The sequence below is a fragment of the Myripristis murdjan genome, chromosome 7 (genome assembly GCF_902150065.1).
Source record: "Myripristis murdjan chromosome 7, fMyrMur1.1, whole genome shotgun sequence".
Classification (NCBI taxonomy): Eukaryota; Metazoa; Chordata; class Actinopteri; order Holocentriformes; family Holocentridae; genus Myripristis; species Myripristis murdjan.
In genome coordinates this window covers 22,585,993-22,692,775 of record NC_043986.1, presented here as the reverse complement: position 1 = coordinate 22,692,775, position 106,783 = coordinate 22,585,993, and the positions used below count along the sequence as shown (strand labels likewise).

Sequence of the window (106,783 nt, the reverse complement as noted above, 5' to 3'; positions counted from 1 at the left end):
TTCATATCCTCTATGATAAGTGAAGAAATAGGACAGCTTTTTTGCTCTCTTATTATAATGATAGCTGCTGAATAAACAGTGTTGATTACAGGTGACTCATACATGTAAAGCCTCAAGAGAGGCTATATAGTCCACACAGCTTTTTGATAACAAGCTCTGGCCTATTCTCACATTACAGCTACAGACAGTTGATGCTGTAATTTGTCACTATGCAGATGTAGATTTTTTAAAACACATTTCTGAAGTCATAATAAAATGCATAGTGAAATACTCAACCTATTGTTATCTATAAAAGACTTTACTTGAAAAAATCATATCAGAGCACATTCCCATCAATTTAGCCCACCAAAGGTAGCATTTGTCCTCTAAGGGAAATTGAAAGGGCTTCATAGCTGTGAAATTTAGCAGCTTGGGTGTCTCAAAATGCTAAATGGAGTTTTGCAGATAAACTGTTCAAGATGGGATAAAGGTGTCTGGCTAACAGAGCATCTATTTCTTGCACCTATCTTGACAGAGGATAAGATATCACTGTGCTTATCGAAACATTTCCTTCTGTCTTGCCTATGACACTTAAGGAAAATGGACTCTTGGCCAGAGCGGACTGCCTTTGATTATTAAGATAAACAATCAAAGGCAAATTCATTTCAACCGTCTGGATGCATGATAGTACTGATTTCATGTGTGCAAAACTCTTCTGCATGCATAAATCTATGCAAATTGCAATAATCTATTGTATGCAAATTGTGCGCAGGAGACTTTTCATTAAACATGCTGCTGGCCAGTATGCTAGCCACAAATGATGTGGCCTAGTATTTGTATTTTGTTTTAATATGTAGTTAAGGTTTAGCTGTGACATGAAATCAGCATTCATTGCAATATTTTAAACTGGTATTTATCTGCAAATTGGTATTACAGGAACTCATAATGTAATTCAAGTTCACAGGAACTAAATCCTGATTCATTTAACAGATTTACAACTTGCTATCTCTGTTTTGGGCTCTCTTAGCCCCATTTTGGTGTTTTGGGTTTGTCACAGGATTCAATACAGAAACTTATAATTCCAAGATCACAAATGACTGTTTATACTTAAAATTTCCTGCAATATTCAGTATTTTAAAATTTGTATTCATTGTTGTAAAATTATGGAAACTGTTGGGTTGTGCTGTGATTATTATAGAGAAATAAATAATAATATTTATTCTTCTATAATTATCACAACATTGCATTGTAACCTTATATTATAATTTACTGGAATCGGTCTGGAACCCACATTAGCTATTGGTAAAACTACAAAAATGTGAAAAAACGTAAAAACAAAAACACAAAGCTTACACACAATTAGTGTGTAACATTCATGCAGGACACTTAGAACAAACATGCCTGCAGATTAAACACAGTAGCACATGGTTTCACAGATATATGTCATATTGGTAAACCATTCTGACTGTGTAGAATCAGGCGGGAATCTACAAATGCAAATGCAAAGGGATTCCTCGTGTTTTCTTATAAAATAATTGTGGAACAATACCAGTGCTAGAATACTCTATATCAGTGATTTTCAAACTATGGGTTGGGACCCACTGTTGGGTCCCAGCATAGAGACAGGTGAGTCATGGGAAGGCAGTATCAATGTGTTTTTTTTTTTTTCTTTCTCAATATTAAAGCACAGATATTATTTAATCATGCAGTGTAGACACATTGCTAGTGGCGTACACCATGGTTTACGTAAGTGATGAAAACAATAGCTGCCTTATTAGCGATCTGACAACATGGACAAAAATTTTAAAACCAAGAGCTGCTAATGCCCTGTCTAAAAGCAATAATAGGGATCACTCTCCAAAAACAAAAAAACATCTCATAAAAAGTATGACGAATCATATATTGATTATGGTGTTGTTGCCTGTCAAAGACCTGATGATGTATTCTTAGCCGAGAATGGTTTGCATGAGGTAACATCAGATTCACTAGTAATTTAAATGACGTGATGTCCAACAAATAATGCTTTTTATATTGATTTGCTCATACTGAATGAAAGACAGTGTTTTGCAGATAAATTCAGAGCACATATTAAATTCAGTGTAATGATGCTCTGAAAGCTTAACTACATTATGATAACTATTTAGACAGTTAGTACGTCTTCATTACACCTGGGTCCTAGCATAAAAAAGTTCGGGAACCCCTGCTCTACATCATTGGATTGGATTCGCTAGATCACAGATTCATATTTTCCTTATTTTCCACAAATGATTTAACTGCTAATTCAGTGTCACTTTATTCTGATGATCAACTGTTGACTGTCAACAATTCACCACACACATTGAACAGTTGCAGTAATAACTGTTTCAACACACAATAGATTTATTTATGTAATTTATGTCAACCACCTTTGCTAAGTACACCTGGTCAGATTACTATCAACAGACTATTGGAGATGGCCCTTATGATCTATTAGTGTCTCGGTGAATGCATGTTACTTGTCTGTTGAGACAAATCCTGCTGACAGTCAGCTGATATGTGGAGGGTTGACAGTGGACCACTGGGGGAAAATCAGCCTCTGCAAGGCTGTCGACGACTGTCTTGTCTCCTGTCTATAGCTGGCATGCTTTTGCCTGAGAATAATTTTGCATCAATAAAATAGAGCATAAATTGTCAGTCCAAATGATTCAGTCTTTACCATTGACTTCTGGTGTTGAAGCTTTGAAGAAAAAGGAAGGGGAAAAAATAACTCAATAACTAACAAAATGGTTCTTAAAACTCTCTTAATTTGAAGCAAAGCTCAGAATTTATACAACAGGGAAGATCAAGCCCCAGTTTCTGATAACACTAGGTCTACTGTCTTCTACTCTCTGTGTTAGAGCGACTAATAATGGACTTTGCTGTTCAGCAGCATCTTACTGTGGTGTGCCATACAAAAGGAAATGCATCTTGACCACATAACATGACATTAGGCATGTCATCTGCCCTTGAACCTTTGTTGTTGCTTCAACAGCTTTGCATTAATGTGACAAAATCTGTGTGTTGGTACAGTCTGCCTGGAGCCATACAGCCCAGTGGCCTTCATGGACTGACATCCTCCTGGCTTGGTCCCCAAACTGGCGAGAGAGGATGTTGACTTGTTGAGACAGGGTTGATTTACTGGCTCATCAATAACAACATCAACCCAGGCCACCAACAGTCTTATGTGTCTGGTTAATTAGAAGTGCTGCCTCCTGAACTCACTGGGAAGCAGACAGCCAATCAATTTCACTTGAGTAATACATAATCAGCTGGGACCTGATGATTGTCATTTCCTAAGAGATCTTCTGAATCAGGCCACTCTCTTTGGTCTGCTTGGCCAAAGAGAGTGGTTTGTCTGGAGGGGGAAGGAATAACTCAAGAGTGGTTTGTAGCACAAAATAGACCCCACACATAACAAGTCCTGTAAAATCTATATCTCTAATTCAAACTGAATTATAAGCTACAGCTGTATATGTTGTAACTCTACTGGTCACTTTGCTTATAAGAAATGCACAAAGGCATTGTTGATTCATGGGAAAACACTGTATCAGTTAAGGAGTATAAAACCAATTGACCATCTTCTAACATAAATGAAGTGCTCTAAATGAAACAGAAAAAAATAAATTTTGAAACACTGTGTCATACCAGATGATCTGCTGAAACTGGTTTAATTAACACTGGAGGTCCTTACTGACTCCAGTGAGCATATGATATATACAAGATTCGTATTTGTAACTAACTAGATTTCAAATTAATTTTTGCATTATTTCAAAAGCACTCATTCTATTTGTTGCAATGGTTAAAAAAAACCCTCTTAATTCTCATTTTAGGGCATATTATAGAATTCACTAATGAAAATGACAGCTATGTAAAAAGTGGGGAAAATGTGTTTGTCTGTAGAAGATGTTCATTATTAGAGATTCACAGTGAAATTTACTGCAAGTAATCATTAGGGAGAAATGGGACAGGCCAAAATTTCTGGCAGTGCCAATTAATTATGCTGCAGTGGTTCATCAGATAACTCGTGAAGCCCAGAGTTTTGTGATCCGGGGCAATCCTCTCTGAAGTGTCAGTCCACTGGCACTGCTAACCTAAATGTCTGGGTCACATATTATTTGGACAGTCCACTGCTGACATTCAGCTAACCATCAGCTGACACCAAAAAATATACTGAGATTCAAATGACCTAATAGTTTGTAGTCTGTAGATGATTAGGCTAAGGTCAGGTTTAGGGTTACATAGTCTTGCTTCACTCTTTATATGGATTCATATGTTAATGTCCACCTTCATATCAACTTTGTATCAGTTCAATTCCACAAATGAGCCAACTTCATATCAACTTGTCCAATGGAAATATTCAACTTCAGTAAGTTGATAATTGATAATAATAAAGTGATACCAGGCTTAGATTGATGCCAAGTTGATACAAAATTGCTAGTAACTGAATATTAAAGGTGCACTATGCAAAACTGATGTGGGTTCATTTAAGTGAGGACCCTTAACACTCAACGGGCAAATAAAGTGAAAGAAGCACATAATTTATTAGAGTTGGGCCAATGAGAGCTATGTAGACTCAACAATCAAATTATGTGCTTATTCTATGTTTTTGGTCAGCTGAGTCTAAACATCCACGGTTATAGCAACCCTTGGAAATTTTACATAATGCACCTTTAATGCATAGTCCAAATAAAGTGTTACCTAGAGATATAGCAAACAGCCAAATGACACTTTGTTGAACATTAACTTTTTGTCATCTCATTATTATTTGACTAGCCTCACCAGACATGTCTAATAAAGTAATACTAAATGTTGACGTTGTTTCACTCAACAGATGCCAGTCTACTGTTAGCATGAGCGTTAGCAACAATATGTTTCAACCACGGGACTGACTGATGCAGAAAAGCGAAGCCAGTCATGGACACCCATTTCAACATGTATGTATGATCTAATGAAAGCTGACTGGTCAAAGCTGCACTCATGTTCAACATGATCGCTCATAGTTTCCTTTCATTCTGATCATTTCCTGCTGAATGTCATCTCCAATAAGTCATTGATGGAACATCATACTATGGCTCACCACTGTGTGATACTAAGTTCAACTCATTGTGTCAAAGCGGATGGCCTGAGAAGGGCCAGGAACTCACTCATGCCAAGGTATTAATGTGACAGCGCTGCTCTTTATGGCTCTCTGACAACCCTGCAGCCTCGGCTTGGTTCAGTGTGAGCGAGCCCATGCTCCCCTAAGCAGCTTTCCACGGCTGTCAATCTACAAGCGCCGCCGCTCCAAGCGAACCGTATGGGCGGGTGTGATAAAGTAGATGGCACAGTGCTTCAGGTGCAGTTCAAATGCTCCCCACCAGGACTCAGTGCGAAAGTGGAGCACAGCTGCCGGATTTATTGGATGACCAAAGCTGGAATTTTGTTCTCCAACGTGGCTGCCATGTTCATCTTGCACCACTCTTATGTGTAGTATAAGGTAGATATTTCACAAGATGTTATTTGTTTTTAATCAAAATATTGTCCTTTAAAGTTAAGTACATTCATCTGGAAAGTCTTGCAAAATCTGCTCCTATATTTTGTGATTTGTAATTCACATTTATAAACATTCATTTTCCAGCAGCACAGTAGCAACAAGCTATTACTAAAAGCAATCAGAAACAGTTAATGGCTTCCTGCAGCTTCAATTTCTCACTAGGCACTGTTGAAAGATGATCATAAACTGTCTCATGACTTAGTCACAGGAAGAAAAACTGCAATCATAATTTTTGGCCACTCTCAGTTGCAGCTTAAAGTCATTAGTGCTTCACAGGCATATCCTGCCATATTAATGGTCAATCAGAAATATACGCTCTATTGGGAAAACAAACTCCTTTGAAGTATCCAATTTGAAATTGGATCAAAGTGGCCCTTACTTTGTTGATTGTCTCAGCCTGTGAATTCTTTCATTGTATCATCCATGGATTTATGATTGACAGCCAGTTTTCCCTTTCACAGTCTTTGACTGGCATCATTTATAAACAGTTTGTGGGCGATTTATACACATGTTCTCACGCGCATATGCATGCATGCACACAAACATTGACACATTGATACAGAGTACGTTTAGAGGAGCCAGTGTTTATACATATAGGGTGTGGATTTAGTAAACCCCCAAAGCTTGCAGCCTTTGTTTATGTGTTTCTATATGAAGAATCCATCCGCAACAAACATAACATGATATGCTGGCAGCGTCAACAGTGATGGGTAAAAAGTAGGGGAGAAATAGAGATGGAAAGTAAAGAGTTAGGATGGATAGTGAAATGGGTGTGGGGGGATATGGGATGAGGGGCGGTACTTTGAGTCATCAGTGACACTCAGAGCTTGCCAGTATTATGCTGATCTCCCTCTCTCTGTCTCTCTCTCTCTTTCTGTCCTTCTCTCTCTGTCTCTCCCTCTCTCTCTGTCTCTCTCTTTCTCACTCTAGCTGGGCTGTTCACTCTACACCACTGGGACTCAATGCATCTCCACAACGATGATGTGTGCGTACACTGTGACTGCTGCTGTATGAGAGAGTGAGTGAGTGTGCGTCCACCTGGCTGGATGTGTGTTACTGAAGAGCCGGAGGAGGAGGAAGATACCATATCCAGAGTCTTCAGTGTGAGGTGAGCCTGCCTGTGGATCAGGTCTGGTACCCCACCACCACCACCACCACCTCTCTCTCTCTCTTTCTCTCTCTCTCTCTCCCTCTCTCTCTGTCTGTCTGTGTCTCTGTCTCCTTTTGTCTCCGTGGCTGCCCGCCTCGTCTCCTCTGTGTCCCGCTCTCCACCTGGCCTCCATGAGTTTACCTGAGGACACACCATTCCTCCCTGGAAGGTAAGCAGTGCAGTGGTGGACAGTCTCCCTGCGGGTGTCTAGTCTGCTGCCAGTGCAGTTCTGAGAGATTAGACAATAACAAGACAAAGGATCACTACTGGTGATCTTCCACGTTTCTATTTCTGACTGCTGCTGGTATAATCCAGCAGTAGACGATGATAAAGTGAAAGACTGCATCGCTGAAAAAAATATTTATTTTGCCTCTATATTCTATCTCAAAATGTGTCTCTCTACCTCATTTTTACTGCTGAGCAAATGTGGTCTGGCACTGTTACCTCTACTCTGTATGAAATTGCACTTGTTGGAAACAATTCTCCCTCTGAAATGATAACAGCTGATTGTGTTAGAATGGTGTTTACTAAAGGACATTCTGTCAAGGTTCAAATTCTGTCTCAAGGATTGTGCTGAGGTTGTGCTGCCGAGCAGATCAAGGCATAGACGTGACAGGCAACTTGTGGATCTCTGCTGGGATTATTGATAAAATCACTGAATATAACTCGCTGTAATGGGCACAAGTGAAATGTCTGTTCTTTATTTTGTAATCAAAGTTTTAGCTGTTGTTATATTGACCACTTTCAAATCAGACTGTGATCTTAGGCTGCTTGCCACATGTTGTTCTGTGTGCTTGCATGCACTCTGTGTGTGTGTATGGAGGTATATGTGAATGTGTGGACTTTAACTCAAGCCTCACAGAGGATGAACAGAAAATCTGCATGTTGGCACCGACTGACTATAGTGTGAGAAGAGGTTTTGCTTTTGTTGGATGCAGTATGCTTTCAACTGAAAGAGTGAATGACCTTCAGCTGAAGAGCAGTGTGTCCAAGTGCCAATAACATAAAAAAGATCTCTCTTTAAGGTGAGAGATGAGATGAGAGAGGGGAATTTGTGGTAGAGTGTTGATGACATGAATTACTGAAGTAACTGATACAGTCTTTTTTGTAATCTTTATAGTGTCTTTCCCACTGATGTGAAGGAGCTAAGCTCAAAGACACATCAAGAACCAACACTTACACACTTACAGTCCCTATTAACATATGTGATGTATGAACATCCATGCGTATTACAGAAGGTAAATTCTGTGTTTAGTATATTGACAGTTCAGCATTTAACAGAATAAAACATTGCATCAAATTATGTACATACTTTTACTCAATATTCTTTAAAGAAGCTCTAAGGCATGTCAGAGACCTAGTGTTTGGTTGCACTGGAGAATTTGTGATAAAACTGCCTCTTAACTTATTTGATAAACAATTTTCCATTTCTTGAACTACATACACCCCCATTCAAAACTTACTTATTTCTGAAGTCCATTTTGTAAATGAATTCTCTTTGAATTCCTTTGCAATATGGATATTGACCATAAAACTCGAAACAGATTGTTCTCACAGCCAGCATTCAGACTTGAAAAGATAAAGTGTAAGAAAAACACAAAGTATGGTGTTTTGGCAGGCCTAAACAATTCAGTCTTGAACATTACAGAATTAAGACAATGATTCATTTGGGCAGAACACATCAGTGCCACCTACACCTACACTCCACTTGTCAAACAGGTGAGAGAAAGAATGAACTGACTCATATTCATATACACTGTATGGACAAAAGTATTTGGCCACCTACACATTACACCTACAGGATTAATATGGAGTTGCCCCCACCTTTGCAGCTAGAGCAGCTTCCACTCTTCTGGGAAAGCTTTCTACAACATTTTGGCTTGTGTCTGTAGGAATTTTTGTCCGTTCATCCAGAGAAGCATTTGTGAGGTCAGACACTGATGTTGGACCAGAGGGCCTGGCTCACAGTCTCCGTTCTAGTTGATCCCAAAGGTGTTGGATGGGGTTGAGGTCGGGGCTCTGTGCGGGCCAGTCAAGTTCTTCCACACCAAACTCACCCAACCATGCCTTTATGGTGCTTGCTTTGTGCAGTGTGGCACAGTCATGCTGGAACAGAAGAGGGCATTTCCCAAACTGTGCCCATAAAGTTGGAAGCAGAGAATTGCTGAGGCATTAAGATTTCCCTTCACTGAACTAAGGGGCCTTGGCCAGGCCCAGAAAAACAAACTGATAGCATTATCCCTCCTCCACCAAACTTTACAGCCGGCACAATGCAATCAGGCAGGTAACATTCTCCTGGCATTCACCAAACCCAGACTCATCCATCAGACTGCCAGATAGAGAAGCGTGATTGGTCGCTTCACAGAACACGTTTCCACCGCTCCAGAGTCCACTGGCGGCATGCTTTACACCACTCCATCCAATGCTTGGCACTGTGCTTGGTGATATAAGGCTTGCATGCGGCTGCTCAGCCATGGAAACCCATGCCATGAAGCTCCAGGCACGCAGTGTTTGTGCTGATGTTAATGCCAGAGGAGGTTTGGAGCTCTGCAGTTATTGAGTCAGCAGAGCATTGGCCACTTTTACGCACTATGAACCTCAGCACTCAGTGACTGAGCTCTCTAACTTTACGTGGTCTGCCAGCTGGTGGACGAGTTACTGTGGTTCCTAAACTCTCCTAAACTCTACCACTTACAGTTTATCGTGGAATATCTAAGGGGGAAGAAATTTCACAAACTGACTTGTTGCAACAGTGTCATCCTATTACATTACTATTACAGCATCACACTTGAATTCAGTGAGCTGTTTAGAACGAGCCATTCTTTCACAAATGTTTGTAAAGGCAGATTGCATGGCTAGATGCTTGATTTTATACACCTGTGGGAATGGGACTGAATGAAACACCTGAATTCAGTGATTAAGAGGTGCATCCCAATACTTTTGTCCATATAGTGTATATACTGCATGACAGGACATCATAAATACATTTTAGGTGTCTGGCTTTTTAAAGCATTTTATCATCTGCCAAGTCTTCATTGTCACTGCACACAAAAGGTCTTTGAATGCCTGGCTGACAAGCAAGACCAAAGTTTCCTCTCAAGTTTACATTCATAATACTTATCACCTTCCAGCCAATCATTTACACTCTATGTGGAAGTGTAAATTGGCTGCATTAGCTGCGCACTTGCCCAGCATCTTACTACCTGTGAACTGTCTGACCCTGCTTGTAATAAACACTGCATCAAATTATTAGGGTTAGGGTTATTCTAACCCTAACCCTAACCTCCCCCATCTTCATCACCCCAGACAGCAAAGCAGACTGGTTGCAATTGTAATCAGTAAACCACGCTGTAAACATGGTACTCTGATGGCATTCACTTGTCACTTGCTCTCTGTCAGTCAATCTCAGACGATGAGGCAGCTGAACACAGTGAGGGCGAATACAGTTCACTTCGCTCCCACAAAGGTCTCACTATGCCCTCAGGGGATGTGACACGTGTCACATATGACACACATGTTCAAGTTGCACAAGGCAACAACATACATCTAAAATATGTGCCTTTATAATGTGCACATTAACACACAAAAGTACAATTCTATCTGACTTGGACTAATTAAATACTAAAAGACAAATCTCTGAATCTGAATCTCACACTAGAGATAAATCCATATCACATGCAGAGTATACAGAATATATGCAGAGGACATACAGGACATACATGTATCCTGGTGGTGTTTCTAGTATGCAGAGGATGATATGAGGGGTGGTCATGTGTTTAGCAACTTGCTTTTTTTTCCCATAAAGTCCAGATGCTGACATCACGTGAACGTTGCAGACAAGCAATATATAGAATGGCTATGCAAGTATTCACAAGGCAGAAGCCCAATAGCAATTTCCATGACAATAGATAGTAGTTAATACCACATTTTTTAGAGATAAGAGCACTATTAATAAAGAAGCAGACCAGGAGTGAGAACAGTAAAAACGTCTATGAATGGGACTGGACAGGCCAATCAACTCAAGTATGCAAGATACACAGTGAGATTTTAAAGCCAGAATAAACCAATGCTTCATGATACAGTGTCCAGACATGTTGAGAATAATATAAAAAGTAGGGCTGCATAATTAATCATAATCACACGGATAAGTTCCATATCCAAATCACAGCAGCAGCAGTTTTTCTGATAAAGGTTAAAAGTGACAGCTACAGAGCTACAAAGATGCCTACTAAAATTACTATTATCACACAAGTATTATCACACTCATAATATCTGTCATAATAATCACAATATAAAACTTTTTTTTTTTTTTTTTACCATTTTGTGCAGCCCTATCAAACTATGAATATGAATATAAATTGTAGCTAAAATTATTATTATTATTTTTAAGAATGTGTCGGTTAATATTTCTAAGGCCTCAACAATCTCAGTCACTTTGGCTGCTGAACCGGTAGAAGATTTATGCATCCAGTGTGTAAACATCGGGAAGTTTTATTTGATTCAAGGATCTAATTAAAAACATAAGTCAAAGGTTCGCTCTGGCCCTGGCTGCAAATTTCAGAGAACTATGTGATTATTCTTGACATAATAATTGTCAGTGCTGTCGAACTCATTCATGCAGTGATTTGCCATTGCTATCAGACGTCCCAACACAACCCGACAGTTTTCAGCTGACCTGTTATCTCCCCCGACTACTTAATGGTGAAGAGGGACAGCCCTAGTGTCAGTAGAAAGATGGTACACTTGCACACTCGCAACAACACCAGAAAACACCAGTAATCTGTAGCTAGATAAATTCAGATCTGTGCCTATGCCTATCTATGAGGCAAAATGTCTCCACTGACATTGCACAGGGATTGAGGACCAGGGAAAAATGTGGTAAGGCAGGACAGAACATGGTGCCAGTGTGTGCAGACATGGAACAATGGGGTAAATTATGTATTAGCAAGTCAGCAGGCAGGCAGTATATGGGCTTTACTACCCATATAGTACATCCAAAGGTCGATGTCTGTCCCTGTCCCTCAAAGGCATCCAATTAATCACAGATGAACAGAAGAGCCGTTCAACCAGGCTCAGAGACATGATAAGAGTTGTGTCACGGCTCAGCCAGTCTCGAAACACTCAATCTGTCACAGCTGACCAAAGTCACAGTTCAGCTGGTAAGCTCTTTCTCCCTCTTTCTCCCTCCCTCTGCCTCGCTCTCTCAGACTCACATGGCTGAAGGTCTTCTGACTACGTAAACATTCAGATGCAGTGAATGAATACAAGGGCAGAGCTACTGGAAGAAGCGCTTGATAGTAATGACACGTATTCTGTCTGTCTAATAAAACTTCAGTTATGTGATGCACTTTAAAACGTGTAGATGTTAAAATGAACCACTCTGAGTGCTCAGATTCAGAAAGCACCAATGGCCAGTAAATTTTATTTGATGGTTAGAATCATCACCTGGAAAATGCGTAACCATAAACCTGTCAAAGTGCTTTTTATACGGTTCTTGTGACTTGCTGCCATCTTTGTGCTCGGTCTTGGAGTCACAGTGTAATCTCACTTTGTAAACAAATGGAGTTTTTAATTTGTGATGGCATCAAGACTGACAGATGGAGTAAGTCACTGTGTTCAAACAGTGAATTCATGCGATAGGGCGTGATCAGCCTCCTCACTATCTGGATCCTGTGTTGTGTTGACGATGGCAGTGTTGTTCCTGCAACGAGTGGCACGAAAACCATGCTCAGATCAACTTATGGGCTGCAAGATGCTCGTGAACGCCTTGTCCAGTGATTCAGCTGACCCAAATACTTCTTCATCACAATGTTTCACACCCCACTGGGTCTCCTCTGCCTGGACAAACTGGACATTTGAAATATATTTGCTTCGTCATTGACTGGAGTGTAGACACACATAATAATAAAGCTTTTTATTTACCCTCAACAATTGCTTACGCCACTGAGTGTCAAGGTTGCCTCGGCATCAATTCTGACTATTTTTGATAACAGTTCTGCTATTGCTCCAGGTTCCCTGCTTTCCCTGCACAGCACTTTCCATTTCATTTTTCATTCCTCTACATCAAGCAAAGCCATGCACTGAAAAGTAAACACCTCCTTGTTTGCAAATGGGTGACCAAAATGATTTTATGAGTCCAGATTATAGGCCTGGCTCCTAACGAGGCGCGCGAGTGTCTCTGTTACGCGTCAACTGATGCGAATCGGACACCATTAAGATTCTGCTAACAATTTAATTTGGTTCATTTATTATCACCGAAGTGTTTCTTGTAAAGAGTTGAAAGCTTGCAGCTGTCAGTCCTCCATCATGGCAAAATGTGGAGTGTTAATGAACAGATGTTGTAATCTCAGCTCATTATGTCTACTGTGTCTCTGTCTTTTTGTTTACAAGTGTGGGTCAACATGTGTGCACATGCTGGTCATGTTTTGAGATGGGAAAAAAAAAATTATGCTATTTTTATTGTAAATGTACTGCTCCTCTCTCTCTGTCTCTAAATCTTCATTGTGCCACTCTCAGCTTCTGCAACATGAACGCACTCTGAATATTTGTTTAGGAGTATAATTACATCTCCTCTAAAATCCTAAAAGCCACAGTCTCTCTATCTCTTTCTCTCTGTCAGTCCTGCTTTTGTATTTTGTTTCTACTCCACAGGCTTTGACTTAATCTTTAGTACATGATTTTTTTATAACCATTTTTACCGCCTTTCTAGTTGCTTTTATATGACTTTTATATTCTCTATTGTGTAGGCCTACACAAACTCTTAAAGAAAGCACAGCTTGTGTTTTTTTATACAAGGGTACAAGCTTTTCATACAGCAAATTAGAAATGTGGATACAAAATGAATGGGTGGATTACTGAAGATGTGTTTTGTATAATTATTTCTTTTACTGATGTGATTTACTTTTTTCGGTATTTTGACATGGATTGCAAAATGCACTTTTCAACATGTTAAATCTTCAAATGCAAAAGTTCATCCGCAAATATTTCCATTTATTTTAAATAGTCAGACCCTAGTCATTTGTAGTAATCATTACAATGTAGTCTTTTGCATTACCAGACTCTCAACTATGCAATGCATCTGTTTCCCTTTGTGTATTTTTACATAATCTACAAGAACATCTATGCAGTTCAGGCTTGACTAAACTCATTCAAACAATTAAATAATTCTGAAATAACTTGCTCCCACTAACACCATTTCACTGTTCAGCCTCTCCTTTGCTGTCTAGATGGGAAATGCCTCAGACACATCTCCTGTGTTTGTCTCCACCATCTCCAAGGAGTATGATCTCCTCATGGGTTCACTCTACAGTATTTTCTGTAAGTCCACACACTGACTCAGTCTTTGCTGTCTTGATCCTTCTCAGATACAAATCCTCACAAATCCACAATCCACATCCCTGCTCTTTTCCAGGTTTATTGTCTCTCCTGGGTAATTGCATTCTGCTACTTGTTGCATATCAAAAGTGGTCATCCTTGAAGCCAGCAGAGTTTTTCATCATCAATCTATCCATCAGTGACCTTGGGATGACAGTTTCTTTATTCCCACTAGCCATACCCTCTTCTTTCTCACACAGGTATTTTGCATGTCCCTCCTATCTTTTAATTTAAATGTGAAGAAACGACAGTGAGTTGTTTTGACTTCAAGATTTCACTCAGTGACTGTTTCTTCCTCATTTTTTCTCCCTTTCTCTGTTCAGGTGGTTGTTTGGAGAAATTACCTGCCAGGTCTACGCTGCATGTGGAGTACTGTTTGGCTTATGCAGCTTGGCCAACCTGACAGCTCTGTCCCTAGTTTGCTGCCTTAAAGTCTGCTTCCCAAACCACGGTGAGAGGTTAAATTATTGAAGAGATGAGGCTGCTGTTGCCAAGAGACGTATTTCATCACAAAGCTGAACCCTGGCCATAAAAATGACCGATATCCTCTAAAGCCATCTTGTCCTATCTCCTGTCTGATCAGGTAACAGGTTCTCCTCGTCTCATGCCTGCCTCCTGGTGGCTGGAGTGTGGTGTTATGCCTCTGTGTTTGCCATGGGCCCCTTGGCACAGTGGGGGCATTACAGCGCTGAACCCTATGGCACCGCCTGCTGCATTGACTGGCATGCACCCAACCACGAGCTTTCAGCTTTGTCTTACATTATCTGCCTCTTCGTGTTTTGCTATGCACTGCCCTGCACCATCATCTTCCTCTCCTACACCTTCATTCTGCTGACGGTGCGGGGGTCGCATCAGGCCGTCCAGCAGCATGTGTCACCCCAGACCAAGACCTCCAATGCGCACGCTCTCATTGTCAAGGTCAGAGGATATGACTGTGTCTCTATCGTTCTAGCATCACTGACTCAAGGTCTTGCATTTAAAGTTATCTAAAGGTTGTAAAGCATTTTGTTGATTAATTCCTTTGTCTTTATATAACCTTCTCATGCATATGTAGCAGTTCTGTATGGACAGATAGGCCCCATCTTTGTGAGTGTCTGTGTGTGTGTATACGTTTGCACGAGGGAATGGTACTATAAATACTTGTATCTACCCTGCTTATGTCTGGGATACATTATTACTTTGACATTGCTATGGCACTTCAAAAGCCTTTTTAGATGTATGTTTGTTTGTTGATGTGTGTCTGCATCATTGTATGGATGTGTCTGTGTGTGGTGTGTGTGAACTATAACATACTCCTTCCTTTCAGCTGTCAGTAGCAGTGTGTATAGGTTTCCTGGGTGCCTGGACCCCATATGCTGTCGTAGCAATGTGGGCTGCCTTTGGTGATGCCACTCAAGTTCCCCCCGCTGCATTTGCCCTGGCAGCTATCATGGCCAAGTCTTCCACTATCTACAATCCTATGGTTTACCTGCTGTGCAAGCCCAACTTTCGCAAGTGTCTATACAGAGACACGTCAGCGTTCCGACAGAAGATGTGTAGGGGAAGCCCCCAGCCAGACCAGAAAGAGCCTTTTGGATCCACATTGCAGCGCAACAAAAAGGACGCAAGTGTCTCCACGCGCTTTTCAAATGGACATCAGGAGAGCCAAGGGGCATGTCTGCACTGCACTGAGGATGGATCGCTTTGTCATGTGTCCACACCCCAAAGAACTGCCTGCATCTTGACTGGATCCACCTACAACGAGGTGACAGTCAGCCAGCTCCCAGCCAAACTACAGGCTGATTTACTCTAGTGTTGCAGCCTCCGTCTTTGATGAGGCAAACAAGAGCAGACAGATGCACCAAAAAGACAGAGAGATGACATTGCGGGCTTGGACAACTAAATAACAAAGAGCCTTGTCTTTGTTACATGAGTGGCACTCAAATTAAGATGAATACGTGTCATCAAGACTGAAGAGTGTGAAAATGACAACTCCCACAGGCTCCTGTAGCTTGTTCAGCAAAGGCTCGTACCAAGAACCCAACATGGCATCCCTCCTGACATTCTTCACTCCTGAATGGCTTTATCTCCCTGAAATGCTGGGGATTCAAAAATCCACAATGAGCTTACTTCTGCTGGGGAGATTTGTTGCAGGGATTTATGCTTGCAATGCCTTTCCACCTACTGACAAACATTTCTCAGCTTTTTTCCTTCGGGTTGAATTTCTGCCTCATTTCAATGTACAGAAAATTATATGGATTCTGAAGGAGAGAACAAGGCAAAGGAACCTCAATTGGCCTCAACGTGATTTATTTGTGGAGAAGAATTAGGCCTTTGTATGGCATTTTAAATTACCTCAGCATCTTTTACATACAGTCTTACAGTATATAACAAAAACATTGCCTCATGAAAGGATGGTTATTTTTTTACTTTATCAAGTGCAAAAAAGACCAAACATGTTATGTAAAGATGTATCTGTATAATTATAATGGCACCAGATATGAAGATGTTGTTTATGTTCCATGCTGTGATAGCAAGATTCATAAGCATATTTTAGCTTATTTGGTAAAGCAAGTGACTATCTTGCTGGCAGCTGGCAGTATCATGGAGAAGCTACATCCCTTGCAAATTTGAGTGGTACTTTGAAAATGGACTGATTCAACACAACTTCCTGATTAGGAACACAACAGTAACCAAATGAAGTTATCTTTTTAAATTATAACTACAACCTCATATTATTCTGCATTCATGCTTAGGTTTTCCCTAAATACAAAAAAATAAATAAAATAAAAAACAGTACTGTACTCTGTCTAATTTTGCTACCCCTTTCCAATACTGTGTTACTGTTCTGTGGGACTTGAATATAAAGTAAAGTGTACTGTATGTACTAATGTCGAGTTTATGTGTGTATCAAAGCAAAAGAAACTGATGTTTGAGCAACATGATTTATCAATGAATTAAAAATGTTCAAAAATCTGTGTTCCAATATCGATCTATCTATCTATCTATCTATATCCATCTATCCATCCATGTATCTATCTATAAGCCAGAGCTTTTTGGGGAAAGATAATAGGAATTACAAAATCTCTATGTTCTGCTCTTATCCTGCTCTTACAGTGGACTGAGTGCCAGTGTCCTTGGAAAACACTAACATTTATCAGGACCACAAACATTGCAAGATAAAAGACAAATCCAGTGGAAGATCCTAGAACTATACCACCATACACCAGAACAAGCACGGGAGCTTTGCATGTGAGAAACTCTTGAAGAATATTATGTTTTTCTCCAAAAGTGACCCAAATCTTTTCTGATTTATGAACAAGAAAAAGCACCCATGTGTCTTGTTTTCTCATTTCATATATCCCCAAGGAAGTACTGCTTTGCAGGCTATTCATTTATTTGCGAGGACACCAGGTTCAAGTTCACTGACAAAGCAATTTTCTACAAAGAATGGCACTGACAGTCTGGGTAATACCAGCATCTGAGTGTTTCCTTTGAAAACTCTGTGGCTGACAAGTGCCACTGCAAGAGGGTAAATCAAAGCTTGACTTACTCTATAAGCAGAAAAAGTGTTTCACAAGGAGCAGCACTTAAGATTTACAAATACATCACTTGTTTCAAACTAAGAATAATCTCTGCTGTTATTTCAATATGCCAAGTGGATCCATTCCGAAGAGAAACTTAAAATTGTTAAATGTCTATGTGGGTAGTTTATAAGTGTGTTTTTATTGCTGACTCACTCTGATGGGGGAAAAAATGCTTGGGGACAGGTTGACTATCAGCAGTCAAATTTAGTTTATTTTGGTAGTAAAAATATGTTCTCACATATCATTTTAAGACTTTTGAAATTGCCAATGCCACTAAAAATATCTTTGGTGTGGTATTAAAAATGTTACATTTTGAGCAGAGAAACTTTAACCAGACATACAAGAGGGTACGTAAAATAAAAGAAACCTGCATATGAATTTCATCTGAATAGGGACATTTTGTGTGTGCAGACCTTTCCTGTTCAACTGTCAGACATATACTGTAATTGACTGGGAAATGCACCCATAAAATATTCACAAAAGGGAAGGCAGTGTCAACAGATCACATGTAAATGGTGAAAAACAAAACAAAGAAACAACACTATGGTAAGATGACTTATCAAGATATTACCCATTTACAGAAATAGTTCCGCTCACATACAAAGATTTTTTTTAAGATATCACAATTTCACTGCATGAAAAGCCCAATTTCAGGCCCATGCACATCTGCAAACTTCTCTAAGTCTCCACAATTAACACTACATGCCTCTGTGGTTTTGCTGCTGGAAGGAAATGACTGGGGGTGGGAGGTAGAGTGGAGAGCAGAATAGCAGCGCCCAGGTGTGACTGGCTCTAATCAGCATGTGGACAACAGTAAAACAAACCCTGTCTACAAAGTCTCACCCAGAAATTTCAGCACTGCTAGACTTTCTAAAAGAAAATATGTTACTATTGTCACACTAGAGCATTATGGCACAAACTAGGGTAAACCCATCCCTTCTTATTAGTACAAGCAATTTATAGTAATATGTATAACTACTTAGCCAATAGTATATACACTGCAATTACTGTAGACTGTATATTTAATTCTGCATATGTTCAGGTTTATTATCATATAGGCTAAAATATAATAAGTAATATTAAGGAACAACAACAAAAAAAAAAACATTTGAGAGGAACACACCTTTTTAAGTAAAAACAATTTTATTGTCAGAAACACTAAACAAGTGAAAATTTTCAAAGTACTTGAAGCACTGTTCTTGGCAATTGGACAAGTTAATACAACAAATTCTTTTCATATCAGGTCCATAAATAGCTTAGTAGGGTCCACGGCTGAATGAGAGCTAACTTGGTCTGGAACAAAAGTCTGAAAAATACAGGCAGGGATCCAGAATTTTAGGAGCTTCATAAAATTTAGGAGCCAAAATATATCTATCTATGCGTGTGTATAATGTTGCATTTCCTTTATATGTGTTTCACTGTTCTACCTCACAATTTCTCTGCCCTATCCATTTAGCCTGCTGTTGTCTGCTCTGCCTCCCATTGTCTGTGATGTCTTCTGCACTCTTGTACATGTAATAATATCGGTAAAATAAATAACAGAAAAATGAATACTGCAAATGTTCTGCAAATGGAGCTAGCATGGCGGTTGTCTTGACTGAGCCAAGCAGTGACTTGGTAACACTTGACTACATCCCAGAGCAGTCAATGAAAAACAAAAAGCAAAACAGTGCAAACTGCAAGTAGTAAGAAACAGGTGGATGCTCCCATCAGTATTTGGGGAGAGGTATCTACCCTGAAGTCCTCATGTGTACAGTTTAACAAGCAACATACTCGTAAAGGGTAACTGTAGTGCTGCCCCCATCTCAGGCCAGCAGGCAGGACATGACAGGAAAACCGTCTCCACAGTGGCTATACCACAGCTTTTCTTCTAAACAGAGAATGGGGGAGTGCTGCCTGCTGCTTGCATGAGAAAAACACTCTAAGAAATGTCAGAGGCTGATATAATATTTCAACAAGCAGGGCTTGGTTGAATAGCCTTTGCTTCGCAACTGGCAGGAAAAAACTAGTGGCAAAATAAAAAAAGTGGCGACCATTTCAGTCAGTATCTGGAGCCCTGTATGGGCAAAACTAAGGTATCAAATGTGGCTTAAAACACCTTTTTGCAGCCTCTGGGTTATAATTGGTAGGCCGCTTCCAGTGTGAAATCTCCCCACTGTGCACAGGGCTGTGATGAGCGGCCATGTACTTGGGATTGGTTTCCAGCCATCTCTGAAGTGTGTCAGTTCATGGTTGTGAGTTTGGAGGCCTCACCATCCACACAGACATCCCTCTTCATCAGACATCATGTCCATGGTGATATCCCTCTAGAAGCTATCAGTACACTCTGTTGTGCTTTCAGCCACTGTTAAGATAAGATAAGCCTTTTTTAGTCCCACCATGGGGAAAGAGGTAGTGGAGATGCCGGGGATTGAACCCGGGGCCTCATACATGCAAAGCATGCGCTCTACCACTGAGCTACATCCCCTACTAACATAAGGTGCAATATTATACAGTGCACTGCAAACTGACGCCACATGTATACTATAAAACTGAAAACGTATTGTATATTTGCCAACAATAAACCTTACCCTTTTCCTTGTCTGTCGACTCCATGCTGAGCTCTTGGTGGCTGCCCCCGAGCCTCATATTTGGGCTGGCTGGATTAATCTGATGTTGTACAAATATTTTACAAGTTAATATTATAAGCGTTTGCAAAGTTAAATGAAGTGAAAACTCAACCTATAACTTTTACTATTATGTAGTCCAGCACTACTGATGAACTAACCGATGTTACTCAGACATTTGAATTTAGCTTCTTCTGTAAATCAGTGATTGACGTCATCCTGACATCACCTATCATTCATTCATTTCCACCTGAGTTAAACCTATTCAGGCCCACGTTTAGTGCAAAGCTTTATTTACATGACCCATGACCTATCAAAACAAGACAGTAAAGTTAGAGTGATAGTGCCTTCAGTCGGGTTAGTGATTAAATAGTACCAGTTTGTTTGCATACGAACATCAAATCAATAAAAATAAGCAATTCATATTTTTACCTCAACTTGGGGATGAAGAGCACGGTGGCTCTTCCTCTTTACCTCCTACACATTGCTAGTTTTCTCAGGCTTGCTCCAGTCACTCCGTTTCCTCGTGTTCCGTTTTCATCATCATCATCATCATCTTGACTGTCAGTGTCTGATGTGAGGCTGACAGCCCGGGATCTGTCACGTTCCGCGGCGGAGTCATCGGGCAGCCACAACACACACGTCGTCCGTACATTGCACAGTCCAAAGTTAGCTGGCTACCGCACAAGTAACACACACCACTTTTAAAAATGGTACACAACGTAAGAACGTGCCTGTTTGTCTGTTCTCGTCTCGCGAGGTCCGCCGTGTGCGTGACCACAGATCTTGCATGTGATTGGACGAGCCCTCCAACGTGACAACGTACATATAGAAACGCTACGAAGTAAATGCTGAGATACAGCAGACCTTCAGCATCTTATCAGAGAAATTACAACGACTTATGTGCTCTTTACTACCTTAGGAAATTTTTATATATAAATCGAAATAATAATAATAAAAAAAACATGTATGATTGAATGAAAAAAGTCTATTCATGATCTTTTTGAGTCCATTTAACAAATGGACCCAAAAATGTATTAGAGCAAATAACCAGATTTTCTATTTTCTATTTGATTTAAACCCACCATATTTGAATTTATTATTATTATTATTATTATTACGTCTTTGTTATTATTACTTCCTTGTTATCGTTACTATCTCTATTAATGAATGTTACATAGCTAACTACTGCTGTCTCAATATTAACAGACCCTCTGTAGATTTTTGCATTGTGAAAAAATGAAAAAATGGGTAAATCCACGAATAAAGAACACCTAAGCACACAGATGTTCCTGTTTTAGTAACATTAACAGGACAAGTTAAGTCCAGATTGTGAGGCACTTTCAGCAGTCCACAGTTTAGGATGACATGGACCTGTGATTATGGTTCTGAATTTGCCAGTATTTTGGAAAGGAACCCTGGAAAATGCTGGTAATACTGGTTGGAACGGTATTGCAGACAGCCACAGCTGATATGCTACATGTGAAGCAAAGTGTTTCAGTGTCAGCAGACGTTTTCTCAAAGGTGTTTGTACAGTCATGCCACTGTGTCCATTTCACTAGGTTGTCTTGGATGAACCAGGCAGAGATGCCGTGTTGAAAATGGATCATCACAAGTAACCAAGAAATCATATCAATGAGGTTAACTCTTATGCTGTGACATGCATGTAACTTACTGGATCAATGGATCAAGGGCAGAAAGGTCAGCATGTGTATAGATGAGGTGTGTGAACACTGGCAGTTTTTGAGGAACCTGTCCTTAACCTTCTTACAGAACCCCAAACAGACAAAGTAAAGCAGTTTGGCTGTAAATGTCATGTCAAAAAGAACTGCATTCAGGCATGTTATTGCAAAAGTTTCCTGGCTTCATCCCTATCCACACAGTAGAAATTTGGAGTTTGCAGGGAACAGACACCTCCTACCTAGTATCACCTCTTACTGTTGAGCACGTTGCTGGGAGATGTGTGCTAAACATCCACCATGTATTTACACAAGACAAGGGAAAAATTAAGTACCTACATCAATAGCATAATTTTCCTCCACATATAGTAATACCACTCTTCACAGTGGATGAAATTTAGGATACTTATATCACATTTACAGGTGAAAGCCAACTCTACAGCTCAGGGCAAACAAACAAACCAATAAAAAATAAAGATGGCCTACATAAAATATATGTACATACGTCAGTGATCTATTTTCATGAGCTGAGCTGAAATGAAACAAAAATGAAAACTCACATACCAGCAGGGAGCCCAAGCAAACTGAAAGACAGACTTTAATGCAAAATAATTTGTTTTCCCACAGTCTAAAAAAAGACACAAGACTAAAGCTTTTCACTGGCATCCAACACAGGAAAGCTGTGACATACTGCCAAAGGAAGAATTATAAATCAGAGTAACAGAGACAATGTAGAATGAATGAATAGGCTAATACTATGGGTACAAGCCATGGTTGCATGTCTTTCTCAAAGCCTATAAACTGAATCCAAAAGAATTTAATTACCATGGCCTGGCAGGGGTGATGACGTGCAGCTGGCCACTGTGGTAAAGACTCAGCCTTATTTGGCATGCAGTCTACCAGGTGAGCTCCTGAGGGTGCCCCAGATTGAAATTCTTGATTTTGGACTGTACAAACATTTTAGTTTGCGACAGATGGAAAATGCATTGCAAATGTAGTTGTAAACAAACTGATCAATACACAGTTTTTATCATCACAGATGCAGCAATTGCTTACCCAGCTACCCAGTTGTAAAAATGGTTCACAGCGCCTCACAAATTCACTTCAGAGACAATGAAAGATCTTATACTAACTCACCAAACACAGTCAATCGATCTCACTCTTTTACCTCTACTCCCTCAGTTTCCTTTGGCCTTCCTCTCCCTCTGGACCAGGACTGCAAAGCACAAATTTATTTTGCTATGTGTATTTCTCAGCCTGACATGGCCATTTCCATAGTGATACTCCATAGTGATGCCTACTGACGGCAGTTATGCCTATGCTTGTGTGTGTGTGTGTGTGTGTGTGTGTGTGAGGGAGAGAGAGAGAGAGACAGAAATGATCTGGGATTCAGTCACCAGACTCAGTGTTCATATTTTTTTCAGCCTCCCTGTGGGCCAGTACAGTGGGTGGGAGGCTCAATTGAAAACATTCATCAGAAGAGATAATTTCCTATAGCTTTTTATTGGACGAGCATATAATACAAGCTACATATCACGGCCTGAAATTAAAAAGCAATATCTTTGTGAGCAGGCTCTGGACTAAATAACACAAACGTCTGGTTTGTCACAAACGAAACGGAGTCACACTGCCCTCTGTCGTTAGTAAATGAAAATACATCAAGTTTTTCCAATCAGTTGTTTTCCTTGCTTCTCCCTCACATTTAGGTCATTAAATGGTTATACATTTTCACGAGTAGTGCTAAAATCATGAATAAGCGCTGAATTGGCAGAAAAAAGTGAAGTGAGTACGCCAACCAAAGAGAGAACATACTTGTTTGTTTTTTATTTTAAAAACTATTCAACATGAGCGCTGTGTTTTGAGCTGTAGTTAAATACGCTAGGGATGATCAACTCGCAGATGTGCGTTAAACGTTTTCAAGGAACACCTTCGAGTTGACTATCCCGCTTATGCCAATGGTCATTTACCCACAAAATTAATGAAATGGAGAAAACAATATACACAACACATTGGTGTGTTTTCCTTCCCGGTCGTTAGTTTATCAAGTCGACAAGTCAGCCCTGCTCGCAGTTGCTCATAACGAGCTGTGCTTTTTAATGTTGCTATGGTTACACGTTGGGTAGCGGATGACTTCAGAACTATGGTTAAATTACATGTGCATGTTTCACCCACACCAGCCAGCCAAACAGAAATTTGATGAGCTTCAAATTCTTTTTCCATTTAATTTCTATGGTTTTCTCCTAGACATTGGTGTAAACAGAATTACCGCATAGCATCACTCATATCAGTGTGCGTCGCCTAGCAACCGCTCCCTACAACGCCCCGTTGAAGGCCTACATTTCTTGGCGGAATTATCACATTAAACAGTAATTGATACACTCAAACGTTTTCTAAACTTTTAATGTTAACTTACAGAGTGTTACCGTCGTTTTATCAAAGTAATGTAATATCTCTTACCTCTCGTTACACTTCAGAGTTATGCAGTTCAGCTCTACATAGCGCTAACTCAAACAATTAGAAGGGTCAGTCTGCGGCCTGGAGGCAAAGTGAGCATCCAGTTAAACAGTTAACCCTGTAACCTTAACCTAAACCCTAAACTTAGCCTTATCAGTAACTTTAACCTTAAACTAGCCAACGAGCTAAACCGGGAGAGGCGTGAAGGTGCTAGTAAACTCCACAGCCGGACCTTATAGCAAACTGTTGTGCCGACTGATCACGTGACCACTTTTGGAAACCGTTCAAATGTCAAAACGCGGTAAATGGTGTCAAGTTCAGGTAGGATGAGAACACTTAGTAACCGTGAATATTTAAGACAAATTCAGTCATTTTATGTTTCACAATTGCGAACTGCGCTTATGACAACTTGTGTCAACGTTAAAGTATGAAAAACAGTCTTGTTTTGTGCTATTCTGGTAGGTAGAGGGGTGTTTAGCTCGAAGTCAGCTCTTAGCAATGTTAGCTTAAAGTTACCAAGCAGTCAGACTTTGTAATGCTGGCTCAGGAGTTGGCTAAGGTCACCACACTTGGCAACCATATCCAACACGGTCAGCTGGTCATGTATTTGAAACAGGTGCCAGTAAAAGCAAACGGCAAGACTACAGGATTTCACCATGATGTTCTTTACTCAACTATTTACATCCAAACGTGGACCATTAGCTAAAATCTGGTTGGCAGCACATTGGGACAGGAAACTCACAAAGGCTCAGGTGTTTGAATGCAATTTGGAAAGCACCATCAGTGACATCATCTCTCCAAAGGTAAAATTGCTTAATAATTTGTTAAGTAACATGTTACCTGTTTCACTAAAAGTACCAGTATTATGGATTAAAGTGTGTGTGTGTGTGTGTGTGTGTGTGTGTGTGTGTGTGTGTGTGTGTGTGTTCTGACTTAGATGAAAATTGGCTTGAGGACATCTGGTCATCTACTCTTGGGAGTGGTGAAGATTTACTCTAGAAAAGCAAAGTATCTACTGACAGACTGCAATGATGCCCTTGTTAAAATAAAAGTGCCATTCAGGCCAGGTAACCCTTTCTGTTTCTTTCTTTCTTTTCTTTTCTTTTTTTTTTTTTTTTTTGCCAGTGGCAGTAACTGAAAGCTCTTGGATGTGTGGCGGTTTTGTAAGGGTTCAAATGTCATGATAACAAACACATTTTGTTTTTTCAAAACGTTATATGTATATATAGGGACAGAAAGACAGTTAGTTCGCCTAGTGCCCTGCTGGTTTTGTACCTTGAGGTGAAAAAAGCCTTGATGATTTCCTATTCTCAAATGCAAAATAATTTGTTGTGTTTGCATACCTGCACAAGTGTTTCAGTGCAAACAATGCAGTATGATTTTATGTGGAATTGGAAACGCTGTCATGCTGAATATGTGTGATATTTCATATTTTATTATTATTTTATAATTATTGTAGAAAATGCGAAAGCTTGTTCTACTTAAGCACAGCCACCAGAGGGTAACATAATAACTACCCGAGTCAGAATGAAATTCCATACAAGGATTTTGCGTATGCTCGTTTACCTCATACAGGGTCATAGAGACCATACACTAGCTGTCCCACAGACTTGAGATGGGATGCAGGCATACATTTTTGCGTTAAAAAAAAAAAAATCTTATGACACAGCAAAGACTAACAAAACAAACAATCCACTAAAGTTAGCTCAGCTGCTGGCTGCATGTAGCCTAGAAGTAGTCTTATGTCAGGACTTGCAGAGTTCACTAATATATGACAGTAAATACAGATGGTGAGATCCCACTTTACATGACATTTTAACCAATTTACCATGAACATAACACCAGACAGCCTTCAGTCTTTCAAATTGCTAGCAATGAGTAAACTGAACTTAATTTGCGCATCCCAAAATCTATTTTTTTGGTTTATTTTTTACTTGCTCCAACCCTGTTTTACAGTACATTTTCAGGTATCATGACACAGTCTTGAGAAATATTCGTGCATTCAGACTGCAGGTGCTTTCTTTCATTATTTTTCCTGGGTCTAAATTAATGTCTTAATTAACTTTTGTTAATTGTTTTTCTGTCAACACACCAGGGCAGACTGATATGCCTGCTGATGAGCTTGAGGCCACATTCAAAGCGATTACCTTGGTTGAGGATTTTACTGATTTTGATGCCCAGCTGCCACACCCAAAGTATTGTTCCTTACTTTCTCCCAACTTGTTCCAACCAGTCTTAATTATTTACTGTAGTTTTCTTTGGAATAGGATATTTTATACATTGGAGTTTCAGCCTAATACTTGGGGATTTCTGTCGCTTGTTATACCATTTTCTTTCTGTTTTGTGAATCCAGTAACATAGATGTTGTCGACCACTTATCATTGAACCAGTCTCGAACAGAGGAAATCACTCTGAGGGAGGATTTTGGAAATGACTTTCTCACCTTTTCAGACTTTGGTAAGAACCAGTTTGTTTTCTTGTTACTGCACTTCCCTCATTTGTGCTATGTTTTTGACATTTGCCTTGTTACTGGTTGACTCCTTGGCACATTCACACAATCAGTGTTAAGCTGCTTGTGTTTATTACTGCACTGAAAAGTCAGTTTTTTTGTGTGGAGGTGAAATTTGAGATTGCAACTTTCCCTCCCTCTGTGTACTCTTGATGTAGGAGATGAGTCCCAGTGCCACCGGAGTGGGATGCTGGACAGTAGCTTTCATAGCTTAGTAAACCACAAAGACGCTTTTGGAGATGAGGACAGAAGATTTGACCTGCTTGGTAGTGGATTTATTATGACTGTTACCATTACTGAGACTAAAGAAAGTCATTAACAGTGATAAAATTGCTAATCCTTTTGTCATTTGCTTTCTTTAGTGTTGTTGATGGCATGCTTAGAGAGCATTGCCTGCCGTTAACTGTCAGCAGATTTGGGAAGATATTATTGTGCCACAAAATTCTGCGAGTAGTTTTGAACAGAGAGAAGAGGCTGGTTTCCTGTTTTAGCATCCATGACCTCAAGATGTCAGCCTAGAGATATCTCGAGTCCAAAAGTGACCCTTTCAAAACTTTTGGGTAAATCAATTGAACAAACCCAGTTTGCTGGGTAAGAAACAAGATTATGACCTGAACGATTATCAGTCCATCATAATCACTATAAAGCAGACACCAACAAAAGCCAAACTGGCTCCTCTGAGCAATTTGAAATGTGTTATCACTATTTATTATGTATTTTGCTGCTTTACTGACATGGTCATGCAGCAAAATAATTAATTCTGTTCATTTTTAATTATCCTTTAGACTTTCTGACAAACTCCAGTGATCATACTGAATCAATGGACCTCGTATCAGAGAACCTGCAAAATGAAATGCCAGGAACCTCAACATTAGATGTTCACCAAGATGGTAATTTCCCATCATGAATATTTTACTGTAATTGAGTACAGTTACTGTGCAAACTTGGACTGCCTGCCTGTCATTGGCATTTAGTGTCATGGGCTCCCATCAGGATACTTACTGTGTTGATAAATAAAGGCACAGGAATTTTCTATTTGTCTGTGGTTGTTTATGTTGTTGTTATGTTGCATGCCAGACAACACTCATCAAGAAAAAATGGTTTCATTGAGACTCACACTTGGTTTCAAATGTTTTCCAGATGTGAACAGAATGGGTGCTATGGAGGTAGAGCACCCAACTTTGAATGAGACCACCCTGCTTGCTAAAGAGGAGGAGGCCTTTGTCCTTATGCCTGTGGCTGTCACTCGTACGCCTTACCAAATATCTCTTAAATGGTTTCCTTTGAATTCATTTTATACATTATGCAAGCAATTATCCAGCTGTTTTGGGAGATTTTACTGCTAACCCTAATCAAAAGCTTCCACTATCCCTTTCTGATTACTGCTAAGCAGGGAGAGACATATCCCTTAACAATCTAGAACAACTGTACCTCTGTCCACACTTTACCAAGCAGTCTGTTAATAGTTCCAGACAGAGAAGCACTTACAATATTCTGGTAATGGTTCTCATCAGCAACCTCACAGAGGAAGAAGGGGAAGAGGAAGCGGAAGTTGGTTGTAGACCAGACTAAGGAGCTGACCGATGAGGCCATCAAAGAGCAGCTTAGTGACTTTTCAGACCTGGTTGCCCCTCTGGACATGGCCCCGCCCACCCACCAGCTCATGCAGTGGAAAGAAAGCGGGAGCGCAGACAAACTTTTTAGACAACCTTGTTCCACTGTCATAACTCCACAGTTAAAGGAGGTATAAAGACAAGTAAATCTGTTAAACCCCTAACAATACTGACCGCATCACACCTAGAGCATGCATTTTTGTCTGTATCATGAAAACAATCATGAATCAGTGAATTGTCACTAGACTGAAATATTACTATTATCATTCCAGCTCTTTGCTAAGAGTATTTTCCAGCGGATTGATGGTGTGGGTGAGGAAGCTGAGGAGATGCGCGAGGATGGACAAGATGGTATGAATATGCTCATTCAAGAACAAAGAGAAATCCTTATGTTCTGTGAATTACTCTTGATTCAAATTCTGCCTCCTGATGTGGTTGTTTTACATCTGAATTATTATAGTTAATAGGGATGCAAGTACCCTCAGCACAGAGCACCTCAGTGTCTTGGATTCGTTTGTGGTTCCTGAGAACAGGAGGCAGACCACTGAGCTGCTGCCGCTCGACAACATGTCTGTCAACCAACCTGATAATTCATCAGAGCTCACACAGGTAAGCATGAGTCAGCACATCTAGCACAGACAAGGTATATACAGTGAAATGATGTAATTCTTGCTCATATTTTTGGCTGACACGCTGCCTCTCTGATTTTATGTGTTTTCATTCCACCCTGTATCTCTGTCAGGATGAGAGCAGAGTGGAGTTCTCTCACCCAGAGCTACCATCAGAAGACTCAATGTTTGTCCATCCCTCCAACTTGCAGGAGACTCAGTCAACCTCCATGCACACTCAGGTGCTTGCAGTAAACACACAGATACCTAGGAGCAGGGCAGAAAGCCAAACTCTGGAGGAATTCAAAATTCACCTGCTCCTTTTAAGTGTTTTTACTAGTTAATTTGAAGAAAAATAAATCATCAGATGATGGTTGAGTTACCTGCCAAAGTGGCTGGCAAAGTAGACACATTTCCAGCAATTAGAATGTGGTCAATGTTGGATCTCCCATGCTGCCTTGGAGACGTGCCCGTTGTGTTTCAGAGTGGCACTGACTATGAAATTGTGTTTTCTAACCTGCAGTCTATGATGGACAGCCAAGCCTTTGAGGAGAGGAGAGTAACCAGACGAGCACAGAAGCTTCTGAAAACCCTCAGAGTAAGCACTAAAATGACTAAAATACTCAGCTATCATAATACACCAGCAAATTCATCTCGCTTCCAAATTCAGAAGTCTACTTTCTATGTAACCCCTGCATAAAGCCAAGACTTACATGGTTGTTTTTCACTGTGAGACAAAAAAGCCGTTCTTATCACCCAGTGGTGTGCCTGCTCTATTTAAGGTAGCATGACCGACAAAAATCTATTGTCGCTGGAGAAAGGGATTTAAAGATGAGAAGGCTAAAGCAGGATTAGGGGTGATGGTGGCAAATTAAATTCATTGGTGTGTGTGTGTGTGTGTGTGTGTGTGTGTGTGTGTGTGTGTGTGTGTGTGTGTGTGTGTGTGTGTGTGTGTGTGTGTGTGTGTGTGTCAGTCACAGAGCCAGAGCTGCAGCACCACCTTGTTTAGCCTACAGGCATTATGTGAGAAGAACACTCGCTCACAGGCCGCAGCCACCTTCTTCTGTGTCCTGGTCCTGAAGAAACACCAAGCCCTCGACCTGCACCAGAACGCACCATATGATGACATCTGTGCCACACCTGGTCCCACATTCTATAGTTTGTAAAATACAGGAGTGTCCTGGTTTTGCTGCATGTACTAGGTGACAGTAGTATGTTTTAATAAGACATGTTACCAGGATTTAAAAAAAAAAAAAAAAAGTTACACAGTTCAGTTTCTAGGCTTAATGTTAAAAAAACTGCTGAAATAAAAATATATAACATGTACTCATACATGAATATGTGTGTGCAAACACTTGTACATACATTTTTTTTTTGTTACTCTTCCTTAGCACTTTCCAATGAAAATAGGTAGGGTACCAAGGAAGGAACACTGTCCCTGGGACTCTGTTTTCAAGATCTGATATTAGGTATTTATCAGCAAACACTCTAGGACCTCCCCTATTCTTTTTAAGTATTACACTGCAGGACCAACATCCCAGCTCCTAAGTGGTCTAAGTGGACATTGCTGTTTTTTTTTTTTTTTTGTTGTTGTTTTTTTTGTTTGTTTGTTTTTTCATTGCTTTGTTTTTGTGGTTTTGGTTATTTATTAATAAGTGTGTCCAGTTATTTCCCCGAGTTATGCTGCTGCCCAGTCCTCTTCTGTTTTTTCTAACTGATGTTGATGGAAATGTAAAAATTGCTTATGTACCAGAGGATTTTTCCCAAGAAAGACCAAGCTGCTGTTGGGTCTTTAGAACAACAAATGTAAAAGCTTTCATGAGTAGGCTGAATCACCATTGTGTTTTATCAATACACAAGAGGAGCAGCACAATGGTGATTTATTTATGTGTAGATGTTGCAGATTTTTACTTTAAAGAATAGGCATTACTGAAGTTGTCAGCAAGTAGCCTTCTGTGCTTTATTCAGTGTTACCTTGGGGACTGGCATCTTGTTGATATAAACCACTAGATTAAAACTGACTCTTCTATAAGTTATAATATTTTTTTAAAGTAAGTCTTAGTTTGTGTTACATTCCTTAGCTTTGAGAAACAACACTTAATTTAAGTATGTACATGTTATTCTCACAGTCCTGTCACAATGCTTCTTATTCTCCATCAGCTGATTTCCAGAAAATTCTCCTAATTTATTATCTCACCATTGTACAGCACTGAGCCAGAACATCAGAAATGAACGGGGATCTGATCTCCCTTCTCTTGGGGCTCTGTCTGTGTTGTACTTCAGGCTTCACACAGAGGGCATAATGATCTTTTGTCTCTTGTCAGGGGCTACACGGTTTTATGTCCATTAATATATACCATTTTAGGTCATAGGAATTATAAAGTTGGTTTAAATGTTTTTTTTTCTTATGTTATTGTTCAATATGTGATGTTTAAAAAAAAAGTATATTGTTAATCCATTTCAAGGGTTAGTGTTTTTATCTGATATTGTTATCCATTGTCATATATAACTGTCTGGTTTTAATAAATTCATGAGTAAATGCATATAAGGGTATTTTGAATATTTTTTCAGAATCTTGACAGTGAATTTGCTGTGGGCATATTCATTTCTTCTTTGCACAGTTTGAATAGGCTTCATAGGCAAACATACTCTCAGCTCCAGCCCACTGTCACTCAGCTGGGGTGTGAGCGGTGCCTGGGCTATAATTTTCCTGTCAGATAACTTCATCCTCACTGTGCTTACTCAGTTGATAATAACAACACATAGTTATGCCGTGCCATGTGATGTATTATCTCTTACTGTCACTTTAAGAGGCACCGATGCAGCAGACGCAGTTGCCTCATTTAATCTCCGGGCTTCATGGCTGCAGGAATGGACTCTCTTCAGCATCAGCAGCATCTTTTTTTCCTCATGCCACCGGGGACTGCTCAGCAATCAAGTCTGGCGGGGATTGAATCTTCACCACTATGCACAACTTCTTCGACCTGCCGAAATGGTACAGTGCTGAATTTATTATCTGCACGTCTAGCCCTTTAAGTAACATTTCTTAGTATTTTTGAGGAGCAAGTAATACTCCCTTGAACACCGTAGGTAGGGCACGGCGCGGATTAAAATAGTCATTTATTTCTAATGGTGATTTTTTTTTTTTTTTTTTTTTTACTCGAACGGGGCGTTTTTGTTTTCCCTAAATGAAAGTAGCCTGCTGGGATGGGAGGATGTCCTGTCGGCTACAGAGACGTTTCCACTGGGCTGACTGCTCACACGATGAGGAGACTTTTTCTGCTGGCTGCTCATCACTACATTGGACCTGCCTGATTATCTAACACGGGCTCTTTGTGGGCGAGAGATGGGAAATATTGCGACTCAGTGGACTGTCTGCTCCAAGGGCAGAGCGCTACATATCTCCATCTTTTGATAAATAAATCGATTTTACGCACAAACTTGCGATGGTATGTTAGTTTTGAAACGTGTTGGCATAGATGACAATGGTAGGCTGAGTATGAAAGCCGCTTTTTGTTCAGTTATCCACCTATAGGCCAGGCCAGTAAACACTGGTACTCACACTTACGTAAGATGATTGCGTACATCACACCAATAACGTACTTGCCACTTGTTGCGCAGAGGGGAGAGGCGGCGGTGAGACTGCCTGTCTCATTGTCCCAGAATTAAATATAGTAGGCTACAAAATCACTTGTGTTTCATTCAGGCTACCCTGCCTCTCCTAGTCATGGTTTCTTCACTTCTGCTGATGCTGTAGCCAAATATCTGCAACCACAACAATAACATAATTAATCAGAAAAGTTCAAATCAACGTGAAGTTACAGAGTAGCTGTAGACCTTGCAAGCCTAGATCAGGGATTCTCTTACTTTTCATAGCTTACTGAGTAAATCCCTAAATAGATCAACTGTAGATCATTGACCCCATTTGTAAGATTTAGCTTCTGTCCTATGAAATCCCTTTTGAGAAGATTTTGCTGTTAAATATGACAAATACTATAAGTCAGGTGAAACCAACCAAGATGGAGAGTGAAACGCTTGAGGAAAATAGTCATACTTACACGAGCTCCCATGAGGAGCAAATTAATTGCTCATTTTTCTTGGGCGCCCCTTGACTTCCCGGAGGACCTCTGGGGGTCCCTTTTGGAGCCACTGGACTAGATCATAGGCTACACAAATCTCACTGACTGCCAGCTGCCAGTGCAAAGTCTGTACTCTTTTTAGACAGCAGCACAGTGACCTCGTTGACCCTGCCACTAAAGGTCGGATTTTCTATGCTTTGGACCTTTGACATCAGTTCATTTGAAGGTCAATCATGTTTATGTGCGGCTGTGAGGACAAGGAGGGCATGGCTGAGACAGAGGCAGCTGCACCAGCAGTGCATGAACTCACTGTGCTCCCTTGTGGCAGCAGAGAAAGGAGGCTTTATATGCTGTTGACTGGACTAGTTTTTAGGGTTCTTGTCACTGGCTTCCAGTGAAACAACACATAATGACCTCACACAGTATATAACACACCGAAAGGATAAGAAAAGTTATTTCTCTTCTTTGTTTCAGTTCTCTACTGGATTATGAGATGTAGGTGTACTCTGGGCACTGGGGGATTACCATTCCATGGAAGAAATTTAATCAGAACGTTCACTGCTTTTGTCAGTGCTTTTACTGCTTTTCCAATGAATGTATTTTTGCTTGATACAGTCCAGCTCTGAGGGGTCCTAGTGTCCCTCTCTAGAGGCAGCAGTGGAGAGAGAGGGGGAGTTGGTCCAGCACATCATGTCTCTCATTTCAAGTCGTAAGCCCTCCACAGGTCAGCGCAGGTACTGTTCTCTCCGTCTCCCACATCTAGTTTTAAATACCTGAAAGAGATGAATGATTTAACAATGAGTATTGTGATTTTTCACCCCCTTTGCTTGATATTGTAAATGATATATGTACCTTAATCTCTCCCTGTAAGGCGCTCAGTGGGCACGAGTGGTGGGACCGGGCGATATTCCCATAGTGACACATCTAACACCAACACCTATCCTGGTCGGGGCAGGGCAGCTGAGGGCAGCCCCACAGCTCGCACGTATCCTAGTACACCCAGGTGAGATGATATAAAAGCTGCTCTTTGCACACAACATGATTCATTTAAAGGTCAGCATAAATGAAGGAGCCAGTGAAGGTCAAAAGTACCATTCAGGTTTGCTGAGGAAAAAAGTTTGGTCTGGAAAGAATACGCAGTACGTATGCACTAAAGATATGTGAAATAGCGTCAAAAGTAAAGAATGTCTATCAGTATAAGGCAGTTTCAGTCAAGTTATCCTGTTCCACCATGAGCATGATGACACATTTACAAACTTTTTCATTTATGTGGTTAGTCATTATATTTCAGCTGCAATAAATGAGAGTATCAATAAATGTATTTGTTCTCTCTGCTAAAACTATCAGTGTCACTGGGTAATCATTAAAAATCAGAGGTCTTGAGCCATGTCAGTGATAATTAGAAAATTGATAAGAAAATTGTGTATACAGGTTACCAAGATGCTCATAGCTGGCAGGCAGGCAATTTTCACTCGTTTGTTCTTTTTTATGTACCGTACAGTATTATGAAGAAATTTTCATAGTATACATACAGCACCTGTCTGTTAAATGAGGGGTTCAGTAATGCTGGCCCACTCACCTTTATCTGCTATAAAAACCTCCTTTGTGATTGTCTTTTTTTAAGGCTGACATTGTTCAGTCCTTGTTAAAGAAACCTTCCTCTCTTATTAATAACTATAGGTCCATTCCTAAATTATCCTTTTCCAGTGAATAAGAAAAAGTCATTTCCCCACAACTGATAACTTTCACAAAAAGTAATGGTGTCTTTGAATATTTCCACTCAGCTTACAAAGCCCTCCATAATACAGATATCGCCATAATCAAGGTCACAAAAATGACTTACACTGCACAAGTTACACCAGTGATTGTGCAATATTTGGATTTTTAGATTGAAGTACCCCCCCTATTTCTTAAACAGGACATTGTTTTTTTGTCGGTAATGCCCCCTCCTCTCTGGCTCCCCGCTCTTGTAGTTATCCTCAGGGGTCAATTTTGAATCCTTTACTGTTCTTAATTGATACAAAGCATCATTTGTAGAGTCTGTTTCCACTGTTACAGATGATCTTCAGCTCTCCTTAACCATCTCTCCCCCACTTTCTGGTAGTGTTGATAACCTAAAATCAAACATCAGTAGCAAATCTGGAATGTCCCAAAATTTCTTCAGGTTAAAGGAATACTTAACCCCAGTCTATATATTTTGTGTCATGTAGTCACCCCAAGTTGTGGGGAATATTTTCTTGAAAAGTTTTTAATCTTATGCATGTTCCAGAAACTATCACCACTTGTGTTAGCATGGCATTGATTGACGACTTTGACAAACAGCAGCAAAAATCATATGAAAATATCTCAAATTCTAAAACTCTGTGCAGTGTAATCAAAGATTTGTCTCTACATTTGTATGTTGGATACATCCCCAGCCAGTTTACTTTAAATTAAAAAAAAAAAAATGGCATGCCGTTCAGACTTTTCCACTTGACCTTCAAGACAGTTGGGGTGAGCAAATGGTACAAAATATATAGCTTTTGGAGTATTCCTTTAAACGCTGACAAAACACATACTGTCGTGTTTTACAAAAGGGCTGTATGAATAGGACTTTTTTTCTTCTGATTATGGGTACTCACCTGTGTCTCATGCCTATTGCATGGTTGTCATACCCATAATCACAATTAAAAAGGCTATCCTGGGTATTATTGCCTCACTTGTATTGCCGTGACTGTCAACTCTCATAAATACAGGCACTGTGTCTGTTCACCCTGGCTTCTTTCACACCCAGACTCTCGACTGAGTTCTCACAATGTAATAAAGCGGAACATGTTATGCAAATGAACTTTCCACACCTGTGTGTCAATTCAGACGACAGGCGAAGCACACAGCCTGCAGTGATAACCATGGGATCAGGCCCCCAACCCCAGAGCAGTACCTCACACCCCTGCAACAGAAGGAGGTGTGTATACGACATCTGCGAGCCAGACTGAGGGAGAATGTCGAAAGACTACAGCACAGGTAAATCTTGAAAAATACTGGGATCATTTACATTTCTGTCGTATACTCTTGCAAAACATTAAAAAGTGTCCCTGTTAAACACTGCATCATATCTAGTGAGCCTTGATCAAACAGTTGGCTAGATGACCAGTTATATTAGTCACTGGGATTTTTGCCAGGCAATTTCCATCATGCAATCTGATTCATCAAAGCCAAAGCACAACTAGCTGTGGTTTGCCAGTTGCTGTGGTGACTTTTGTGGTAACCATTTTTTCCCATTTTGTATTTCTGTTTATGAACAACCTTGGAGAAAACCACTCAGTCAGTACACATGGGGAAAAAAAGCATAATGCCCTTGTTATTTTGGGTACCTAGTTGCTTCCAGTGGTAGTTGACTATGCCTAGTTCGATCAAAATCCTACCAGACTATCACATCGGATCAACACATTAGACTATTAGGTGTCAGTACCCCTACAGTTGCCTGCATTTTTATAATTGATATCTTCAATTTCATGCCCATGACCTGATCTAAAGTATTTTCGCTTTCTAAGCATGTCTGGGCTAAGCTACTATGCTTTGTACCTTCAATAAAAGAGAGCTATGCTTCATAAATAAGTCCACGATACTATATTAATCCTTTTTACTCTGTCAGGGACTTTGAGATAGATGAGCTGAGGAGCCAGCTGTACAGGATGCAAGAGGACTGGATTGAGGAGGAATGCCACCGTGTGGAGGCACAACTAGCCCTGAAAGAGGCCCGCAAGGAGATCCAGCACCTCCAGGAGGTGGTGGAGTCAGTGAGGACCAACCTCAATGCCCGTGAACAAGACCCTCACATTCAGAAGCCATATCCAGGTCAGCAGGGAGCTCGGCCAGGTGGGAAATCTCGTTCCTGTGGCTGTTCTCCGGCCAGCACCTTGAGCCGCAGCACCACCTACACACGGCTAAGTAGTGAGGCCCTGGCTTTGCAGCTGGACCGCAACTTAGCTGCTCCAGAGGCAAGCGGAGCATCCCGACCAGCAGGGCAAACCCACCTGCTTCTGGAGGCTGCCCTCCTATCAGAGCAGGTGCCACCACCCACCCACGTCCGAGGCCCCCCAGCTGTGCCTCACTCGTCAACCTTTGAGAAGTTGTGCAGTGGGGGGACTGTGTTGCCGATCTCACACTCCTGTCACACTCTCAGTAGCAGCTGCAGGTGCAGTGGACACACCTACCTCCCCCATCATCACTTGTTTCTGCACTTACCTCAGGAGGAGCCCCCACCAGCAGCGGCAGGCCCTGCTCCTGCCTCTGCCAGCGCTCCTATCCAAACCCCTGCTCCGGCGGCAGAGAAGAAGCCTGAGGTTCGGTCTCAGGCCTGCAGCCCCACCATGACCTGGCTCTCAGAGGAAGGTGGTGGTGAAGAACTGAGTGTCATTTCCTTACCGACAGCAGACATCAACCTCCCAGAACCACATCTGTTTCTGCCCTCTTTGCCTCCCTCTTCTCCTCCTGAGCAATCGTACAATATAGAGATGCTACCTCCTGACAAGCCAGAGGAGGTGGTGAAGGTGCCAACAGTGCCCCAAACCTGCCAACCCCAGCCCGTAGCTCAGCTGATAGAGATGCAGGAAGCTACAGGAGTGGAGATAGAAGGGGGGAACGAGGAGGAAAGCGAAGGTGTCAACGAAAATGAGCATTCTCCTCAGCGGTGCCACTGGAGCCGGTACTTCCTGATAGATTTGCTGGCTTTGGCAATGCCAGTGGTCCCAACAGTGGCCTGGCTGTGCCGAGGGGCGCCACGGGAAGTCATGCCTGTGTATCACATCGGATCCCTGCTGAGAGGTTGCTGTGCTGTGGCCCTTCATTCGCTTCGCCGCCAGGGTGCAGGCAGGGGCCGCGGGCCTACCAGTATGAACGGGGCAACACTGATCTGAGGTTTTTTGCTCCTTGTTACTCAACAGCAACACAACTCTGAACCACTGCAGGCACAGCCACAGCCACCTTGACTTACTTCAAATTTAATTGCATTTTGGTGATTACAATGTGTTGGACAGCCCCTCTTATATGATTATTAGATTTACCATAATGCCCTTGTGATTCTGTGGTCATGCCTTGCCTTAGAAGAACAAAGGATTAGTAGTACAATAGGGAATGTTTCATGACTCCAATAGATTTACTGCCACTGCCTGCAATCACTATACAGCCCGTTGCATGTAGCCCAGAGGGATGGTCAAGCCTTGCCAATTTCACACCATTTTACCAGGCTAGAAAGCCTTGTTTGAATTTTGAACCTTTTGATAAAAAAAATCCAATCCCACACATTAGCCCTTTAATACTGTATATAAGATCTTATGTGGAAAAAATTCCTCTATTTTGAAAGTATTTCTTCTAGTACCCACAGTGGGGTTGATGGGATCCTGATGATACAATCAAAAGACTTGCACCAGACTTAGATGAACCTATATGCCCTCATCTGGGTGGCGATCTTGGACATGGTACACACATAGTGACAAGGGAGTTCAGTTAAAAAAATCAGTGTGATTCCCACATTTATTTTCATACACAACTCATTCACACCTAGGAAAACACTGAATTTGTTTTAAGATTATTTGAACATTTACTTCAAACATCAACGCTGCTCCTTCTCGGCAGTAAAGAATCCAGAAAAACAACATTGTTGTGTCTTGTGGCAGATAATTGACTGATGAAAGCCAGTTATGTTTTTGTCAACATTGCAAGATATTACCAGTCAAAACACAAATAAAATTGATCTTTAGTTGAGGTATGACAACAAAAGAATAACAGAATAATGGAGCAAAATAGTTAACTTATTGGAAATGCTGGCAAACCCAAAATCCTGTTGAAAGGAAATCAAGGCGCTCTGCTGAGCTTTCAACAGGAGAGCCTTCGTTGCAGTGCACATCTAAAAATAAACTCTTTAGGTGGGTGTATGAAAGTGTATGAAAGGGTACACAAGTGTACCTGACTTCTGCTGTTCCAGTCCTGAATGCACTGCCTCGACTTGTGTATCTGCAGAACATCATGTATTTCTGGACACGTTTAGCTGAGGAAATCGTTTTTAAAAAATTTCTTCAAGTTCTTTAAGACAAAGTAGAGGCTTCGTTTTCATTTGCTCCTCCCAGTAGGCTTTATCTGGCCATTTATAGCTAAATAAATGAAGCACTTAGATGAGTTGTTTCTTTTCTTCGGTTTATCAAGAAATAAACGATTTTGGATACAGTGATTTATTTTCTGATGTCAAGTGTATCAAAACTATTTGCACAGTTGCAAGAAATGGTTAACAAATGAAACGTTAATCTTTGTGTCAAGCAATGTAGACTGCTTCCACAGCATTGTGTTACAATGCAGTTATATTAATTATGTATGTAACATTGATGTGAGTGTTATTACTCAAATGTGAATACTGATCTAAGCAGTGTCCCTTGTGTGCATTAACTGAAATGGCTCAATCATAACCACAAGACATGATGTGGATGTGCATATGGTTACCATTGTCAGCCTTATTATGCAAACTAAAGAGCAATGTTGAAGCTTTCAGGGATCTTTCCAACAGGGTTTCAATACTAGCTTAATTAATGATCCAATTTAAAAGCCCAAGATTAAGGCTTTTAACAACACCAAATTAATAGAAATTTAATTACATGAGCAGTGCAATTTATCTGTTGGTTAGAACAGCACATGTTGCAGTCTTTCAATTTCACACTATTACAATATTTTAAATGGGCAAATCCCCAGACTCAATTCCAAAACAACTGCTTTATTTCCATGTCAAGGGATGTGCTTCACAATTTATATTTCCTTGGCATGCCATCAGCCTTTCTCCATTCAAGCACTTTTTATTGCATAGCCTGCAGTCTGCTTACCTGCATATAGACTTTTAATTATCTGTTGAACAAACCAAAAGCAATTAATCAGTTATGAAGTGTATTCATTACATCTGCACAAGAAATGGTAGAATATCAAATGTAAGAACCGTGGATACACTTTCTCTTCTTTGAGAATAAAGTTGCCTTGTCTGTTTTTCTATCTGTGTACTGTGAGATCAGAACACATTTATAAATTGGTGTTAATTACAAGGCCTACTGTAAGTGAATGTCAATCATGGTGTGATACAAACCCCCAAGGGAAGGAAGAATTTCACTTTGTGGTAAAATTAATTCTTTTAATGTGTTTAGAGTAAGGAACAGAGCTTTAAGAACATCCACAGCTTGTTACACACAACTCCTCGAAATAAAGACAATCACAATCCCCAAGATGTGCCTGAAAACCTTTGTGAGGGAACTTGCCATGCAAATTTAAAAACTTTCTGCCAAGGATCAATATCTATCTTTTTTTTTTTTTTTTTTTTTTTTTTTTAAACTGTTTTTACACAAGACACTTTCATTTGGAAAAAAAAATACTTCCACCATTTTCAAGTCCCCATGTCTTTCCAAGCTATCAAAAAGACAAGAAATTATGTCTTTATTCTGGTTTGTAGACTGGATAAAAGACAAAAAAAGTCATCTTACTCTTATAAATTAATGATTAACGCTGCTATATAGACATAGCAAATCCTTCACTTGCAGCAACCTGTCTGTATGGCAGTGATGTGCTTGATCATGCAGTCTTCTTTGTAATCCCATACATATATTTTTTTTTTTTAAATTAAGCCAAATAACAAAATGTATCACAAAGGTACTTCATAGAAATGTCATTGTGTCAAACAACAATTTATTCTTTTTTTATTATTCTTTTTCTTGTTTATCCAAGACAGTTCATTACCCGCAATCAATAAAATTTTAGCGAAAGGCCACATAGAGCCACAGGAGTGAGATCAATTCAGTATTTCCCTGGGCCTGATGGCAGTTACACTTTGTACAGTCAAAACAAAATAAAAATAATAATAAAAAAAAAGAACACCATAAAAAAAAATCCATAACAATAACAAATACATGGAAAGGTATGGCCTATGAATTGTATCTATGGAATCTAAAGTATAGTGCGAAGGAGAAGGTTTTAAAACAAGTGACATAACAATTTGTATCTAAATGGAAAGGAGAGTGAAGTAGTGAAGCTATAGACATAGGTCCTATGCAGGAATCAACAGCAGGAATCATCTGTTAACATTTTCCTCCATGTTCCCGAGATAGGAGTCAACCTGTGGTAAAAGAAAACGGATTGAACTTGTGTGGTTAAGACGGTAAGATGTGAGGGGATTACAGGATTTAGGACAAAAAGCTTGTTAAGCTCATTCCATTTAAGCTCTTTACATTACCAGGTAAATTACAAAGACTAAGTGTATTGTAACTGCATATGTCTAGCACTTGAACATCAGCAGAAGAGCAGAAAATAAAGGCTTACAGATTGAGGTGATTAATGAAGCACTCAAACCAACTAGATAGTGTGCACTGTCTCTATGTGCTGGTGAATTTTAAGATTATGCTGCTATGCTGTGAGGCTCTCGAATGCAACATCCAGCTCTAGCACAACATCCCATCCCGAACTCACATTAACACTTGTCCCCATCTGCGCTACACACACACACACACATCATTCACAATCCTACACACACACACACACACACACACACACACACGCAAAACCATGCCGGTCATTTAAACATTTAAACTCACCCTGAAAATTTGAGTGGAATTCAACAAGTGCACAAGTTTCAGGCTTCCAGACTGAGCAGCTCCACATCGAAGATGAGAGTAGCATTGGGTGGGATGACCCCTGGGTGCCCTTTGCTGCCATAAGCAAAGTCAGGTGAGCAGGTCAGCTTAGCCCGCTCGCCTACACTCATCTGTGGAGGTGATGAAAAAAAAAATATATATATATTAGTGCCATCAGCAGTAGTAGCAAACTCATTTAAGATTCAGAGAATACAAGCAAGGATATTTTAGAAGTCTTGATGAAGGTGTTTAAACTTTTGCTATGTACACATGGTATGGGCACCTAAAAACAAACACATAAAAATAAGCTATCCAGAATCATGAACATGGCCAGTAAAATTATTGGGAAAGAGCAGAGACAACTGGGGTATAACTATAAAATGCAGGTGAAACAAAAAGCCAGGCAAATCGTTTCTGATCTTGTTCATAAAACATAAAACTGTCCTCTGGAAGACGCTATAGAGCCTCTGCAGCAACCAACAACATTAGAAGTCTTTCATACCAAATGCAATAACTCTGCTAACATGGCAAGCCCCCCTGACACTGGAGCCATGTCTGTTATTGTTGTCTGCACTCGGCATGTTGTATCTGTAATGTGGGTTGTATTGTGATTTACTGTGATGGGTTTTAACCAACCGGTGGAGCCGAGGGCAAGTTTCCACATCTGTGTACAATAAACGTTATCTAATCTAATACTAATTGCTAACAATTAAAAATTAAAGTCCAAGCTGTGCATTTGCAGAATCCATATTTCCAGTGGGGGGGGGGGGGGGGGGGAGCCTCTCCTCACCCTGGCGACTCCGTCCTCCCAGCCACGAATCACCTCCTGATGTCCAATTTTAAATTTGAATGGCTTTCCACGTTCCCTCGAAGAGTCAAACACAGTTCCATCTGTCAGGGTTCCTGTTTAAAAACATAAAATACGAGCTAGTTATTGAGCTAAGGGTTTCTTAACATCATAACTCGACGGGTAACGCTAGCTACGGGTGACAGGGAATCCCGTTTTTTTTTCTCCACAAGCATCCTGCTAGCTAACTGCTAGCTAACGTTAGCCAACTACCGTTAGTCGACACGGATGAAACGCCTGGTAGCCGCTACGGCAGGAAGCTCTCCGTCTAACGGTATTAAGCCAAGATGGGGTCGGTGGAAATTAACAGACAGCGAGCAAGTGCCAGCTATGTTGATGATCCTCTCAGTGAGACGGTGGCTAACTTGAGCCGGACAGACAAGACGGGCGATTTGCTCAGCTGGGCACTAGCTAGCGATCAATGTTAGCTGCTAGCAGGCTAAAGTAACGTTAGGACGTACCCAAGTGTACAGCGGAGAACCGTCATTTACGAATCGGGGTGCCTACAATGCATTTCCGGATGAGCAAACGTTAGATTTTGTTCCCATAATGAAGAAACTAGAGACTGGGTTTCACACATCGGGGAGTAACGGGCTCCGAGTAGCCTGAGGCCAGCTTCCCACATCATCCCCGAGCCTGCTCACTCACCGACATAGTGCACAACGACGTGCTGCCCCTTCTTCGGAAATGTTCGTCCTGGAAATAAAATACAAGAAAAACGCCGGTCTTAACGAAGTGTGGTAACCACTGAGAAAAATAACCGCGTTATACTGCTACACATGTGTGGAAAACAGCGTTTATACCCACCATCGCCCGGTTTTATCGTCTCAACGTCTACTCCCATTTTCGCTCTTCAGTCTTCTTTCTCTCACCCTCCCTGCTTACAATGCGAGCGGAAGCGGGTGGGCTGTGGAGAATTAATACATACGGGTAGGGATCAGTGCAAACCAGGCCCCCTGCTTGTCAAATCAAACCAGAATTTGTGGCAGCATTTCACATGATAACTATACAATGCAACAACATTTGTCAGCTGAAATTTCCTGGTTTGTTTATGCTACATAATTTGGGTTTATAAACTTACCCAGCGTTTGACGCACGGTGACGTCGCCTACATACAGGGGGTGGCCAAGTTTAGTTTCGTTTTGGCACAGTGAGTGTACATGGGGTTTTTCAGGCTGCAGCTGTAACGTGAAAATAAGTGGGAGCCCTTAGGGGCCATACATCACATTGCAGTAGGCAGTGGCGGCTCCAGGATTTTTTTGAGAGGGGTTGCCTAAGGGGTACCAGGTGATGCATGGGGATGGCAAGCTGGGACACTAAAACAAAGTGTTTCTTGTATCACCTCTTCCATGATAGCTCCTGGACATGGGGTGGCTTTTGTTGAAGGTGGGTTGGTTACTTGGCCAAACAAGCTGTATACCACTTCTACCCCCTGCTACCCAAAGTTAGGCTCCTGCACCCACACCGGGTTCCCATCACTTGCATGTTTCCCTTTCACCCTTTTTTGATGTGCACCTGTTAATTTGCTTTGTGCCAGAAAAATTGGTCTGCTGCATTGATCCAGTGTTGCACCTAGTGCATCTACTCTGGTCCACGAGCAGAGGTCGGGTTGGAGGGTGCAGCCTGCTAATTCTTGCACTGCAACATGACAGGAAAACTGAAGGCATTTGAATGTTTCAGGGCTTTTTTTAGAGTCTCTTGCTGAGAAGAGAAACAACTGAACACTCAGGATTTGCATGTTGTGCGTCAAGCCCATCTGCGTTCAGATGCAGTGAGGCTGTGCAGCCGGTTTGAATCCCTGCTCTGATACACTGCAGTGAAGATCTTGGACTCAATTAGTGACAAAAGGCTCTCCAAAGCCGCTGAACATGCCACCAATGAGAACACCAACCACCTTCTCTGTCTCTCAGTTAAGAAATGCATAGGCCTTAGACTACTTAATGAAGTAATCAGTGGCCACTTGTAATGGTTGAAAAACATAGAGCCCATACATATTTCGATTTTTTTGTTTTGTTTTGTTTTGTTTTGTTTTGTTTTGGATGTGCTGTGCTCTGCCTCTATTGTTATTTGTAGTGGTTGCTCCAGTCGGTGTATAAACCTCACTAAGACAAATCCTGCCAAAATTATGTCACAGGATGACGTGAAGACAAACAGCACTGGCACCTGGACTCTCACACCACACCTGCACAAACTCGAGTGTAAGTATGACAAAAGATACCTTTATTAGGGTTAGTTCACTAAGACTATTAACTTTACTAGGGCTGGTTAAAACTTGAAGATAAAATTGAAGTGAAAATGATAAAAGGTCCACAAAGCCAGTGGGTAAAATGCCAGAGTAACAGTATCCAAGATCAACAACAAAAGAGAAAATAAGTTCAAGCTCAAGCCAAAACAGTAAAAGGCGATTAAAATATTCTGCCCCGTCTCCCGGGTCTGTTCCAGGCCTCCAGCCCAAAATTTCCTCCCCTGCTGGGTTGGATGCAGAGTGACTAAACTGTGGGCACAGTACGACAGAACGGTTCTCTTTTACACTGCTGCTCAATGTGCTGTTCCACTTCAGCATTCAGCCAGTGGGATGCGCTTGCTGAAAGTTGAGGTATTTATGTACCGCAGCAATAATGAACGATACTGGGGAATTCACTTCTGCACATCACATATACATTCTCACTTTCTGTCACCCATTGTGATTGTTGGGCTATCATTATGAAAGCAATGGTCTCCCTTACTTTCAAGTGTTTATCCACCAATTTGCACATTTCTTGTTTGATTCAGTTAATTATTGATCTGTCAGTTGATTTCCCTATTGGTGGTTACTGGTGGTTATTCCCTATTGAACTGATTATTGGGTGTAACAAATGCCCCCTCTCAAAGACCCACTCTCTTGTGGAAAAAGAAAACAACTCCTTTCCTCTGACCCGTAGGACTTGTTAAGCCATCTCACTAAACCCATGTGACTTTGGATTTCACATCTGACTTCTTAGAGGAAGGCCTCAGAACATTTTCAGAAGAAACGCCACTCCTTTGAGCTTGTGATGAGTTCTTGTACGAGCTGAGTTCTTGCTTATGACAGTGAGGGTTTACATATGACTTGGAAACTGATATATGCCTGCTGTATTCTGCAGAAGTGCTTTTTGACTTGTGTGACAGGCCATTTGCCTTATGATGATTGTAACATGGTGAGGAATTTGATTTGTGTGAGTATCTAGTCTTTGTGGTGTGATGTGAATTCAGATTTGAGTTTGCCCTTGATGCCGCCCTGGACTGTGGCTGCTGCAGATTTGCTGCATTTGGCTGTCCTGCATTTTCTCCTTGGTCAGCTGAAGATGTGGCTTCTGGGCTGGAATGAAAGAGAAAAAATCATTACTCACATAGATGATAAACTGCATTTTTAACAAATTGTAACGGGGGTTAGTGTCAGTTCCTCAGAAATGAAAGCTCTGGCATGAAACTTTTAAATAGGTCAGGCTTCTCCATCTCAGGACCCTATTTATGCTTTTGAGCAAAGCAAAAGCAAAGGCTGAATGGTGGATTTTGTCACAGCTTTGCTCATTTTGCTTGCTGAAATACAGGCTCAGATTTAGTGAGACAGATTACCCTAAATGAGAGGTTAAAGATGCTTTGGGTAACAGTAACAAATCTCCTGGCTTTAAAATTCACCCAAACGAACACTCACAACACTGTGGTCTGTTGTCCCTGGAGCTGGGAGCGCTGCTTCTCATTGATCGGGTAGGAGCGGAAAAAAAACATCCCGACCAACAGTAGTGCAATAGGAACGGGTGAAAACAGCACAATCAGAGCCGTCACCACGCCATCACCATGGCTACATGCACCCGCTCTGTAGCCCACAAAGCTGCAGAGAAGGAGAAAATCAAATGTGACTCTCAAACAGATGAACACGCATAATGAACCAAGTTTAAAGAAGATTGGCTCACTGTAATGTCATGGTGGAGATTCCAGCGGATAGACCCCCTGCTAGTTTAGTGCAGAAGGCATAGCAGGAGAAAAACAGAGGCTCCAAATCCTTGCAGGAGGGGTTTCTCGTGGAAAAATCGTCCACCACATCTGGGAGCATGGACCTTTAGCACATACAAGCTGGTATATCACATATCAGCAGTGTAAAACCACATCTTTACTTGTGTGCTGACATTTAAAATTACTGACCAGCCAGCAAAATAGATAATCACTAGAATATTCATCACTTGCCAACAGGATGCGAGGGGTGGGCTGAGGTGTTGTGAATGATTCATGTGCATGCATTGCATTCGGTTCTGATTCTGACGAGGTTTGACAGGGCCCTGCAAAGGACGGGGGTGGGGTGGGGGGGGCTTCATGTCCTGTCTGAGCACTGACTCACCATGGTAGCAAGAACATGGTTGCCAAGCTGAATCCCATCAGAGCACACATAATCATGAAGACTGACAGGTTAGTGGGCACACAGGCAGTTATAATCACCGCTGGGATGAAGGGCTGAGGGAGACATAAACAGGTCACACAGGTAGCAACGGAAATGCACGGCAAAGGAAAAGCAACAAACTCTGATCTTTCAAATTGTTGTCCAAGCTGAGGAATTTCCTTGCTTCCTTTCTTACTGCGAGTCCGATGATAACTGTGGCTTTTTTGCCTATTCTCACAAGGACTGCTTGCCATAATGGAACTGCTATGGAGGCGGCAGCCTGTGAAATGATTGACACTTTTTCAATTCACATTCAAAGCATATTTTGTTCTGTCATCATGCATTTTTGCGAAATGCTGAGCAAGTCTCAGTGTTAATGATTACAGTAACAGATTGATGTAGGAGAAAGGGTAGATTTCAGTGACTGTGCCATTTTTGCATCTTACCAGTAGAAGCAGTAGAAGATGCTGGAACTGGGCTCCTAGCCCAGCTACATGACTGCAAAAAAGTGCAAAGTTACCCAAGGACATCTGATGTGGGACAAAAAAAAATTCAATGTGTTAACCTTTGATTCTCATGAAGTTGAATTATTAGAATTACAACATTCTCTCTGTGAATTTTAAAAGCTAATCTTTAAGGGAATGCAAGAGAGTCACTTTGCCATTATTCTGACTCTGGTTTCAAAAAGGTACCTGGAATGCAAGTGCAGTGAACACAAAGCCCAGGATCAGTCGTCGATAAGGAACGTGGCACACCAGCAGCTTTAGGGAGGTGAGATAGGACACTTGCACTTTCTGAAGAGAGCAGGGGGCCGCTGTGAAGAAAATAAAACTTAGATAATTAAGAAAAGGAGAGTGAAGTATCCAAAATACAGTGAGGCCAGTAGGTAAAATTATTCAGCATCCATATATTTAAAGGTTTTTTATCATGTTTGATCAATCTTGACCCGATGGCTGACTCACACTGTTGCTCCTTCACTCCCAGGAGGAGAACCAGGGTGCACAGGAAAAACAGGGCACCCATGACCAAAGCTGAGGTCAGGAAAGCTTTTCGCTGGGGGAAAAATACACACATTTTCACAAAGCAATAAAAACATTCTATGTGCAATCATACATGCATAGAAAACACACACACACACACACACACACACACAGAAGGACGCAGAAGCAGGGCTGACAGAGAGCACCAAACCAGGTCACTAATGTAATTTTAATACCTCTATGTTGTTGTTACTTAGCTTTTAGAATATGAAGTTATGCAGGAAATGTATTCCAATTCACACAGCTGCTTAGATAGCACACATGATTATTAACCATTATGTCAACTTCGGCAAATGATTTTTTTTTTTAAAAAATCCTTTTTCACATTAACTGCAATGGATTATGGTTCTTGTTTTTTGTAAGTGCATTACTCATGTAACCCTATGTAAAAATTGTAAAAAAAAAAAAAAAAAAAAAAAAAAATGTCTGCGAATACATAACATTGTTCACAAGCACACACACACACACACACACACACACACACACACACACACAGAGGGTGGGAGGGAGAGAGAGGCACAGGTTCAACAATGCCTTTGTTGAGCTAAGAACAGTAAATTACAGGGTAACAAGATACTCCTGAGACTGTTCAAGTTCACTTTCTAAAGCAACGCTGCCAGACTGCTGTTAGAAAAGGGAGAGTTCTGTCCCTCACTGTCCATTTATCTCAGGTAGAAGAACCAGTTTTGTTTTGTTTTTTTTTTTTTTTGAGCAGTTTGTTTGGCAGCAGTTTGCCAGAGCTGGTCGCAGTGTTACCGTTTCGTGAAGTGAGGCAGCGTGTGGTGAGGCTGTGCTTTGAGATATTTCATGGGCCTGGTCCAGCTGCTGACAGGCCCCGTCCTTCTCTGTATTATAGACAGCGATGACCTGACCCTGAATTACTGAAGCCAAGAGCATCGCCAACATCTCCACACTCATCCCTGCCAAAGAGGAGCAGAGGTAGAAAAGAGGGAAAAAAGCAGAGAGAGAGAGATCAGTGATCCCTGATTATTTCTAAACCTTTTTGTCTACATTTTGCTTTCCGTGGCCTCGGAGATGTCTGTGCTGTCTGCAGAGCTGGTTAGATTGCTCTTACTGTAGGCGGTGGCAGAGTCTCTGTCTCGCTGGTTTCCCCCCAGGAACATGTTCAGAGAGAGGTAGGGGACGTCGTAACACTGTTAATGGATGGCAGGGAAAAACATGAGGTCAAATGACAGCGCGGGGAGTGGTATGAGACACTGTAGCCATGGTGACACCGCTCAGAGCAAAATGGCAGCAGTAACACTGACATGGAAATAATTTGAAATGCTGTCACCATGGTGACACTAAGGGGGAAAAGAAGAAGAGAGGCTCTACATTACAGAGTAGATTGAATCACAAAATTTTGGATAGAGATAGCTGGAGAGAGGGAGGGGGAGAGAGAGAAGAGAAGGGATGGGGGAAGGAGAAGCGAGATGCGCGTGCATTCCCGTACACTCATGATGGTCTCAAACAGGCAGGTTGCTGCCAGGAACCAGGGGACGCTGAAAGCCTGAGACACCGATCCTGGTGGCACGAACCACAGCAGCACGTAGGAGATGACACCAAACGGCATGGAGAGAACCGTCCTGCGTTAACAAACAGCAAAGCTCTTCTGAATACCACGCCTGAACCTGAATCAGAACTAAATAAAAGATGAAATCTGTGAATCGTATCACTGCACCAACCACGGAATGAGTTTGCCAATCGGTGTCCAGTTGCTGCGGCTCACCAAATATCCAATCAGCGGGTCTGTCACAGCATCCCACGCCCGACTCACAAACAGGATCATAGAGACATAGAAGGCCTCCATCTGTGAAAACGTCTCTGATACATTTCTCCCACACATGTACAATGCTGCTTAATAAAAGTCACATATAAAAACTCATACCAAGCACATATTAGCGTATACCAAGTATCATATTGCACTCTGACATCTGTGACACTCATCAAATGTCAAAAGTTCAATTCGTAGGTGAAGTCAATCAGTCATTCATTCAAGCTATTTATATTGCATATTTTGTACAATAAAATGCAATGCAATGTGCTTGCTTTACAGTCAAAATAAAGAGAAAGAGTAAAAAAAAAAAAAAAAAAACAATTAAATGTAAGTGTAGGAACAAACTTCCAGGGGTGTAGCCATAATTTCAAAAGTGAGGGGCACAGAATGTTTCTTGTAATTTTTTATTCATTCATTTTTTAAACAATTGTTTCCCAGAATGTTTTACTAATTATCTGATAACTTTGTACATTTTAAATAATTGTAAATTTTAAACTAATTGTCTCATAGTTTTTTGTTTTTGTTTTTTTGTTTTTGTCATTTTTACTAATTTCTGGTTCATTTCATAGTCATGTTTTACTAATTTGGTCATCAGCCAAAGATTTTAGAAAAACAACAATTGGGTGATTAGATTTTTTCTGTTTCAAATTTCGACCTACCACTTCAGTAATGACAACATTTGTTTCACACATGCAAAACTTCCTTCTCACATGCAAAGAGTCAAATACTATGCTGGTTATACATGAACATCAACAAGTCCAAAAAGCTCATGGGGTTTGAATACATGAGGGGTTTTGTCAGGGAAATCACAGTGTGCTTTTTGATAGAAATTCAAAAATGCAGAGTTCAGTGCAGGTAGGCATCTGTCAATAAATCTTTGTGAGCCACAACACGTCAGGCCAATTGTCACCTGTACCTTTACAACATCCAGTAGGAAAATCTGCAGGGAGACCCCCATGGCGGCTGCAGTCATCTGATATGGGACCCCACCCACTGCATAGCAAATCTTCCTGGCCACAGAGACCCCACCCGACCCCTGTGATGACCGGGGAGAGGAGTGATGAGGATGACTCCATGATGTCATTTTGTCGAGTGAGCAATTGAAAAAACTAAGTTCGGTAATGGTAACTGAAAACATCTACAAAAATGTGAACAGACAAAGGTTAGAATACAAAAAATGGTTCAGCAACAATTTGTGGCTGGATTGGAAATGAGAAGTTAGATATGTGACTGAAACTAATCTGAAAACTTTACCTTCTCCTGCTGACTTTCTGTCTTTGCGTCTCCTCTTTGGCAGTCAGCAGTCTGGTTTAATAACCGACTCTTTAATGTCTGCAGATGGTCTGCAAAGTTCTTCAAGCAACTCATCCTCTGGAGTTTGGAGTGACAGTGGCACAAACAGCCCATCCCGAGGTAAATAGTCCTGCAGTCAGTCAGAAATCTGCCTCTCTGGGGTTAGAAACCAACTGCTGCTCGCCTTCAGCCGCAGTCACTTTCTCTCTCACACACACAGTCACCCTTATACTGTAAGTCCCTCTGGTCTGACAGTCTGGTTAGACAGCTCTTTTCTCTTTGAAAGCTGAGATACTCCTATTCAGTCCTCCTGCTCAGATTTGAGATTGAATGAATTGGCTCTGTAGGTTATATTACAACAATTCAACTATAACCAGAGGATGTATGCACCTCTGAATGAAGAGGAGTTGACTATAACAGATAGATAGATAGTTTTTAACTGAGTTGGCCAGTTTTATTGTAACACATTTTAACATCGGTTATGTTACTTTCAGTCTTTTCCTGTACAGTAATAATGTAATGAAATGAAAAGGAATGGATGTGGTGAGCCATGAGAGGTTTTCAGCCTCTGCTCTCCATGAGCACTTGATTTAATACAGTTAATGTTTTACATTGTGGAATGTGACTATATAGTGAGGGGTATGAAAGAAGTTGCCTTGAATGCAGGCATATCGGTGTGAGCCTGACCTCTTGTGGAGTGGCCATGAAACGTCCTTCCATCATTCAAGAGAAGCTTATTCATCCTACTCACACTCCTTCTCCTTCAGCCTTTCTACCCAAGGCTGACAGCAGCAGGCAGGGCTCAAAGTGAGTAGTTACATGTACTCGTGTTACTGTAGCTGAGTGGCTTTTTTTGTGCACATGCACTTTTTCAATATTACAGTATTAACAGTTTGTACTTTTCCTTAAGTACATTTTTGCTGAGGTATTGTACTCAGCAGAATATGAAATCCCATCTATTACAGAACACAAATTTGGCTGTCTCTCTTGAAATACTGAAACTGGACCATCATGAACCGAACAGTGATTGGTCAGTAAGCAGATTTAAGAGGAGTAAGCTCTGAAATAATGAGGATTTTTTCCCAGCAGAATTTTATTCATACTTAAGTAACAATACACCTACTTGAGTAATGATTTGTAGTGCTCTTTCCACCACTGGTTAGCAAGGAAACAAAAGCAGTGTCGCTGGGAGGCAAACCTGAGAGCACCATGTTTCTGCTGGAGAGCGTCATTAGCAAAAACAATAGTTTGAAATCACTATCATTTTATTAAAAGTAATATTTTGACTATGAGTTGTACTCTCTCTTATGGTAATTCCTAGTCTACATAACTTCAAGCTCTGGGCAAATCATCACTAATTTGTTCACTGGTGTGAAATATCAGATGGATCAGCTGGACCAGTTCATATCTGTTGGGATTCATCTGGAGAAACCTCTGTGTTGATGTGATTCTTTAAAGTAAATTAATAGAAGATGACACGTGGCTAAATATGATGCTTTGCATCATTAAGCTTTAATGCTGTCCATTTACAGGCACAGAAGGTGATTTGGCATTCCAGTGGCAGAACAACAGATTTGACACGGCCCCAGTATGAGACAGGAAAACCTTTTGAAAAGTCAAAATGATAAAAAAGAATAAAACCAAAGAAAGTCTCACAGTAATATTGCTCCTTGATCTGTCATAACCAAAATCACAATTTCAACACCAAAGTTCACTTTTTGTAGCTCACTTTTGTTTGAAAATCTTGAAAAAAACAAAACAAAACAAACAACAACAAAAAACTTGCAATGCTATGCCATTGCACCTCCATTTTACATCGTCCTACAAATTGGTGCTTCTACTAGCATTGTCCTTGGCCTGACGGAGTCCATACAGCCATTTGATCACTCTTGCATTTCTCTCAATGACCGAGACCCCATAGGGAACACGCTCTGCAACGTCCCCACCATCCTCATCATCATCATCATCCTCTCTGCCAGAGCCTGCACACTCAGACCCCGGAGCGCTGGCACTGCGGAAACGGGTGAGAGACACAATGTCAGAGCCGGGTCCCGTCAGCTCCTGCAGGTCTGAAGGGTCCAAACCACACAGGTTAAAGAAGCGCTCCAGCTCTGTTCCAGCACGGGAGTACCGGTCACTCATGTCTGATTTTGAACGGGTCAGAGAGGGGCGTTTCCTGGAGCTAGAGGAAGACAGACGAGTTATTGCTGGGGAAGTAGGGGGGAACAGAGGGAGGCCGAGAGGGGGTGGGGCAGGGTTGTGGGTCCCAATAGGAGAAGAGGGAGGGAGGTCATGTTTAGATGGGGCAACAACAGGTTTCAGAGGAGAAGGACTCGGCAGTGTTCTGGGGTGAAAGAGATGCAGGTTTGAGGTCGCCAGATGGAGTGGAAACTGAGACTGTAATGGCATGGGCTGAAGTGGCTGCCGGATGTACTGCTGAGGTCTGCACGGCGTCCTCACCGGCCTGGCCTGGGGCACGACGTCCACCCTACGGATGGTCACTGTGGCCGGGGACCCAGTGGGACTGGAGCTCTCTGCCTTGGCCGGGCCAGAGGCTTGCAACCTCACCTTAGCCGGACTGGACCATTCGGGGCAGGGAGGAGGACACGGTCTCTCTGCCCCTGCAGGAGTCGGGCAGGGAGAGTTGTGCGTTGTGGCAGAACAGTCAGGACTTTCCTCTGAGCTTGCAGTGGAAATAGGGCCGTCGTTCACGCCACTGATCAGGTTGCTCAGGTGCTGTAGATCAAGTGGCACACTCCCTTGCTGTGTTTTTGGGCGGTTTGGGGTCTTCCTGGTGGGTCTAATGGTGGTTGTAGGAGTTGTCGGAGGCCTCCGCACTTCAGGAGGCCGGACTGGCTGTTGCTTGGAGAGGGCTACTTGACTCTTGACATATTTAGCCTTGTCTGCCTCCAGCCTCTCCACTGCACTCTGCTTTGGTCTTCCTGTTGCTGACGGACATTGCCGGTAGAAGTCTGGCCCCACTGGCCCCTTGGGCCGCAGGCGTGGGGGTGTAGCTGCTGCAGCCGCCCTTGCCGGTTGCCTCAGTGTTTGCTGGAGAGTCTGCACAGGCATTATGCTGAAGTCTGACCTGGCCTTGTTAACCTTATATTTACAGTTCCTTCTGTGGCCACCTATATGTAAATGTCCTCACTTTGCTCTACAAAAATGAGAGAGCCCATCTAATTTGTGCCAGTGTGTAGCTCTCACATGATCAGCGCTGCTTCTGTTTCATTCTTCAGAGATATAACTCCAGCATCTGAACTCTAGTTCCCTGACATTTGGACTTCCTGTGGGGAAAGAGAGACACTGCATCAGCAAACAACAATACGAAACAAAGACATATCCTTGAAATGCAAGTAAACAGTCTGTTATCTTTAAAGGACAGACATATAAACAGACAGAATTCAAATGAACAGCCAGCATTAGTAAACATTTACCCTAAGAGACCAACAGTATATCTTTGTCAGATGCTGTGACGCTGGACACGACAGCCTCAACAAGACGCCTGCAGACAGAAGTAAGCCCTCCCCTTCCACTGGGGAAAGTTAAGGATGCAGCCAATCATGACTTTCAGACATTATGCATCTTCTTAGTTCATTGGCTGCCAGTGACCGGCAAATGAAAACAATTACTCCCGGCCATCCATCTCTCCCAAGTCAAACACACAATAAAACTGACACTTCATTTTCAGTCACTATGGGGCTTTTGAAAAGAGTGAGAGTGGACAAGAAAAGAATGTGTGTGTGTGTGTGTGTGTGTGTGTGTGTGACAGAGAGAGATGGATGTCTGTGTGTGTGTGTGTGTGTGTGTGTGTGTGTGTGTGTGACAGAGAGAGATGGATGTCTGGTGTGTGTGTGTGTGTGTGTGTGTGTGTGTGTAGCAGGACAGCTGTCAACAAGCTATTGTTTGAAGCCATAGTTAGACACAGCCTAACAGCTGTTCGGGGAACAGTGTCTGCTCTTCTTTAAATAAAGCTCCTTGTTGGTAAAGTTTGTAGGGGATTCCACCTGAAGCCTCTGTGTTCAGCAAAGTCATAAAAACAGGTCCAGCCGAGCATCAGGGACAGCGTGCCTCTTTGTTTAGAGACATAATGACTGGAGCGCCATTGTAATGAACTTGGGGTGCAAAGGGACGCTAATTTGGATAATAACACACTTTTGTGTGTCCTTGAAGGCATCCTTGATGAAAGAAAGAAGAGTGTGTGTGTGTCTAAAATATGCCTCTTGAATAGTCTGCATCTGCCAGTCACATTCTCAACATATTTCTCATTCCAGCTTGAGCCAGGCCAAACTCCTGCTGATAGAGCTATTCAGCCTTCTGCCGGTCTTTACCTCTGTGACACTTTCATGAACTTTAATGTCTCCAGGCCTCCTTGAACTTTTATAACTCACTGAGCAACATTTATCATAAAAGAGCAGGGACACTGGGCATCATGATTTATGGTACATCATTGAGATAGTAGACGGCTGTGTCAGAAACCACAGAGGAATGTGAAGAGGTCGGTCAGGCTAAACAAAAATAGAACCTCTAATTTAGTGTTTCTGAGTCAAGGGAGGAGTAGACAAACATCATTTAATGAAACCGGAAGCGCATGAACAAATACAAGTACAAAAGGCAGGTACACAACTACTCATGCCTCACAGTCACAGTCAAGGCCTGTGCTGAGTCTTGTCCCGACAAGCTCAAGTCTGTTTGTATGAGGGCATTAGCTGTTAGCTGTTGGGAAGTAATCTAATGGACAGTTTTTTGGCCTTTCAAAAGGTAACTCACCTTGACAGTCCCTGTTGAACTCCTGAGCTCTGGGCTGCTCCTCTTACCCCGACATGCCACAATGCAGAACTGGACTGATCCTACCGGAGAGAGTGTGTGTTAATGCGTGTGAAACCACTAAACAGTGCACAAGACAAACCTGTTTGACAGCTCATATGCTCCTCCTGTGCCCTCCCCCTCCTGGCCGGTTGGTCCAATCGCTCCCACACAAGGAAGGAGACTGACTCGTTGGGTCACATGACACTGCCATTGTCTTGCCCTGCGTTCCAATACCCATACTACCATACTATTTAGTAGGGAAAAAAAGAATTAGTATGTCCCAATACATACTAAACTACATACTTTGTAAGGGCAGCTGCAGTACATACTAAAAGTAAAAAGTATAAGTATGCGATTTGGAACGCAGGGTTGCTGTTTCATGAGAAACACTTTGAATTTGATGGTGCCATAGTCTAGCCATGCATGTTCTAAGAAAACAATATTTATTTTACAGTGTTGTTCCATGGCTAATGACTGACCATGTATAATTCGTCCACATTTCCCCCTATGCTGAACAGGCTTTAGTAATCAGTAAGACAATAAAGTAGACAAGAAAAATGATTTAGACAAATTTAATGTTACAACAAAATTGTCTCATATAATCAGAGAAACAGAAACTAGCCTCATAATTGCGATTTGACAGTGAACAAAAAGGAACAGCGACCTACACCCAAGAATATAAAAACAAGTGACTTCAAAGAAATAAGATTTTTATCAGAGTCAAAAAATGTATTTTGTGAATGCTGTGGAGTGTACAACACACACAAACAATCATAGGTTTACCTCCAAATTCACACAAATAGATCTTTCTTTTTGATATACACATTATTAAACTGCCACACAGCCATGATATTTGGCCAAGTGTAATTAAATATCACAGCCATAAAACAATGCACGTAAGGGCGCAGAAAAAATAAACGGTGAAACAGAACAAGAAAGAAGATGTATTCTAACTTAGTTGTTTTGCCTTTTGTGAACCATGCTGGAAGAATGAGCCTGAAAACAATTTGAAGCCAGTTCCTGGTTAAACATGAAGGATTTGCATCTGAGAACATTATGAAAATATAAATGCAGCAACCCTAAGACTAATCCTCACCTGACTTGTGTGATCACAGTAGTTGTTGTTTAACAGACTGCCAAAATGGTATGAAACTGTGGCTTCTATAGTTCTTTCCAACAGCAAAATAATGTTAAAATGAATTAAAACAACAACCCCAAAACCATCAGAATAGTCACTTGACGATAATCACAACAGTGACAAATTCAAAATATGATTCATACAGTGTGTGGATGCCATTTTCTACACTGTCACATCTATTCTATGGTAGTGATTTTTCTGAGGTTTCCTTTGCTTTCCTTTGATAAGTGGTGTTTCAGAGAAATGGATGGAGTCCACCTTTGGAAAAGTCTGCATAGGTGTGCTGGATTCAACAGAGACTCATCATCCTAAATGTGATGAAAACTGAAGAAAAATAAACTCCAGCAAATAATCTACAGTGATGAAGGGCCATTAGTTCTTTGATTTCCACTGTTTATATTAAAAATGTTTCTCGCCTGATCATTTTGAAGATAACATGTTGTATTTCTACGTTGCAGGTTGTTGAAGTTAAGAAATGGCACAGTTTTTATCTTTGTCCTTTGCTCCAAGGCTGTGGGCCCTCCTCCGCCTTAAGCTGCCTCTCAACCCCCAATCTCTCTGTAGCTCCGCCCTCTCCCTCTCCCCTTCTCCCTCTGTCTCTCTCCCGTCCTCAGGCTGGGGCCTGCGGAGCTGCGGGGGCAGGGGAATGGGCTGGCCCAGGAAGTAGCCTTCTTCCTCTGAGTCCGAGGATGACGAGCACGTGGAGCAGGAGTCTTCGTGTTTGTAGTGGCCTGCTTGGAGGGTGAGCGAGGGGGTGTTGCTGCAGGCCCTGTCCCTCTCCTTCTCGCTTCTCCATTCCAGGGCGTCCAGTCGAGGACGGTCGGGCCGGGAGCGCCGAAAGTGTCTCTCCGTGCCCAGATGGAGGCTAGAGTCTGATGGGATGCGGCAACGACTCCATCCTCGCCGCAAGCTACGCTGGTGGTAACAAGATCCGTCTGTTTGGAAAGTTTTGAGAGTTGGAACAATTAATGAAAATGAATGCCGCATTTGACTAAAGGCGTGGCAATAATTCAATATTATCAGTGACTGTCTTTCAGTTTAATCATACTGTGATGATGTGATGATTTCGGGATATTAGTGACATACGTCCTTGGGTGTTTTGAAAGGCGCTATATAAATCAAAGTTATTATTATTATACAGTATTATACAAACTGACAAAATTAGTGATGAAACCTTTTAGGGAATATTTTTTAGAGAAGTTGAGTTTTGTTTGGCATCACACTTAATATTTGAATTCGGTTCAAAGGGATGAATCATACATCAGTCATATTTTGATATGTATCAGTACTGAAAAATATTGTAGGAATGTTGTGATACTGATTTCAACCAGGTTACCCAGCCCTGATTTAATGTTTTGAAAAGTTGAACTCTCCAAAAGCATTTTCTTACCCAGCAGATCCATTTGAGGTGGAATGCCTTTCTGTAGATGTAACTTGCGTCCAAAACCGCCCTCCATCTCATCCTCATCCGGCTCGTTTTCCTCGCCCTCCGCTTGTTCCTCCTCATTCTCCTCTTCATCCTCATCCTCCTCGACAGAGTAGCTGCTGCTGATTGGCTCTCTGAAGCTGACCCTTGCTGTTCCACTGCGAGTAAACTGGGGTGGAGTGTCGCTGGGTGTGTCCTCTGGTTGGGGGAGACTTGGTGTAGGGGGTGGGGAATCCTGCGGCAACAGATCTCGGGACTTGGTGGGCAGAGGCGGCGGGAGGTTAGCTGGAATAGCAGGCGGGAGAGGAGGCGACTCAGGTGGAATGAGGTGGTCAGCTTGGGACACAGAACTCTGAGGAGGAAACACTGGAAACAGAGAGTTGGGAGCACATTATAGATAAACAAAGCCACAAATAGTGATAAACACTTGAATTGCAGTTGGATATGGATGCAGACTAGCACTCAAAAATACATACAGTCAATACATACAGTTTCAGCGATTTTTGATACCTTGTATTGCTTGACTGCTTCTCTCCACCCAGTTACTACAGTCCTTAGCAGTAGAGGTTCCTCTGGAGTTAATACTAGTTAGGGGGTGTCCAGTGTATCCATTTAACTCCAGACCACCCACTGGACGTTTGATTCCACAGTCCCCTGGCAGTAAACTGTATTGTGGCAGGTCGCCAGGCCAAGAAGGTCCAACACCGTTTCCTCTGTGAATGTGGGGAAGGGGTGGGTATGAGCCTCGGGGGTAATGGTGAGCACTGTGGGAGGGAACTCCATTTTGAACTTGAGTAGTGCAGTGGACACCTGAGAAAAGCAGAGTGAAAAAAATGTGTTGAAATGTAGAGAAAATACCAGCACATAGATCACTGATGTAATGGTGCAGCAATAAATAAATGGCATCTTGGACAGAAATGTTTCTCTCAGTAGTTTTGCAACCAGCAGATACAGAATATGTATGTGATGCTGTACAATGTAGAAAAAAGTGTTCTGCTAACTTTGAAACTAGTTATGGGAGAATTTAAGGGAACATCAAGGGGTTGACTCACTGGGTCAAGCTTGTCTCAACACGTGACCTTTGACACAAGTGAATACCACACAAATATGCTCACCTCTATTTTCCATTGTATTATGAATGCAATCTTTTGTAGGCGTTATAGGGGCTTTGATGCCCTCTGGTGGCTGTTGTAGGGAACCTCGCTGTGCTTGCTGGGTTTTTTCTGTTGTCCCGTTGCGTCTGTGTTGAGACGTCCTGCTCTGCAGCGCCGAGTCACAGGAGTCCGAGTTATTGGGGTCTTCACCCAGTGAACAGGGCCTGGAGCAGAAGATGAGACCCCCTCGTGGGAGGAAGGGCCGCCCCAACAGCGGAAGTCGACATCGGGCACAGCAGAAGCATGATTCCACAGCGTGCCAGTGTTGACCCTCATACGTCATCTGGCCCTGATCTATTCCTGAGAAGAGATCAGTTCATTTTTACTCATATCTCACTCCTCCTCTTTGCTTTAATCAGATCACAGCAAAGCACTAGAAATTGTCTCATTTGGTACCTATGTGTTCTCCACATGTGTCACAGTACTCGGCGTAGAGGGACTCATAGCAGGAGCAGCAGTACGGTCGGCTCTCTCTCATGATGTAACGCTGCCCGCCCAGCGCCGTCTCACACTCAAAACAACAGAAGTGCTTCATGTGCCAGTGCCTCCCCTCTGCCTCTGTGCACTCATCTGCAAGAATGATCTAGAATGGAGAGAGAGAGAGAGAAAGAGAGGTCGTTCAGTACAGCAGTAATGACTTAAGAAGAAGTAAACAAATTACGGTCATAAAAAATGCTGAGTGCTGAGGATTTGGTTTAATAAGATGCTACATCTGCACCCTTCTGCTGCAGGCTTAGTTATCGTCTGGGTCAAAGGAACTCTTGCGGTCAGCCGTGTCAGAACTATTAGTGGACTACATCAGCTAATCTCTTAAGTCACACATAGAGGGGCCTTTCAAAACAAGAGGAGGCTGACAGCAGGGGGAAGTGTTGGCTTTATTTCCCACAAAGTCAAAGAAAAAAAAACCTTTCTAATATGCACTGATAAGGGGAAATGATGAAATACTGTATGCTGTTGGTAAAGCAGCTGACAGAGGCTGGTGATTCATTTTAATAAGGATGTACTGCATGAGTAAAGCTTCCTACCTAGGTTACCTTTGAATCAACTGACTCATCTCCTGGCAAAAGGATTCAATATGTTTCCTGCTCTCTAACTCTCTGTAAATAGTGTCAGTGGAGTCCTGCTGTAGCCAAATACTAATAATACTAATATAAAGGATGAGATCACACATTCACCTCATCGCAGGCCTGGCAGCGAGGCTTGAGCCTCTCAGCATGGTGCCGGCCACAGTAGATCTGTCCGTCCTGGTAGAAGTAGATCAGATCGACCAGCAGCTCGCTGCAGGAGGCGCACTGGAAACACTGGGGGTGCCAGCAGCTGCCATGCTCGGCTCGACTGGCAAACACAGCTATGTCCCCACCGCAAATCTGCCTGCCACACTGGAAAAACAGAGGTGGGTGGTGGAGCGGGAAGGAAGTTAGAAGGTGCATCCTCTTACTGATGTTGAAAGCTCTAACGCCCCAGTTTCACTCAGCTTACACAGCTCTACAATCCTATACCTGTGCCTACTTGCAACTCAAATTGCTCCTATTCCTCCAAATGTGTTCATCTCTGATTTCTTTTAATAGCGCTGCCCTCCCATACATCAATAATATAGGGTTACAGGAGTGCTCGTTCCTTTATATTGTGTGGATGCTGTTGTTTTGACCCTTATGTTGGTGATTTCTTCACTCTGTGTCAAAGCATCCTGCTAAATCGCTTGAATGTAAAAAAAATGTAAATGTTTTGTACCTGTTGGCAGATTCCCCCAGTCATAGTTACTGGGAAGAGTCTGACAATGCCTCTGCCCAAGTTTTCCCGCTTCCTCTGCTGACTGAAAAGGCGCAGCTCCTTTTTCTCCTCCTCGTCGAGAGAGTTACAGTATTGAGGCTGGAAAAAAACACGCAATTACTCTTATTGACATTTGGTTGCTAAAAGAGTCAATAAAACACATTCATCTCTTATGGCAAGGAAGAGGGATCAGCATTGTAACAGGACTGTTACTTCATATGGTAAGTGCAATTTACTAAACCTGCAAAATTGACGTTAATTGTAGAAAGCTAGTGTAACAGTACACTAAAAATATAACAGCAGTGAAACCTCACACACAGGTACAACTTCAATCTGGTACTTAGAACACTTTTTCAAAAGAAAGGAATGCAATTCAGTTGATTTTATAATTTTTATTGCCTCGTGCTTGTCTTTCTGCATGATCCTGTCTTAATGCCTTATAGCTAATTCAGGGTTCAGAGTCACAGTGGTGTTACCTCACTGTCATGGGCTGGTAGCTGGTGGAGCAGCTGTTTGATGCGGTGTCTCTCTCCTGGACTGTTCACATAAGGCACCCTGTCCTCAGGTATACAGCTGAAGTACTGGTACACCTGTGTGAGGAGATATGTGGATTGAGAAAATGGCACAAAACAATATTTATTGTAAAAAAAAAATAAAAAAAAACACCCTGTCTTTTGCTTTAAAAACCTGCCAATCTGATCAGAGGGTTCATCATTACAAAAATATATGTATGATGGCTGGGGCTCAAATCCCCAGAACTTCATTTTAAATTCTAGTGGAGATCCTAAGGGTTGCAAAAATACCAAATATGTCCTGCTTAAATGTCTCCACATTAACATATATTGACATAGAACAAGTTTCCACTCTGAGACGAGAGGGTGATCTAGATAACCTCTTACTAAAGAGAGAACTGTGGTGGATCCATTACCTTGGAATCATGATACCAAATGGATTCAATGTAGAATTTGATATTAGACCTGTCTTATCAATGTGTTTGTATACATGGTGTATGATAGAGCAGCCTATAATGTATATGTTTTGCTTTTTTATCTTCTGATAAAACTGAACTTTATTTTCAGAATTTAAGGTTTGCTGCCAAATATTGGAGTTGGAAATGTTCAAGTGAACTTGATTACTATATTCTATGTCTGTAGTTATATTTCTTAGGATATACTATGATAATGATACACTTTTTAAATGTGTTTTAATACAATTAAATTTGGGTCCATCCCCTGTCACCAGGTGGGGCTGGTTACCCACATATGTGTGTGTATGTATTTGTATGTATATGTATGTAAGTATGTATGTATGTATATAGGCACACCTATACATGTATTGGATAACCTGAGGAAGGTCCGCCTTGGACCGAAACATTGTTTTGTGTAATATACGTCATTTGAGAGTGATAGACAAGAGTTGTGCCTTTCTTTTCTGACTGAATTACAGGGAAACTTGTATAAAATGAAGCACAAGACATCTAGTTATTTTCTACTTGATGTAATGCTGCAGCCATATAACAATGGCACCTTGGCTTTTAATATTTTACTCAGTTTAAGTGTGATGTAGCTTCAATGAAGAGTTTCAGCCAGCAGATACACAATATATATGTGGCATTTTTGAACAATATGGAAAGAAAAATGTTTCTTTTGAACTTTGAAGCTACTTGAGGGGAAACTTACAGAAAATCAAAGTTCAAGCGGATAACTAAAAAAATACTCCAAAGGTTTTTTGTTTTTAGAGTGTATATGTGGACATAACTAAGTGAATGTGTGTAATGTATATGCTTGTGTAGTACTAATTAATGAGTCCTGTGTCTGTGTGTGCTCTGTGTGTGCGCTGGCTGTGACCTGTTCAGGCTTGAGGCCAGGTGGGACCCAGGCGTACTCCTCAGAGGCACAGCCCGAGTCGTCGTCAGAGATGGAGTGTCTCTGGAAGTCGGAGACCAGCTTCGTCATCATCTTCTCCAGCTGGCCCGGCACCGAACGCACGGCATGCTCCTCTCGCACACACTTGCAGTGCACACAGATCTTCCTGTGGAGACAGGGACAGGGTTCAAAACCAGTCTACTGGGGCAATATAAGCTGATCAGACGGCAAACTTCCGCTGAAACAAAATATCACATTTCTTGGTCCTTCTGGTTCTGGTACTCAAATTCATACCAAGTAATCACAATGCTACTGGTTCCATTGTGGCTGAGGATCTCAGTTGCACATCAGTCACTTTAACTATCTAACAAAGCACAAATGCCACAAAAACAGGATTGCTATTACAAAGAGGGTAAGCTGATCATTGAGCTTTGTGTCCTTACAATTCAACCCCAACAGAAGCAGACTAACTCTTACAAAGTAAGGCCAGTGAAATAGGCCAGTAGGGTTCTCATAGTAATATCACAAAGAGACCTAGTAGATGCTGTACCTTGTCTCTTTACACCACAGTCATAAGGGCACTCCCACGGTTAGCAGTCATATAATTAATGAACAGAATTTGCGTTGGAGACATGATGTCAGAACCTAGCCCACAGACATTCTTGAGGTTGACTCAGCTAGACTCCATGCAGCCAAAAGTGACTAAGACAACAGGTGTCACATGGGAGGACAAATGACATAAAAACACTGACATACACAGGAAAATCTCAAACAAGCACATTCAAAATGTTCAGTAAGTGACAAAATCCGAACTGAAAATCTGTAGTGTCGCTGCGTACACACAGCTGAGGTAGGTTTGAGCCGTTGATTCCTGTCACTGATGTCGCTGAGGATCAGACAGCCTGTACCAGTTCATGTCCGCGCTGCACCAATATCCTGTATCGAACATCTCACCAAATCTGCATCAGGACTGGCACATCCCAACCATCTTTGTGCGAGCAGGAAATGAGGTCGCTGACGTAAGCCCGGCTCTCAATCCCATAGTGGTTGAAGAGAGGGAAGTGAAAAGATGGGAGGAATAATCTCCCTCTGCTTCATACCCCACCCGCACCCCCTCCTCCTACCCTCTGACTCCTCACCACATTCAATCATTCAATCTGTCAGTGGCTGTGTCTGTGTGTGGGACTGGTGGTGGAGCCAGAAAAAAGGGCCCACAGAGGAAAAAGAGAGGGGAGGGGGGGGTTAGGGGGGTCGGCTGGTAGTGTCATGTATGAGTGTGGATGCAATGGTGTGGCCATATGCATCATATACTGCATGTGTGCATCTCTGTTGAGATTGCATAACGACCTGCCAGCTGGTACTTGTGGCTCAAGTTCATAAGGCACAAAGCTGCTTTAGTGCAACACCCAACCCCCATAACCAAAACACTAGTTGAGAACACACACACATACACTCATAAACTCCATATGAACTCCACTTTCAATCCTCTCAAAAAATTATCCCACTTAACCTCGACATTACCTTTCAAATGTAGGTTAAGTGAGGAATATTGCTCATCCTGTTGCTAACTAGCCCTCTAACAATGGTGTATGTTAATTATTAGAGACGAAAACAAAACAGACAAGAAACAGCACGTAAGAGAAACCAAATATCTTCTGTCTAGCCAGGGACAGAACAACTGAACACACAGGCTGCAAGCTTCCATTGCTCTGCTGTGCTATCCCAGCCTGGCTCCTTATACGGCCATGTCTGCCAGGCAGGTAGGACCAATAGTAAACAAAGTAAGTGAGCTTTGGGTAAGCCATGCTGGCAAGAATGTGGCCCCAGCTGTGTTTGTGCCTGTGCATCTGTATGTGTGTGTCTGTGTGTGGAGAAGGGAGGTGGCAGCAGCATGTTGCACGCCTGTGTAAGAGGGCAGGGGAAGCAGCAGGAGGACTGGGATGATGGTGCAGATGGCAAAGCTGCATGCAGTGACAACTACATCTTTCTGCACAGTGCCTCATCCTGCACTCCAACCACTTGCACCCCCCACTAGTGCCCCCCAGCCACCTCCTTATGACAAGAGCATTCCCAACAGGAACATAATCACCAGCGGATGCCAAGCCTCACATGCAATCTACAGTAATTGAGACATTACAAAAGCCATTTTGCATGAGTTTGGGGTAAGGAAGTATGCATGAGAGTATCAACCCATGTTTCTCCTTGTTTTGGTTTACAGGCTGAACTGGACTGAAGCCTGACTAGTGAACATGCTAACAGAGCACAAGGCAAGACAACAGTAAACATGTCGCCACCAAAATTGACGCAGTCTCCACTTGAATAAATCAGATGAAGATTGTACTGTATGTTTTATGTAGTTTAGCTAAGAGAAGGTTAATCCATCCCATTCTTTGTCTTTTTTTTTCTCCTAAAAAGTCAGTTGTTTCATCTTGAGTACAGTGGATTTAATGGTCCTACATTTTTGGACCATAACCTTTATACATCACAATTTGCCAAGCCCTGACATGCCGAGTCTTGTCCTCCTTAACTGTTAGGAGAATACACCTATTTAGATACACCTATGTTACTGAGGTAACATGGGTGTATCTATGCTATGTCTCCTTATTTGGTGTGAACATGCCCAAAAGTTAAAAAGCTCTGGAGGAATTCAGAAGGATGAAAAATCCAATCTAGCATACTTTGGGTGTTCTGAAGGAAGATCTGTACATCAAGGATAAGAGGATATGTGTGCTAAATTTTGTCAGCTGAACTTCAAGTCTCAGAGATTTGGACGGTTAAAATGTTTCAAATTAACTTGTAACGAATGTGACCCCTTTGACTGATTGATATCATTTTGTAAGTAGCAAAATGTATTTTTTTCTAAATTGCAGTCAAGATAAGACCAGTGGTGTTTGAGAGATTTCACAGGTCAAATGAACAGATGAAGGGATGCAAGGGGTGAAGACTGGGGGTCTATGAGCTGAAAATACAGAAATGAAACCATTACAAGTATTGGCCAAAGGTAAGGAGTGCCAGAGTTCAGTATGGACCGATATGTTGGTAGACTATCCATATCAGCTGATATCAACTTTAGAGAGCATTATCAGTGTCGGTATTTTTACTGACGATACTTTTGTGACCTTTCCTCTAGGAGTGTGTCATTAACATAACTGTAATATTAGCAACAGAGGAAAACTAGTATAGTCTTTTAGTTACAAGTAATTACCTTGAGACAGGCCTGTCTGAGAAGTTGAGGCTGTTTTGCACCTGTATTTGTACTACGATTGATGATTCTATCAAAAATATTGCAAATTGGTAGCAGTATTGGATTGGGTATTATGGTTGGGAACATATTGGATATCAGAATCAGCCTCAAAAACAACAAAGTTTCGTCTCTTCAATGGTGATAACAAAAGTGCACAGGCAAAAGGAGTTAGCAAATATTCCTGTGATTTGTTTTGTACTGCACTGAATCCACCAGCAGCCATGTCTGTCATTGGCAGGAGACGCAGCAGATTCATGATCTGCCTCTGAACTCCTGCTGACATCATAACTTGCTGGGCCAAAGCACTGTTGCTGTTGATGTATCTTTCTTTGTGTTTATGTGTAAACAGGGACTATACAGGCTGCAGATAATCCCCTGTGTGAAGCAGGCTGGCGGAGGATGCTTAAAGGTAGAAGAGTCTCTAGAAACAGAAATCCTGCTCTGTCATGCTGTCATTTTTTGAGATTCAGACGATTTCACCAAGTAATGTCACTTGCGTTTAAGCCGAAGACGATCTTTTCAACTTAAGGAGGGCATGCAACCTTAATTAGCCTCCACTGAGCGAATTTTAACTGTCATTCTGGAGGACATTTATACTAAAACTCACATTAGTTCCCCTGCTGGATCCAAAAACTATCTGTACATTAGCTGACTGTGTTTTACTGTCCTATAAAAAAGGGTACTTTTTCAGGCAGCAGATGATGTACAAGAGATAAAAGGATAAAAAAACCTGGTTATTACAACCAAATCTCACATTTGAAGTTAACAGAGATATTTAGTGTACAAAACAATATAAACACAGGATATGAGACAACTGAAGAACAATCATCTCCTAATTACACTAAATCACCACACTCACTCAAATTACGTCTCCCAACTTAATGACTGCTGATTTTCTAGTTCCACTAATCCTATGAGACAGTAAGATAATGCTCCTTCATTACCTGCTGTTGTCATCACAAATTAGTCCATGTAGGCCTGCTGGTACCGTCCCATCCAGACTAATGTTCCACTTAAACTGTGAAGGTTTGCATCTGATGGCCACATAGTGCTTCCTGCTGGCTGGCCTGTCTGTCAGTCAGAGCAGGATATTCTAAAGCAGCTCCTTTCCTTGTGGTAATTTCTCTGACTGTGCGTCTCTTTTCAACGTGCCCACCGCATCCTCCTCCTCCTCCTCCCTGACTCCCACACTCCTCCATGCTGATAGAGTGGGACCAAACAATAGGTGGCCTCACCGCTCTGAAAACAACCAAGTGCTATGGAAAAGGCAAACACTGTTTCGAGGGTGCACACATGCTCATGTGATTTCAAAATTGACTTAAAAAGATAAGCTGGTGTACACAAGCCAACAGGCTTTTCTAATACACATTTCAAGTAAGGCCAGCAATAAACTCACTCTGCCTTTGAAGTTTTCAATCAGAAACATCAGAATCCAAACAGAAAATCATAAAGGGTATACTCACTATATCTTACGCTCTGGTGACCAGTAACCGATTCATAACAGATGGGCTTTAGTTGTTTTGATGCAGTTTTTAATCCTAGAAATAACTGGAGCAGATTTTGCAGCCGATGAGCAACACCATGCAGTGTTTGTCACATTGTGTGATCAAGATGGGCATGCATAACTACAAAATGTGTCCGGTGAAATATCAAGCTGACAGCGTGACTCTTAGTCACACTGAACGAACAACAGAAGTCTCAGATTATACCGGCTCATCTGACCTCTTTATCACTCAGGGATAAGCATCAACCAGGGCATTTCTGCTAGAAAAGACCCTTTTTACTTAGACTCTTGTTAACCCTATTCGCCTGTCAGTCACTTATCTGTCTCTTCTCATCATCCCTGGTTTTCTCCTCGGGTTGCCTTATGTCTAAAAACATCTTTCAAGTAGCCAAATTCAACAGCAAAAACATTAAAGTCAGCAAATGGTAGCATATAGTCATTTGTTGTAAGATAACATAATGTTCATTTAGATCATCTATACCAACATTTTTGGGGCATATTAATATATAGTTTAATATATAATTGATTAGTTTATTGACAAAATTGATCTACTATAATGCTGGTAATTGATTAATTGTTGTAGTCATTTATCAAGCAAAAATATCAATCATTTGCTGCTTACAGCTTCACAAATGTTAACATTTGCTTGCTATTCTCTACTTCATTATAAAATCCATATTTCATTATAAAATTAAATTTATGTTCTTTTTTAATCTGCTGCGGAGACTAGGTAAGCAATTTGAAGACATCATTTTGACACTTCAGAGACAAAATGATTACTTGCAGCCCTAGTTGAGAAGTGTGCTGCTGCTGTGAGAGCTGACTGGAGCGGTGTTTAGTGCAGCCCTGCTTAGATGTGGCTCTATCAAACAGATGGACCTGCTCCTATAACACTCTGCCACTAATTAGTGACTGAGTAATCACCGCATGGCCACCCCAACTCACGGGGATGGCGATTTTGAACACTTTTGAAGCATGGTGGGGACCTGTGGGTCAAAAGTAACTCAATTCTTCCTCTGCTGGGCAGTGGAAGAGCCATCTGCCGCCCACCTCAGCTTATAAAATCTGTCTGAAGAACCACGGCTGAAGATGGATCACTTCCCTCTCAGTGAACATCAGCAGCTGAGCTTCTGATCACTTGGCTGCTCCTCTCCATCGGGGAAGGTGTGACTTTGAATAGGTTATTAAAGCAAGATGCGATTTGCAGAGGACTTGGGGTCTTAAACGCTGACCCCCATTAATCTCAGTCATTTAATCACGCTCCCATGGCAACATGCTCCTTAGTCTCCTGCTAAAAGACTTACACCCTTTAAGTGAGATGTCACCTGATTCAAAAGTCATTTTAGCTCAGTCCTCCTATCGCATGATCATCTAAAATCCTAAGCAGACCACAGCTAGTGTCAGTGATACACAGATTAGCATGTACTGTAAATGAATAGATAAGTATATAACCTGGGCTGAATGTGGTGGTGTATGGCCACAACACACATGTTTTAGATTACATGCTAGCCTGTAAGTTTTTTGTCTTGAGCTGAGTGGAGGGACTGGAACTGAATAAGCAAAGATACAATTACAGTCTCTTGGTTGCATGAAGTATGCATTTCCTGTTACCTGCTGTTTTATTCTCTCAATCATCACCACACTGGTTTCAGTCGTGCAGTGCCCATCTGTGTTTGTGTATGCAGCCTTCATAACCAGAAATCTGCCTTGCTTCTTCCTTTCATCATTCATCAAGCTGAGTGCAAAACTCAGTGATAGAATGCAACTTACCCCTAAACATGACTTTAATGTGAAACAAGGAAAAAATATACATAATATTTCTAATGTGTTTGACAAAGCTTTTTTTCTAACAAAAAAAACCGCATATTTGCATTTCCAGAATCAAATTACTAAAAGCTAACAAGTATAGCTTTGCAAAAAAAAAAAAAAAAAAAAAAAAAAAAAATCAATACTGCATATTATTACATTATTTTTCATGATAGTGTATTGATTGCCTGGCTCCTGCTATCATATATATGTAACATAATATATGTAACATTTATGCACTTTCAAATGATCTTCTGACATCTACATTTTAGTGCACTGCATGAAGTAAGTGCATTGTGCTACTTCTGTTATAAAGTGGAATGGGAATTTTGGAATAAACTAGTTTGAGTCAGTTTGTAGTTTCATTTATCATATATGTTGTATATTTTATTGTTTAAGTACCCAGGCGTTATGCAGTAAATTGTATTTTAATTTCTACTGATAAAATTTCATTGCATTTTATTATGATCCATGTATTTATACTTACTGTATTGTGAGGTCCTTGCCAATATCTAATAAATAAACAAATTAGATTTTTTTTTTTTTTTTGTAAATTAAATGTTGTAAAATGCTTTGGTATAACAAATGCAACAGAGGAATTATGGGAGGACCATTTCCACTTCATGTTTTTATCTCTGAATACTTGTGGTGGTGCAGACATTACATCTGCAAAAATCAAGAGTGTGATGGAGAAAGGGGTGAGAGTGGATGAGACAGAGGGAGGTATGGACTGGTGCAGAGGGTTAGGGCCTTATCACAGCAGTGAAGCTTAATCTTATTAGTGTGATGGACGGGATTAAGACTAACCAAGAGACCCAGCCGGCTGGATATAAAGTAAAGCACTAAAGGAAAGAGAGCAGAGAGAAGAGGGCTCAGATGAAAGTAGGCCAAAACCCGACTAAAGGGGGGAGAACAATTTGTTGTTCACTGGGGCCTCTGGCAGCACTGAGCAGCTCCTTGACCAAATAGTTGAAAACATAAACAGGCAGCCGTTTCCAGAGGCTCAGCGATGAATTAGTGAAAATCAGGACTAACAAAAACCAAAAGTCATTTTGCCATAAAGATACCCCAAAAAACCTGTCTCAATACTTTGAAACACAACACATCATATGAGACGACAAAGCTCACCCTTAAACCCAGAGGAATTCCCCTCTGTGTCCATGATACTTTGTTACACTCACTCTGCTATTTCACATAGTTGAAATGGAAATGCCTAAATCAAGATTTGTAAGGAGGAAAATGATCTGTAATATCAAGCTGATCAATGCACCTAAAGGCTGTCCTGCTAAGCCTATTCTCCGTATGATAGATGACATTCTCTACAATGACATACAGCAGAAAGAGGCTTAAAATCAAGCACTTTCCATCATACATATGTGCATATACGTGTGCGAATAAGTGTGTGTGCCATTTAACCTGACCCATTCAAAAGGTCAACACGCTAGGGCTGGCACGTGTAAGTGGCAGGATGACTCTTGGTAATCCTTTTGCCCTATAGTGCTTTTGTTTTCCCATTTAGATAATGTTAACTAAAACAATACGCAGCTGCCGTTACTGCCACCAGCACTTAATAGACATGATTCTTCATGACCTCGTCCCTGTAACCATGCAGATACACAGTCAAAGGAGGGGGCTGATCTGCTGCGTGAAAATCATATGGTGCTCATGGCTGCGTCATGTTTGGTGTCTGTCAGCTGCATATACACCAACTGCATGTATCTACACAAATCACAGTTAAGCTGATTTCTAGTGGTAGTAATGCTGCTGTCCTTTCTGTAACGCATGTAGATATATACACACAATATACAAATACATTTTAAACTCCACATCTATCAACTGGTATTCTTTTATACTCATTACAGCTCTAAATGAATTCCCAACAAACACCAAATATGAGTAAAATTTGTGTCTGGTGGATAAATCAGTGAAGATCAGCTGCCATACTGACTGCTAACTTTCTGGGAGGTTAACATGTGAATGGTTCCATTATTTATAGTCTGTGGTCTTTGCCTGTCATTAAACTTTGTCCCTGCTGATTGAGCTGCAGGCACAGAGACAATTGCATCCATATTTTTTCAGCAATGCTATCAGACCAAACCCTTTTGGTTAGAGACAGTTACGTTTAAACATGCCTTTGCTCAGGTTAAGGTTAAGGTAAGGATCTGGGTCTGTTGTAATTAATTTGCCTGCCTAAAACTGCCCTTTGAGACAGTGACAATGATTAAGACTCTAAATAATCTTGAATTTGGTTCTCTGTGCCTGCAGCGCAATGCATCTCTAAGACTCTAAGCCAATCAAATCAAGTCAAAACAATGTCACTGCACGAGACAGGCCATGGACTGGCAGCCTGTCAGGCTGGCTCTTCATAAAGTGATCTTTTTCAAGTTTTTTCTCCTATTTCTGCACTGCAGTGATGGTTTACACATGTTAGCAGACAATTAACATGTGACAACATAGCATGTGCACTTAAAAGTTGGCAATGAATATAGCATATACATATTATATTACATTGTTATTACTGTACTCAGATCTGCTCATATATTATAAGTAGATGTGAGTGTAGCTGTCCTTCCTCAGACACCAAAAGGAAATTTCTGTTTCTGAGTCACCTGCCTCTAAATTTACTGTTAAACTAATATCGGTATTCTCTTTCAATTTTTCAGCATCTCCAAATGGGATGACAAACTTAATACTAGTAGGCAAATGTGTAAACAAGTTACACTTGAAGGCAAGTAGAGGTTTATAAAGCTGACATGTTATAGTATACTATTTCAAGAACCTTGTGCAAGTACAGCAAAATAAATGTGTACTTGCTTATTTTGAGCATAATAAAAAAATACCAAACTCAGACAAACAAAAAGTCTACAGGTGACCAAGCAAGTTTAAATTAAAAACTTTGTCATTCAAAATCAACAGTATGACATGTTTCTTGAGACTTTTTGTCCGCTAAAATTATTCTTGGCCGGTAATTTTTTTTTAGTTTGCCAGCCCTTGTTAGATGAACCAAAAAGCTGATTCTGGACATTGTATTGAGCTAACTGATATCCATACCACAGTGGTAACACATGAGATTGAAAAAGCACAGTAGACTGATTCGACAAGACAAATATTTCCTGTGAAGGTAACAAGCAGTGCAGCAGTGTGTGTCGGAGGTCAACAGCTCGTACCTCCAGCCGTGCACACGGAAGCCGGGGCACTGGTCTCCACAGCGCATACAGGGCTGGCCTCTGTCTGGATCCTCTTCCTCCTGCTGAAGACATCACACGAGTTGCTTCAGTTACAATTCACCAAGCAACATCATCCTCACTTCTTGGCACGTGACATTCTAGTTAAACGACATATACACCATATGCAGTTTTAATTCGGCCTGAGTAATTTCAGCAGCATCATAATCATAGCTGTGTGATAATTGCACTTAAGAGTCATAGCATTTGCAAGATACATGGTCAGCTCCATCTCCACCATGGCATGAAAAGTTTGTTTATTTATATCTCCATGATATAAAGAATTACCCATCCATCCTTCATTATAAGTGGGCATGAACTGACAGATATATGTAGTGTTACTCCCTGGTTTAACAATTTAACCACAACCCCAATTCCTGTGCAGACAAGCCTTTTCATTGAACACAAGTACTGAATCATTCTCCGAATCTATGAAAACGTAATTCCGGTGTTGACTGGCAAATGCAATTCTGTACACTGTGTTCAAATGGGATTTTTTTTAGGCTTACTCAAATCATGATAGCTTATAATTCTTGTACTGCTGAATCTAAACTCTCCTGGGGAGGCCCTGGGTTCTGGAGCTAGACCAAACACTGCAGATGCTTCACATCACTGATCAAAACGGTAACAAAATAAAATAAAATCTTACAGTTAGAATGTGATGAACAACCTCCTGAATGCTACCAGACATAAACATCTCTATCCTGTATTTGACATATTTTAAACCCAGTTCTCTTGCTCAGCCACATAGTCAGATTCAACTGTTTCTTTTAAAGACGTTTAAGGAATGCAAAATGTTTTTTAAGATTAATGATGGGATATATGATGAGGGAAAAAAAAATCCTAACAATCTCCTTTGCCAAAAATGCTGAGCAGTGCATCTGACATAGCCAGTGGCAACTGAACAGCTATCTCACGTCTCACTACTACTTTTGTTCCTGCAGTCAAACGTGTGTGTGTGTGTGTGTGTGTGTGTGTGTGTGTCTACGCAGACGCAGGCCTCTTTTTAGAGATGAGAGGAAGGAAGCGGACACAGGATGAGAGCTGCACCCTTTCCCTCTCCACACAGTCATTCGGTCTCCACTTTCTTTTCCTCTGATGCCGTCATTCCACCTCTCCTATCTTCTCACTCAGAGAGGAGCATTTTGTTGGAAACAAAGGAGTGTCTGTGTTGTTCAGGGTTAGGGGTAGGGAGCTTTCTTGTTTTGTGAAGACATGTTTTCCTACATGGCTGCATGTTAAGGCTACGTCTTTAATCTGTGGTGGATTTTGTTCTGTGGGGTTGCACTCTTCCACGTAAAGTAGCAGTTCACCCCAAATATGAAAATTCATGTACTGTTTTCTCACCTTCATGCCAGTCAAACTTCAGGTGAAGTCTATATGTCCACATAACACACTGCAAGCTAGCTAATGCAGCTCCATGTCAGCTTTCTCCAAGACGTGGAAAGGCTAGGGCCATATTCTTTAGACTTCCAAAAAATATGCTAGGGGTAAAAATGACAAATCTAATCTGTCTAAATTAAACTACAAAGAACTGAGGTAGTTCTATGCACTGCTGTAACTTATTGAATTTCTTCAAAAAAAGAACTGTGATGTTTCAGTCAGAGACCTTTGTCAGGTATACAGGAGGTAAATGCCATTTACCAAGCAAAACTGCAGTGGATGTCAAACAGCTGATCACTGATGCAGTAAACATCACAGTTATTTTTGTGATGAGCACGACAGCCTCTTTTCTACATTTTGTCTATTTTTGTGCACGTGCATAAAGATGACTCAGGTGTAGAGAAATTGTTCATTTGCATTTTGTAATATGAAACTGAAAAAAAGTAATTCTCATCAATTGTGAAACTATGACCAGCAAATCTGGCATTTTACAAGTTTGGTATTTATACTTGCTAAATGACTAAATCAAAAATTGTGTAATGAATCAATCATTACTCAATCAAGAAAATTGTAATCTTTAATTTTCTGTCCATCCATTAGTGGATTGTTCAACTAATTGTTTCAGCTCTACCCTCGGCCATGCCGCCTATGTGTTTTGTAGACAACGACAGCACTGTGAATCCAAGAGTTCAGTACCTTCACTAACAGTGATTTGTTCTACAAAAACATTTTCCACTTCCTGGCCAACACTGTTGTTTTGGACAAGGCTGGCATGGAGCAGATAATGACAAAATTGTCATTTTTGGGCAGACTATTCCTTTAAATACCAACCAGAACCCTTTCATACAGTGAAACAATCTTTGCTCTTCCTTTCAAACACATGAACAAACACATAAAAATGGATAACACTTGCAAGCACATGCATACACACAGACACAGGCAAACTTTTACAAGCCAATGGGAAGGTACCTGTGCATACCTGCTCAGTGGTGTTTTGATCTTTATTTTTCCAACCACATGCAGCTCATAAGGAAATTACAACTCTCTACAGCATCAGCATTCATGTCAAGCCTGTTTTCCCATTTGGAGTTTTTATTGAAATATTACCTGGGGTTACAATGGTTACAAAAGTCATTTAACATTGCTGGTTAGTGCATTTTCATTAATCGCAGTGCATTGCTTCTATTAGGGGCACCAGAGTTTGCCTTGCTTATCTGTCTGATACCATGTTAAAGAGAAAAGAGCTTTGCTAATGCTTTCAGAAACCAGGCATATATGTGCTGGGACCAATTATCATGATGATGCTCTTTGTCCACTGACTTAAAAAGTTACGCTACAATAATGCCAGAGTCACCTGCACAGGATTATGTAAATGCAGTGTGCTATAAATAAAGCAGAATGGGTTTTTCCTTTGGTAATATCAGTCTTATACATTACAGAGAATCATTGTCAAGAGAAATTCTGTTTGAGCTTTTTTCTTTTGTTAATGGCTGCAGGGTGGAGATGTTAAGACTTTTTGTGATGATGTCTGCTTGCAATTTGGTAACAGCATGAGCTAGTTAGTCGAGAGCAGCCCCACACTACAATATGATTCCCATGCTGGTTTATTACCCACAACGTCATTTCACACAACTGTTCTTTGCAAGACGACACACAGTCCTGCAGTGGGGTTTACCCTTAGCTACACTGACTTTTTAATCATCACTTTGATTCATGTGAACAGGCGCAGGTATGAAAGGTGACAAGATGGGGTAAATGGAGCGTACAAATGATTTCTGGGTGACTGGACCTTTCAGTTGCTATTTCCTTAGAGGGGACGTGCTGAGCTGTCAGATTGACATAGTGACTGACCTTTGGGGGCACAGAAAACAAAACTCCAGTACAATTAACAGGGTCTATAGTCCAAGAGTACAACAGTCACTACACCATACTACATACAGTATTACATGTATCTGATGTTATTGAGAATGGATGTATACCCGCAGAATAAAAAACTCTTTTAGAGATTGTAGCTGACTGGAGATGTTTATACTCCATCTTACTGACTGTCAGAGTTTAAAAAAAGGAAATGACATTGCGTTCATATCTTCATCCTTTTATTGTCATTCTCATCCACTCATGCACTCCTTGCCCCGTACAAAATAGATAGCCCTACAATTGCTTACTGGAAAGTTTAGTGCACAAAATTTCATAGTGATTCACAAACAATCTACCTCAACTGGCCTCAGCTGTGGGAGCCTGTAGTCTGCACTACTTTTTTTGTGTTTTTTAAAGCTAGGTGAAAAAACACATCTACAATATAACTCTGCTTACTGAATTACACAATACTTTTCAAGAATTATTCCTGTTCTGTTTCCAATTATCTCTCTAATGAGAACTGGAGGGAAAATCCTGAATGCCAGTGGTGAAAAGAGAAACCCAGGGCAGCTGATGTTAGAGGCTGACAGACCCTGAACCTCTGTGTTGAGAAGTACAAATGCTCTACAAATGCAAAATTTGACTGAATGTGGATACGCTGGCAGACATACTTTGTGACATCTGGTCAATTATAACACATTTGATAGATCAAGCAATGAAGACCACTGATGATACCTGACTTAACTTGTACCCCAATAAAGCATGGCTGCTCACTCAATAGGGAAAGGTAAGAGCACAGTCACAGACATGGAGCATTAGGAATCCTGAGAATAGGATAAAGTTTACTTGAAACGTTTGGTACCATAGCCAAGTGTCAGAAGAAGCTGCAAACCACTAATCCGAGTAATTTATTTGTGGGCTAGACTTCAGTGAAATAATGAGTATTTACTTGATGAGAACACCCTGAACATTATTCAAAACACTTAATACAAGTCTGACAAGGTCAAACTGCATCCAGTGAAGCTAACTTCACATGTGGAAAACATGTTGGAGGCATGGAGACGGTCTTATCTGTACACAGATCCAGAGATGCGTAAAAAAAACCTGTCAAGCTGGTTGTAATTAACACTACATAGTAATTACAGAAAGGAGATGTTCACCCTGTGTGATCAAAAAGGCAAACAACACCATAACATGCAAAATAAATAAATAAAAAAAACTTTCATCAGTTTACTGGGTCTTCTATATTGTCCTCTTACTCGTATTAAAACATGCTAGAGCTGAATTTCAAATGATGGGAACTTTTCATTTTCTCATGGGTGTATTTTGAAAAAACGCTTGCAATTCTCAGCCTTGAACACTGGCACCTGTCTATTAAGTTTTACATTTCCTTGAATGTTTCATTATCATGACAGTCTACCATATGTCAAGGCTAGACAGACACTTGTGGGTTTCATGTGTGCTTCCTTTCAGCTTCCCACAAAAGATAATGCATCAGGTTTGTAGCCCAACAATGGGGTCAGCCCATTGTGTTGGGAACGGTGGTAGGAAGTTTCTTCTAAACTGTGCATGGGTAAAGTAAATACTACATTCAAGTTCACATTAGTCCGCATGCTCACACTCAGAGTGGTGTCAGACTTTCATATCAGCCCTTTTGTTTTCTCTAAGTGGGTATAAGGTTTAATCACGTGGTGCTGACATGGTTTGCTTGAGATCATTCTTGCTACCAAGAAACTGTGTAACCAGGTAATGGACAAACTGACTGTCTTCCAGCTTTGTTATCTGGCATCTGGCATCTGGCAAGCAGTTGCATTGGCACTAACTGTCAGGGATCAGGCCACTAATAGCTAATAGCAAAGACAAGATCATTGATGTATTCAGAAAGTTTCATTTGTGCCATACACCAAATGCCAAGGAGACTGCTTCTCACCAAAAGCCTACTATTGAGAAAAGATAGGCTACCGTTCCACATTTTAACATAAACCATTCATGACATACATTAACCTGAAGCAAATGAGAGAATGTCGTTTGAGTTTTGCTCCATACCACATCGTTGTGGTGTTTGAGGAGTTAATCATTAACTGGAAAGGTCAGGGGTCAGAGGCCTCGACTAGCTGGGTGGGTGCATCGTACCTCACTGGACAAGATCAAACCTGCCGGCCTAGCACCTCTACAGTCTTCACTTTGGCCAGAATGACTCTTGTTTCTCTTGTGGTTTACGCATCAGTTTCCTGCTCCTGAGGTAAACCCAGAGAACACCGACTGACAACTGGGTAGATTTATCTGACAGCGAGTGTTGATCTGTGAGCCAAAATGACATAATCTTTACTTTGACTATGTTGTCAAAGAGGACTTTCTGTAAAGGATGAATTTCAAATGTTAGGCAATATTTTAATAACATTAATTCATCTAAAACTATCTGATGTCTGATATCTTTTCCTGGTTTTAAAGACTGCATTAGAGTAAAGGGAAGCAGGGATGCTACTTTCTAAACTTAATAGACTGTTCTAACTGTTCTATTGCCTCTACCTGCTTGGTCATCTTATCCACATTAAAAATCTTGGGTGTAAATATCTTATGAAAGCACCAATAGTCAATATCGCAACATAGGTCAAGTGAGTCTAAATAAAGGTGGGAAAGGATGTCTGAAAGGACATGTGAAAGGAGTGCTGTTCCTTTCATCAGTGTCTAACTCAGTTCTTTGATATTGGATTAGTCCTTATTTGTTACTACATTACATTACACGTAAATATAGTCGCCTTCGTATGAATAGCTGACTGTGATTCTCTAATCAAGCATTAGCAGAGCAATTATCCCAGCATCTTGCATCTTCCCTGATAAAACTTAAGATGAACAATATGTCAATCTGCTTAACTGTCTAGCACTGTAATTTTGTATAATAAGTTGTGTTAGAGAAATGGACTATGGATAGCTTCTTAAAAATTTCTGCAAGGGTATAATTTGACATGCACTCTCACTCTACGCCTTTTATGCCATGCTGACAGATAAACGTGTTAATATTGCAATATATAGTATTTGTGATCATACATGTGATATTAAAGTGTAGTAATATTAAAGTACAAAAAGGCCAGCAGTGCTCTTCCCTATCTGATGACTGACTCACACATCTCAACTATCCTGAAATGAGTTTAAGGACCCTGTATCTTGCAAATTGTGTATAAAAACTTTGCACAGTTACACTTTAAGGAAATCAGGATGTCGACACAAAAACCATGCAAACTTGACTATGACATAAGTGTCAAACTCAAGTCTCAAAGCAGTGCTCCTATTCTTAGACATTACACTATAATGCACTTTGAACTGTGATTCATAGCATGATTAAAAACAGACTTTTCCAAGCTGCTGTTAGTGAGTCTTGCATGCAATATTGATGATTTTCATTAGGCACATTACTGCTGACTTGGCTGGGGGTGTTAAATAACTTTGTGCATGCCTGAGCACAGTTACTGTACCTGGGCATAGTTGTTGAATTAGTGTTCAGGCAGCACTTATGCAGAGAGGCTCAGGTAAATAATCTTGCCTGGAAATTATTTAATGTATAAGAAATACCATATTTTCTCACATGCAGACTTACCAGCATAGATTTTCAGTGCACAAATAAATAATATGGCCTATGATGTGCTATTGAAACATATATGAAGACCCGCTTTATGAAAGTAAATTGTACAAGCAAGACATAGGCAGGTATAAGACGAAAGGGGTTCACAGTGGCGGCTTGGAGATAGTCCAAGTCTGCTGCAGAGCCAGATGTTTCATGACTCTTACACAAAAGAGAGCCTCGTCTGGAAACAAGCTTGATGTCGGTACACTCCTGCTCCTCCGCTCAAACTTCCAGTGGGAACAGCGGGAATTGTAAAGTAAAAGCACGTTCAGGTTTCAGCCGCCACTTCTCCCTCACCTGCTCAGGTAAAATTCTATGACGTAGTGTTCACAGAAATTCCTCACCCGGGCGCCCGAAGTGACTCATGAAACAAAAGCATGTACGACTCTTTGGTACACACGAGCATAACACCACAAAAACATATCAAGAGTGTCATAAAACAGAGTATAAATGAAAAAACAGGACTGTGTTTATTACTAAAGTGTTCACCGAGTGAAAGGCCAGGTAAAGGTGGGACATGATGGTCCCACTTGGCTTGTTTTCTGTGTTGGACTTGAATAGCCTTGCAGTTGGTGTTGCCTTCTTTCACCCGAGTTTACCACAAAGCTAACAAATGCCTCAAAGATGAAACTGGCTGGTAAAATATATGTACAGTTATAAGAGGGTGAGTCGTTAATGTAGTTTCAGACTTGTCTAAAGTCATGTAGAAATGTTTGGTAATAATTACACACTTACCGAGCGGTTGGACCGTCGCTTTTTAGATCCGCGCAGGAACATGACGGCGGTTGGATGTTCAAAAAAAAAAAAGAAGAAAAAAAAAAGGTCCGTTTCACATAAAAAACCCAAACAGTTACAGGTGGTCCTAGAGTGTTTAAATTCACACAGTCGGAGATAAACTACATGATGTCCTGCCGTATCCTGCCCCGGACGCTTTATTCCGCCTTGGCTACTTCGGCCAGGGACAAGCTAGCCAAAATGAAAAATACAACTTCCGGTAATAACTTTCAAAATAAACCCTTTTATTAACAGACATATTTTATCGTTCTTTCTAATACAAAAAACAATGTCAAAATACTTTATATTCAAACATGAGTATCTTGTGAAAAATGTAATAGAAATGTCAAGCTTGGCACTGAAATATTTTGTGCTTCTACACTTAAAAAAATGAAACGTTTATTTAGGCAGAGTGGACTGGTTTCCGGTGTTGTCCTCGCTGTATCCTACTAACTTGATGCAGCTCCAACTTTGCCTCTCCATAGCTCTCATACATACAGCCGGCTGTCCCAGACTGGGCCTATAGACACGCTTCACCTAGGCTACACTGGCTACTGTAATGCACACCTGGGCCAACTTCTTCAGGCCAGCTTGACAAAACCTCTCTCACAGGCTCGGGTCCAGACCGTGAGCCCTGTCTGCTGCAAATTGTAACAACATTTGGACATATGGGAGGAGTCGACAGCTTTAATATGGCTTTTAAATAGTTTGAATCATTTCAACAAGGTAACTGGCAAATTCGGTCTTCAGAGCAAATATAGCATCTCGTTGTATTTTATTGTATTTTATTTGTTGAATCAAGATGTTTACATTGTGTTCAGTTTGCCACAACAACACGGCACAAGCGCAGCAACACGGGGATTAATTTGAAAACAGTCAGTGTGACCCCAAACAAAGGATTATCATTCCACTGCGGGTCTTTTATAAATGACATCAGTACTAATGTGAGTTATTGAAATTGAAAAAAAAAAAAAAAAAAAAATTACAATGGTAGGCCCAGCGAACAAGCGGCTCATTTTAATTCTACACTAGCATGCGCTCATTTTAATTCTACACTAGCATGCACACACACACACACACACACACACACACACACACACACACACACACACACACACACACACACACACACACACACCTCTCTCTCTCTCACACACACACACACACTCTCCAGCTTGTATCTTAATTTATGAGGGCCTTTTTAATGTCTCTGTTCAGGGTATCTGATGTTAAATAGCACTCTGCTTCCATCTAGTGGTACTGTGATAGAAGACAAGTTCAGCAAAAATGAAAAACACAAGTCAGTATAACTGCATAAATACACTACTCACAAAAAGTTAGGGATATTCGGCTTTCGGGTGAAATTTCAGGATGAACCTAAAATGCATTATAACCTTTACAGGTGAACTTAATGTGACCTTCTGTAAACTTTTGAATACACATGTCCAACTGTTCAGTGTTTCAGTACTTTTTGCACAAGTTGCTGTTCTCTAACAAGGAGTTTAACGGCAAAATTCACATCAGGTGTTTGATGCTCCAGCTCATCGAGGTCGTATCATTAGGGAATGGCTGCTGGAGACTGGGGTACCTCAAATGGAGTGGCCTGCACTTTCTCCAGACCTGAATCCCATAGAAAACCTATGGGATCAGCTGAGTCGCCATGTAGAGGCTGGAGCTCTGTACCCCAGAACCTCAATGTCCTGAGGGCCGCCCTTCAAGAAGAGTGGGATGCCATGCCTCAGCAGACAATAAGTCGACTTGTGAACAGCATGAGACGTCGTCGTCAAGCTGTAATTGATGCTCAAGGGCACATGACAAGTTATTGAGACACTGACATTTTTTGTTGTGGTATACCCACCACTGTTGTTGGCTTTTGTTTCAAGAAATTGTTTGAGATGAGGAAATCACCAGTGTATGCTTCTACATAAATGCCCTACTTTCATGATATAATATCACTGTAGCGTGAACATTTCACATTTTCCATAAATTTCACCCAAAAGCCAAATATCCCTAACTTTTTGTGAGTAGTGTATATTGATCACAGTTATTTCCCATGTGATCAAAACAAAACAAGTCATAAAGAGTCAATTTCGGACAGATGTATTGTGCAGTAAGAAGAGCATACAATAAAAATGTAATTTATCAGGACAGTTTTTCTTTGTAGTAGCAATGGCTTTTATTTCTCAAAGAACCATTGCTTCAAAATTTGAAATGACAAATTGCAAACTCTTATCAAACATGTTAGAAAAAACAGGGAGGCCATGTTTTCTTGGACAAAAAACTATCTAGGGTAGAGGAAGAATTTACAGAAAATATTAAAATAATGATATGCACATTGTAAAATGCCAACTATGTGACTTTCCCAAGCATGAATTTTGCTTTATCTTTCATAACCAAAAAAGGCCACACAACCACAAGCCACAAACCAAAGGAAATCCTTCTGGGCTGTATAAAATGTCAATAGAAAATAATCTGCACCTTGCGCATTTGTTACAAACGTAAACAAAAAAGACATGACCTGAGTAAGAATCAGAGTAGACAGGCAAAACAGAAGGATAACAGTTCAACTTTGCAACTTGAATTATTTTACAAATGCAAGAGTGAGCAGTTCTTTGGTGATTAATGGAAACCTAAGAGTGGAGACTAATCTCCAATCAGTAGAAGAAGAGGAAAAAGACAGCTGATCGAAGAAGTTAGGTAAAAAAGTAGATCTGAAGGCATCACTGAACAATAAGAACAAATTTAACAGGGATGGTTAATTCAAATATTTCAAGGCACCATATCACACTGGGAGCTCTGTGAAGAGCCATGTTGAACCCTTGAGAGAAGGAAATGTTTGGGTGAGAAACTAACTCGCAGTCCTCACTGAAAACGTATAAAATAAACTATTACAATGTTAAACAGTTCCTAATACACCCATTCATATGTCAATTATTTGTAACATATAAACACACACAACACACCTGCAAAGGTGGACAGGATGAGCATGACGCACTCTCTACATTACAACAGTAGACACACCTGTATGATATTAATTAACATGACAAGCTGCTTCAAGATGTCGCCCAAAGCTTTACATTGTTGTATTATTTACATCTTTCCCTTTTTTATCGAACCAAACATTGAGCAATCAGTGGTACATTGAGGTTGGAGTGAAGGTTTTTGAGGGGAATTCCTCACATAGTAGATATGCTTCCGTCCAACATGCAGGCACGGATCTACCACTTACTTTTCCCATTCACGTCTCACTGCATTTTCGGCTATGGCATCCTCCACTCAGGCAGGGCCCTAAAAGAAAGCCCTATTCTCTTCGCACCACACAGTGACATTGGTTAATTTGTGACCTGGTCATTTTCTAGTGTCCACCTTACATTCTGATCCACTCTTCTCTCTCTCTCTCTCTGTTAACTCCTGCATGAACTTCTGTTTTGTTTTTTCTGCTCTTCTGCTGTGTACTTGACAGGGGAGCAAGTGTCTTGGAGTGTTTAAACTCTGTCATCTGTAAAGCAGACAGACAAGAAGAAAAACATACTTCTTATATATTCCACACAAGTCTGAATGTTGTAATCTATGTGTACAACTTGTGGTTTGGAAGATAAACTGATATAAAAATAGAGATGAGGAATCAGTTGTTGCTCTCACCAGTGGAAGCCTGCTGCCTGGCGCTCTTGATCTGCAGAAAGATGGTATAGGTGTCGTAGGCAAACAGCAGTCCAGCGATCAAACCAAACACCTGCGGAAAGGAGAATCAGGATTAAAATCAGAATCACATTTACTGACCAGCTAAGTGTGCACATTCAAAGAACTGTTGGTTTGCTAGGTTTGTCGGTCACATTAAAAGAATATGCCAATGTTTTGAGCAAAATGCCCTTTTTCCCTTTTACCCGGAGTGATACAAGGTGCTCGATACCATTTCCACCTCTGTACCTCTGTACGTACAGTGGTTCAGATCCAATGAGTAGCATTTTGTGTTAGCTTAGCGTAAAAATTTGTAGTCTATGGGAGTCATTAGCATAGCTCCGTCAAAATGAAAAAAATAAAGCTTACAGCAACTCTGAAGCTGTCTTGTTTATATAGTGCATCATGTGTATGTGAAGTACATGTCTTGGATGGAACTATGATCACTGAGCATATTCATCTTTCTGGCTACCACATTGATCTGCTCACTGCTGAAGGCAGAGGTTCATTCATTCATTCATCTTCTAAACTGCTTATCCTCACTAAGGTCGTGGGGGGGTGCTGGAGCCAATCCCAGCGCACATAGGGCGAAGGCAGTGAAACACATCGCCAGTCCATCGCTGGGCAGACAGACAAACACTGACATTCACACGCAGTCATACCTAGGGGCAATTTAGCTTCTCCAATTCACCTAACCTGCATGTCTTTGGACGGTGGGAGGAAACCGGAGTGCCCGGAGGAAACCCACGCAGACACGGGGAGAACATGCAAACTCCAGGGTTAGGGTTAGGGTTAGAAAGGACCTTGGGTGGGAATCGAACCCAGGACCTTCTCGCTGTGAGGCAACAGTACTAACCACGGCACCACCGTGCCGCCCCGGCAGAGGTTCATCCAGCACAAATTAGCTTATACTAAAACAACACTCGTTTTTTTGGGGGGTTTTTTTGTTTTGTTTTTTTTTTAATTCTAAGACAGGTCAAGTCTTTAAGTTAATGTGAAATGCCACCCAAAGGAACTGAGCCAGTGGACGTACAGAGATGAAAATGGTATCAAACATCTTGTCTCAGTTTGGGTAAGAAGATAAAAGGGTATTTTGCCCGGAACGTTTGAATAAATTAGGCAATGCAAGCTATTTAAACTCAGAAATTAGAAAATAGTGACACTAGAGTGACTAGAGTAACTAGTATGTTACTAGAGTAACATACTCCTGTTACATGTGTGCATGTTGCACAATTAATGGAGGAAGCATGAGACATGAAACATGTGAAACACATGTTTCATGTCTCATGCTTACTCCTCAGCCCCACTGGGGTGTGGATGTGTCTCATATAAAGATATGACACATCACTGTAACAACAGTTGTTGTGAAATTAACCAGTAAAAGTGTTAACTAACCCCGCCTGCGATACAAGCGCCATCCCCGCTTCCTCTAGCTATCCAAATCAGAGAGGTGATGATATAGAGGCCAGCACCGATGGCAGCACGAATAAGATCCTGTACACAAGAAGGAAGCGAAAGTGGAAATATGTTATTGTGAAATTATTTGCACGTGAGTTGGTTGCAAGATTGTGTGGTAAGGCAGCTTAGGCACAACACTTACACTCCAGACCCAGTTGACCACTTGGATCTGCTTGTCCAGCTGCATCATGAAGACAACAAAGAAGATAATGGCGAAGATCATCTCACAGATGGCCACAGCGGAGTAGCCACCACACACAGACGCAGCGAAGCAGATGATGACGATGAAGCTGATGAGCTAAGGACAGGGTTGGGGAAAAAAAACAAACATGGTAAACAGTGAAAATAATTACACTGAGGAGACATTATTCATTGCTGCTTCATTATTATGTGACCGTGAGGGAAAAGAAGAATCCCCAGAATGAGGTGGATATCCCAGAATCCTTTGGGGGCATCTAATTATAGCTTGCAGCAAACTTCACAAACATTATCTAAATTCCTCCCCTCTGTTAGACTTTGTGGGCCACTTTGCATTCATTAAAAGAGTGCATAGATCAGCTACAATTCACCTAAGAGCATAAAAGCTATCACACACTGTTTTGTTGCTTAAGTATGCTAATCCGGGTGTAACTGCAGAAAATGACCTGTTTATTCTCCACTTGACAGCCAAGTCCATACAGAGAGCAACACAGTAAATCACTCTAACAAAGCCAACATTGTTGCATTAACTCCAGCCAGTGGACAAGTCAACATCAACACAGCCATTTTTGTCAAGGAAATATCTTCTACACAAACAGAATTAGCACAAACCGCTTTTAAAGCTGGATGTGGCTAAAACAAAACAAAAAAGGGACTAGGGATTATAATGCTTTGCATCAAATAGACTAAGCAGTCTGTCTATCCATCACATGCTGCTTTCATCTTGGAATTACAGTGTTTCTTCCATCAAGAACACATTTTTCCATAAGAGGGAAAAAGTAAGCGGGCATTCTCCTCAGTCCATTCCGCTGAAATGCTGCCAGTGTGCAGAAATCATAAACTTAATACAGCCCACGGCTCACAACCAGTACGGGCCTCGTTTCAATACTTCTATTGTTGCTGTCAAACTATGTGGGCAGATGCATTTGACGAACACAGACATATGACAGCTATGAAAGCGAGGAGTGTTTAAGTAGTGTTAGTTCACAAAACCTTTCTGCGTAGGACTTGATTTCGGCTGAGTGCTACAATTTTCCTAACAAGATTATTTTGACATTAGCATTTTCATTTGAGTAAAGAACGTAAATTCCAATGTTGACCTTTTAAGCCAATATCCTACAATAAAGAATCATATTCTATAAAAGAAAATATGCAAAAATGAATGCCACAAGTGTGACAGCAGTAATAATGTGGTCATGGAAATTCTAATTCATAAACTCTGTTGTTACATATTATTTATATAGACTGAACACACAAAGCTGGCATGTGGAATTAGTGGCTCAAGTTGCCTGGCTGTACTGCCGTCCTATGAAAGCTGTACTGATGTCAACATGATATGCCTTCTACTGTAAATGTTTGCTAAATAAACTGGACTCTGACTAGACTGTGCATCTAAGAATGCAGGCATCGCACATTCCAATTTCTTATTCTTAGACACAGATAACTGAGTGGGAAGTGTCACCTCACCTCACTCTATATGAAGCACACATGATGTAACCTACTCCACACTGGCCCAATATGCCGCTACTCTCTCCCCTCTCCACGCCCATAACTATGTTGCACACATGCGCACACAGCCAGAGGCATCAGTAGTTCATGTGTTCTCGAGACTGGCACAGGCTGCCTCTGTGGAGTAGCGGGGTGTCCGAGGCCAAAGTCCTACACAAAGAGGCTCTATTCTGTCTGTGACCGGCTGCTCTAAGGGCAGCGGCTACTGAAGAGGCGGTCACACAGAGAAACACCCACTACACAAGACTCCCTCACAACAGGAAAGGCTCTGAGATGTTGACACCTTTATGTTACAACACAGCGGCGGATCTGTTTGCACGGGACAGCCTCAAAGACACAGCCAGGACCTATTCAGCATCAGTATAATGTGCTGCTCTTTTAAACTGAGTGGGGGAAATTGTTGTGAATGGTTGGCTAATTATAGTCAGTAGCAACATGAGAGCCAAGAGCCAGCCCGTGTTACAGGGAAACATGACACAACAACAGTTGCTAGGGAAGTCACTGAAATCTTCAGGGTGGTTTCAGGGTTTTCTATGACTCATATAAAAGCATATACCATGAATTTCACAACCTCTGATACATTTCATCCACTTTTACTCACTCTCATCTCAACAGTCAGTTTCTACACCCTCTGATGAAGAAACTAGCAAACTTTGACAAAAATGCTTTCCAGTCCTAAGCACTCACTGTGTTATTTAGGCAGGTTTGCACTACCTGGGTGTGACACGGTGACATGTGGGGATCTGCAGCCTCAAATGTGTAATGTTCAAGACCAGTCTTGCTTCTGTCAGGTGGAATGAGTATCACAAAGAAATTCAAACATAATTTGTCAAGGCATTGACACCTTGCTGTCAAACCTGCTGCGTGCTCAGCAGACAGTAGAATTCAGTTTAAAACCTTAAAAAAAATATTTACTCTGAAAAGGCTCTTGGTATATCTGCCAGGAGAGTCTGTTGATATGAGATATGAGACATACTAAACAAGGCTGCATGGGTTAAGCACCCTATTTCCCGTTAGATTAGTCCTAACAAGGAGTGATAAGATTTGTCTTCCTGTATAAAGCTCACAATCCTCTTCCTGCATTTAGTAAACTACTTGAGACATTCATCACCACAGATGACTTCCATAGCTTTTAACAGGCTCCGATAAAGGTGTGAGTGAACAAGGGAGAAACAACAAACTACCTAGTGAGTCCAGGAAAGTTTGAAATTAGCTATCCTTTAATGCCACAACATAGATGTGTGCTAAGCCATTCATGCATTCTTTGTCCCGAGGACCAAACCTCACACATCGCCTGGAATTTCCATTACCTCTGAAGAAAAAAAGGGAGTTAACGTGGGTGGACCACTGACCACCAACATCTGAGTATGAGAGCTTTATAATGAGGCTGTTGAGTTACAAAGTGCTTTAAAGACAGAGTCTTTTCATCGATGAAACAAAGTGCTTTCTTACGTTTTAAGAAAGGAATAGATACAGTGTTATTACACACGGCGGCCACTCTACGGTAGGCAACACTGTTTGTTATTGAGACCTTAAGGCCTGATGGCTCTTTCCTTACGAGAACATGCTGGTGTGAAATGCAAACAAAGCAAGCCATGTGAAACTTGTGGTCCAACAAAAGGTAAATAAAAACATGTCTTCCCAGTCAGGAAGCGGGTGCACACCTCAGAAAACACACTTTAACCACACTCTCAACAGAAGAAATCGGTGACTTTGAAGTGATTGATGCTGCTGCTGCAAGCTATTTCTATTTCCAGCCATACATCTCCATATATTATTGTTAAAAACCAAAGCCAGATGTTTTTTAAAACCTGATGTGGAACAAAACACACCACTTTATGAGCCTGTATATGTACATGTGTATCAGGAATGTGATGCACACTACACGTTTTCTCCGTCTCATAATTATCTATGCTCTTACAACTCCTGTGCTTACAAAAATGCACCATAAGCAACAGATGTTACAAAGCTCCAGAGGGAGAGGAACTGAAATTCCCTGTGGCTAGTTAACCCGTGTGACCTTTTCATCTGCCATTTTTATCACTCTGCATTTGGCTCTTTGGTGCCAAATGAGAAAACAGTCGAGCACAAGTGACAGGTGGAAGCTCTTAACCTCCTTGTGTCTTGACCCCCACACCGCCAACACTCCCCAACCCTGAAGTCTCATGGCTTTCATTAACTTAACAGGCCACTTAAAATTACACATGATGAGCATACAAACTATTTAACAATTACATAATCTATTCTAGGGATATTTTGCAGATATATTTCATTGTACATATAGCATAAGTTCTTATTTTTTGTATTGATCCACTTTATTATGCTAGTGCTTACTGATTTTTCTAATGATATATATTTCTCCTAGTGTTGAGAGGTATGTCTAGTGTAGTCTACTACTGTCCCAGTGCAATGTCTGGACAACCTACTGCTGCAACACACCTATCTATCTATCTTAACATTATATTAGGAAAAACTAATGTTTTCCAGAATAGGAAAATGATGGGACAGAGCCACATGTATTAAATGAATTACAAAGGAGGCTAACTTACAGCTCACCCCTTCCTGCTGAATTAGGCTGACAGTGGAAAAAATCCGTAACAACCATGTAACGGTTACACTAACCCACCGTGCTGTCTAAGAAACACTGAGTTAGGAGACCTGTGAAGGCTTTCAAGCAAAACACAGGGCTAGTTTATATCATTATTAATCTAGCTAAAGCTCAACGGTGCAAAGCTGTATGCCAGAGGGAGTGAACTTACTATTTCTGCGGCGAGAATAAAACCTTTTTTGGTCTTCACGTAACTTTTCAGATTCTCCAGGCAGTTGGCACCGGGGCTGGCATCGGTATCAGCCATTTTCGCAACAACTAACTTTAAGCTCTAGCAGTCCAAAGTGTATAATAAAGGCTATGTCTTCAGCTTATCTGCACGGCTCGGCGAGCAGCGTTTGAATAAACAAACTTGATTTGACTTGTGTCGGACCGTTAAAAAAAGTGTTGCTCAGGCCGGTCCCCGTGAAGTTGTCCTGCTAGCTCCGGCTCAGGGCGGCTGTGTGGTCTTTTTCCTACCACCTGACTCAACTTCCCCGCTGAAAATAAGAGCTGCTGTCTGGTTCGGTAGACAAATCTGCCCTCTCTCTCTCTCTCTCTTTCTTTCTTTCTGCAAGGAGGAAAGGACTCAGGAGCTGCCAGTGGGGCGTTGGCTTTCACTTTCCTCAAGAGGCTGTGTTGATGTGCGGCGCTGGGAGGGCGGGAGACCTGACACTGCCACTGAGCAGACCCGTGCTGCCTTCATGGATTCTCGTAATTTCCCCACTTCACACTTGAAACTTGAGGAAACTTCATGCACTTCACGTTGTGCATCACAGAATGGACTGCGAGGGATAAATTATTAGTGGCTTTAGTGTTTTGAGTTAGAAATAAAATGACAGGAAGCTGTGCTGTGACATAGAGGTACAACAGAAAACATGTATGACTACTTGAGTTTTTAGGGCCCGAGCACTGGAACAGTGCGAAGCCCTATTGTTTTTCCTTCGTTTTTTTTTTTTTTCTTTTTCTTTTAGGGCCCGAGCACTGGAACAGTGCGAAGCCCTATTGTTTTTGCTTCGTTTTTTATTATTATTCTTACGTGTCATTCGGCCTTAATTTGACCCCCTAAACATGCTCCAAAACTCACCAAATTCGGCACGCAGGCCAGGTCTGGCGAAAAATTTGATAAAATGGACAAACGGACCCCCTAAGTGCAAAAATGGGCTCGGTAGCGCCACCTAGGCACACAAAGGCAGCCGCTGCGGCCCACAGGAATGTGATAGAAACACCAAACCAGCGCCGAAATGTAGGTCTCATCAAGCCCTACAATTCACGCACTGACACCCCCCCTCTAAAACCAACAGGAAGTCTGCAATTTGCGTTGGAATGTTCACGTTCTCGCCCAAAGTTCCGCGTTGAACAAAATCTATCTCCTCCCAGGCCGTAAATGTCAGTGGCTTGAAAACTTAACAGATGACAGAGGACACAGTGCTGAACAAAAGTTGCTAAAAACTCCGTCATTACTCGATTCGTTTGGATTTTATAAGCCCTCAAAGTCGGAGTGGCCAGAGCCAAAACCTCATTTTTTCCCATGGAGTTTGGTGTGCAGAGGCTGACACTTGGCACTAATTAGGCCCCTGCAGTCTAAAGTAAAAGTCTGACGGCTTTGAAAACTATGCAGATGGAAAGAGGACAAAAATTCCTACAAAAATATGTAGTTTTGTTGTGGATTGGACCAAGTTTGTGGGAGCTGTGAAGAGTTTTCAAACATTTTTGACTCTGGTGTGCTCTGCTCTGCACTCTGCCTGGACATGTGACTCACTCTAGCTGCCTCAGGAATGCGCAATACACACCCATTGTAAGAGCTCAGAGGGAGCAGAAAACACTCTCAAACTAAAACTGCCATAACTCCAAAACGGTAAAAGATAGCAAAATCATGTAAATGGGAGATTTATAGATCCGAGTCTCGTGACTCGTTTAAACTTTGAATCAAGTCTGTCACTTAAACAGTGACCGAGCTGTGACGCCTCAAAAAGGGGTGGGTTTTCTGGATTTCTCCATTAGATTGAATGAGGATTTCTCTGTCTGCCTGCATTTTGGTGTGATCATGCCACAGCTGCCAGTACTCAAGTCAGTCACACACTAGGACATGCTAAGGGCGCCATCTGCTGGAGGGGCGCTGCTAGTGGCCAGAGGGGCACCAGCAGCGAATGTACTACCAGTGGGTTTTTGTTGGCGTCGTGTGTGTGTGTGTGTGTGTGTGTGTGTGTGTGTGTGTGCACGTGCGTATGTGTGTGTGTGTGTGTGTGTGTGTGTGCGCACGTGTGTGTGTGTGTGCACGTGCGTATGTGTGTGTGTGTTTGTGTGAGTGAGTGAGTGTGTGTGCCTGCATTTTGGTGTGATCATGCAGCAGCTGCCAGTAGTCCTGTAGGTCACACACTAGGACTTCCGCGGCCTTTCAAAATAAAAGCCCAAAACTCTTTCAAAATAAAAGCATCGAAAAATACCCTTAAAACTGGCACAAACGGACGAATTGTCTGCACTTTGACACGCGCGCCGTCCCCGACGTGCACGGGGGGGCGAGGGCCCGTCCAACGCTGCTTGCAGCTTTAATTAGGGCCCGAGCACTGGAACAGTGCGAAGCCCTATTGTTTTTGCTTCGTTTTTTTTTTAGGGCCCGAGCACTGGAACAGTGCGAAGCCCTATTGTTTTTGCTTCGTTTTTTAGGCCCTCGCCCTCCCTTAGGGAGAAGGGCCTATTGTTTTTGTATCGTTTTTTTCTTATTATTATCGGTACGTCTCTTTGACGCTTAATTTGACCCCCTAAACATGCTCAAAAACTCACTAAATTTGGCACGCCCCCCAGGTTTGGCGAAAAATTCGATAAAATGGAAAAATGCACCCCCAAAGTGCAAAAATGGGCTCTCTAGCGCCACCTAGACACACTAAATCGGCCGCTGCGGCCCACAGCAATGTGATAGAAAGACCAAACCAGCGCCGAAATGTAGGTCTCATCAAGGCCGAGATTTCACGTGCTCGCCCCCCCGACCTAAAATCAACAGGAAGTCCGCAATTTGCCTTTCAAAGTAAAAGTCACGCCCCGAAATTGCGCTTTGAACAAAATTTATCTCCTCCGAGGCCGTAAATCGTGGCGGCTCAAAAAGCTAATACATGAAAGAGGATACAGTGCTTAACAAAAGTTGCTAAAGACTTCGTCATTACTCGTTTAGTTTTTAAATTATAAGCCCTCGAAGTCGGCAACGCCGACTTCGAGGGCATCGTTTTTTCCATGGAGTTTGGTGTGAAGAGGCGCACACTTGGCGCTAATTAGGCCCCTGGTGTCTAAAGTAAACGTCGCACGGCTTCGAAAATTATGCCACACGAAAGAGGACGAAAATTCCTACAAAAATATGAAATTAATTTTTAAATTGGAACAAGTTTGTGGCAGCTGTGAAGACTTTTCGAACATTTTGGACCCTGGTGTCCTCTCCTCTACACTCTGCCCGGTCATGTGACTCACTCTAGCCAACGGACAGTTCCGCAATACACACCCATTATAAACCGTCAGCGGGGGCAGAAAAAACACTCAAACTAAAACTGCCATAACTCAAAAACGGTAAAAGATAGCAAAATCGTGTAAATACAAGATTTATAGAGCCGAGTCTTGTGCCTTGTTTAAAATTCGAATCACTTCTGTAACTCAAACGATGTCCTAGCGGCGTTACTTCAAATGGTTGTGGGTTTGATCGATTTCTCCATTGGATTGAATGTGGATTTATCGGTCTGCCTCACACACACAAACGCTTAATAAGACGGTCTGCCTCACACACACACACACACCCACACAAACGCTTAATAAGACCCCTTTAACATGTTCATAAGACCCATTTAATGTGTGTGTGCGTGCGCGTGCGCACGCACACACACATAGAAACGCTTAATTCAACCCCCTCAACACGCTCAAAAACGTGTGTATGTGTGATCGACTGATCGATTACTCCATTGGATTGAATGAGGATTTCTCTGTCTGCTATTCAATCTATGTGTGTGTGTATATCAAAATGCAGGCTGTCTGCCTGCATTTTGATCTGCCCATCACGCACGCGCACGCGCACACGCACACACAAGCATACACACACACACACACACACACAGAAGCACACACATACATATATACACAAACACACACACCCATACAAGCACACACACACATATATACACAAACACACACACACACACCCATACAAGCACACACACACATATATACACAAACACACACACACAAACACACACACACACACACACATGCACACACACCCACACAAGCACACTCACACACACAAATACACACCTGCCCGCACATGCATGCATGCACTCACACACACACACGCACATTAATACACACACACTCACACACACACAAACACTCACCCGCCCACACTCACACACACTACCACACAAGTACGCACGCACTCACACAATTACATACACAGCCACACAAGCGCACACACACTCGCACACACGCGCGCGCGCGCGCACACACACACACACACACACACACACACACACACACACACACACACACAAAAACGCTTAATTAGACCCCCTCAACACGCTCAAAAATGTGTGTGTGTGATTGATCGATTTCTCCATTGGATTGAAAGAGGATTTCTCTGTCTGCCTGCATTTTGATCTGCCCATCACACACACGCACGCCCACACATACAAGCACAAACACACGCACACTAATACACACACACCCATAGAAACACACACACACATATACACAAACACATACTAGCACACACTCACACACACACACACCCACACACACACAAATAAACACCTGCCCGCACATGCATGCATGCACGCACTCACACACACACACCCACACAAGCACACGCACATAAATACACACACACTCGCACGCACACACACCCCCACACGCACTCACACAAACAACCACACAAGCATTCACGCACACAATTACACACACCCTCACACAAGCACACACACTCGCACGCACACACACACACTCACAAACCCACACATATATACATACACACACACATATTAACCCTCAATTTGACCCCCTAAACATGCTTATAAACTCACCAAATTTGGCACGCACCTCAGGTCTGGCGAAAAATTTGATAGAATGGAAAAACACACCCCCGAAGTCCAAAACTGGGCTCGCTAGTGCCACCTTGGCACACAAATGCTGACCCAGGGCCCCACAGAACTGTCATAGAAAGACCAAACCAACGCCAAAACGTAGACCCCATCAAGGCCAAAAATTAATGCCCCCCCCAACGTAAAATCAACAGGAAGTCCACAATTTGCCTTTCAAAGTAAAATTCACAGCCAATTTTTCACTTAACAAGGAATCTAAAGGATTCACACCCACACCCACATTAACATTGCAAATGTTATTAGCACCTACATAATGTACTTTTAATAAAAATGACTTAACAGTTATTCATAATTTATAATTCAGTGAATAATTATATTATAATAGTTAATCCTATATTATTATTATTAGTACTTTTACAGATAATTATATTAGTTATTACTGTATTTTATTGTTTCTATTACACATTACATTATGCCTATCTTTCGATGCTTCTAATGCTTTCACACCTACCACTACACGTCACTGACACTTTGCCCAAATCATGTGGGTTATGCCTCTGACATTTTGTTAATAAAACCTCACCCCACTTTAAAAGATGACTTAAAAGCCTTTAAGTTATTTTCATTATCATTTCTCCCTAACCCTAACCCAGCTGAGAGAGCTGCAGGGTTACATCACATCAATACATTTCAAGTACAATTCCTTACAAATCAGACATACCTTTGAAAGATTCAGAAGGGAATTACAGAAATGTTTCCACATCAGGCAGGGTAACATGCAGCTGAGGGAATATTACACTCATGACTTACACATTATAAGCGCCTCTGTTGGTCATCTCTTCATTCTTGATAACATCAATGCTGGATAATTTCCTAATGTTTACATGTTATCTCTTTACCCATGTGAATAATATACTATTTTAATCCATTACAATTTATACATATAACCTTCTATGTAGTTATATAATATTGCATTACACAGTAAAGCAGGAGTAGTATTACTACAGACTTGTTTTTCACAATACATTGAAAGGACCTTCAGTCATAATATGACAGACAACATCTTGTACTTTAGAATATAAAATTTATTTTTCAATTTCATTTACATGTACATGTTTTGATGATTGCATTTTACTTTTAGTCATTGACATTTTTTCTCAGTACAGTTTAGTTATTTATTCTGTCAAGACAAACATTTAGAAAAATCATGGCTGTACTTCATGTATTGTTCATGTAAGAAAAATAAAATAGCATAGGCCTGGATTCCAATTCAATTCAATTTTATTTATTTGTATAGCCCAGAATCACAAATACAAATTTGTCCCAAAGGGCTTTACAGAACAATACAACATCCTCTGTCCTTAGACCCTCACATCGGATGAGGAACAACTCCCTAAAAAATCCCTTTAACAGGGAGAAAAATAGGAAGAAACCTCAGGGGAGCAACAGAGGAGGGATCCCTCCCCAGGACGGACAGACGTGCAATAGATGTTGTAAACACAGATAACAAACTACAATTAAGATAGGATTACTTTTTTAACTATTACCTCATACATCTCATGTACCAGACCTACAATACTGAGACTAAAGTTCATCTGAACCACTTTGACAGGACATAGGTACAATGCATGTGCTGTCTCTGTCCCACGATGCCACTTGCTACAAGGCGACATCATCATCACTTGGAGGTAGGGAAGGGGGGACGCTGCACCACAGTAGGATCTTCAATCAGGAAGTTCCCCTTCGAGTAAAAAAAAGACAACATTTTGAGGCAAACATCACTGACCAACTGCATCTCAAAGTACACTAACTAAACTAACTACAATTTATTGACAGTGCCACCCAACTGTGTAAAGTAGGTGAGGCAAAGAGAGACAGAAAAGATAAGAATGGGGGACACAAATGGGAGCAGAAAACCTGGAAAATAGACGACTGGTAATGGATTTACTTTTTATATAAATAACTGTCCTGTTGTGGCAGCTAAGGCGTACAGAATGGGGAGTCTGTGCCTTGTTGCGCCACAACAGATTTGCTCTGAGTTCATGCACACCAGAGGGAACACTTCAGTATTGAAAGTGAACCTCTTGTGTACAGACAGTACACATGAAGGTGACATGGACTCAAACATGCAGAACTATATACATTTCAACTTTAAACAGATATACATTTAAACTTTAAACAGATATACATTTCAACTTTAAACATATATACATTTAAACTTTAAACAGACATACATTTAAAATTTTAACAGATATACATGAAGAGCTCACTTGCAAAAACAGATCCCCTTTTTGAGTTCATTAAAACTTTTTAAACTTTTTTGAATTGAATTATATGTTTACTTAGTGTGGCATAATGTTTATTATCCTAAATCATGCTTTGTGTGTGTGTGTGTGTGTGTGTGTGTGTGTGTGTACTCCAAGCATCAGTGAAACGGTGTATCCATTTTAAGAATGGCTTTTATCTGTTTTTGCAAATGAACTCTTCACATTTAAACTTTAAACAGAGACCAACAGCTAACACGTGGCAAACAGAGACTAACACGTCCATAATTAATAACACCTGTGACACATGATTACATGACTAGGTCCCTACACACGATTCTCACAACTAAACCTTCTCTAATTATACCTGGAACACATGATTGGCTTAATCTAAAATCTAACCATGATCATCTATTCCGCATCATCAATACATAATCTAAAATCCCAATAAATACACAATATAAATACTATAAATAATGACAATAAATAACAATCTATACAATTACAGTGGGACAGGCTCTAAAAAGACAACATTCATAGTGGTAGCCAATGTACACACCATGAACAACACAACACACTACAAGTCAGTTTCCTCTGAACCAACACACAAACGCGACAACACTAACATTTGCACCGGGACACTGCAATGTAGCTCCGTTTGACTCATCAAACAATGAATTCACACCGGTCGTGTGAATTCATTGTTTGCCTCCTTTGCCAAACAAAACAACCTAACCCTCATCAAAATCCGCGTCTGACTCGAAGAGGCCCTCTACCTCCTCCAAGTCAACAACTAACCCCTGATCATCGTTAACACTAAAACTACAAACAACACCTTCGTGATCACTGAAATACGTGGGCATGACTGCACACTCCACATTATACTGTGTTGTTTTAACATAAACGTGATCAATTAGTGTCCCCTTCTCTGTAGTTTCTTGTGTTACGTGCTGACTAAATCCTTTTTCACCCATAAATTTGCAAATTGAGGATGTTTTTAAAATGTTCTCATTGAAATCCCCCACTATTACAATTGTGTTACTGATTGGATGTAACCAATCAAGTAACTTCCCCAGATTTTGCTTGAATAAAGAATTTGGATAACACGGTGGACGATAAATTACTGCCAACAATATGTTGAATTTGTTGCACAGGCACACCAAACACTCCAGATTCAAATTGGGCACCTGCAGAATATCACAGTCCAAATTGTCTACACTATACAAACCAACTCCACCATGTTCTAGGTTCTGTAGCTCTACCAATTTAGGGTTACTGCTGCTGTAACACAAGCCTCGAGGACGACTGTGGAAAGTGTAACCTTCAATTTGGACACCGTCTAATGAGGACTGTGCAGTGAGCCACGTTTCTGTCACAGCAATACAGGTAAGCTGTAAATGCTGCGTGCAAGACACCAAATCTAACACATGGCGACTTAAACTCTGAACGTTCATTAAATACACAGAGAAACTGTGTGTATTTAATGAAGGCTCTGGCTGCTCAATCAAAAATGGAGGCATGCTATCCAAGGCCTCCTTTATGGCGTCCTTGCAATAAATTGCCCTCTCTGTAAAATCCTCGATGATCAGTCCAGACAAAGCCCTAACACGACTAAGCGCTACATATGCCTGCCCCGGTGCAAACACCCTCTTCAAAGACACTACCGCCTCGTCCACAGTGAGTCCTTGCACTTTGTGAACAGTGCAAGCCCACGCTAACCTCAGAGGAAACTGACGACGCAAACCGCCACGCTTGGTGGCTCTATCCTCCTCTGGATCAATGGCAGTAGACTGCAGGCATTCTACTGCTGCATGTGCACGGTTTTTCCTCCTATCTGAACCAATTTTCTCATCATCAAATCTAACATACACAGTGAGAGGAAACGTGGAATCCTCTCCAAAAACTACCTGAGTAACCGTGCCACATGCTCCATTGACCAGGCCGTCCGCAACATCCACGTTCTTGCACAACATGACGCGCGCGTTCCTCGCTATACACAAAGTCTCCGGTAGAGACGTGTCCGCCGCAACGCCGTGATGCCCGGGCATCCGTTCCAAATTCCCTGTTGTCCTGTTAGTCACAAAATCCTGCGCCTCAATGGTGACATAATCAGGACAACAGTCAAACAGATAATTTAGGTTGTGCTCACTTACTTGCCTATTCGTCGCAAAGATATGCAAGGCTGAGCTCACCTCGCCGGTCTCGCGCATCTTCAACATCTCAACGTCGCTATCTAACATTGGGGTGGCCCTGGAACGCACTCTTAACCTATTCAGCATCTCTGCAAAAACACTATCCTTCTGCCTAACTATCTTTTTCAGCTCCACGATGCTGAAATTACACCACAGGTCCACACCAACAGGACTACTATACAGAGGCTTCCCTTTAACGGGAGGCAACTGATAGAAGTCCCCGACAGCTATCACACTAACGTTACCAAACGGGGAAAAGTCGCCTGTCTGTTTAATCTGCCTTAATCTACCGTGGACATAAGCCAACAAGTTGTGATTAACCATACTGATTTCGTCTATAATTAAAATTTGGAGGTGACTTAATTTGGCGCGCAAAGAGTTTAGTTTATCTTCACCCAGAGGGGTGTAAGGTAAACTAGCCTGTTTGCCAATACTCAATGTGTGATGAATTGTTGCTGCATTTAAATTGTATGCAGCTATTCCTGTTGGAGCAGTTAACAAAACACAGATATCGTCTGGTTGATCACAAAGTGTTGACAGCAGCCGCGCTGCTTCATACTGAATAGCCCTAATTAAATGACTTTTCCCCGTCCCTGCACCACCTGTCACAAATACACGCAGAGGCTCTGGGTTTTTACCCATCACCTTCTGCAGACACCACTGTCTCACCCTATAAAAAACAGCAAGCTGTGTCTCATTCAGAGACCTAAGAAGCGCCAAACCCTCAGTTCTAGATAAAATGGACCTGTTTCTCTCTAACCGCGCTACCTGTCTGCCACCAACAATCAAATCTGGCACATTCACCAACGACTCAACCAACTGTTCCTCTGCTATCTCTCCTTCCCGCTGCTGCCTCATCTCCTCTATACCCTCAAGGCGTTCCGCTTCCTGTTCAGGACAAAGCTCACCCCAGACATCTTCATCTACGCCGTTGTTTTGCGCAGCTATCTCCTGGGCTAACTCAAGGTGAGGACAATTAACCTCAAACCTTGCCCTATTCGCATCAACAACATCGCAAACCGAATGTACAGAGCCGTCGCTAAAGAACACCTCACCATCGTTATAGAACTGCTCAAACAGCTCAAAGCCATCAGGTTTGAGGTCTGAGTCAGTTCTATAAGGAAGAAACAACTGCAACAGGCTCTGAAAATGTGCCTCCTCCTCTCTATCCAAATTAAAACGCATGTATCGCACCACTGCAAACTGAGTGCGTGTTCTCCTAAGAATGAATCCTAAGTCATTCTTCAGTTCAATTCTGTCTTGAGACATTTCATTTTTGGTGAGAACACGATACTCAGATGCAAAGGTAGCCATACACATGTTATCAAACACTACGCTGTCAGGCCTATTCCTATACCTGTCTACTATGCTAACCATCCACATATCCTCCTCCCGAAGATCACGGGAGGCCGCCATCTGCCTCAACACACTGAGGGGCAAACTCATCCTAACTATTCTACTGCCTGTCGGCACAAACACAACCTTTCTGGAACACTCCCTAAGGTGCATGTTCGTTAGCCTGTACACTGCCTCCTGCGCACAAACATCCCTATTGTGTAAATATACACTGCCCAGCTTCCGCAGGGCTTCTTTGGCAGAGAGATTCCCTTGTTTTTTTGCTTCTTTTTGGGCATTAGTCAATAAGAGGCCAATTTCTCTCTCTGCTTTCGTAATATACGATATTATGTATATTACTACTGCGTAGGCGTCGGTGACAAAGCTAATGTCCATGTTAGCATTCCAGCACTTCAACAACTTCTTGCTATACTGATTTACCCAAACCTCGTTCACCCCTCTCCTATAAACTACCTTATGCTTTTTCTCTAAACGCCTATAAGCCCGCTCAAAAATCTCCTGATTAATACGCAAACTATGAAACAACTCCTCTACACTAGCAGGAGGCACATCGCGTTCCACAGCTTTTTTAACAGCCTCAAGAATTTTGTGTGCAAACTCTTTAGGCATCCTATCCCTATCCTCAAAACATTTACAGGCTGGCTTGTTGTCTGAATTAGATTCAGCCTCACCTGTCTCCTTCTTCTTCTTATCACACTTGCACTCCCGCATTCTACAAATGAATGTGCGCGCAGAAACAGGTTTTGGAAAATTGAAACGACATGTCGTTTTGTGTTTTCTGCATGACTTTGAATGTCGTTTGGAATGTGTTTGAACAGATGACACAGTGTCCAATAGTGTGTCATCATCTGAGGGTAGCTCACACGTAACGTAACGGTCAATAAATTCTACAACTTCCTCGTCTGTGTTTTTATCAATTTGGGGAGCACCCTCGATCCAAAATAAACAGTGTACATGTGGTGAGCCTCGCTGTTGAAATTCGACCCTATAAAAGTAATCAATGATCTTGCCGATTGGTTGACAGGGAGACATGAGAACCTCTTTCAGAAAACAATGCCACCTGTAGTCAAACATCCGCGCCGCGGTCACAGGATTACGTCGCAACAACGCGCACCTATCAGCCCACTCCAAATCCTCTACCGTCTGCGATCTGCCTTCCTGTTTCAGGATGCTGGTCAGAAGATTCTGCCAGCGCATATCCGCAGACGAAAACGAACAAAACCACGTCGGAATGCCTAACTGACGCACACAAGCCATCACGTCCTTCTGGACAGACTGCCAGAAGGCCGGAGTTCCTCTGATGGGTTTAAGAAACCTAAACCCATCATCACACGCCAACAACTGCTTCAAGGCGTCCGCATCCGCTAACACATCCTCACTAATCCGCTGAGGCCTCTGACCTCCTTTACCCTTGCGCAACGCAACAGAAACACTGGACACAACCTTGTCCAACTCAGACACATACTGAGCAAAAAATATATACTCTACATTACGCGCAAAACGACCGTCGGCATGCATAATCCTATTATTAAGATAACGCGCCAACGTCAAGTCGTGCCACCGACCATCATGAAAAGTCTTACCACCCGTCGGAAACAACACCGGGAAACACTTTGCCTCGTTCGTGTGGTCAGAAAGCATTCTAACTGGACTATTCCCTTCTGCAGGCGCAATGTTCAAAATATCCTTAAAATACTGATCTAAAGCTTCCTGACCAATATCAACAGGCATAAGACAAGTGTCCTGAAACATGCAGTGCTGTTGTCTGTCATGTAACAGTTCATCCTGTCCTATGTCTGCTGATTCCGCTAGCTCACACATTTCACTCTGAACCGTAACCTGCCCTGACCTAACCTGAGCCTCATCCTCACTGCCTGATTCGGCCTCTTCCTTCTCCCTATCTTCCTCCCTAACAAACTCATTGACCCAGTGCTCATTAAACTCAATGTCTCTATAATGTACATTAGTTCTCTTTAAGTAATCTAGCGCCTGTCTTACACGCAACGTATCGACAAACTGGTACTCGTAATGCCCTTTATAGGTGAGTTTCCGCTTCAGCTTAACCTGAAGCAGAGACCCTTCCATATTCGAACGAGGCAACACATTCGCAGTCTGAACAATGTTGGCTGGAACACATGTCACTGGTCCATGTACTCCATTCTGCCCACCTTTAGGCAGTGCCAACATCTTCATGAATGGAATATGTAACGCAATAAGATGCTGTTCTAAACTATTCAAAGATCCCAGTTCAGCAGGAATGGGATCAAGCTCCAAGTTATTAATCCAGCATTCAGCTGGCATCTCACCTGAACTAAGCTTCCTATCACATGTATAACAGATCCACAAATTACCGCGCGCAGAAACCAACAAACATGGTGCAACACATTCCTCACTACACCGATGCAAATACTGCCCGCCTATACACCTATCTGCATTAACCGCTGTCGCTGAACTACGCCTATAAGCTTCACTATCACAACTGACCACCTGATATCTAAAAAACAACCTATGACACACACAGCACACAAAATCAGGTCCATCTCTGACCTTTTCTAAAAACTGATCCATAACAAAACCAAAATCTTTTGACTTCTCTACCTTCTGCTTCCTGCCTAACCTCACACTTGAAATAACCCTCTGCTTATACTCTACACTATCATAATACTTACTCTTAATCCTACTCTTACTCCTTTCTATAACTTTCTCTCTGTGCTCCATGCTGTCCCTATATTTCACAAAACTCCTGGCCTTAAGTCTATCCCTGTGCTCAATACTGTCCCTGTATTTACCCACACTTCTGGCCTTAACTGTCTCCCTGTGCTCTACACTTTCTCTGTATTTACTAACGCTCAACTGTTTAACCCTCTCTCTGTGGGCCAAATTCTTACTATATTTCCCCACACTCCACAATTTTGCCTTCTTCCTGAACACTAGACTTTCTTGATAGATCTTCCTAATTCTTAACTGACGTTTCTCCCTAAATGAAATACTCTTCTCCTGCTTCCTCTGTTTCTGCTTCAGATACTTAGACTTCACAGTCATTCTACCTGACACTAAATCCCTAGCAGCCTCCACAACCTTATCACTATCCTCTACACCTACATCACACCTAACCGCTGTGTTGTCACTATCTACAACCACAACATCCATCATTCTAGATCTTACATTGTAACCTGTAACTTCACTAACTTTGCAGTAACTGTAACAACAGTGCAGTCCAGGCTTACACACACAAACAACATTCTCAAAATGCCGTCCCATTACATTTTCTATGTAAATACACTCTGCAGACAAAGGCTGACTGCTGCAGCTATACCTCAACCAACGCCCATCATGGAAAGTATACACATTAACGCCTAACCAATCAGCTGTCGCCTGAATTTCCACCTCTGTGGCCCAACTGCCGACACGCCTCATCCTGGACTGCTCAATATACTCTAACACAGAGGAGTACTCAATTCTCAAAAGACTCTGATATCTATCTGTGTTCCTTTCTAACTCTTTACAGACAGCTAACCTAATCCTACGATGGTGCTTCTGAGAACCACTCACCGCCTGAGAGATGGCTCTGAAGAAGCAGTTCCCATCGGCCACAATCCTCTCTTTGCTACAAGGAACACCTAACAACCCCTCCTCTGTGGCTACCGGACTAACCTTCACGCAATCGACGTTCAACTTTGTGCATAAAGCACGACAAACATCTACGCCGAGGGGATGGAAGACCAGCTCTTCGCTTCTCACCTCGCTAACAAATTCAACGTCCGAATTGACCTCTCGGACATCGAAACTCTTGGATTTCTTCGACATACAAGTGCCGGAAGAAATGACACGCTTTCTGCCATCGATCACCGTTGGTTCTGCCGCTGAACCGCTGCTCACCTCGCTGGAGAAAGTCAACACAGAAATGCCAGACAGTGCCGGACTTGCGGCAATGCTGACACCACACTCAGGCACACAAACGCCTGCAGACACCTCACTTTTTCTCCCAGCCTCAGTGAGCACACTAGACTCTGGTGCTGGAGCAGCGCTCATCCCAGTGATGAGACTCTCCACAGACACACCAGACCGCGCTGGACTTGTACCTGTGCTGACCGTGACACCACACAGCTCAAAGAGCTTCTCCCTCGAACGGAGACTGTCGGCCAAACGACAGATGTAGTGGTGCAGGTCGTCGAGACACGCGAAATGCAGAACCACGCTTGTACCGTCGTGGTGTAACAAGCCAGTGTTACTGCGTGAGTGACTGTCGACCACAGCGAACCGTCCACCCTCACGCACGATGGCAGTGGTGTTTCCGCACATTGTCAAAAGACATGTGGTGTATTGACTGAAGATTCTCTCCAGTCCATTACGCAAGCTGATGAATACACCGAAGTCGATGTATTCACCTTCGGTCACGCCTACTTCGCCTAACACTGTGTCACCAAAACCGAACCTAAACAACTGTCCGTCTAATTCCAGCTGTTGTGGCAAATCTGGCACAGACAGCAGATTAGACACATGGCTGAAGATGTTGAGGTCACGCAAACTCGTGTACAACTCATCACCTTCAACCAACGCGCGATCCAGATCCAGCCTGTCCCACGAGAACGCGCTCCTCACTGTGTGTTTGGCTAAGCTGACCAAAGCTATAGCCATACACTGGACTCCTCCATAAACAAATCGGGCATTTCCCTGATGAAATGACCCGCGCACAACTTTAACTAGCCTAATCCTGCTACTATCTATGTTAGACCCTGTTGCCACAGCATTAGCGCTAGACTCTGACTTAACATCACTAACACAAACAGAAGGAACAAAAACAGCCTTAGCTTTGAAGATCTTCTGTTGCTCCTCTGGGACAGCAGGGCCCGCTGCGGCGACCTCCTCCTGACCGGCTACCACCCCCGGCACCTCGCTGGCCGACTCCTGGGCTGTCGCCTCCACCTGATAAAAAAAAAACACAGCAGTGAGATTTTGGCAACGAAATGTCGTTGCTTGGCTTCCGGATTACAGCAGAGATGGAATTCTGGGACTGTTTAAAAATTAAATATAGTCTATATAACTAGTGTGATATGGTCTATATAACTAGTGCTAAAAAACAAGAGCTAAATAGTAATGAGTGCAATTGAGAGTAACTAGATGAAACAGAATGTAAACAACAGACTAAACAGTGTAAACAACTGAATAAACAGTGTAAATAATACTGAGTGCAATTGAGAATAACTAGATAAAACAGAATGTACACAACAGACAAATATGAAAACAGGAGAACCATTTTCCTGCTACCTCTCAATGCTAACTCACATATTATATTTAAACAAAGACAAACCTGCTGCACCGCTGGTCTGGGCCCGGAGGCGGACACGGTCCCACGGGCTGGTGAAGGTCTCGGCGGCACCTAAAAAAGATGGGGAAGAAAAAAAGCCTCATTTACATAATGCACTCATTCACTCGGGTTCTGCACGTTATAAAAAGTACTCTGCGGCACCTCCGGGACGGCTGGGCACGCCGTGGCGACCTCCTCCCGGACGACGACCACCCCTGGCACCACGCTGGACGACTCCTGGGCTGTCGCCTCCACCTGACACAAGACAAAAAAAAAACAAAAAAAACAAAAACAAACAAGGTTTCACTAAATCACAGGAGAACCATTTCCCTGCAACCTCTCAAAACGATAACTCGCATATTATATTTAAACAAAGACAAACCTGCTGCACCGCTGGTCTGGGGCCGGAGGCAGGCACGGTGACACGGGCA

At 41.7% G+C, this 106,783-nt stretch overlaps 8 protein-coding genes, 1 long non-coding RNA gene and 1 other non-coding gene across 11 annotated transcripts; 3 read left to right on the top strand and 7 right to left on the bottom strand.

Annotated features, from left to right (window-relative positions):
* Positions 1 to 13,906: 13,906 nt before the first annotated feature.
* opn7d (opsin 7, group member d) lies at positions 13,907 to 16,957 on the top strand. Its single transcript, XM_030056023.1, has 5 exons — positions 13,907 to 13,997; positions 14,092 to 14,254; positions 14,378 to 14,505; positions 14,638 to 14,972; positions 15,361 to 16,957. Exons 1-5 carry the CDS (start codon positions 13,907 to 13,909, stop codon positions 15,844 to 15,846), a joined length of 1,203 nt encoding a protein of 400 aa, XP_029911883.1. The 3' UTR covers positions 15,847 to 16,957.
* A 1,800-nt stretch (positions 16,958 to 18,757) lies between these two features.
* Positions 18,758 to 20,948, bottom strand: LOC115362220 (uncharacterized). The gene is made up of 3 exons (XR_003928478.1): positions 20,659 to 20,948; positions 20,191 to 20,269; positions 18,758 to 19,964 (listed from the first exon to the last, which is right to left on the bottom strand). It is a non-coding gene; the product is annotated as an uncharacterized LOC115362220 (long non-coding RNA).
* trnaa-ugc (transfer RNA alanine (anticodon UGC)) lies at positions 20,016 to 20,087 on the bottom strand. Its single transcript has one exon. It is a non-coding gene; the product is annotated as a tRNA-Ala (tRNA).
* A 3,629-nt stretch (positions 20,949 to 24,577) lies between the features above and the next one.
* On the top strand, positions 24,578 to 31,556 carry rad21l1 (RAD21 cohesin complex component like 1). Of its 2 annotated transcripts, XM_030056092.1 has the most exons (14): positions 24,578 to 24,680; positions 24,976 to 25,162; positions 25,297 to 25,426; positions 26,455 to 26,554; positions 26,713 to 26,816; positions 27,027 to 27,134; positions 27,654 to 27,758; positions 28,009 to 28,116; positions 28,383 to 28,612; positions 28,754 to 28,832; positions 28,942 to 29,090; positions 29,224 to 29,331; positions 29,613 to 29,687; positions 30,064 to 31,556. In XM_030056092.1, exons 2-14 carry the CDS (start codon positions 25,016 to 25,018, stop codon positions 30,253 to 30,255), a joined length of 1,635 nt encoding a protein of 544 aa, XP_029911952.1. In that variant the 5' UTR covers positions 24,578 to 24,680; positions 24,976 to 25,015; the 3' UTR covers positions 30,256 to 31,556. The 2 variants fall into 2 exon arrangements, with proteins under 2 accessions (XP_029911952.1, XP_029911953.1); XM_030056093.1 differs by lacking the exon at positions 27,027 to 27,134.
* Positions 31,557 to 31,805: 249 nt separating this feature from the next.
* snpha (syntaphilin a) lies at positions 31,806 to 38,678 on the top strand. The gene is made up of 5 exons (XM_030055831.1): positions 31,806 to 32,084; positions 33,784 to 33,902; positions 34,040 to 34,171; positions 36,022 to 36,171; positions 36,803 to 38,678. Exons 2-5 carry the CDS (start codon positions 33,859 to 33,861, stop codon positions 38,064 to 38,066), a joined length of 1,590 nt encoding a protein of 529 aa, XP_029911691.1. The 5' UTR covers positions 31,806 to 32,084; positions 33,784 to 33,858; the 3' UTR covers positions 38,067 to 38,678.
* A 1,623-nt stretch (positions 38,679 to 40,301) lies between these two features.
* LOC115362058 (peptidyl-prolyl cis-trans isomerase FKBP1A-like) lies at positions 40,302 to 43,578 on the bottom strand. The gene is made up of 5 exons (XM_030055832.1): positions 43,459 to 43,578; positions 43,300 to 43,347; positions 42,595 to 42,707; positions 41,766 to 41,935; positions 40,302 to 41,290 (listed from the first exon to the last, which is right to left on the bottom strand). Exons 1-4 carry the CDS (start codon positions 43,493 to 43,495, stop codon positions 41,804 to 41,806), a joined length of 330 nt encoding a protein of 109 aa, XP_029911692.1. The 5' UTR covers positions 43,496 to 43,578; the 3' UTR covers positions 40,302 to 41,290; positions 41,766 to 41,803.
* Positions 43,579 to 46,073: 2,495 nt separating this feature from the next.
* Positions 46,074 to 50,945, bottom strand: mfsd2al2 (major facilitator superfamily domain containing 2a-like 2). Its single transcript, XM_030054784.1, has 13 exons — positions 50,778 to 50,945; positions 49,770 to 49,894; positions 49,538 to 49,670; positions 49,160 to 49,238; positions 48,841 to 49,004; positions 48,007 to 48,097; positions 47,737 to 47,858; positions 47,491 to 47,574; positions 47,241 to 47,324; positions 47,006 to 47,118; positions 46,584 to 46,727; positions 46,340 to 46,501; positions 46,074 to 46,116 (listed from the first exon to the last, which is right to left on the bottom strand). The coding sequence occupies exons 1-13, from the start codon at positions 50,943 to 50,945 to the stop codon at positions 46,074 to 46,076; spliced, it is 1,512 nt and encodes a 503-aa protein (XP_029910644.1).
* Positions 50,946 to 52,638: 1,693 nt separating this feature from the next.
* fam110a (family with sequence similarity 110 member A) lies at positions 52,639 to 56,085 on the bottom strand. Its single transcript, XM_030056326.1, has 2 exons — positions 55,925 to 56,085; positions 52,639 to 54,441 (listed from the first exon to the last, which is right to left on the bottom strand). Exon 2 carries the CDS (start codon positions 54,224 to 54,226, stop codon positions 52,976 to 52,978), a length of 1,251 nt encoding a protein of 416 aa, XP_029912186.1. The 5' UTR covers positions 54,227 to 54,441; positions 55,925 to 56,085; the 3' UTR covers positions 52,639 to 52,975.
* A 488-nt stretch (positions 56,086 to 56,573) lies between these two features.
* On the bottom strand, positions 56,574 to 80,753 carry prickle3 (prickle homolog 3). Its single transcript, XM_030056325.1, has 11 exons — positions 80,692 to 80,753; positions 73,038 to 73,120; positions 63,299 to 63,482; positions 61,928 to 62,041; positions 61,413 to 61,550; positions 60,857 to 61,060; positions 60,078 to 60,264; positions 59,643 to 59,981; positions 59,038 to 59,337; positions 58,492 to 58,893; positions 56,574 to 58,036 (listed from the first exon to the last, which is right to left on the bottom strand). The coding sequence occupies exons 1-11, from the start codon at positions 80,731 to 80,733 to the stop codon at positions 57,570 to 57,572; spliced, it is 2,460 nt and encodes an 819-aa protein (XP_029912185.1). The 5' UTR covers positions 80,734 to 80,753; the 3' UTR covers positions 56,574 to 57,569.
* A 2,134-nt stretch (positions 80,754 to 82,887) lies between these two features.
* Positions 82,888 to 90,791, bottom strand: plp2b (proteolipid protein 2b). The gene is made up of 5 exons (XM_030056788.1): positions 90,333 to 90,791; positions 86,009 to 86,164; positions 85,804 to 85,902; positions 84,373 to 84,463; positions 82,888 to 84,229 (listed from the first exon to the last, which is right to left on the bottom strand). The coding sequence occupies exons 1-5, from the start codon at positions 90,426 to 90,428 to the stop codon at positions 84,216 to 84,218; spliced, it is 456 nt and encodes a 151-aa protein (XP_029912648.1). The 5' UTR covers positions 90,429 to 90,791; the 3' UTR covers positions 82,888 to 84,215.
* Between the last annotated feature and the right edge of the window lie 15,992 nt (positions 90,792 to 106,783).

Bases quoted from the DNA above. Each gene is read 5' to 3' on its own strand.
- opn7d (XM_030056023.1), top strand. From the start codon at position 13,907: ATGGGAAATGCCTCAGACACATCTCCTGTGTTTGTCTCCACCATCTCC. The intron at 14,506-14,637 runs GTGAGAGGTTAA...CTGTCTGATCAG, and splicing joins AGTCTGCTTCCCAAACCACG to GTAACAGGTTCTCCTCGTCT. The intron at 14,973-15,360 runs GTCAGAGGATAT...CCTTCCTTTCAG, and splicing joins CGCACGCTCTCATTGTCAAG to CTGTCAGTAGCAGTGTGTAT.
- rad21l1 (XM_030056092.1), top strand. From the start codon at position 25,016: ATGATGTTCTTTACTCAACTATTTACATCCAAACGTGGACCATTAGCT. The intron at 26,555-26,712 runs GTATTGTTCCTT...TTGTGAATCCAG, and splicing joins GCCCAGCTGCCACACCCAAA to TAACATAGATGTTGTCGACC. The intron at 26,817-27,026 runs GTAAGAACCAGT...CTCTTGATGTAG, and splicing joins TCTCACCTTTTCAGACTTTG to GAGATGAGTCCCAGTGCCAC.
- snpha (XM_030055831.1), top strand. From the start codon at position 33,859: ATGTCTCTCATTTCAAGTCGTAAGCCCTCCACAGGTCAGCGCAG. The intron at 33,903-34,039 runs GTACTGTTCTCT...TCTCCCTGTAAG, and splicing joins CCCTCCACAGGTCAGCGCAG to GCGCTCAGTGGGCACGAGTG. The intron at 34,172-36,021 runs GTGAGATGATAT...GTGTCAATTCAG, and splicing joins ACGTATCCTAGTACACCCAG to ACGACAGGCGAAGCACACAG.
- LOC115362058 (XM_030055832.1), bottom strand. From the start codon at position 43,495: ATGGGAGTAGACGTTGAGACGATAAAACCGGGCGATG. The intron at 43,348-43,458 runs GTGGGTATAAAC...TTTTATTTCCAG, and splicing joins GACGATAAAACCGGGCGATG to GACGAACATTTCCGAAGAAG. The intron at 42,708-43,299 runs GTGAGTGAGCAG...GTTTTTAAACAG, and splicing joins CGTCGTTGTGCACTATGTCG to GAACCCTGACAGATGGAACT.
- mfsd2al2 (XM_030054784.1), bottom strand. From the start codon at position 50,945: ATGACATCATGGAGTCATCCTCATCACTCCTCTCCCCGGTCATCACAG. The intron at 47,325-47,490 runs GTAAGATGCAAA...ATCATTTCACAG, and splicing joins ATCTTCTACTGCTTCTACTG to GCTGCCGCCTCCATAGCAGT. The intron at 47,119-47,240 runs GTAAGAAAGGAA...TGTCTCCCTCAG, and splicing joins CAGTTATCATCGGACTCGCA to CCCTTCATCCCAGCGGTGAT.
- fam110a (XM_030056326.1), bottom strand. From the start codon at position 54,226: ATGCCTGTGCAGACTCTCCAGCAAACACTGAGGCAACCGGCAAGGGCG.
- prickle3 (XM_030056325.1), bottom strand. From the start codon at position 80,733: ATGTTCCTGCGCGGATCTAAAAAGCGACGGTCCAACCGCTCG. The intron at 62,042-63,298 runs GTCACAGCCAGC...CTCCTCACACAG, and splicing joins CTGGCCTCAAGCCTGAACAG to GTGTACCAGTACTTCAGCTG. The intron at 58,037-58,491 runs GTAAGAAAATGC...CTTTCCAAACAG, and splicing joins ACCTCAAATGGATCTGCTGG to ACGGATCTTGTTACCACCAG.
- plp2b (XM_030056788.1), bottom strand. From the start codon at position 90,428: ATGGCTGATACCGATGCCAGCCCCGGTGCCAACTGCCTGGAGAATCTG. The intron at 86,165-90,332 runs GTAAGTTCACTC...CCCTGTCCTTAG, and splicing joins TTATTCTCGCCGCAGAAATA to CTCATCAGCTTCATCGTCAT. The intron at 84,464-85,803 runs GTTAGTTAACAC...TCCTTTCCGCAG, and splicing joins GCGCTTGTATCGCAGGCGGG to GTGTTTGGTTTGATCGCTGG.